Raw genomic sequence first — 113,403 nt, 5'->3', positions numbered from 1 at the left:
CCAAACTGAATCTCATCTCATAGACATGTCACAGCACAGGAATCCAAATTCTGAGGGTTATTACAGTACACAAGACTAGTGTGTGTTGTACATACATAATATGCACATGTAGCAACTCACATCTTGCTTGACATAGTCCTATCATTTACTGTGGATACAGTATAATGTCATTCAGAAGTCTATCTGAGATAGAAATAGAAGGTTAAGATGGAAGAGTAGTCACACAAATTAAAGCCAATGTCCTCAGTGGTGACCAGTCCACTCCACTCAATTTCCAACATACTTTCAGTCATCACAATATCAATTACATACTGTATTGAAATTAAAAAATGTATTCACTTTTGGAACACAAAAAACATATACAAAATAACACCTTTTCTAATAAACAAGCATTGGCACATCCTTGTAAACAAACAAAACAAAACCTTTACACCAGATTTTAGAAAGCGCTCTATGTGACCTCATTCCTTGATCGCTACCAATTTATCATGGCCATTTAGCACTATTTTAATGCTTAAATCTGCACACTAGACCTTTAATGATTGCAAAGGAGGCGATCTCTAAACATAATGATATTTTGATTATCACTATTTTCAGTGAACCTTAAACTGATGTTGCTTGTCAAGCCTGCAGTTGCTAAGCAATGTGCAAGTAAGGAAACACGTTTTGCAAGATCCAGCTGCTGTGCAGATTCCATGGGCTATACCAATAATAATAATAATTACAAAGATATATTTGCTTCTGTGATATATACTTAACTCACTAACTGCCAAAGAATTCCAGAACACTCACCCCCTAGAGTGCCAAGTGTTTTATGAGGCATTTACCTAGCAACAATACTTTGATTGGCTTTCCTTGGCACTCTAGAATGTGGACAATTTGGACAACTTTATTCACCCACGGCACTAAATGAGTTAAGCAAAATGAACAACTTGGCAAGATTAATCACAGGTTTGCTAAATTGTTCAAATGTTATCTGAATTAAGCCAATGGTACTGTAGCATAATTGACACCAACTGCTTGTCTGCCATCAAAATTTCGTTGTGCCACATCATTTTTGTAAAAATGTGATATGGTGAAAAGGTTGGGATAACATGTTGTAGAGTCAATACCCACATTGCTCTCTGAAGCTCCCAGCTGTCTACATACACATGGATATATTCGTCAGTGTGACTACCGTCTGCAGGATCAAAGCCTCAAACATGGAACTTCCTGCCTCCAGATCCAATTAAGACTCTCTTCGATTCAGCCTTCTCTGTGCCTTCGTTACACTGGTGAATTAATGTGTGAGGAAAACAGGTGGGAAGTTAGAGGCTAATACCACCAGATCTGTGATACTGGTCACTATTGGGCTGCACTATTCTCCACGGTGGTGGGCGATAACAGAGGGGTAAATGTCAAGGCATTTTTCTGAAACAGGTAATAATGAGGAAATAATGAATCAAACAGAGAAAGGGAGACCACCAGCAGGTTATTTTTTCAATACTGCCTTTAGATATTCTACAGATCAGACAATAACACACCTTAAAATAACATGTCTCAATCATTAGGTACAGTATCAACTTTGAGCTGTGATTTCTTGCAGGAGAGTTTATTTTCAAATAACTTCCAACAACTGTCAGATCATATGCAGTTTTTGTATTGAGGAGTGGAGGGGCCAGTGTTGGTATTGAGGAGTTGAGGGCCAGTGTGCCAGTGTGCCAGTGTGCCAGTGTGCCAGTGTTTTGAGGAATGCCCTAGTAGCCTCAGTTCTTCTGACAATCCCAAAGAAGAATCCCCGTCATGTGACCTGTCTGACCAGCGTCCAGAGAACAGAGGTCCTGAGGGTAAATCCACAGCTGAGAAAATATTGATGGCTGCCTTGGTCTTTAGCTGAAATGAAGCAAGCAGCCACTGAGGTTTTCATTCCTTTCCTCCCTTTTTATTTCTGCACATCTGTAGCACAGTGTTTCTCTACCAGGGAGACAAACTTATGAAGCATACAGCATTATTACAGTTGGCACTGCTCATGCTCCTGTTTAGTATTGTGTTACTACCTCATATAACTGAACCCGACTGTTAAATTTTTAGTTTGCACATGCATAATTGCACTGCTTACATTTGCACTGTTTTATTATTATTATTGTTGCCTTTTTATTATCACATGCTGCGTTAAATTTTGTTATCTTGTACATTTTGTTTAGTATATATTGTATATTTTTTAGTATTGTACATTTTACATTGTTTGGCATTCTGCGGACAGCAAAGCAAGAATTTCATTGTACAGGGAAACATGTTTTCTACTGTGCATATGATAATAAACACTTTGAATTGAATTGAATTGAGTTGAATTATTTAATCTATTGGTGTTGATCTTGTTAACGTTTCCATGGCCTTTTTGATTTCTGCGTGTAATTGTGTAGGGACTGAAGGGATGATAATCTATTTTGGCACTGGTAATCAACACACTAACATTGTAAGCGATTCGCCATATTACAATAAAATCGACACGATTACAAAGACACATAAAGCAAAACATTTTAAATGAATTTGTTCTATCAATGCACATGAAATTGGGGGATTTAGATTTTAAGTATTTGATTAAAAAAATAATCAAATCAATGATTTGTTTATTTGCCTTGATATTTTGAAATATTCCGTAAACATGACTATAACTGTCACAGTATGTACTGTAAGCTTTAGTTGGTCCAAATGTCGGATTCCCCCATTACATTCATGCTAAAAACTGTGAAAAACCATGTCAATTCACTTGCCTTTCCTTGCAATGATGTGGGTGGGTGGAAGCTGAAATATACCATGACAAGCAATTTACTGCTTGGAGGCTGTGGCAAATAGAGCAGAATACCATTATCCTCTCACAAGGGGGCCCCAGCCTACCCTGAAAAAACGTGTTCCCAGTGTTTTGGGTAGTAACACATTACATTTAATATGTTTTGTTTTTGTTTCTTTTATGTTATTTTGTTGGGTCTTTGTCCAGAACCAAGGAAAAGTAGTGCAGATACATCACTGATTCTTAGGTGCACTACTCTCCCCCAAAGGAAAAGAATGAGAGGTTCAAACAGCTCAGCCCACTGACATCTCAAAGTACTTCCTTATCAAGTCCGTTCTTCACTGAGCTATTTCAGGGGCAGAGATGACACAAAGGATTCAAGGGCACAGCTGAAATAGTGCAACGAAAGAGAATAGACACACATCATGGAATCGTTGGTCACAAATGTAGCCGATGACACTAAAACCAGACACATTTAATTAACTAGTTTACTTATGATTTCCCTCTGACATCTCAGCCCCCCCCCCCCCCCAGAGTTCCATGGAGGGGAATATGAAGGTCCACATCTCCCTATGGGCTCCAAGCAACAGCTGGTCATTTTGATGGCCGTCCATCCCTCTTACCCAACTCTACCCTGCCTGCACTGTGACTCAAACTTTATGTCCTATTTGGGTAACACTTTACATTAAGGTCCCCTTTGTAAAGGATTTATAAACTGTTTATAATTAGTTAATACATTACTTAAAGCCAGTTTATTATTCAATTATAAACCAGCCTGCAATCAGAAGACAGTTATTAATACTTTATAAATGCTTTGAAAACTAACCCTGATGTGAAATCATGCAACATTATTTGTTGTTGCTGTTGGGAAATTGTATTTACTCATTTGTACACCGGATTTGATTACCTTAATGAATGTACTCTATCTATCTATGCCTTTATCCTACAATTACCATCATGACTGCCCTCATCATATATGGCAGAAACTGAGTGTATTATTGCTTAAGTACAACGGGTTACCAGCATTAAAAAGCAAGATTCATTCCCAAACTATACATTTTTAAACAAAACGTGATGCTACATTCACTAACACTGTTTGTCAAGTGCAATTGAAGGCGTTCTTTGATCATTTTACTTGATGTCCCCTATGAACATTCATCACTGCTCATAATTGCTTATGAAAGGTGAGGCTTCTTTACTTGGAGTGCCTTATTTTAGATGTTATACTGCATACATTAATTTTGCTGAGTTACAAATGTTTGTAACCTATTCATTAATGTTAGTAACTCATTAATAAATGGTTAACAGTGTTACACTTGACATTAAGGTCACATGTTATCAGTTACAAATGTTGATAACTCATGAGGAAGTTGAAATATTAGCCATCTGCTTGCTCTTGGAATAAACCGGAGCGCTGTTATTTAATTCCTGATATAATTGTAGGTGTTCCAACACAACCCCATGAATTTGTCTTTTGTGAGAAGTTGTCATGGGATTTTACCTGTGCATAAGCTTTAAGTGACTGTGGAACATGTATCTGGTCATTAAGGACCATTTAATTACTGTATCTCTATGGAAGCCAAATTGCACCAGTGTGGGGAGAAAGTGAACAGAGAAATGTCAACATAATTACACACATGCCCTCACACACTACATCTGCATGTGTATAGATTGGAGACTTTAGCGAAAGGTTAAACTCCACTAATGAGTTTGTAAATCAAGTCGGAGACAGCGTGGGCTGGGAAAGGTCAGGGTGACACCGGGGCTGTCTGCAAAATGGATGCTCTATTCTGTTGCAGGCCTCCATTAAACTAGACTGGCAAGCTGTGGTAGTGGGACTGCTATGATGAATTGACTATCTGTGTTATAAGGACTTTTACCGATAACCTCTTTGTTGAAGTAGCTGTTATTGAAAGGCAGTGAGATATGAGGGTATTTATAGATCAGCTAAACTATCATCATTAATTGAAGTTCTATCTGATAGTGTTGTTTGCATCATATCTAATTCTCTAATCCTTTTCTTTTTTGTATGCAATTACAAAAATATATATATTTTTGTATATATATATATTTCACTGTGATGTATTTTTGAGAGGAATTTGAAATATCCTATGAAATTATTTTAAGGTCTCGACTCACACACAATAAGAAAGTGATGTTAATTGTAACTAGTATAATAAAATTGGGTAAGAGAGATAAGTAGTATCTATGAATGGGTTAACTGTGTGTGTGTGTGTGTGTGTGTGTGTGTGTGTGCATTGCGGCCCCATTGTAGTGAGTACATACATTATTCGGCCCCCACTAGCATCAAAGTTCCTGTCCCTTAAACAGGAGATATGCATCTCTATCCACCACTGCATGTTTTTTTGTGCTTATTCGCTTAATTTGAGTTCACTCTCCTTTAAAAAAAGTCAGTGATACTCAGTGGTGTCTGCATGTGTTTTTCCTTGAAATGTTTAATTAGATAGCATGTTAAAGCTAATTCAGTAACTGAAATTGTGTATTGCACTGGGATTCTGTATAATGCTGCTCCAAGAAAGAAGTTAGTGTAATATGAATTCTAAGTATCCTCATTATCAACAAGAACACTTCAGTTGACAATGACACATTTAGATACAGGATTGACTTCATGAATGAACTATGTAGACCATCTGCATCTAAATAATATTCTGCCAACCTATGACCCTGAAATGTCAAGATGTGTTCTCCTATTTTGCATTCTCCAAGTTGCTAATGATGCTTAAATGTGCACACTTTCTGCCTAAAGATAAGGCCAATATGGTGGTTTGAGTCACAGGTGGATTAGGGTAACTAAGTGAAACCTGGTCATAAACATCACCACAAAGCCCTTTTTTGACAGTAATTGGATGAGATTTTTTGTATTTCAGAAAGAAAGAAAGACTGTTTATTTGCCATGCAATCAATTCACATCAATTATTGGAATGGGTCTTTTTGCACCCCCGAGACAACACACACGCACTGCACACCCCCCCCTCCGAGACAACACACGTGCACACACGTGAGAACAGAGCGCTGGGCTCTGGGCACAGGGTCAGCCAAGTCAGCGCCCCTGGAGCAATTCGGGGCACAACGGCAGTGGTAGGGACCTGGATATGATGCCAGCAACCCTCCAGTCACCAGCTCACATCCAGATCCCTCCTGGAGCGGGGATCGAACCAGCAACCTTCCGATTGCTGGCCGGCCTCTTTAACCTGCCGCCCCCATACCAACTATGAGTTGCCAACAGTGTTGAAATAGCCCTCTTTACCCATTGTACTGTATGTCATAGCCACCTTGGCACAGGACAGGAGAGAGGAGGAAAGCACCAGTAGACTGGGCGTGAGTAACAGCATACACTCTTTTGATTTTAGGTACAGCCCTCAGCAGGTAATATCATTAATAACTTGCTGAAGGCAGAGGAGAGGAGAAATGGTGCACTCCATCACTAGAGCCTGTGGAAATGCTTCTCCTCCAGTGATGTATGATACCTAAGTCACCTCCATCATTCAACCACCCCGTTTCCCCCAAGTCTCCAAAACTCAGGACTGTCTGAAAGGCTAAATGAAAATAAACTAACGGCTGCATGAGAGCATTATTCGTTGGTGTGTCTCAAGCGTTACCATAAGACAACCCTACAATAATTTTACATGAGTCACATCACAAATTACAGTACACTGTCCTTATGCACATAATGCTGTAAAAATGTCTTTATTAAATATACATTTGTTGACAATATATCTGAAGAATTCTACCAATATAAATACATTCAAAATAAATAACATTTTTGCTTTTTTATATAATTATGTATTAAATAGTCTGTGAGGTTGTACAACTTTTCAAGGATATAGTGGTAATGCGGTTGAACAAATATTCAAGGAAAATGATAACCAGTGATGTACAGATTATGTTAAATTAAAAAAAAGAGTTTGCTACACAGACTGGTCGTCGGGTTCTGATGTTTTGCTAATAGTCCATAACGGTAAGGAGACCATTGAGGTTTTGCAAATCCAAGCACAAGCTAACCATTTTGGTTTCCTTCTATCGAATTCTACAGTCCAATACTTTGAGAACTATATACCATAGATTATCCTTAAAGGGATAATTCACCCAAATCACAAAATCCCTTTAATGTTTTTAGGGTAAGCAATTCCTTTCAAAAGTTACTAGCACAATCACTACCACAACATTGCACCACATGTTAACACAGTCTGAGACCTTTCTAATTTGTTATCACCCTTTGGTGATTTGTATAAATCATTACATGATGACCATGAAGACTTACAATATGAGTGAAATCAACTAATGTTCATATACAGTATGTCATTTGCATGACACACCTCTAGACCTCTATTTGTTCATGACTTTGACAGTAGAAAATTACACCTATAAACCTTGTACTAAGATACAGTAATCCAATGATTACAATACTCTATAGATTACTGTGGGTCTGATGTTCATCATGTAAGTAATGTGTTTGACCTCAGTTCAGTTCTGCTGCCCATTTTGTTGCATAAAATCGTTAAAAACCGAGACCAAGTATTGCCTGACTGCTCAAAATAGCATTACAACTTTAAAGGATGGGTTCAGATTGTTTTAACCAAATCTATATATTTGATGTAAATGGCATTTTGTAGAAGGGTACAGACACTTTTTTAATAATTTCGCTTGATTAAACTTACTTGCACCAGCAAGTATCAGTCTACAATGGAAAAAATAGGGGCAAACTGGAAACCGCAGACAAAGGCTCCAAAAGTGCTCAAATACGTCCTTTTTGAAACTGCAAAGCCCCTAGTACAGTATAGTCATGCAGATCTGTAGATAAGATACATGTCTTAATACATAAGACATTTTTGCGATCCAAACTTTTTCAGCAATGTTATATTCCATTTTGTGTGACTCAATTGATACTCCACCACTTCCACGTTTCGTCTTCACGTCTCTACCTCTCGCTCAAGTCTATCAAAATGGAATATAACATCTCGGAAAAAATTTGCATCGCCACATTTTTAAGCAACATCGAATTACAATTATAAGCTTCAACAATGGTCCCCACAATCCAGAGGGAGAGGCGCTGTAAAGACAGCACCCTACCCCTGGCAGGTTTCACTGAGCAGGCTAACAACTGATCATAAACCCTGAACGATGCAGAGCTGTCCCCCTAACACGCAAAGTGCAATAGCAGACAGAGGGTGTTCATATGCTTGGAAAGGGATAGGAACAAACTCTGTGTTACTCTGACCTTAATGTCGCCAGGGGCAACTGAGTGCATGTAGGGTGGACTGATGGCACACACAAGTCACTCACACGTTTGTCCATGGCCAGGACGAGTAACATGAGGTCTCACGACTGCATCTTTACATCGACAATCTGAGAGGATTGAAGCGGTCACTAGTGAGCACCTTAAGAACCAAAGACAGGTCCCCTAGGGACTCGCCCACACACCCAAGCAGTACAGCAATGAAGCTACACTTAATGGGGGAAGATAGCTAGCATACCAATTGTCTGAGGCCAATTGGTAGCATTGCTATTTTATGGTAGCTCCGTTCGTGCAAAGCGTAGGTGCTAGTCAAATTAGCTGCGTGCTCATGTCGTAATGACGATGAACGTGCTAGCCAGCCAACCGTCCCAGTGGTTAGCGGAAGCTTATACTAGGGATCTAGGATCGTTACACTTGGACTGCTTGTCCACCTTGGACTACTGACATGAGCTAGCCAACCCTCCTATGAATAGGGCACTAATATCTTACGCAAGGTGAGCTTGTCAAAGCTTATCAAAGCTGTCCGGAGACAAAGACAATGTGTCACTTAGTTAGCCGACCGTCCAAGTGCTAGCTGTATCCGTCACAAGGGACCAGCAAGTTATAAAGATAACCTGATGAATTATCATCGAGCTAGCAAGGGTACAAGCAATTCCAAAGAATTGCGAGCTCACAGGCTAGCTGCATACCTTCTCGTGTTAGCCTGCTAGCTCCTTAACAGGTGCTCACAAGGTGAAAATTGTCAAACTTGCCCTACCAAATTCTTAGATAATCTTCTTTTGAATGTCGAGCTGAACCTCAGAATTCCAGTAGAGACAATCTCATACCCCGGGAGAATCATAGGATTCTCAGTGGAACAATTAAGCTAAGTTGTAGGTAGCTACAAGAATACAACTACAGTACGCTTCGGATAGTCACTGAGTGAAGAGTGGAAAGGATGAAATAGCACAGTGCAGCATCCCTTTATTGGGACAGGTGATAGGCAGGGCTATCACTTGAAAGTGTCACCGGCCTGTACCAGGCGTGATTAAATAGGGGTCTTCAGCGAAAGGTACACAAGAGTGTGTGTGCCATCGTGAGGGGTTGAATCGAGTTGTCTGAAAGAGAACAGCACCAGCAACAATATTGTAGGCTACAGAGAGGTGTGTAGACTGACCACTTAAATAGGCCGCAATATCAACGTGTAACATGTGATTGTGTCGGATGCATACGTGTAGACAGATGATCGGTCACCTGACAAACAGTTAGCACTGACTTAGAGTGTCCTGCCTGAACTAAGCTAGCTCCATTTCTTTTCCCAAGGGGCAGGAACAGTTGCCTTGTGCCCTCAGACTCTACCACTGGTTCGACATCAATCAGCTGTGGTTACCACATTCAGAATCCACCGGTGAATACAAGTACTGTAAGCATGTTACAACTTTACCACCTCAACTAGGTTACAAGAACTCCTTTACACATAAATAATTGTATTACTCTGGATGCCATCTCTTCTGAAAGTCTGGACGTTACAGAGTGCTGTATTTGAATCAAAGTACATCACAGTGGCTGGTACACTGAGGATGTTAACACCTAAATCACATTAGCATGAGGAGGATGGACTCTGTGGAAAGGAGACACATTGGTATTAGAGTCCTGTTCGCCGTTATCTGGGTATAATCACAGTACTCCAAGTGATTCTCCACAGTGTATTACCACATTGGATAATGTACCTGTAATGTACATCTTAAATTAACCAAAGGCTTACATTCAGTCAGTGAATTGCAGTGTAAGGCATGTGTCTTGGGAATGTGGTTAGGCAGCAACAGTATTTACAAAATTCAAGAGACAGCCACAAACAGGTGCTATTGATACGGAATACAGTTTACTGTGTGACAATCGTACCCCATTGGTTCATCTGTGCAGCCCACAGGAAAACAATCACCAATGAGAGAGGATTCCCAGTTTCCAGAGAGCCAGGAGAAGGCCAGTAGACTAGTACTGGGGTATGAGTGATTGCTCCACCCAGGTTGCTCTGCCCCGAAGGCTGAGGGCAGCTGACTGCATCTGGAGACAAGCAGAACAGTGTATAGAGCTGTGGGAAGTTGGGCAAAGAAGACTATGGTGTGTAAGACTGGCATCAGCAGGGCATTAGATGAAGTACTCCCTTCTGCTGCCTCTCGAAGAGCTGTGTAAATGTAGGTCTAGGTCCAGGTCTGCAGGGTAGCTGTGCTCTAGACTGTGACGAGGTTCCTTCTGTGTGACGGAAGCCCTCTCCTGGGTACGGCAATGGCGATACGTGAAACCAGTCATCACAGCCACTGCAAACAGGGTGATGAGGACTACTGCAGCGATAAGACCTGGGGACAGCAGAGAGCTATATTACAGGGCTATAGAGGGGCACAGGATAGAGATCTTGGGATTTGAAAGAAAACAAATACTATGTTAACCCAGGTCTGTTTGCAACATAATGGCACAACGTAAAAACAGAGATAATAGAGGTTTATCTGTTGGGCACACCTCCAACTACAGCCGAGTCACTCTTTAGTCGCTCTTTGCCACCATTGCCACCCTCTGACTGATCTACTGGAGGCAAGCAGGAAGGAACAAAAGCAAGGAGAGGTGGTAAGTAGTGGTAGACACTATGCACATCGTGAAATCAATCATGTCCCTGTTGCTGTAGAAGAATGTATTGTTTCCATAATCTGGCACCATCTTTCGCTTCATCAACATAGTATCATCATGCGTTGAACTCACCAGATATTGAGTGTGAGGTTGTGATGTCAGCCAAGGCTCTACAGTTGGACTCAACCAGATTGCCAAGTACACTGACCAATGAGCCGCCACGATTCTGAAATGCTGCCTTCAGCGGTGCCAAATGATTGAACTGGACTGATGACACGCAGCCAATGAAACCCCTGGATCCTGCCTTGAGTACCTCCTCATCCAATCCTGCACCTCCTGCTGATGTAAAGCAGGTGTGTTTGACAGATGAATATAGTCACAGACATATGGTTAGTGCTAACCCTAACCCTAAATTCATAGACATATGGTTACATGGAGTATCTCTATAAATCATATTCATTGTGTATTTGAAGCAACTTATGTGCACACTGGGCCCAGGGATATAACATACTCTCAACACTCACAATATAGACTGGAAAGCATGGCCTAGTTCAGAAAAAAGCATTGAACTTTCACAGAAATGTATCATGAATCATGAATAATGATACTAGATTGTCATTTACAATTTAGATATAAGTAAACGTCTAACAATTTATGCTCAATGCAATGAGTGCTTAATGTTGAGTTTTGAGTCATCTTGAAGATGTCAGTCATCAATAGGGAGAGCATTTGTATATAATAATAATTCCAAACATGCAGAATAATATTACAGTGTATTGTAAGCATGACATGTTTGCTTTCACAGCATATGAACTTCATTTTTCATATTGAAACCCTTACTGTACATACTGATGCATGTGTGCACAAGTTTGGCAGCGACTGCATATTGATGCTTGTCATCTTCAATTTAAACCTGTCTCAGGAGAAGCTCTAAAGTAAAGGGATATAATTCCATGAAAGAGCCTACTGCACCTGTGACTTGCCCCAGAGTCAGAGAACGTAGCATGTTCATGTCAGTGTCAAATTCAAGGCTATACTTTTGGTTGATGTCTTTGTCAACCTGTTTTAGAAGAAAAAAAGGCAATGATAGCGTCAAATTCAATAATAATCATAATGTGGTACATATTACATATAATACTAATGTGGTAGTAGCAGTAGAATCATAAATTGCTCCTCAGATTAAAACAAATTATATTACATTTGATCATTTTCTTGCTGAAAAGGCACTGCTGATGGGCTTGTGTTTCTAAATGCACTTGAAATGCTATCATGATGGTTAAGTAATTTAGTGCCGAGGGTAAATAAAGACACCCAAATTGTCAACATTCTATTGTGCCAAGGGTAACTTTATTCACCAAAAAAGCATAAATTATGATGCTTCATTTTGTAGCCAATCAAGCTAGCTAAATACCACAGGCAAATACCACATAAAACAGTTGGCACTCTAGGTGGTGAGTGTTCCACAATTCTTTGGCAGTTAGTGAGTTAAGCAATGTGCCTATGCAGAAAAACCCCTCAAGTATTTAGGTAGGGATCACTGACCTGGACATACAACTCTTTCCCTTCCTTCTGTATTTGGACCCGATGGATCTGTCCATCAGCTAGATTGGGGTGCCTGGGCGTGAACACCTCTGGACTCTTCTCTGTGCTCAGCCTGTACCAGATCTGCAAACTACCTGTAGAGAAGTTATGAAAGTCTGACTCATTAAATCATAATTTACAGTAGACAATAAGATCATTAAATGTTTTTCTCAGTGGAAATAATAACTCCCATTGTTAAGAAAGAAATAGAGAGAAAGAAAGATAGCTACCGTTGTTAGCCAAGATGATAGCCATATACTGTTGGTTGTAGGTGCTGACATAAAGTAACATAGCAGGGGCGTTGGTTGTCAGGAAACTGAAGGCAATGTTCTCCCTGGACCTGCTGTTGGCAGAGGACTGGCTGCCTATGCTGTGCATCACTGATAAATGGTCCTGAAAGTTGTAGGTAACCGAGGAACCACTTCCAAAAGACACAAAGACTTCTGGAACAGGAACACAAGACAAAAGAGAATGATTAAATCAAATAGTGGTGTGCAGAGTGTTCTGTAAGCAATGGAGAACACTCTGGTGCTGTGTTGTACAGTAGATTTCATACACTGATTGAGAGAGTATTTGCGAGGACTGCCGATAGGTGATTCCTGAATCATTCACCATAAAAAAAAAGAGAAAATGTCTGAAAGAGTCTAACACAAAGAATAGCGCAACCCCATCCACACTCACTGTAGTTCAGGCATACATCGTATATCATACATATACAGTGCCTATAGAAAGTCGTCATACCCCTTTGAAATAGTTACTATATTTATCGTACAGCCTGAAATCAAAACCCATAAAAAAAAACTTTTTCCAGCTTTATGTACAAATTTAGCCATACAACAAGAATAACAGGGTTGGAAAAGTCATCAGTCCCCTGATTTAATACTTTGTAGAGCCACCTTTTGCTGCAATTACAGCCATCAATCTGTTTGGATATGTTTCCACTAGTTTTGCACACCTAGATTGGAGAATATTTGCCCATTCTTCCTTGCAGAATTGTTTGAGTTCAGTCAAATTCCGTGGTGAGCGGCGATGGACTGCACTCCATCCACAGATTTTTTTATCGGATTTAAGTCAGGGCTCTGACTTGGCCACTCAAGGACATTCACCTTTCTATCCTTAAGCCACTGCGTTATTCTTTTGGCGGTATGTTTAGGATGGTTGTCGTGTTGGAAGGTGAATGACCTGCCCATCTTCAGCTGTCTAGCAGAGGGACGCAGAGGGTTGTCCTCAAGAATTTGGGTGTACTTGGCAGCATCCATTTTCCCTTTTCCCTTCAATCCTGACCAATTGCCCAGTCCCCGCTGAAGAGAAACATCCCCACAACATAATGTTGCCACCACCATGCTTCACAGTAGGTATGGTGTGTTTTGGGTGATGTGCTGTGTTTGGTTTTCGCCAAACATAGCGCTTGGAGTTTGGTCCAAAAAGTTCAATCTTAGTCTCGTCTGACCATAAAACCTTTTTCCACATGGCAACAGAATCTTCCAGGTGTGTTTTTGCAAAGCACAAACGAGACTGAGTGTGGCACTTTTTCAGAAAAGGCTTCTTTCTTGCTACCCTGCCATACAGGCCAGCTTTGTGTAAAGCTTGTGAGATTGTTGTCACATGCACAGACAGACCAGTCCCAGCCATAAAGACTTGTAAGTCCTTCAAAGTTGCCTTCGGCCTCTTGGTAGCTTCTCTGATCAATGTCCTCCTGGCTCGGTCATCCAGTTTGGACGGACGGCCTGATGTAGGCAAGGTGTTGGTGGTGCCATACGCCTTCCACTTCTTAATGATGCTCTGAACGGTACTCAGAGGGATAGCTAAAGCCTTCAAAATCTTTTTGTAGCCTTCACCTAACTTGTGCCTTCCTACAACTTTATCCCAGAGGCCTTTTGAAAGTACTTTTCCAACCATGGTGAATTCTTTGCAGAACCATACACTTCTAGTAGTGGAATCCTCAAGAAACAGCTGGTTTTATTCTGAAGTAATCAAAACCACTACAATCGATGTCAGGTGTGGGGCAATTAGCCTGGTGTTTGATCTGGAAGTTGATTGGTTGCACCTGAGCAAGTTTGTAAATGGTATACTCTAAGGGGCTGATCACTTAACCAAACCAGGTATTTCACTAATTAATTTTTAATAATTGTCCAGAATTTAAAAAAATCACTTTGATGACAATGTGTACATACAGCTCAAAAAAGTTAGATTTGATTTATTTTAATTTCCAGGGTGTAATGTGACAAAAGGTAAAGATTTCACAGGGTATGATGACTTTCTATAGGCACTGTAGTATATCAGTCAGAAAGTGTAGACTTTGCCATTGTTGCTCTCAACACAAATCACACAACAGAGACACAAATTCTCTAAGATATGAAGTATAGCATAGCCATGCCAAGTACCTATTCAAAAAGCTGTGAATAGGTCTGCTATATCTGAAGGGTCTGTTTTGATGGCCGTGAATCCAGAGATCATGAGCAGTGCCATAGCAGGAGAATTGTTGTGTGCCAGCATGAACACAGAACATCTGAAAGAAATTCAGTCCAGCAGAAAATATGGCCCTGGCCCATTATAATAGAACCCCAGACTGATGGAAATGGGTCAGACATCTCTTCATCACTCACAGCTCAGAGCCAGTGAAAGGAGAGTATGTCTCATATTTTCCTCACGTTTTCATCACTGATCAAGAGCACTTCTAAGCCCTTTGAAATTATTATTTAAAAAGAAAATAAAAAAAAAATCTTACTTTCATATCTTTTGGCTGCTATATGCTCTTTAAACATGGCAGGAGTTATGAGTTCATAATGCACTCAATATTACAGCATTATTGAGATATATCAACTCCAAATTCCCCTAATACTGTCTACTGTTACTATCCTGTTATTGTTAATACTGTTTCTCTTCATTCGTAATATTTCTTATGGTGTAACTCCAAATGGTTCCCTTCCGATTTGTTAGGGAGAGCACCGTTGGAAGGGGTATTATATTAATTTATTTAAAAAACAAAGAGACAGTACTAAATAATTGTGTTCCCAGTGTGTGATTTCCCCTTCTTGGATACTAGCACCGCAAACACTTTTTTGAAAAGTAGTAGCTATGCTGTTTATTGGATAAACTAAAGTTGAATCCAGTAAATATCTGGTAATAATGGGACTGTAAAGTAACGGGATACCAGTATTAATAACCACAAAAATACAGTCAGTTCAAGAAATGTTTTGACCCAATGGAATAGATTTATGTTTGTCTTTGAGTGACTTGCCTTTCTTGCAGTGCGGTCCACCATAGGCAGAGTGTGTGCAGTCACACACATAGCCACTGTTCTTCTCCATGCACCTCCCCCTGTTGTGGCAGAGACTGTGGTGACTGCTACAGTGACCCGGGCAGCCAGGTCTCACCCCTGGGGTCACCTTGGCCCGCTCCTCCAGGTCCAGGGTCACTCCATTCAAGGTCAAGGCCCGGATGCAGCCCAGGAAACTGCTCTGCCTGGATGCTGTAGCTCCTGGAATAATAAATCATGAAGCTATTGTCGACAAATGATCGGTCTCTACTTCATTGACCGATTTACAATGGGAGATATTTCCATGACATTTTGGATGTGTATTCTTGTTAGAGCAACCTATGAAGAGTTGGCTGTTGAGCTGCAGGCGAAAGTGCCCTTCGGAGGGGCCGTCCAGAGAATGCAGGGGCAGCTGATCCACCTGCATGGAGGCCTCCTTTACGTTGCGTTCTGCCCTCACATGGTGCCACTGTTTATCATTTAGGGGGACAGGGGACTTCACCTTTAAGACCACAGGGCCGTTCCCAACATCAAAGGTGAACGTCAACACAGAGGGAGCTGGAGGGGAGAGATAGACAGTAACTGTGGATATAGCACATCTTCATAACATGGACCAACATAGTCTCCAACAGAATGTGTTCTGGAGGATCATTTCTGCAGACCAAGGAAATATGTTCTGGGGGATTGTATTATCTGGCTATACCAGCGCTTGACCACCTGATTTGACATAAGATACGTCAAAAACTAAAGATACGTTGCGTAAGAGTTACATGAATTACGACTTGCGTGGTGGTTAGGCAGTATTAGGCATTAACTTTGACTGGTTAAGGTTAGGCATTAACCTCGACTGGTTAAGGCTAGGCATTAACTTTGACGGGTTAAGGCTAGGCATTAACTGCTTTGGTCTGCAGAAACATTCCCCCCGAACTGACAGTAATAATTTGGAGACTGTGTTTGCATGGACTCAGAGCCTGTGTAGGGACCAGACTCACTGGTGAGCTCGAGCCTGATGAAGTCCCTGCTTCCCAGGTTCTCCAGAATGACCCCGGAGGAGGCCGCAGTCTTGAAGAAGAGGGAAATGTCAGCACTGAGCTCTGCCTGGAAGGTAGGGAAGAGGAGGCAGGATGACCCCTGAGAGAAAGAGGCTGCATTCCACAGGAATCCTGGTAATACAGATAAAGTGGTGTTGCAGTGTTATACATAGATAAAGGGAACCATAGAATAAAATGTAATTTAGGGAAGGGTCTCTGAATTATCAATAGGCTATGCTTGCATGAACATTGACTTTTGGGACATATAGTATGATACTCACTGTCCCCATAACAGTGTAGTGGTCCGACGCTGTATACAGCCCCTGAGCCAGTTCTGTTTGTGTCCCCAATTACAATCTCAGTCATTGGTAGGTGATCTTTGTAGGAAAGGAATCCAGTGTCTTTTACCCTGTTAAAAAAGTCTGGATGAATTCAGACATACATTAACTTCATTTACACTGTTTTGCTCACTGAAAAATTAATTAATTTACAGAACAGTATCAACTGTCAGACAGAGCTACGAATTAAAAAAAAAAAGAGTGCACTGTGACTGCTGATGGCACTTGTTCTTATAGAAGGTTTTACTTACGATGACTCTTATATAGTTGATTCAACTTAGACAAATGTACTTATTGTAAGTCACAAATAAAAGTGTCTGCTAAATGACTTAAATGTAAACATGAATGCAGTATTGACCACAATGAACCATCTCTAACCATGAATTTGTGTCAGCGTCACAGTTACAGAAGTAGTTCATGTCCAGGCAGTTTTCCTCCAGGCTGCAGGAGCACTGCTGGACCCCAGGGAGGACTCCTGCCCAGTAGGTCCGCTGCACTCCACCTTCGTCCATCCACCAGGACAGTGGGGTCCCATCTGGACCCAATACAGTCACATTCCCATGCCATTTGCCATCAACAATTTGTCTATGAACTGCTCTCTTTGGCATCATTTTCTCCATCTAATCACACCCCAGCTGTGAATAATATGGTCCTATGACCTGTGATTAGATGTGGGAGTGATTAGATGTTAGGGTGTAATTTGATGTGGAAAACAAGATGGTGCTTGTAGAAGTGGAAAATGTTCGCCTTTGTTTGCCAATGTCTTCTGTTAATTGGACGTCAAAGCATGCTGTAGGTTGCTTGGACATCAAAGCACATACACTCACCGAACACTTTACCTGCACACCTTCTCATGGTGGAGGTGGTGTAATGATGTGGGGAATGTTTTCTTGGCACACTTTGGGCCCGTTAATACCAATCAATTATCGCTCTAATGCCACAACCTTTTTGAGTATTGTTGCTGACCATGTGCATCCCTTCATGGCCACCATTTACCCATCTTCTAATGGCTACTTCCAGCATGATAATGCACCATGTCACAAAACAAAAGTCGTCTTAAACTGGTTTCATGAACATGACAGTGAGTTCAGTGTTCTTCAGTGGCCTTCCCAGTCACCGGATCTGAATCCAATAGAACACCTTTGGGATGTGGTAGAACTGGAGAAAGTGCACCTGAAAAATCTGTAGGAATTGCGTGATGCAATCATGTCATCATGGACCAGAATCTCAAAGGAATATTTCCAACATTTTGTGGAATCAATGCCACGAAGAATTGAGGCTGTTTTGAGAGCAGTATTAGTATAGTGTAGTGTTCCTAATAAAGTGTTCCGTGAGTATATATATATATATATATATATATATACACAGTGCCTATAGAAAGTCATCATACCCTGTGAAATCTTTACCTTTTGTCATATTACACCCTGGAAATTAAAATCAATCAAATCTAACTTTTTTGAGCTGTATGTACACATTATAACCCTCATCATCAAAGTGAAAATAAAACATTTAAAAATTCTGGACAATTATTAAAAATTAATTAGTGAAATACCTGGTTTGGTTAAGTGATCAGCCCCTTAGAGTATACAATTATAAACTTGCTCAGGTGCAACCAATCAACTTCCAGATCAAACACCAGGTTAATTGTCCCCCACCTGACATCAATTGTAGTGGTTTGGATTACTTCAGAATAAAACCAGCTGTTTCTTGGGTGTATGGGTCTGTAAAGAATTCACCATGGTTGGAAAAGTACTTTCAAAAGGCCTCCGGGATAAAGTTGTAGGAAGGCACAAGTTAGGTGAAGGCTACAAAAAGATTTCGAAGGCTTTAGCTATCCCTCTGAGTACTGTTCAGAGCATCATGAAGAAGTGGAAGGCACCAACACCTTGCCTAGATCAGGCCGTCCGTCCAAACTGGATGACCGAGCCAGGAGGACATTGATCAGAGAAGCTACCAAGAGGCCAAAGGCAACTTTGAAGGACTTACAAGTCTTTATGGCTGGGACTGGTCTGTCTGTGCATGTGACAACAATCTCACAAGCTTTACACAAAGCTGGCCTGTATGGCAGGGTAGCAAGAAAGAAGCCTTTTCTGAAAAAGTGCCACACTCAGTCTCGTTTGTGCTATGCAAAAACACACATGGAAGATTCTGTTGCCATGTGGAAAAAGGTTTTATGGTCAGATGAGACTAAGATTGAACTTTTTGGACTGAACTCCAAGTGCTATGTTTGGCGAAAACCAAACACAGCACACCACCCAAAACACACCATACCTACTGTGAAGCATGGTGGTGGCAACATTATATTGTGGGGATGTTTCTCTTCAGCGGGGACTGGGCAATTGGTCAGGATTGAAGGGAAAATGGATGCTGCCAAGTACACCCAAATTCTTGAGGACAACCTGCGTCCCTCTGCTAGACAGCTGAAGATGGGCAGGTCATTCACCTTCCAACTCGACAACGATCCTAAACATACCGCCAAAAGAACAACGCAGTGGCTTAAGGATAGAAAGGTGAATGTCCTTGAGTGGCCAAATCAGAGCCCTGACTTAAATCTGTGGATGGACTTGAAGAGAGCAGTCCATTGCCGCTCACCACGGAATTTGACTGAATTCGAACAATTCTGCAAGGAAGAATGGGCAAATATTTTCCAATCTAGGTGTGCAAAGCTAGTAGAGACATATCCAAACAGATTGATGGCTGTAATTGCAGCAAAAGGTGGCTCTACAAAGTATTAAATCAGGGGACTGATGACTTTTCCAACCCTGTTATTCTTGTTTTTAATTTTTTATAAATGTTCACAACTGTTGCCTTTTTTTTCCATTAATTTGATGTGCTATGGCTAATTTTTTTTTTTTTTTAATGGGTTTTGATTTCAGGCTGTACGACAAATATAGTAACTATTTCAAAGGTGTATGATGACTGTCTATAGGCACTGTATATATATATATATATATAATAAATACATTAAGAAAGGTATGGCATGTTATTTTATGCAATGTTGTCCAGGGTTGATTGCATTTAGGTTACTGTTTTTCCACTCTGTAAATGTCAGTATCCAGAAATCTGCATTGATGATATTAATTCCTGACAGTGATTTTAGAGTAAATAAAGCAGTGCTTACTTGTATGATAATTTATGTACATCCTTGAAGCCGAAGAATTACTGTACTGTAGTTAGCCTTTAAATAGTGAAATGCCCGGTCTTGCTATATCAGTTTCTCAACTCCTACCCATCAATATTATATATTTGGCATATTCTTGAAAAAGTGTATTCCCCAAGCAAGCTAGGAGGAGGACTCACAGATGCTTTGTTGGCAGTAGGAGTTCAAATCAAAGAGAGGGAGCAGGGAGTTTGGTACTGTATATACACCCTACAGCAATACTTTAATTACACAAACAACCCTGAATTAAAAAAAAACAATGGCTAAATATAGAAATAGAAGTTTATATAAGCTTATTAAAAGCTTTATTCAAAGCTGAATTTGCATATCAGTGATTAACAAACTAAGTTGCATTTAACAACAGGAAACCTGACTGAATCATCTGAATGATCGCCTGACCATTTTGGCCAAAATGTATAATTTCCAAAATGTATCAGGTGAAATTCTTCGAGCTGGGGTATGAGTGGTGGTATTAGCGTGAGATTAAATCTTAATGTGTGGGACTCATGCCCTATGTCCAAGACTTGAGGCCTCTGTGTACTGTATGAAGACATTGATAGAAAAAAAAAAGAATACATTGGCCAGGCTTCCAAGACTCACCGCTGGTATTGAACAGACGAGACCTCCTGCAGTGGTAGACTACTTCCTGATGACAGTGCTCTGATCTGCCCACTAGGGTGCGAAGCTGCTCAGGGGAAGCAGTGTAGTTGAATCTCATGACGTATGGTTTCTCCAGTGTGGATCCGTACACACTCACTGACCCAGTGTTGTTGTGATCAACCACAGTCCACACCTTGTCCTCTATACAGTAGACAATGAAGGCATACTGTACATGGGATAATCAATGTAACAGCACATGTACTGTAGTGGATTGTCCAGATAATCATATTAGCCTGACACAGACAAAAAAGTGCTGTAAAAATCGATTATTTTTTCTTTGTTTACCGTCAAGAATTGTGACTGGGAAAACATAGACTTATGGTATGTGGCTGAAGTGGGACAGTTTCAATTCTGCTCCAATCTTCTTAAGTTTACCATCCCCCGGAAAACAAATGGCTGTGATCTCTGTGGAATGTCTTGAGATGTCAAAACTGTGATGTCATCAGTTTAGATGCAATAAGATGAATGATGGTTGGTGGTCTCCTTATCAACAGCTCCTAATTTAAATACTGTGGTTTTTAGTAACATTTTTAGTAAAAATCTATTTGTAAAAATCTTTCCAATACTTATGGAGGGCACTGTAGTTATATGAGCTAGTCACGCATTGTATAGTGACACATTTTGAGGCTGAGGATGAACAAAATAGTACTTAATAGCTTCCCAGGATCTCACCAGTCATGTTGCAGTATACTAGTGTTGACTTCAGAGGACCACTCCTGTCTGGATCAATGGAGAAATAGCCGGATGCACCTCCCATCTGTCTGTGTGCCTCACACGATGGTTCATAAATAGCTGTTGGAAACAAGATCAGTTCTGTTATCCCTGCCTTTGTGACAAGTGGGGTTTGAACCTGGGAAGACCCAAGCATCCATGAGACCAAGAGGACATCCTCAAGAACAGATGGCGACACTTGAGTTTATACAGTGCCAGTCAAAGGTTTGGACACACCTTCTCATTCAATGTTTTTTTTTTCTTTTTTTTTCTACATTGTAGATTAATACTGAAGACATCAAAACTATGAAAGAACACATATGGAATTATGTAGTAAACAAAAAAGTGTTAAACAAACCAGAATATGTTTTATATTTTAGATTCTTCAAAGTAGCCACCTTTTGCTTTGATGATAGCTTTGCACACTTCTGGCATTCTCTCAATCAGATTCATTAGTTGTCATCTGGAATGGTTTTCAATTAACAGGTGTACCTTGTCAAGAGTTAATTTGTGGAATTTCTTGCCTTCTTATTGTGTTTGAGACCATCAGTTGTGTTGTGCAGAGGTAGGGTTGGTACACAGTTCTATACAGTGAATAGCCCTATTCGACTACTGTTCTAATCCATATTATGGCAAGAACCACTCAACTAAGTAAAGAGAAACGACAGGCCATCATTACTTTAAGACATGAAGGTCAGTCAATCTTAAAATTTCAAGAACTTTGAATGTATCCTCAAGTGCAGTCGCAAAAACCATCAAACGCTATGTTGAAACTGGCGCTCATGAGGACCACCCCAGGAAAGGAAGACCAAGAGTTACCTCTGCTGCAGAGGATAAGTTCATTAGAGTTACCAGCCTCAGAAACCGCAAATTAACAGCACCTCAGATTAGACACCGAACCAGCATGGCTACCACAGCATTCTGCAGCGACATGCCATCCCATCTGGTTTGTGCTTAGTGGGACCATCATTTGTTTTTCAACAGCACAATGACCCCAAACACACCTCCAGGCTATGTAAGGGCTATTTGACCAAGAAGGAGAGTGATGGAGCGCTGCGTCAGATGACCTGGCCTCCACAATCACCCGACCTAAACCCAATTGAGGTGGTTTGGGATGAGTTGGACCGCAGAGTGAAGGCAAAGCAGCCAACAAGTGCTCAGCACCTCTGGGAACTTCTTCAAGACTGTTGGAAAACCATTCCAGGTGACTACCTCATGAAGCTGATTGAGAGAATGCCAAGAGTGTGCAAAGCTTTCATCAAAGCAAAAGGTGGCTACTTTGAAGAATCTAAAATATAAAACATATTCTGGTTTAACACTTTTTTTGTTTACTACATAATTCCATGTGTGTTCCTTCATAGTTTTGATGTTTTCAATATTAATCTACAATGTAGAAAATAATAAAAATAAAGAAAAACCATTGAATGAGAAGGTCTGTCCAAACTTCTGACTGGTACTGTATGTCTCAGATAGGGCTTGATCTAACTATCACAAGAGATTATAATCATGGACTACCTCATATAACTGTACTACCTCATATAACTGAACCCGACTGTACATTTTTCAGTTTGCACATGCATAATTGCACTGCTTACATTTGCACTGTTTTTTATTATTATTATTGTTGCTTTTTTATTATCACATGCTGCCTTAAATGTTGTTATCTTGTACATTTTGTTTAGTATATATTGTATATTTTTTTGTATTGTACATTTTACATTGGTTGCAAAGCAAGAATTTCATTGTACAGGGGAACATGTTTTCTACTGTGCATATGATAATAAACACTTTGAATCTTGAAGAACGTTCCAAATCACACCTTAACACATCCTGTATGTAGGAATGAATGCACAGTAATAATGCCAAGAATACTAGCCTCATTAAATCATCTAGGCACATGTGGAGTGTGTAAATTGAAATGGTGTGAGGCAGAGAGCGACAACAGGTTTTACTGGTTGATTTATTATAACTCAGCACTCAAGCACCATGTACTTCATGGACTTCTGAGACCGTAGTGTGAATATCAAAGGGAGTTTGGTAATTGAATATCTATGGCACGAGGGGGGGCTTGATTTGGAGATATCAGAGTGACTCACAGTTGTGGCAGGTGGCTCCAGTGTATCCAGTCCCTGAACAGTTGCAGTGGAAAGTGTCCCAGGATTGAGAACACCGACCAACGTGCTCGCACAAATTAGGTAGACATCTACGGAGAGAGACACATCCACAAAGTTACCAGGACAGTACAGTACTGTAATACAGTCACAACATATCCTAATGTTATTAAGCCTACAATAGAGAGGTAAGCATTTAGATACCTCACTTAAAGGGGCACTTCACCACTTTTTAACATTGCATTCAGCAACATTACTTCAGCGCTGTTCTAAATTATGTAGTAAAAAAAGATAAGGATAAAGGGTCATCCATTTTATTTTTAATCAGTGATATTCAAAAACTACAGCCCCAAATGACCAGTTTTCAGTCAGCGTTTGTGGCTGTAGTTGTGGAAAATCACAGAGGGAAGGGTGTATAACCCTTGACTTCGAGCCGGCTAGAATGTTGTAAGCTAGCATAGGCAACAACTCTCTGCAATGAGAGCAAGGACCAAACTTGGAAAGCCTGGTCTCAACAAGGTTAAATACTTCCTAACCGCCACATAAGTCGAAGTACGACAGTACGTAGTTGCAATTATAGTAGAAAAAGTACTTGCTAATGCCTTCCCCTGACAACTTACTTGAAGTTAATGCTTAAGTCAAGTAAGTACTATACAGTTGCATTGCTAACATAGTGTTTGGTTGTTGTTGTTGTTGTGTTGTACTATTATTATTAGTAGTATAATTTGTACTTTGTGGAAGCGTGCAGATGGTGGCATTATGGTGGCGTTGTGCTATCGTTTCTGCCTACACATCTGTGCCGGGCTTACACTCTATGTAACTCCATAGGCTTTCTATAGTGATTGGGTGCAGAATGCTATGACTGTGTGTGTGGCTGTCTCGGTATGTTCAGGTCCATGCAGTGATCTTAACTGCAGTACAGACTGTGGAGCTTCACTCTCAACACACAGCCAACCAGTGCGATTTGCCCATAGACCAACATCAGGGGACGGAGGATGAATCCATGGAAGATGAACAAAGACACATATGCACACATGCACATATGCACGCACACACACACACACACTTAGGGGTATCACTGGCACTCTAACAGAGGGGAAAGGGGTAGGGCCCTATTGGCAAGTGCTGTGGCATTCAAGCCCAAGCTGCTATTGATCACTGTGAGGTTGCCAGGAACAAGCAAGGGGAAAGATAGTCTGATGTCTATGGGATGGCAGCTGGTCATGAATGATTTAAGGCAAAACATTTGCTGATGGAGAAATCTGAGCATGATCAAAGAGGTTATAGTAGGTAGCTAGTTTAAACTAGCTTGTTCAGGAACTTCACATTCTATAACAACCGTTAAGGCAGGCATGCATGTACGCACCAGGGGAAGCTGGTGGAGGTAGAAATCGCAGGACGAGCTCATCGTGTGTTTATGTGTTATTAACGTGTGCTTGACACCATTCCTCGTGCATGAGCCCATCCTATGATTTCTACCTCCACCAACCTCCCCTGGTATGCACACACATTGTCAATAATCATAGGCCTTGTACAAACATTGAACATTTTGACCAGAAATAGATGGACGAACAATAGAGGTTTTCCTCTTCTTTTTTTGGGTTGGACTTCTGCATGCCTGCACTGTCATAGATAAACAAACTCTGAATAATTCTGTCCCATTCCTTGGCTATGTGAAGAATGTGTTGTGGCTGTGCTAGTGCATGCAGCTGTGATTAGGTTGACGGCTAGAAGTCACAGTCTGTTTCCTGCTAAGCCCCCTTGGCTCCACTGAGGGGAAAGCAGATATACAGGGGCATTCAACAATGATGGAGGAAATGCATCTCCATCTATCTGAATGGATTTGGTATTTTGTCACACAGAGACATGCATCCACCCACTCACCACATTGTAGATTAAAGGACAACAATAGAAATACATTGAATGATGCCAATAAAATGTTGTGACCGTACCTGTCACGGATCCCACAGACATCGAATTGAAGCTTGCTGTAATTACCCAGAAGCCCTTGCTGCACTTGGAACATATTGATGGGTTGGGTGTTTATGACAATCTGACGGATACACCCCTGGAAAGCCAGAGTGGGGTTACTACATCCATGACCGTTTCCTGTGTACGGGCAACCTAACGAAAAGCCAAAGCAAACAAGATACAAGACATTGTACACCTCCCGATGCATGGCAGTATCATATCCACATGCACTAGATCCACAATACAGAGTTAGCTGTTAATCGATAGCTAGGTGCATTGTCATTTTATACATTTGGATGAAGAACTCATTTGAGAACTTGAACTCTGAATTTCACCTGCTCCACAGTCACACCTCAACGAACATCTGCCAATGACTAATATTACATTAAAAAAACACTTTAAAATTCCTTGAATGACAAATAACCATTCTTATGTTTCAACCTCGTACCTCCAAAGAATATGCTGTTGCCTAGATCCACATGACTTTGTACTGCCATTGCTGAGACTGGCTGATTGTCTATGGCCAAGGAAATGGTCAGATCTCTGTAGGTGAGACCGACAGAGTGCCAAAGCCCATCATTCACACTGGGACCTGGTAAGAAAAACACACACCTACTGTACGACAGCTAAACTGACATTATCACTGTTCAAATGTTTCAAAAATACGTACACGGTGAACGAACATGAACCATATTACTCTAGTCTAAATGCAGCAAAATAGAACAACTGAAGGAAAACAAACAGGTTCCCTTTATGGGTGTTTATAGATAAACTGTGACTACTGGGGGGTAAGGGGCCTATTGTATGCTTGTTTATATTATCTCCCTTCCCAATATTACCATGGATTGAAGAAGTGGAATTTGATAACTTTCAGATGATTCTAACAGCCATCTGTTTAGTTTGTGCATAATGGCCAAATGTATTTTCTATGAAGGTATGCATATTTTTCTGCAATCTGTACAGTATACAAACTTTAAGATATTCTCCTATTTGATTTTATACCCTATCAAAGCCATGCACGGTTGCATGATTTCATTAGTAATTGACACAAAGCGCTGAGGCAATCTATGTACTGTATACAACATTGGTCAGTTGATGTTTTAGATAGAACAGTGCCCTGCCTGAATAATGGGACAGTGAAGCATTTTCTTTTTTTTTTGGCTCTGTTTGGATTTTAAATCAAACAATTACTATGAGGTTAAAGTATATATCCTCAGCTTTTATTTGATGGTATTTGTGTACATACTGTTTTCACAATTTAGAAATGACACTTTTTATATACAAGCACTCATGTTTAGTATTTGGTCGACAATCCTTTGCATGCAATACCTGCCTGAAGTCTGCGACCCATTGGCCAGTCAAGAACTGTCCACTTTTTTCCCCCTGAAAAACTCCCTAGTTGCTATGGCAGTATGTTTTGAGTCATTGTCTTACTGTATGATGAAGCGCCATCCAATGAATTTTGAGGCAGACAGGATGTTTCTGTACACTTCAGAATATATTCTGCTGCTGCAGTTAGCCAGTTAGTTATGCCAAGTTAGCCAGTTCTAGTGGCTGGTATGCTGTAAATCTTGGGTAGATCCTTTTTTCTCCAAACTTTCCACTTGCAATCATTCTAGTACATGATAATATTCATCTCATCGGTCCACAAAACCTTTTTCTAGACCACCTTGCAATGAAGCCTCTGTAGTTCGGCTGGTGATGTATTCTGCGGATAGTAGTCTGACACATTCATGCCTAAATCCTGGAGAGTGTTCCTGCTCTGTGGGACAGTTGTTTTGGGGGTTTTCATGGTGAGCATTCTTCGGTCATCCACTGTAGAAGTCTTGCTTGGCCTACCAGCCCGTTTGCAATTGCTCACCAGTGGGTTTTTTTTCTTTTCAATGATGTTCCAAACTGTTGATTTTGGCAAACCTAAGGTTTTGGCTAAGATGTTTCAGCCTAATAATGGCTTACTTGACTTTTATTGACACTTCTTTGGTCCTCATGTTGACAGACACCAATAGCAGATTCCAAAGGCAAACACAAGGCTCATCATCCATACTAGATACTACATTGAGAGCTCTCTTATGCCTGCACAAATCAGGTGACAGAACACTTGACTTACCAGAAACACCTGTGAAGCCAATTGTCCCATTACTTTTGGTGCCAAAAAATAGAGGGACAATGTATAAAAAGTGTTTCTAAATGGTATGTACACAAATACCCTCAAATAAAAGCTGTGAATCTTTACTTTAACCTCATAGTAATTGTTTGATTTCACTTTGGGATTATAGAGCCAAAAGAAAAAAAAATGCTTCACTGTCCCATTACTTATGAAGGGTACTGTATAGTGTACAGAATTTTATAATGCGAGAATATACAGTAGACCTACTTACATATATTTTGTAGAGGACGTACTGGTGGTATGAGGGATTATTTACCCTGGAGTGGATAATTGTCCCACTTCCCACGCCATAAATGCCATGTTTTGATATCTCTTGATGTGGTTCACTAAATGTCATGAAACGTGGTACACATGCCCTGGGGTACAGTCTTAACCAATATCTTAAACATGGTCATTAAACATGGTCATAATTGGCCATATTGTTGGGCTTGTGGGCGCAGTCTATCATATAAATGCCTATTAATCAAAGACGGTTGGCACTATCATTATGAAACTTGAAACATGCATTTCCTCTGCCTACTTTTTTATTCGGAGCAACTTTCATAATATTAGGCAATAACTTCATCATCAGGGTCACATCTCCAAGGCTCTCCCTTGACCATTCTCAGATAGCCGTTTGATCTCATGACCTTGCCATGAGGCTTAGACCCCATTAATCGCTGCTTGCAGATTTAATAATGTATTGTCATTGATTTAACACTTTACTGTGCCTTATTACCTAATGTGTAATTGTTATTATTTAACAATTTTTTCTTCTCCTTGAGATTTCACTGCACTGTTGAGAGGTAGCTCGTAGTAAGCATTTTGTTGTACCGTTTACATCCTGTATCCTGTGCATACGATAAATAAACTTTGATTTGATTTGAATGGCTGACAACCTGCCAATCACACTGTAGATGAAACAGTGAAAACAGTCAGAGTCAGGTGGCTGTGTCTACAGTAGCTGCTAACCTATGGAGATGTCTGACTTCTGCACTGAGGAACTATGGTGCCTGAGACGGAGCTGGCCTTTACTGATGTGCAGGAGCAGGTGATCTGAGCTGTGAGCCCAACCGGTGGAGAACAGAAGCCCCTCTTGGTTCCAGGTGCGGAATTTGAAAGAAACAAAAAGCCCCTCCATCTTGGGCTCCTTAGGGAGAGACAGGAAGCTGCTGTTGGAACTCAGGAAGGTGCTAGCCACCAGCTCAGGTTCCGAGCAGGAAAAGGTCACGTTGCCCTGGGAATAGGAGGACACACGTGGTTGTTCAAGTGGTGTACTTCCATGTGCTGAAATTAGCAATATCTTTAGTTACAGCTTCCTATGACATGCTTTCCTATGACACACATGTGCGTGCACACACACACACACACACACAGTGGCAGATATACTGTAGTCTGGTCACTGAGTGGAAAGGCCAAGGAAATGTCAAACGTCATCACTTATTCAGCTTTTCCATCCCAGGGGCAGTGAGGGTGAATACAGAGTTCAGACATGTCCAATACACACGTTCAGCCAAGTGGAGCACATAGTGAACACATCATTGATCCCACTACCACAGAAAAGCAGAGATCATCCAGAGATTACAGCCTATACCACCAGCATATCCAGCACCTTTACTGCCTCCTGCACTCCTCTCATTCTATACAATACACCTGAATAATAATTGCCTCTGTTGAATGATAAAGAGAACTCAATTAACAGTGGCACTATTGATCTTGTCAATTCAAATGAAATGTGCACTGACGTTTCTCACTTCATGGTGTAATAACCATAGTTAAAACTTTGAATCCATCACGCCATTAATATTTCCAAAGGACCATGCAGCGTTAATTTTTTTTTTTTTTACATTACATCGTGCTTGGCAATGACATTGCTTGGCAATGACAAATTCAAGTGACAATTCAATGAGAGTACAGGACAGTATGGTAGTATAAGTCTTACCACACTGTAGATTTGGGGCTTGCGTCGCTTGGCCAGGTCAATGATATTTAATCCGTTGTAATAGAGGTTCTCAATGCAGCCATAAAAGTTTTCCCTAAGAAAGGCTCCTGGCTTACCGGGTAGAGGAATGCCTCCAAAGCTGAGCTGTGTGAAGAATAAAACCAAGATATTACAGATTGCACCACAACAATTAACATTCACAAACAAATAATGATTTTCATTCAAGATGTGATATCTGATGTGTACATTCATGGTGTGTGTGTGTGTATTGAGGAGGGTGCCCTTGAAATACAGTGCAGGATGCTTGAAGTGCTGAAATGGAAAGCAAAGTGTTCTTGCACTGAAAATCATAGTTTTAAAAAGCTCATATTCTAACAAATCATACTTCAAACATGTTGTTGACTCGTCCTCTCTTGTATTTGTTGCTATAGCATAAATGTGAGAAATAGTGCACAGAGAATATAGTATACACATTGTGACAAAAAGTGATGACGTCACATAAATGTAATCATCGAAAATAATACTTGAAAATTATGTCTCCGCCCCCTTTGGGGGCGGATGTGGTGGGCTGTTGATGCTGGTCCAATGAGACGTGGGGGGAGAGGCTAAAGGTGTTCTGGTGTTTGTCGGAATTTGACATTTTTATGAGGATGTGGACACCCCCGTAGGATGTAGATCCGTGAGAATGGAATGTATGGGTTAGGGGGGAGGGGGGGGGAGGGGAGGGGAGGGTAGGGGAGGGGAGGGGGCCCCCATGGGGGGCCCTGAACTGTCTGAAGAACCATCGGGGGTTCAGCTAAAGTTTGTCACTGATAAGGGGTGTTGGGAGGGGTGGTGATGACTTTATGTGGCATACAGGCATCTATGTCAAAATTGCATATGAGGCTTAAAATAAAACTTCAATACAGGGGGTTAAAATGGGCAATTAAAAAATGGTTAGGCTGCTACTCTAGTGCTAGTATTGTGTTCAATAATGAAGGGTTAGGGTTAATAAAAGGGGGTTTAAAAAAAAAGGTTCATTTTTAAAAAAATGTTTAGTTTCAAACGAGGGGTCTGCCCCAGTGGCACGGACGTGACGTTGATAAGATCATGTGTTTCCAGGGTAAAAGGTGTATATATATATATATATATATATATATATATATATATATATGATCCTGTGTGAGAGCTGTAGTAGTGGTTGTGGCTATATGACTGTGTCTAAAATGGCTTCTACAAGGATGGAGGGGGAATTGGAAGGGTGTTTATTGCCCTATGAGACGTGGGTGAGAGTCTAAGGTGTTCTGGGGTTTGTCGGAACATGACATTTTTATGAGGATATGGTCACCCCCGTGCGCTATAGAACCGTGAGAATGGATTGGATGGATTAGATCGGGTCCTGGGGGGCCCTGAACTGTCTGAAGAACCACCGGGGTTCAGCTAAAGTTTGTCACTGATAAGGACTGTGGGATGGGTGGTGATGACTTTATGCTGCATACAGGCATCTATGTCAAAATTGCATATGAGGCTTAAAATAAAAGTTCAAATTGGATGGATTAGGGGGTTCCCAAGGGCCTTGAACTGTCTGAAGACCGACCGAGGTCCGGCTAAAGTTTGCCTCTGATAAGAGCATGTGTTTCCCGGGCAAAAAGATGTACATATATGTGACCCTGAGAGCTGGTCACAAAGGCCCAAAGACTTGTGACAGCTGCATCTGATCAATCTCTCTCCACCATGGAGGTGCAATTGTGTGGAAATGACCGGCTGTGTGTTCTACCTCTTGTTACCTGTTCAAGTGTTATGGTAACATCACACTGCCGGTCATTTCCTCATAATTACACGTGATATATCTATCTGATAGGCATCGCTTGAGTCTTGCATTGAGGTTCAACGTTTTTCAACGTTTGCCATGTGGGACAGTGAACCTGCATTCTGTAATCCTAGTTTTTGTAAGCTATCCTGAAGCATGTTCTAAATGTTTTTTCAAGAAAAAAGTGGCTTGAAAGTCTTGGGATCTTTAGCATTGAGCTGTAAGACCAAATTGTTAGGAAAGTATTTGTTGGTCGTACAAAGCTTTTGGCTTTTTCCTTTTTTTCTACATGCCAATGGAACAGCATTTTTAGCACCTTTTTTTTATTTGAGATGGATATGGGAAGTTTAGAAACCAATGCTGGATAACAATACAATCTGACTTAAAGAAGCATATTGCATATCTTTGAATATAGACATGTTGCATATGTAGGTATGTTCGCAAGTAACATGTCAGTAAAGAAAAGGGTAATGAAAGTCATAGCAGCTCACCACCAAAAATCTGAATTTGACTATGGGTATTGTCTCTTATTTTAACCCTTGGCTTGACATTTTAAATGTACAACATGTACCGCTATATTCCCATAGACACATATAGAGTTCATGAAAAGTATCACTAATTTGGATCATTATCTCACAATTTGTTATTTAGGTCGATTTTTAGGATAGAACTTGAGTTGCTGGTATTATTGTGGGAACTCAAATCAGTCACTCAGCTTTTTCTATAGGCTACCCTCATCAATGCAGAATATGTGCTTGTCCAATGAAATGTGAATGTTCTCGTTTCAGTACGCTGAACGCTTCATCTTTCACTCCACCGTTTCCTAAATCATTTTACCTCATATCCTTTGTTCATCCTAAATTTGTTTCTAATACTGCTTATTCATGTTTTAAGTTACCTATTTATACCAGCACCTTAGATTACCAGACCTGTACAACATTTGATAACAATGTTATTTTTGCACTAAAATAAAATGACTTTTGGAGCTATTGCTTGAGTTGAGTCTAGTGTGTTTCAGATGGTTGGACGTTCAGATTGTTCTGTTTTAGAGAGGAGAGGTGATGAGGGCAGGTGGATGTTCATCATGAAGCTTACTTTGTTTAATACCAGGCTAGTTTGGCGGGTGAGACCACACCAACTCATTGCATAGCTTGTTAACCAACTGGTCCCGGATACACGTAATGTACGTGCACTACTAATTCAGAAATTCATTTTTACACCCATTGGTCGAGAGGGATATTAACTAGCCAACTAGCATGCAGTGGGTGATATTACAGAGAATAATGCCTTTAATGTTTTATTACAGAAATAACTGCCAATAGGTTGTCATTGAATCTCCCCCCATAAAATGTTGCTGTTCATTAGTTATGATCTCAGTTTTGAGCTATGGTGAAGCGTAACAGTGCATATGCAAAACATTGTGAAACTGACATTTATTTTGACTTTTGTTGGACATTCAATATGTAGGCTAGGCTATATCTTACTGGTTGTTTGTAGTCTGTCTGTCTATCTCTAGTGTGTGGAAAGTATCCAGCAAATTGGTTCTTCGATGAATATGTGTAGGCCTAGTACTTGTTTCTGTGGTCACCGAAACTACAGCATTTATAGAGAAGTCAAGCTGCAAAAATGCATCATGGAATGTTGCCACTGGCCATGCAGGTAGAACTAGTTACATATCAGGATGTAGTTGAATTATCTGTCAACCTGTACATTTTTCATCGTTAGGGGACACAGTTTATCTGAAGCTAATCTATTTCCAGTGAATGGATATGTTCATGGGTGTGTGTGTTGTCATTCCAATGAGGGATAAGTGCTTAATTTGAGAGTGACCTGAACAATAGCAAGCCCAGGATGTAAATAATGAAATCACATTTAAATCATACATGCACCATTTCTAGTCTAGTACTTGCATAAAAACTAGGCTTAAGGGTGCCCTCTGATCAGATCTTGACAGTTTTTAGGGAAAAGGCACATTTAATTGCGAAAGAGTATGGTTATGAGGGGTCTGTTTTGTTTAACTAAATGGCATATCATCATGGATATCATAGACCAATTCAGCTCACCAGTAGGCACATTTCACGTGCCTCTGTTGCTTGAATGCAACAATTGAATTGGATTCAATTGGATTGTCTGATGATCTTTTTTCATCATGCTTAATCGAGTTGTTGGGAGTGTTTTAGAGATTGTTTAACGTCGTCATTGCTCGGCTTTACCCTTTGTTGGTTTGTATGACTTCTTCAACTGGTCCCCACATGGATGTCTCAGTTCAGTTGTCAATCTCCATTCAAAATGGGGCTAAGAATAGTATAGATGGATGCCTTTTCCATATGACCCATATTTCTGTGTTGCAGAAGGACATTCAAGCAAACAATGTTAATAACAAAATGAAACGTGAATCTGGGTTTGCACTATTGTAGGCCTATAGCCTACTGCTGACCATCTAAACATCTCCTAAAAGTATAATATCAGATACATAGGCACAGTAATGCCTCTCTTTGCCTTTCTCCTATCTTCCCCTGAAGAGCTAACCTCCCCTTATAGTAGAGTATAACTTATTTTCTTAATTCAAAGGTAACAATAGGTAACACTGAATGTACTGAAAGCCAGAGTGTTGATATACTTTAAGAAATGACGTATCCACCTGTAATATGCGTATTATGCATGTTCATTAACTTGAACTTATTGACCCCTCAAATTGGGATAGTAAGAAGTCGAAGTTGTCTTTGTTTTCTGATGTCTGTTCTCTGGCAAAAATTGACCCTAAGAATGAGACTGATGGAACATTAGTCATGTTAGTCGTTGAATAGGCATCTACTAGAAAGATTGAATTTGAGATGGTGCGAAGATTGGTCCTACTTTGTATTGCCTGTTGAGGTGCTGTAATAGAGGAGCTGTTACCATAGTTGCGGTGTCGTGTGATCTTATTGTATGTTTAATTTTGGCTTCAGCTTTTACTATTCATATTCCCATCAGACGACAGTTTTTTCCTCAAGTAACCAACAGAAACAATTAATGTTTGTCACCTTTTGCGGAATGCCTGAAAATGTTATGGTTATCGTTAAACCCCCCCCTACAACCTTTAATACGCGTAATGGCTCCATAACAATGATGCTTCTCGTACCGTTGTCCGTTATGGTTTATGAGTTGACTTCTCTTGTATTTTTGTTTGTTTAGCTTATGTCTAGATGTTGCTCTTTTATTCCCCAAAAATATGTATGATGGCTTCTGCAGGCCCTGCTACAGTATGATGGTCTCATATCTCACTCTGTCTTGAGTAGTCAACATTTTATTTTATTTTATCAGGTCTTTTTTGGTTGCGTTCATTTGGAGAACTATGATAGTCGTCACGCAGAGCTTGGCTCCATCCATCCATCGACTCGCAGCGACTCTATCCTGAGAAAGTACGGTTGCAAAAGAAATCGGAGAACTTTCGTAGAGCTTCCCCAAACCGAACCAATGCCATATAGCTGAATTACATGCAACATGCAAGACCTCATAACTAATAATGCAAGGTATTTTGTATCTTTCCGAAAGCATTGAGGGCTTCAGAGCAACTTGGCTTTTTATATACCAACTTGGAAAATTACCTCAGAACGGTCTCGGGTGCTAGTGTTGTATATCCCTAATTTATGATGACAAAGATCAATTTTAGTGACCAAATGACACAAGCCAATACTGTGTACAAACTTTATCATTTTACTTCCTTTAACCTTTAGTTAAGCAAAATTTGTAATTATGGATGAACTTTGAATGTATGTACATTAAAGTTCATGGGACCAAATTTTGTAATTGGGAGTTCAAGTCTCAATGTTGTTATGTACGCTTGCAAATCCACCCTTTTTAAAATGTAGTAATACTGTAACTAAAACAACCAATGAACGCTCAGCAGACACTGAGTTGGGACTCATTTGTGTGGCAATATAAGCTGTAGTCATGACTGGATGATATATTGATGTACCAATGAAATGGATATTTAGATTTGCAATGAATCACTATCAATATTCCTGCAATATGTTTTGGTAGTATAAATAGTGGGCTGCGGATTGAAAGAAAGAGGCATGTTGATGGGATGTTGTATGCAGAGCAATAATGACTAAAGTCTGAGTTGGAGTTATGATTTGCTGAGCAGTGTAGATGGGCCAACGTTAGGTAAGATGCATGGCAGGTATCACTCTGAGCTGTACCCTAAAACACTGGGTTAAATCAATGTTCTCATGTCTCAACTTTTTTTAAGACCAAATGTACGAGAAGAATGTACTCCATGTGTAGTTCAAAGGCTATCTTAAGACAAAGGTGCGGGGGAATAGGACAGGGATGGACACAGTAGCAGATACAGCCCTTCCACAGCAATACCTGAGTCACCAGTCACATTGAACAGCATGGAGTCGCCAGGTACCCGATAGTTGTGTTGGTGGACATTAAGTCCTCATTGATTTAACCCAGTGTTTTAGGCTATATGGACACATACAGCATCCTTACAAAGCAAAACATGGAAAGTACCTTCGCTACAATTTAGAAATATTCCTTTGATCAAATGTAATGTTAACAATTGCATAAATTACACATAATCCTACGTAACCATTCCGCTTCAGATTCATACATACCCTTTCATTCCATCTGACAGTGAACATGTAGCAGTACATGTTGTTCAAGACCTCCTTAATCAGAAAATAGCTTTTGCATGGCCAGTGCACAGCCTTAGGTGATGATCAAACCTCTCAAAAAAGGGGAAATACAATTTTTTATTGGATAATATGAAGAACACAAAAGAAAAAAAAGAAATGAGAAAAGTCAATGCAGCATATATCAGGTTTATGAGATACTTCATGAATATATATGAATATCTATCTATATAGATAGATAGATATATATATAGATATATCTTTTACCTTTTAAGAAAAGCTCTTCAAAGTCATGTTATTCCTTATAATTCCTATCGATAGCTTAAATTACCTCGTCTTTTATTGTTGTTTTTTGTCAGTTTGCCCAACCTTAAGTGGGGCAATTTTGAAACTACTTTGAAAGTGCAAAACACAAATACTGATCGTTCTATGCAGCGTCTTCACTTTTAAGGTTGCATGATAATTAATGTAGAAATTATTTTATGTGGCGATGTAAATGAAATAGGGATGGCAACCCCAGTATATGGGAGGTGGAAAGGAAATCTCTGAAAAGGCACACATAAAACAATAACATGCAGGATGTTTTCAGCTCAGACAACAAGAATGACATAAGAACTTTAATTTAATTTCCACACAACCTTCTCTGTACAGTGCCTTTCAATCGATTGATCTCTTGAATGACCGATATAGGCCACTACATCAGTATATCATGTCACAAATACATTGAGAAAAGTAATTTCAAATGTGTATTCCCTTTGTAAAATGTAGCATGCAAAAATACATCTATCGTCATATCAAAAACTGTATCAAATTTGGATAATGAATAGCGTGCTACTGTTCTTGTCGTTTTCTGGTTGCAACAAACAGCTTTAAATGGCAAAGGGCAAGAAAAGCCTCGCTGGTTTTATTGCGGCACTGCATAACATCACTTCAAGATGCAGATGTTAGATCCTTGATGATCACTCAGTGGCATCTATAAGCCAACTACGAACCACTAAAAACACTACTTATAGGTTTGCAAAGTTACATGTAACCTATATTCAATTAATTAGATGACCTCCTACCAATGCTTAAATGTTAAATGAAAGTTGCCACAAGACGTGCTGGAGACCCCAGGCCCGGGTACAGCTCAGAGTGATACCTGCCATGCATCTTACCTAACGTTGGCCCATCTACACTGCTCAGCAAATCATAACTCCAACTCAGACTTTAGTCATTATTGCTCTGCATACAACATCCCATCAACATGCCTCTTTCTTTCAATCCGCAGCCCACTATTTATACTACCAAAACATATTGCAGGAATATTGATAGTGATTCATTGCAAATCTAAATATCCATTTCATTGGTACATCAATATATCATCCAGTCATGACTACAGCTTATATTGCCACACAAATGAGTCCCAACTCAGTGTCTGCTGAGCGTTCATTGGTTGTTTTAGTTACAGTATTACTACATTTTAAAAAGGGTGGATTTGCAAGCGTACATAACAACATTGAGACTTGAACTCCCAATTACAAAATTTGGTCCCATGAACTTTAATGTACATACATTCAAAGTTCATCCATAATTACAAATTTTGCTTAACTAAAGGTTAAAGGAAGTAAAATGATAAAGTTTGTACACAGTATTGGCTTGTGTCATTTGGTCACTAAAATTGATCTTTGTCATCATAAATTAGGGATATACAACACTAGCACCCGAGACCGTTCTGAGGTAATTTTCCAAGTTGGTATATAAAAAGCCAAGTTGCTCTGAAGCCCTCAATGCTTTCGGAAAGATACAAAATACCTTGCATTATTAGTTATGAGGTCTTGCATGTTGCATGTAATTCAGCTATATGGCATTGGTTCGGTTTGGGGAAGCTCTACGAAAGTTCTCCGATTTCTTTTGCAACCGTACTTTCTCAGGATAGAGTCGCTGCGAGTCGATGGATGGATGGAGCCAAGCTCTGCGTGACGACTATCATAGTTCTCCAAATGAACGCAACCAAAAAAGACCTGATAAAATAAAATAAAATGTTGACTACTCAAGACAGAGTGAGATATGAGACCATCATACTGTAGCAGGGCCTGCAGAAGCCATCATACATATTTTTGGGGAATAAAAGAGCAACATCTAGACATAAGCTAAACAAACAAAAATACAAGAGAAGTCAACTCATAAACCATAACGGACAACGGTACGAGAAGCATCATTGTTATGGAGCCATTACGCGTATTAAAGGTTGTAGGGGGGGGTTTAACGATAACCATAACATTTTCAGGCATTCCGCAAAAGGTGACAAACATTAATTGTTTCTGTTGGTTACTTGAGGAAAAAACTGTCGTCTGATGGGAATATGAATAGTAAAAGCTGAAGCCAAAATTAAACATACAATAAGATCACACGACACCGCAACTATGGTAACAGCTCCTCTATTACAGCACCTCAACAGGCAATACAAAGTAGGACCAATCTTCGCACCATCTCAAATTCAATCTTTCTAGTAGATGCCTATTCAACGACTAACATGACTAATGTTCCATCAGTCTCATTCTTAGGGTCAATTTTTGCCAGAGAACAGACATCAGAAAACAAAGACAACTTCGACTTCTTACTATCCCAATTTGAGGGGTCAATAAGTTCAAGTTAATGAACATGCATAATACGCATATTACAGGTGGATACGTCATTTCTTAAAGTATATCAACACTCTGGCTTTCAGTACATTCAGTGTTACCTATTGTTACCTTTGAATTAAGAAAATAAGTTATACTCTACTATAAGGGGAGGTTAGCTCTTCAGGGGAAGATAGGAGAAAGGCAAAGAGAGGCATTACTGTGCCTATGTATCTGATATTATACTTTTAGGAGATGTTTAGATGGTCAGCAGTAGGCTATAGGCCTACAATAGTGCAAACCCAGATTCACGTTTCATTTTGTTATTAACATTGTTTGCTTGAATGTCCTTCTGCAACACAGAAATATGGGTCATATGGAAAAGGCATCCATCTATACTATTCTTAGCCCCATTTTGAATGGAGATTGACAACTGAACTGAGACATCCATGTGGGGACCAGTTGAAGAAGTCATACAAACCAACAAAGGGTAAAGCCGAGCAATGACGACGTTAAACAATCTCTAAAACACTCCCAACAACTCGATTAAGCATGATGAAAAAAGATCATCAGACAATCCAATTGAATCCAATTCAATTGTTGCATTCAAGCAACAGAGGCACGTGAAATGTGCCTACTGGTGAGCTGAATTGGTCTATGATATCCATGATGATATGCCATTTAGTTAAACAAAACAGACCCCTCATAACCATACTCTTTCGCAATTAAATGTGCCTTTTCCCTAAAAACTGTCAAGATCTGATCAGAGGGCACCCTTAAGCCTAGTTTTTATGCAAGTACTAGACTAGAAATGGTGCATGTATGATTTAAATGTGATTTCATTATTTACATCCTGGGCTTGCTATTGTTCAGGTCACTCTCAAATTAAGCACTTATCCCTCATTGGAATGACAACACACACACCCATGAACATATCCATTCACTGGAAATAGATTAGCTTCAGATAAACTGTGTCCCCTAACGATGAAAAATGTACAGGTTGACAGATAATTCAACTACATCCTGATATGTAACTAGTTCTACCTGCATGGCCAGTGGCAACATTCCATGATGCATTTTTGCAGCTTGACTTCTCTATAAATGCTGTAGTTTCGGTGACCACAGAAACAAGTACTAGGCCTACACATATTCATCGAAGAACCAATTTGCTGGATACTTTCCACACACTAGAGATAGACAGACAGACTACAAACAACCAGTAAGATATAGCCTAGCCTACATATTGAATGTCCAACAAAAGTCAAAATAAATGTCAGTTTCACAATGTTTTGCATATGCACTGTTACGCTTCACCATAGCTCAAAACTGAGATCATAACTAATGAACAGCAACATTTTATGGGGGGAGATTCAATGACAACCTATTGGCAGTTATTTCTGTAATAAAACATTAAAGGCATTATTCTCTGTAATATCACCCACTGCATGCTAGTTGGCTAGTTAATATCCCTCTCGACCAATGGGTGTAAAAATGAATTTCTGAATTAGTAGTGCACGTACATTACGTGTATCCGGGACCAGTTGGTTAACAAGCTATGCAATGAGTTGGTGTGGTCTCACCCGCCAAACTAGCCTGGTATTAAACAAAGTAAGCTTCATGATGAACATCCACCTGCCCTCATCACCTCTCCTCTCTAAAACAGAACAATCTGAACGTCCAACCATCTGAAACACACTAGACTCAACTCAAGCAATAGCTCCAAAAGTCATTTTATTTTAGTGCAAAAATAACATTGTTATCAAATGTTGTACAGGTCTGGTAATCTAAGGTGCTGGTATAAATAGGTAACTTAAAACATGAATAAGCAGTATTAGAAACAAATTTAGGATGAACAAAGGATATGAGGTAAAATGATTTAGGAAACGGTGGAGTGAAAGATGAAGCGTTCAGCGTACTGAAACGAGAACATTCACATTTCATTGGACAAGCACATATTCTGCATTGATGAGGGTAGCCTATAGAAAAAGCTGAGTGACTGATTTGAGTTCCCACAATAATACCAGCAACTCAAGTTCTATCCTAAAAATCGACCTAAATAACAAATTGTGAGATAATGATCCAAATTAGTGATACTTTTCATGAACTCTATATGTGTCTATGGGAATATAGCGGTACATGTTGTACATTTAAAATGTCAAGCCAAGGGTTAAAATAAGAGACAATACCCATAGTCAAATTCAGATTTTTGGTGGTGAGCTGCTATGACTTTCATTACCCTTTTCTTTACTGACATGTTACTTGCGAACATACCTACATATGCAACATGTCTATATTCAAAGATATGCAATATGCTTCTTTAAGTCAGATTGTATTGTTATCCAGCATTGGTTTCTAAACTTCCCATATCCATCTCAAATAAAAAAAAGGTGCTAAAAATGCTGTTCCATTGGCATGTAGAAAAAAAGGAAAAAGCCAAAAGCTTTGTACGACCAACAAATACTTTCCTAACAATTTGGTCTTACAGCTCAATGCTAAAGATCCCAAGACTTTCAAGCCACTTTTTTCTTGAAAAAACATTTAGAACATGCTTCAGGATAGCTTACAAAAACTAGGATTACAGAATGCAGGTTCACTGTCCCACATGGCAAACGTTGAAAAACGTTGAACCTCAATGCAAGACTCAAGCGATGCCTATCAGATAGATATATCACGTGTAATTATGAGGAAATGACCGGCAGTGTGATGTTACCATAACACTTGAACAGGTAACAAGAGGTAGAACACACAGCCGGTCATTTCCACACAATTGCACCTCCATGGTGGAGAGAGATTGATCAGATGCAGCTGTCACAAGTCTTTGGGCCTTTGTGACCAGCTCTCAGGGTCACATATATGTACATCTTTTTGCCCGGGAAACACATGCTCTTATCAGAGGCAAACTTTAGCCGGACCTCGGTCGGTCTTCAGACAGTTCAAGGCCCTTGGGAACCCCCTAATCCATCCAATTTGAACTTTTATTTTAAGCCTCATATGCAATTTTGACATAGATGCCTGTATGCAGCATAAAGTCATCACCACCCATCCCACAGTCCTTATCAGTGACAAACTTTAGCTGAACCCCGGTGGTTCTTCAGACAGTTCAGGGCCCCCCAGGACCCGATCTAATCCATCCAATCCATTCTCACGGTTCTATAGCGCACGGGGGTGACCATATCCTCATAAAAATGTCATGTTCCGACAAACCCCAGAACACCTTAGACTCTCACCCACGTCTCATAGGGCAATAAACACCCTTCCAATTCCCCCTCCATCCTTGTAGAAGCCATTTTAGACACAGTCATATAGCCACAACCACTACTACAGCTCTCACACAGGATCATATATATATATATATATATATATATATATATATATATATATATATATATATATACACCTTTTACCCTGGAAACACATGATCTTATCAACGTCACGTCCGTGCCACTGGGGCAGACCCCTCGTTTGAAACTAAACATTTTTTTAAAAATGAACCTTTTTTTTTAAACCCCCTTTTATTAACCCTAACCCTTCATTATTGAACACAATACTAGCACTAGAGTAGCAGCCTAACCATTTTTTAATTGCCCATTTTAACCCCCTGTATTGAAGTTTTATTTTAAGCCTCATATGCAATTTTGACATAGATGCCTGTATGCCACATAAAGTCATCACCACCCCTCCCAACACCCCTTATCAGTGACAAACTTTAGCTGAACCCCCGATGGTTCTTCAGACAGTTCAGGGCCCCCCATGGGGGCCCCCTCCCCTCCCCTACCCTCCCCTACCCTCCCCTCCCCTCCCCCCCCCCTCCCCCCTAACCCATACATTCCATTCTCACGGATCTACATCCTACGGGGGTGTCCACATCCTCATAAAAATGTCAAATTCCGACAAACACCAGAACACCTTTAGCCTCTCCCCCCACGTCTCATTGGACCAGCATCAACAGCCCACCACATCCGCCCCCAAAGGGGGCGGAGACATAATTTTCAAGTATTATTTTCGATGATTACATTTATGTGACGTCATCACTTTTTGTCACAATGTGTATACTATATTCTCTGTGCACGTAAAATTATAGGCTACCATCAAATTTGCATCTGAAACCAATAGTTCCATAATACATTAGATACTGTAGCTAAGTTCAACAACTTCGGCTATTGAACAAGGCCATGCTGCCGGATTCCTGGCATTAGTGGCCAGAGAAAAAATAGGTGCACACAAAAACTGCTATTTAAAAAGGGCAATCTAAAATGGTACATGTTTGGAATTTTAAATTCATGATATATAGCCATTGATTCTTGAAGAATATAACTTATAAATGGCCCATTCACTTAGATTAATTGTCTTACCCCATCACAACCCAAAATATAAGCTTGTTTTACTCCATTGTTTGTAAACAATGTAATTGTAAACAAACACTGTATCGCTTAAAACATGGTTAAAACTATAAGTTTGATCTCATGGATGGTCAGTCCTTGCATCCATAGCTCAGTCTAAGTCGAATTTGAGAGGATATATATAGGATATCCAGCCCCATGCATCCCTCAGCTGTTCACCAGAAAAAGTGTTGGGGTGAACGGACTGCTCTGTTGTTTGAATCTCAGATTGCCCCTTTAAAATATTAAACAATGAAAAAAAGTGGAAAAAATATCACTCATATTGACATTTATATCGATATACTTTGAGGGAAAATGAGAAGCGATGCACAGATACTAGGAGGTTGGGGCACCTCATAGTCCACGTCCAGTGAGTTGCCAGTGCCTGTGGTGCTGAAGTGGCGTGTGTATCTGTCCACGGTCAGGTTGACATGCTTGTTGAAGCGTTCGATGAGGACAGAGTGCCAGTGCTGGTCATCCAGCAGACTGCCCAGGGTTACAGACACATCTCTATCTCTGGGATGGATCATGGTGTCATCTAGGGAGACAGGATGACAATAGGTAAATGATTACGGTGGAATAGGAATGATAAATGGATGCATGTGTTTGAGGAACAAATGGACAAGACAGTTAGAGAGCAGATTATGAACCAGTCCAGAGATTTTCTCACAGAGTTCATACATGTCCGAAATGGTACCTCAGTTTACACTGTTCCTGTGTTGCCAAGCAAGTTCTCTGACCCTCTCATCCAAATAAGTATCTGGTACTCACCAGAATCCACATTACATCTTTGCACTAAGACTTCGGAGATATCATTCATCCATCTACTTGACCTATAGGTGTTATTTAGTAGTCCTACTTGAGTCTTGACCCGTGCTTATGAAACAGACAACAGTAGCCCCGCAATTCGACTTGCTCTAACCGAGCCTCGAACTCTGACTCGCCAACACACGTGACCGTCTCCTCAAATACCCGATGTTAACCAGCTACGCTATTGGAGAGCTAGCAATTCGACAACACGGGTGGGGGTATATGAACTTGAGGAGTGAGTTTACCATCTCAACTCAGTTACACTTACCCAGGTTGAGGTGCAGTGCCAGTGTCCCATGTTGCAGCTCCAGTGTCAGGTAGTCTCCTCTCTGACCTGCTCCATGCACCAACACCCCATCTGCCCCGTGACTCTTGAACTTGAGAGAGATCATATCCTTCACCGTGCTCATGGACTTCTGGTTGAACCGGTACAACAGAGCACTTCTGCCGTTAAAGTCCGCCACATCTGACTCTGTGTACCAACAATGGAAAGATGAGTGCATGGTAAGATTATGCACTGCAACGACATTGAGCTAATGTCTCAGTGGATTCTCAGGGTTTGTGTAACTGATAACCTTTCAATAAAGGTCTAGTAATACATAAGTTCTCCACACGCATGCATGCACACACACTCGCACTCACAATGATATGTAGTACTCACTGTATGCACAACCGTAGACCTCCACTCTGAGGCCTATCCAGCCGATGGTGCTCCACTCCAGAGGGACGAAGCGCAGGAAACGAGCCCTGATGGACTGGAGGAGCTTGTGGTGAACAACACTGTCAGAGTTGGTATTCCCTGGGAATGTCTGGAGGAGATAGGATAGGAGAGAGCTTCACTGTCTGCATCAGGCAGAATCAGCATAGACACACTGATCATTTTTACATTCACATTTATAGCATTTAGCAGACGCCTTTATCCAAAGCGACTTACGACAATACATTTGTTTAAGTAAGTGAATCATTTATCCAACAGTCATCATAAGACAAAGTAACCAATGCTCACACCAGGGGCCATAGGCAGTCGTAATGCCAGTAGGCTATTTTTTAATTATTTTTTTTAATTTATTTTTTAATTTATTTTATTAGCAGGAGAGAACTTGTACAGGGGGAGTAGCGGGGGTGAAGAGATCTCTAGGGTTGGGGAGGGACTTAAGATGTAGCGTGAAGAGATGGGTTTTTAATCTACGGCGGAAGTGACTCTGCAGTCCTGACAGTAGTGGGAAGCTCATTCCACCAGTGGGGCGCCAGGAGAGTGAAAAGCCGCCACCGAGTAGCGTGGCCACTGCATCCACGTAGAGGCGGCGGTGCCAGGTGGGCAGCCGAGGTGGACGAGCGGAGTGATCTTGCAGGGGTCTGGGGGCTAACCATTGCTTGCAAGTAGGGAGGGGCTGTTTCCTTTGTCGCCCGGTAGGCAAGCACCAGGGTCTTGAATTTGATGCGAGCTGCTACCGGGAGCCAGTGGAGGGTGTGGAGGAGAGGCGTGACATGGGAGAATTTGGGGAGATTGAACACCAGACGAGCGGCAGCGTTCTGGATGAGCTGCAGAGGCCTGATGGAGGAGGCGGGGACTCCAGCCAAGAGTGCATTGCAGTAGTCAAGGCGAGAGATTACAAGTGTTTGGACCAAAGGTTGTGCTGCTTCTCTGGTGAGGAATGGATGTATCCTTCTGATGTTGTAGAGGAAGAATCTACAGGAGCGTTCTGTTGATGTGATGTTCGCCACACAGGATAAGTGGTTGTCAAGGATCACCCCAAGGTTCTTGGCTGTATGGGAGGAGGTCACAGTAGAGTTTTCTACTGTGATGGAGAAGTCTTGGAGAGGGCAGGCTTTCCCTGGGAGGAAGAGCAGCTCAGTCTTGTCAAGGTTGAGCTTGTGGTGGTGGGCTGACATCCAAGCAGAAATGTCTGCAAGACATGCCAAGACACATGTTGCCACCTGTGAGTCAAAAGGGGGGAAAGAGAGAAAAAGTTGAGTGTCATCTGCGTAGATGTGGTAGGAGAAACCATGTGAAGAAATTACAGAGCCGAGAGATTTGGTATAGAGAGAGAACAGTAAAGGCCCAAGGACAGAGCCCTGGGGGACACCAGTGGTGAGGGGTCATGGAGAGGACAGCGATCCTCTTCACGTCACCTGGTAGGAGCGACCGGCCAGGTGGGATGCAAACCAGGAGAGTGCAGAGCCAGAGATGCCCAATTCTGAGAGGGTGGAGAGAAGGATTGGGTGGTTTACTGTGTCAAATGCAGCAGATAGGTCCAGAAGAATGAGAACAGAGGAGAGGGAGGAAGCTTGAGCGGAGTGGAGAGCCTCCGTGACAGTGAGGAGAGCAGTTTCAGTAGAGTGCCCAGCTTTAAAGCCGGATTGGTGAGGGTCAAGGAAGTTGTTTTGAAGGAGGTAGTTAGACAGTTGGTTAGAGACAGCACGTTCAAGGGTTTTAGATAAGAAGGAGAGAAGGGATACCGTCTGTAGTTATGGACAGCAGACGGGTCAAGAGTTGGTTTCTTGAGAAGAGGCTTGACTCTGGCTGTCTTGAAGGCAGCTGGGACAGATCCTGTGGATAGAGAGGAATTGATTAAGGTGTATGGAACGGAAGGAGGTCTTTGGAGATGGATTGGAGAAAGGGGGAGGGGATAGGATCGAGGGGGCAGGTGGTTGCCCGCTTTGATGTGACCAGCTTTAGAACATCATCAGGGGAGAGGGGGGTGAAATCTGATAAACCAGAGACTGGGTGTTGCACAGTGGGTTTGGGAGGAGAGGTAGCATTGTTGGAGAGAGGTAGAGGGAAGGAGCTGCTAATGTCATCAACCTTCTTTTCAAAATAGGTGACAAAGTCATCGGCAGACAGAGAGGAGGGAGGAGGGGGAGGAGGAGGTTTGAGGAGTGAGGAAAATGTGGAGAACAGTTTCCTTGGGTCAGAGAGGATTGAATTTTGGAATGGTAGTATAAGGCTTCTCGATCATCAGGAAGGCCAGATTTTCTCAATTTCTTCTCAGCTGCCCGGAGCCCTATTCTACAAGCTTGCAGGGTTTCAGACAGCCAGGGAGCGCGTGGAGTGGATGATGCCGGCCTTGAGATCTGTGGACAGAGAGAGTCGAAGGATGAGGAAAGAGAGGACAGGAGGGTGGAGGAAGCTGCATCAGTGGAAATAAAAGAGAAGGATTCAACAGAGGGTAGGGTGGACAAGACAGAGGAAGAAAGAGTGGTGAGTGAGAGGGTGCACATGCTGCGACGAGAGGACACAGTGTGGGTAGAGACTGGTTGGGAGGGTGAGCATTTGAGAGGGAGGGAGAAGGATACGAAATGATGGTCAGAAACCGGAAGAGGGGTAACAGTGAGGTTTGAGGTATGGGAGGATCTTGTGAAGACAAGGTTGAGCTGATTGCCTGCCTTATGAGTGGGAAGAGAGTGGGACAGGGTAAGGCAGAAGGAGTAAGGCCGATACGGACTTCCCTCGACCTGCAACGCCATCTGGTTCCAAACAGGCCTGTGTGGAGTAATGATATTCTGAAATGTGATTGAATGTAACCATAAAAACCATGTGGTTCCGGGCAGGTCTGTGTGGTGTAATGATGTTCTGAAGTAAAATGAAGTGTTATCAATAGGATATACTAAATAACTAATGATATAACATCAAAATATAACTATTCCAATGTAGCTAATAAAGTACCAACAAATGTAACCATTCAAATATAACCAATAGTACATGTTTTCATACATTTAATGTTTCAAATGTACCTAACAGAATGATGGAAATGTGTCTCACTCGAGTACCTAACAGAATGATTCAAGATTGACTAATGATTGAAATGTGTTTAACATGTTTAATGGTTGAAGTTGAAGTGTTGATCTGTATTCAAGTTTGGTAGGGAGAGAGAGGTGAATGACCTTGGGACGTGGGCCTTATCTGGAGGGTACTTTCCAAACAGGGAAAGATGTGCCCAAATATGGTGCAACATCCACCTAAGGTACTTTCCAGAACAGGGGAAGGTATGCCCAAGTGTGGTGTGGGGAAGGAGAAAGAAGTCTGATAGGTTAACCTTTAAGAACGTAGTTTTTTTTTTTACCATTGTATTCAACTGGGTGGGTTTTTTTAGGCCGTTTCACGAGTGTTCTATAGTAGCATTCTATAGTCATTGTTAGAGCAGCCACTGGGGATATGCAGAGCTAGCATGGACTGATTTGCTGTCTTTTCAATTTAATCATTAATTTTCATCAAAATATGTTACAATATTTGTTTAGCAAGCCTACTAATTAACAAGTGGTTCTGTCAAGACAGTATGACGTCATGGTAACAACGTAACGTGTACTGATTATTGCCGCAAAGATCAAAGAGAGACACTGAGAGGACGGCTGCACGTGAATTTGTCCTTACCTCAGTCAGATTTCTCACCCAACAAATGTTTGTCGCCGACTATTCCCCCCTTCACATGGTCCATGGATTTTACAAATGGTAAGTGAACTTATTTATATATCAAATAGTAGAAAACATCAGAGTTGTAATTTATACCAATCGATGTTTTATGCCTACAGACTTTACATAGCATTAGCCTATAGCCCCTGCCTGTTCACGGTGTATTCAAGACAAAACAACAGGATTTGTTGACAAATTGGTATCTGTAAAGTAGTCTGAGTTCGTACCCTATATCTATTTCAGAGCTTAGTGGAAAACACACTCCTAAAAATAAACGTGAATTTCATATCCCATCTATTCAGTAAACAAGCCCACAGCCAGGCAGATGATGAGGTAGTCCACTTTTTTAATTATCTGAATAAGGCTTGAAGTGTTAGCCTGTTTTGACTGCACAGATAATATCACATAGCCTACGTATCAGAATTTTACTTTGTGTAGGTTGTCAATCTCAGATAGACTCAGTTTAGATTTTGGGAAAAAAGGTAAATGGCTACTACTGACCCTCACATTCCCAGACCCCTGATTGTGGCGACATCAGTTGATTTCCCTGTATATATTATGAGGTCCTGGACATATCCCGTTGTTACATCACATAATACAAACAGTTTGATGCCAAAGCGATGACGTTTTGATGGTATAAACTGTTTAAAGGACAGCCTTCCTTTCCACTTCACCATTGACTCATCAATGCATACATTTTGGTGGGGATAAAAAATTTGATTAAAAGCCTGAATAATTGGGGTCAAAACCAAACAGATTTTCTGGAGGGGGTCAGTAGATGTTGTAGGCGTGAAATACAGGGCTCTCATTAGCAGGAGGAAGCGGTCCTGGGAGAAGATGGTACCAAAGAAGGGGGTCGATAGCATTGGATTGGTGGTAAAGTAGTCTCTAACATTCTGTTTTTTCACGAGACCCATGAGAAAAAGTATAGAGAAAAAGACATACAACTCTGCCACAGTTGTATCCACCCATTTAGCTAGCTTCCCAGCATTATTGAAACGTTCCCTCAGTGACTGGGCATAGCAGTTTGTTTCAGTCACTATAGACTGAATAGTGGAGGGGGTGATAAACATTTTGAAGCATTCTGCCTCTGTGCTATTTCCTGGCTGGAAACCCTGACAACCCCCTTGAAAACCTGATGGCCTTTGGCCTGAAGTCCCCCTTCCTCCAAGAAAACACCTCACTGTCCTCTGGCTCTGGCGCTTCATCAAGGGCCGTCAGGTTCTCTGGCAGCTCCTCATCGTCCGATGACTGCTCGTCTGGTTTAACTTCATTTAGCGCAGGTTCGTCAGCAGCATCTTCAGCATCCACGTCCAAAAATATCTCCCTTATTTCCTCGTCGGTAAGCTGACGTCTTTTTGTTCGCCCGGACATGTTCCCTTTCTATACTTTATTCTACGTTTTTATTATTACCTTAGATTACGTTCGCTACTTGTGTTTATTCTGTATCACTGAATGAATGAATGAGATGCCGGGTATGTGACAGCCGCTATGTGTTTCAAACTGTAATAAAGTTGCAATTATAATGGGACAAGTTGGAGGTGTCTGCGCAGTTATTGTGCATGAATGATACGGAGGATGTAGCAATACAAATCAGTCGTTTTCCCTGTTCTATTGTGCTTGGTAATGACTGACTAGTGCTACCAGTACAGTGGAAAGACAGTGGCTATGAAGCCATCGAGCCCCCTCGAAGTAAAACACTTGCCATGCATAGTCGAGTATCACACAAGCATAACACAAACTAGACCAAGTAAACAAAATGATAACGACAAGATCATATGGAGAGAGTCAATTATTGACGGAAGGAGAACAATGTTAGCTTGTGTTAGCAATCGAGCCATAGTGCTAGCCCACACAGGGTCATTGTTGCGCTGCGATTGGAATACTCAGGTAGCTACATTCTAAACACAGTCGTGTGACGGTACGCTTTTATGGAAAAGCAGGGGCCGTCACAACAGTGTGACGCTACGTTCTTAAAGGTTAAAAGCCTTCCACCTACCAGGAGGAGTCCAGGTCCGGAGAATAAGTATAAAATGGGATGACAAAAGCATCTCAATGGGCATTTCCATAAGACCCCACAGAGGACGGATCCCTAAGAGACCAGAAGGTCTAAAGACCAGGTGGTCTAGCCCAATCAGGAAATCCATGACCAAAGACCCCTCAGGAGAGAGTTTAGACTTTGGAGCCCCCAGCCTGGAGGATTCCCTATTAGCTACCTTGAGACTTAGTCCTCGTTCTCTCAGTATTTGGCATTGCCCATAACTGCCTGTGGTTGGGATTCTGTTAAAGGTTTGGAAGGGGTTGAGTGACCACTTTACTTGTACTAGGAAGCGTGGGTCATCGAAGCCCCTCGGCTGAGGGCTCAGTGCTGCTCCGGAGAAATCAGCTGGGCTGATAGAGGAACCGAGAGTATTCGGTGGTTGCAAATGCCGATGCTGGATAGAGCATCTCTAAATTTATACTAAGTTCGACAGAGTAGGGACAGATAAGGTAAGATTTAATTTATTTTATTCCTTTTATTTCATTGAATTTCTTTTATTCCTTTTATTTACTTTAATTTCTTTTATTTCTTAAATTACTTTATTGCTATATTGTATTACCATGCTGTAACACTTAAAGCTTAAATAAAGTACAAATCTGCATTTAAAGAAAAATAAGTATTTTAGTTCTTGTTAGAAGTTTAGATAACATTGAAATAGTCACCTAAGTTGTGTTATCCTCCTTGTTAAATTGTATAAAGTTAAAATTTTACTGCCCATATTACATCATAGGATATAAATGGCCTCTTTTTAAAATATCCCCTTTCGTTGAATTGTCCTCATCGATAAATTAAATTCCTGCAACTACACCAACTGGCACTCATATAAGAATAGAGCCGTCGTTAACTACTGGGGCTTTCACAGGCTGTTTTCCGTTGTGGGTCGCTTACGGAAAAAAGCCAGAAAGAGAAACCAGGGGAAACTGTGGGAAGTAGACAGTGAACAGCAGGGTGAATCTATTCGGTCCTCTGTGGCTCAGTTGGTAGAGCATGGCAATAACAACGCTAAGGTTGTGGGTTTGATTCCCGCTGGGACCATATATACTGAAAAATGTATGCACTCACTGCAATGTAAGTCGCTTTGGATAAAAGTGTCAGCTAAATGGCATATATTATTATATTATTTGACACCAGCCTAAGTATATCTTTAGAAACCTGTTAGGGTAAAACCCTTTAGGCTGAGGATCTAACCCGTTGGATGGAGGGCTGATCCGGGGTTCCTGTATAGGGTCAATTACCGGGAGACATTTTTGGCGCCCAACGTGGGCGGCTGTCTGATGCTGATCAAGAGTGAGTGCTAGAGTGCTGATTGAGAGAGGGGCTCAGTGCTGGAGCTCTGATCGAGAGAGGGGCTCAGTACTGGAGTGCCGATCGAGTGAGGGGCTCAGTACTGGAGTGCTGATCAAGTCTGACAGTTCAACTCTCAGTGCTGGAGCGCTGATCGGATGTGACGGTTCGACTCTCAGTATAGAAACGCTGATCGAGTGAGGGGCTCGTTGCTGGAGCGCTGATCCAGTGTGACGGCGACCCGGAGGAAGATAGCTGCTGGGGCTTATGAAATCCAAATAGGGGCTTATGAAATCCAGATAGCCGCTGGGGCTTATGAAATCCTGATAGTTGCTTGAGGCTTAGGAGATCCGGATCAGGAGATCCAGATCAATAGAGGAAAAACCCAGGCTGGACAAAACCTGGTTGTGAGCCCACCAACTCCCACGTATGGATCAGTACAAGAGCTGTGTGTGTGTGTGTGTGTGTGTGACTGGGGTGAAAGAGTGCTCTGCAGATGTTTGCTTTAACCCTATAATAAGAGACCTAAAAACCTTCACATGGGGTCTGGAGTGAGTTGGCCGAGGTCCCGGGGCTTGGATCCAGAGCAGTTGGAAATCAAAAAGGAAATCGTTGCCTGTGACAATAATTATACAATTACAAATCGACTCGAGAGTTGGAGTCCGAATTTCAGAATTTGGAAAATTCCTGCTCTATGAATTAAAATTCGGAAAGGCATAGAAACCCTGGTGGGAGAAACCCAGGTTCATCGATAAAGGAAAATCCTGGTAACAGCCAGGTTGTGAGCCTCCTAACACACACGTGCGGATCAGTACAGGAGCTGATTGGGAGAAAAGATTAGCCTGAGAGAGACTCAGACTAGTTGTGTGTATGTGTGTCACTGTGGTGAGAGAGCGCGGTCTGAACAGATGCTTACTCTAACCCTAGAGGGTGACCGAGAGAGCCTCCAGACAGGGTCTGGAGTGGCTTGAGTCGAAATCAGTGGATATCAACTCAGAATTCAAGCCAGATGGCGATTGGAGGTGTCGTTAATGATGATCTCGAGTGCAAGAGTGCGCAGACCGATGAGGACGAGTTTGAGCGCAGGTGTGCGCAGTCCGATGAGGGACCCAACACAGAGGTAGAGCCTGCAGTAGTGCTCCCTCTGGTAATGAAATAGTGAAGCAGAGACCCGTCAGTGAGAGGACGGGTCCGCAGAGCTGCCAGGGAAACCTCTGCTGGGTGAAGGAGAGCGTAGAGAAAAGATGACATACACGATCAATTATACTGATGATGCAGAATTAAGGTTAAAGGTGGCCATAGAAGTGATACATCAGAGAGCACATACAAATCAAGGAGCACACTGCACGGAGGATGACCACTATGTGCAGCTCCATAGAGTCATTGTAGTCGGCAGCGATAAGTGGGAGAAACACAGAAAGGAAAGATATAAGAATAGAGCCATCGTTAACTACTGGGGCTTTCACAGGCTGTGTATGGGTCGCTTACGGAACAAAGCCAAAAGGGGAAGCAGGGGAAACTGTGGGAAGTAGACGATGAACAGCAGGGTGAATCTATTCGACACCAGCCGAAAAATATCTTTATAAACCTATTAGTGTAAGGCTGAGGGTCTAACCCGTCTGACGGAGGGCTGGTCCGGGGCTCTTGTATAGGGTAAATTACCGGGAGACAAGGCAGAGTGGCCACAGAGATCGATTTAAGAGTTATCTCAATAAAACAAGCAAAAAAAGTAATCAGGCAGAACGGCATCCGAGCTCTGACCCCTGAGCCATAGTAGCTGTGGTCTATGTGCTCTCTGAAGGGGGCCAAGCTAGCCAAGCATTCACGTACAGAGACCAAGGACACAGGCAGACGACTGAGGTGGATCCAATCATAGCTTAAGTGTGATGAGTTACATTAAGATCCTGATTTCAAAACAGTTAGCATCAGTTAAAAGGCTGCAACCGATGATTTTTGAACTGAATAAAACACAACAAATGAATGTATTTTCATTTGAACTTTATCTTAAGATGCTATACTTTGTTAATCTGTACTGTTCTAAAATGATTGATTGACCCAAGTACAACAGATGTAAAGTACACTGGTGCAAACACTCCTCATTCAGATAACATTTCTTTTCACATAATTCTCTCTGATGTACAACAACCTCACAACTTCTCTACTGTGACCTCCTCCCATACAGCCAAGAACCTTGGAGTGATCCTTGACAACCACTTATCCTGTGTGGCGAACATCACAACGACAGCACGCTCCTACATTTACATTTATGGCATTTAGCAGACGCCTTTATCCAATGCTGCCGCTCGTCTGGTGTTCAATCTCCCCAAATTCTCCCATGTCACGCCCCTCCTCCGCACCCTCCACTGGCTCCCGGTAGCAGCTCACATCAGATTCAAGACCCTGGTGCTTGCCTACCGGGCGGCAAAGGGAACAACTCCTCCCTACTTGCAAGCAATAGTTAGCCCCCAAAGCACGATCACTCCGCTCTTCCACCTCGGCTGCCCGCCTGGCACCGCTGCCTCTACGTTGATGCAGCGGCTGCGCCACTTGGTCAAGGCTTTTCACTGTCCTGGCGCCCCGCTGGGGAATGAGCTTCCCACTACTGTCAGGACTTCCCGATTTTCCGCCGTGGATTGAAAACCCATCTCTTCAGGCTACATCTTAACAGTCCGTCCTAAATACCTCTTCACCCCCACTACCCCCCCTGTACTAACCCTAACCCCAAACCTTGAGACCTCTTCACCCCCACTTCCCCCCTGTACAAGTTCTCTCCTGTTAATAAAAAAATAATAATAAAAGGCTTCTGGCATTACGACTGCCAATGGCCCCTGGTGTGAGCATTGATTACTTTGTCTTATGATGACTGTTGGATAGATGATTCACTTACTTAAACAAATGTATTTGTTGTAAGTCGCTTTGGATAAAGGCGTCTGCTAAATGCCATAAATGTAAATGAAAATCTATAATTTCTGTGTTTTAAAAATAGTACAGTATCTGCCAAAAAAGTACAAATCATGTCTTATTTATTCTTAAACATGACTTATCAGCTCATATGCTGCTACACTGTTCATACTGTAACTATTTATTCTGCTATAATGCAACTGTTACTCATATACTGCTATACTGCACTGCTATATTATACTGCACTACTACTGATCATATATTGCACTACCTGTAAATACTGTTCATTGCACTTTCTGCTATTTTGCACTTCTGGTTAGACGCTAACTGCATTTCGTTGTCTCTGTACTTGTACTCTGCACAATGACAATAAAGTTGAATCTAATCTAATCTAATCTAATCTAAAACATTTTCTCACATCAACTTCAAATGTAATCTTAATACATATCCTGTCCACCAGTTTACAGACTGAAATGCAGGATATCTGGTCTGGTGTGTTTGAGGGTCACATTTCTTGGCAGGTGCTGTCATTCTGTTTTCAAAACAAGGTTGACATTTCCAAATGATCAATTTCTACCTCTCTTATCAGATTGTTCAGGTTGTTTTTTACCTTAAACATGAACAATACGTATTACCTTGACAACTACTGTATACAAATATTTCTAGTAAATTGAATACTCCCTGGCTTGAATAAATATGACCAGATACCTTCAATCATATACTGTAGCTATATTTCAGTCACATTGACTTCCCATGTGTAACTTAGTTGAGATGGTAAAACTCACTCCTCAAGTTCACTCCACCACTCCGTGGTGTCGAATTGCTAGCTTTTCGATAGCGTAGTGTGTTTACATCGGGTATTTGAGGAGACGGTCACGTGTGTTGGCAAGCCAAGGGGTTGCAAATTGAATTGCAGGGCTACTGTTTGCAACAACTTGACGTCTGTTTCATATGCAATAGCAAATGGTGAAAATAACAATGAATTCACAGGTTGACTGGCGGGGCCTCACCCCGATATCGTCCTCATGCCTGTACTGCTTCCATGCTCTGCCCAGGTCACTGAACAGCAGCATGTAGCTGGTGACCCAGTCAGAGCTCCCCGAGCGGCCCTGAGTGGCGATGGCAGTGACCTCCACCTTCTCTTGTAGGTCCACCTGGAGCCACCTCTGTCTATCTGACCGTCTGGGCGCCCAGCCTCCCTCTCCTGGAGCAGGAACAGACAGAGTTAGAACCCACACAAACAAATCCCTCACCAACATTAAATGCGGTGTACAGTGTGCTGGTAGTGAATTTGGGGAGGTGTGACTAAGGAGAGGATTGTGTTTGTGATATGCTGTTGAATCCAAGAATAATAGTCTGAACCTTCATTGATTTACAACAGAACGACAAGAACTGTGGTTAGAAAAGAATGATTAAGAATGAATGACAAAACATCTTATTGTCACTCATTATCCTGTTCAAATAATGTGCGGTTCTGTGGAAAGTTTAATTGACGACATCATTTCTTTACTTACCTTCTCTTCTGTTTAGCTTAGCGATGTGAGGCGACTGACTGTTGGACGATGGTGATGAGTTGTTGAAGGATGACTGAGGCAAAACTGCTAGTAATGGTCCATTGCAATAATCTTAAAGAGGAGTGGATGATCGTCACCATTTCATTTTTACAATACTTAGACAAAAAAGTGTTTGAAACAATGCAATTAATTTGTAATGAAGCAAAATGACAGCATATCACACAGATCCAGAATGAATCCTGCAGGATCACTTGACTTGTATACATTGACCATAGAAAGAAAACGAGAGGAACATGGAAGGGGTAAAAAAGCCTCTAAGACCCCTGCCAGGCAACTGACTGACTAATTCAGGAAAGACAGGGCTCATAGGATCAAATGCAGAGAATCTGCTTGGTAACAATCCCCAAAAATCGTCTAACAAAAATGTCTGCCAGCACTGGGAGAGAAAGTCAACTGAGCAAATGATGTCTCAGAGATACAAACCCAATAAATGCAACTACAGAGGAAGATCCTAGGTTGTGTGTGCGAGAAAGAGGGTGTCATGCCCTCCACTTCCACCTAGTCGGTGTCAGTCTCTCTCCCTCTTCCCAGCCTGGGTGTTTTGTGTGGGCGTGGCTGCCGATAGTTAACATCATCTTCTACACACCTGCGACTCGTCTCCTCATCACCCTTCATACTCTGGTTTTCCATTCATTCCCCACCAGTTCGTTTTAGTGCTTACCCCTATACGTCCCAGCAATTCCACGCCTGTTGTCTTTCCTGGTTTTTGACTCCGTGTGTTTTTTGAACTGTGTTTTTGCCTAACCCCTGCCGGATTATCTACTTTTCTTAGGACTGCCTTTTTGTGCTTCGACCTCCACCTGAAAACCCTCTATCGGAATATCTGGACTACCTTCATGTGTACCGACCGCCGCCTGATCTACTCGTCTGCCTCCCCTGCCTGCCCAGCCCTCCTGCCCTGTCTTCTCTGCCTGCCCTGCCCACCTGCCTACCCAGTCACCCCGTTACCCTTTCCCTGTTTTGTTCCTTATTAAATATCTATATTATTTTATACCTGTGTCCCAACTCTGTGTGCTGCACTTGGGTTCACTAGTTCTGATACTTGACAGAGGGGGAGATAGGCGGTGTGTGTGGTATGTGTGAGAGAGGAGGAGGGAGAGAGAATGCATGTATGTGAGAAAGAAGGGGAGTGTGTGTGAGAAACAAGAGGAGAGGAGACAACTACATGTTTTCATATATATCATGTGAAAAGTGTAAAAAGGTCTCCCACTTGTGTTAATTCAGAGGACAATACCTCCCTTATACCTTGGAACTGTTCACATGGTATCTTGGGTAAAATTATGGTATTGTGACAACACTAATAGGTAAAGCTCAGTTTTGAAGGTGTAAGGGCAGTGTGCAATATACAGTATATACAATGCCCTGCATTTTCTTCTTTTAGCTCTACACTCCAAATGTTTGGATTTGAAATGAAACAATTAAGATGAGATTAACGTATAGATTGTCATCTTTTATCTAAGGGTATATTTGTACATGTTGGTTTCAACATTCAGAAATTACAACATTTTTTATACATAGTCCTCCTATTTCAGGGCACAAAAAGTAATGGGACAGATTCATATAATGTCCAAATTAAGCACTCAACTTCAGTATTTGGTCGACAATCCTTTGCATGCAATAACTGCCTGAAGTCTGCAACCCATTGACTCCACCAGACACTGGGTGTCTTCTCTGTTGATGCTCTGTCAGGACTGTACTGCAGCACTCTTCAGTTGTTGTTTGTTTTTGCTTAAAATCTTATCATCAGGAAATAAAATGCATGTTCAATTGAATTTAAATCTGAAGGCCTTGAAAACCTCCCTAGTTGCTATGGCAGCATGTTTTGGGCCATTGTGTTGTATGATGAAGCGCCATCCAATGAATTTGTAAGTATTTGTTTGTACTTGAATAGACAGGATGTTTTTGTACACTTCAGAATACATTCTCTGCCCTCAGCAGTTACATCATCAAAAAAGAGAGGTTAGCCAGTTTTTGTGGCAGCTATACAAGCCCAAACCATAACACCCCCTCCACCATGTTTCACAGATGAGGTGGTATGCTGACAGACACTAAAGACAGACTCTGAAGGCAAACACAAAGCCTACAATCAATACTAGACAATAACAACTCTCTTATGCCTGTACACATGATGTAAAGGAACACATCTGACTAACCAGAAACACATGTCAAGCCAATTGTCCCATTACTGTCGGTGCCCTGAAATAGGTATATATGTATGTTTATATGTATATATAAATATGTATACAAAGTGTTGCCATTTCTAAATGGTGAAACCAATACAGTGCCCTCCATAAGTATTGGAAAGAGGAAACATTTTGTCTTACATTTTAGCTCTATACTCAACAGTTTGGATTTTAAATTAAACAATTACTATGAGTAGAGATTCTCTCCTTTCATTAATGTTTTCTTTTTTCAGATTGGTTTACATTTCCCTTGTTTACATAGCCCTCTTATTTCAGAGCACCAAAAGTATTGGAAAATTGTCTTGACAGGTGTTTCTGGTTAGTTAGGTGTGTTCTGTCATTATTTTATGCCTATAATCAGATAAAAAAAAACACAAAACTTTCAAATTAACAGCTGTCATGAATGTATCATGGTTTATCAGTAGGCTAATTGACAGTGAGATTTGAGAATGTTAATAAATTATTTGCACCTGAAATATCAAATCCATATAAATATGAACATGAACATAAAGTGAAACAATAGTTAGTCTTGAAGAAAGAAAACCTGTGTTGTTGAGATATATATTTTATGTCAAACTGAAAATGTTGTTTTGTTGCTGTTTTTCTTAATTCATCTATTTTTTATTTTAGTTGAAAATAACCAAATCCACGCTAACCACGCTTACGACAAAACACCGTCCACTGGTGATGGAAAAGACAGACAATGTCTCAAAAACCGAGCTCCAAAACTCATCAAAGTGGACTGCCTACAGTATATTGTCACAAATGCTGACTTTTTGTAATCAATGCAATTATTTCGTCTTCACACTCGTTGGAGAGGATCAGCCTCAGCAAGGCACTGCGCAGATCCGATATTGATCACATCATCGGTGGTCATTTCTTATGGCAGGTAATTTGTACATCAGTTATTCTGCATAGCCCTTTGTTCAAACCGACCCTCTCAAACGTGGAGACTGCCTTTATGACAGCTTCAACACCTGTCAACTTGATGTCCACCCAAACATATTCTATAACATATCAATAAAACGAATTTAGGGTTAAGAGAATACCTCACTGAGATTAATCTTCACCAAGTGCATTTCTAAACTCTTTCATTAAATGTCCAACTTCAAACCATGTCTATGATTGTTACCTGTGCAGGTAACTCTGTTTTATTTCCAATCATTCCATACACAACCAGGAATGAAGAGGCAATCGGGAGTTTTGTGAAACATAAAACAAGCGCTATATCTGACTGCGTCCAAATGTGGATATTAAACAATCATGCTTAGCCTGCCCCATATGAAAAACCTATTGGCCAAATATGATCATACTTTTTCAAAGATAAAGAAAAAAGTAACAAGACAATGATAGAATAAAATCTCTAATTTACTCACAAGTATTTGCTGCTCGCGTAGTACACATGTACAAAATAATATTGAATGCACAGAACCACGAGACGCTATTCGTTCTCATCTTCGCAAATATGGCAGGCATATCCAAGTCCCGTTACAATATCCGTGATGTCAAGAAAATAGCTCCAAAGCTTTGTTGTGGCCGCTCTGTATGTGTGTGTGGTCTCCAGCAACTATCCCTCGAACCACATTGGTGAAAGCCATGTGATTACATCGTTGAGACACTCCCACAAACATTCCCTTGAAGACGTTATTGAAGTTGAAGTTATTTCCAGAGCAGCACAATCAACATCTGATTGACACATTCAATATTTCCATCATACCATTTTGAAGATGAGCCTATGTCTGGTTTATGGGTTCAAACTCACCTCGAGGTGAATTTATTTCATGATGTAATGTTCTGTCATGTATCTGAATTTTTAGCATCTCCTCTGATCAGACAGAGAATAGGCACCATGGACAGCTCCGCATACTGGATCCCGACATGTTCATATTGAAAGCATCCCACCATATTGTTATGTTCTTTTGATTGACGTACATTTCCATAATGGCATCGAAAACTTTCAAAACCATGGGATCATATTGGGCAGATTGGCAGATTAATCCGTTCATGATGCGACGTTTAAACGCTACTTGCTGGTGATGTCTCACGTAATTCCGGAAACTTTAAATTCGTGCACAGATTTTGAGCTAATAATTAATATTTTTGCTAGGAGTATAATTGTATTGATTATTGATTGTCCGTCAGATACTAAGTTACCAACTAGTGCTTTTTGTAGGGTGATTTTTAGATTAATATTGTATTTTGCCAACCATTCTGAAGGCAATACTAAAACAGATTGCTTCGATTTCCTCCCTACAAAATCTGCATAGTGGTGATTGTTCAATGCCCCATATGGTGAACATTCTTTTGGTTGCAATAATGTTATAGGGCAATTTAAATTGAAAAAAGGAAGTGACGAGTCAATTGTTTTATGTATTGATTCATAAACCTGATGCCATGGGATAGGAACGTCAAATATCTGTTCCCAGTATTCTTGTATCCTGTGGTGCAGCGATTAGTGATTTTGACATTAAATACAAACTGGTATACTGATCTATTTATACTAATCTTTTTCAGCTAAATCCTTCTCCTTTTCCAATGTTCCTCTTCCAATTCTGTGGAAAGGCTGCAATCAGTTGATTACAATTTTGGATTGAGCATACAGTCCCATATTCTTTTAAAAGTTGTTTATGTGACATAATATTTCCATCCTTCATAATATCATTGATGAAAATTATTCCATCATGAATTTTTTTCTTCCATCAACGTTGTTTTATTTCCAATCAGTATATTTGAGTTTAATCACTCCCTGCTCCACTGACACAACACATTTGGTCTGCTTTATTCACCAGTGTCTGTGGGCCATGCCATTTCTCATTTCAAATCCATCACCACATTAGTGTCTCATAACAACTCAAAACATACCTGTCCAAGATGCAGAGACCTCACTTCAGAATGTGAATAGAGCTGAATCTAAACTAAGTATCCCTGCATGAATCTCTTTTGCTGCCGCAAATGTTGTTCAGCTGCTGGCAGAACCTCTACTTGGCTTCCTTTACCAAGTCATCCATGACTGTTCTATGACTATTACACAAATGAATGTTGATAACTAATTTCTCTGCTATCCTCTGTGGAATGCTCTCTCTCACTCTAGTATCAGCACATGACAAGCATTTTCCAAAACCATCTTTTCGAAAGGTCAATGTTTAATGAAAATGTTATGGAAGCAGACTGAATCCTGGTTTTCACAGAGATTTGGCTTGACCCATTGATACCCTACTCGGCCATTCAACCTAAGGGATTTTACATTAATCGTCTGGATTGAACAAAGGACTCGGGGAAGAACCGAGGGGGAAGGGTATGTTGTTAAATGCCAACCCTTTTATCTACCTCAGTCATGATCATTACAGCAGTGTACATTCCACCTCAGGCCGACACCACTCTGGCACTGAAAGAACTGTATGAGGAATTAACAGGCACAAAACTTCTCACTCAGAGGCCGATGCATTCATTGTTGCTGCTGATTTCAATAGAGCCAACCTGAGGAAAGTACCACTAGCACAAGCCCAACACAAGCCTTGAACACACTGGATCATATTTACACAAATTTCTTGGATTGATATAAGCGCCCCCCCCCTTCGGCAAATCATTAGACCATGCCTCTATCCTGTTCTTGCCTGCCTACAGGCAGAGGCTAAACCAGGAAGTGCCAGTGACAAGATCTATCCAACACTGGTCTGAGCAATTGGAATACATGCTCCAACATTGTTTTGATTGATGTCTTCTGGGTCACCTCGGACAATGACAATTGATGTATACACACTCAGTCACAGGTTTCATCACATAGTGCATAACGTTGTTCCCAGGATTACTATCCCAGGATGTACCTATCAGATGATTTTATATCTTTGCTTTGGATAATGGTGAGTGGGCCAGGAGGAAGTAAAAAATGAAATAGAGGAGCAACGTGACTTCTTCCACTCCAAAAGAGTTTATAAAGCGCATATCTAAGCTACCAAAATCAAAGTAGATCACCAATGATGTTTCAGTTGATCACGACTCAGAATATTTGGGGCGAGTTGATCATGCTAAACACAGACTGGATTGGAGCTAACATGCCGGTTTGAATATCTAATGAAAACCCACACCAGCTTTATTAATTGTAAGTCACAGTGTTCTACTACTGGTCAGCTTGCTATCTAACTTGTTATTTAGTCTGATGAATGTAGTTGGATGTTTATTCCTGGACATCACGACTTTGGGTCACGTCAGCTCTAACCTGGCTCTGACGCATCTTTCATTTAGAACAGGGGACAGAACACTGGTTCACAAACCCTTGAAAATGAATCATTTCCCTTTTCCTTTCATCATATATTTATACAAACATTTCCCAACAAGAAACAAGACCATGGGTAAACGTGACTTCCAAACATTTAACTCTGGGGATATGGATGAGTACAAGAAAACCTTGTGTGGAGGTCTGGAAAAACCTATACGATGTCGCTGCCATGAATTGTTGGCAAAGAGCCAAAATACATTGCTGTTGTTTTTTAGGGCATTTTGAAAGTTTGGATGATTCTGGACTTTAATCCCTTTACTTTATTATGGTGAATACATATATGATACAAGGGCATTATGAATCTCTCTCTTCATTCTCAGGACTATAGATATCTATATCCAGCAGTGGAGGCAGAAATCGGAGGATGGGCTCATTGTTATGCCTGGAAAGGAATAAGGAATGGTTCATTGTAATGCATAGAATGGAATGATGAATGGTATTTGATACCTGGTTTCCAGGTTATGTGCCTGGGATTAAAATGTTAATACAAAGGAACCATGAATCAGCCAAAGTTTCACTTCACTGTTGATGAAGTGGGCATGTAATGACTCGACATGTAACAGATTGCTTAGGCAAAGGACACGGTGGAGACAAGGAGGAGAGGGGAATATGGTGGGTGGGAAGGAGGGAGGGAGGGAGGGAGGGAAGGAGGGACAAAGGGAAAGGGAGAAGGACAAACAATCCATCCACCTCTGGGTGGTGAGGTGGGTGTTTTGTGATGTACATCATGTAAGGTGACATCCTGTATGTTGCATCTTGACAGCCTTGAGAACGAGTGGCAGGGAAAGTGAGCAAGAAAGGGAAGGAAAAAGGGAGGAAAGAGGGGAAAGAGTGAAACCCAGGGAGAGGGGAGACGGAGAGTTTATTTGTGTTCAGTTTCTTTGGGAAACTAGGGAAGAGGTCTGAGTATGTCTTGGCTCTCTCTCCAAACTCTGGGTTAGTGCAGCAGAGGACACACACACACACACACACACACACACACACACACACACACACACACACACTGTTAGGTGTGGTAGTTAGTTGGACCCAAAATGCAGAACATCGTCAATGTTAAAGGATGATTTATTGTGGGTAACCAGGGGGAGCGGGGCTTGGTGAATGGAGCCATCGGTGGAAGGACAGACGGGCGAGGTGCTGTGTGGAGGTCTGTGCATCGGCGGGGAGGCAGACGGCCGAGGCAGACCAGGATTTCCGGGAGGTGTTGATCCTGAGGCACAGGGAACATATAGTTAGCAATGAGCATAAACACTTGGATATCATAGGTAGTGTACTACGTTGCAAGGTGATAGTATTAGTACTACGTAGGTGACTGAATAATCCGGCGAAGACTGGAATGAAGAGCCGGGGTATAAAAGCTGTTGGAGCTTGATGAGTGGATGGAACACAGCTGTGCAGGTAGATAGGCAGCAGGTGTGCCCAGAGGTGCCACGCCCAGACCCATGTCCTCACAGCCAGGAAAACAAACAAGGGACAAACGAGAGACACAGGGAAGGGATAACAGAGGAAACACTGGGAATGGGGGAGGTACAGCCGAAACCATGACACACACAGCATACAAACACTGTACAAACACTGTTTAGTCCATCTCAACAGTCTGACGAGGCCCCCTCCACTCCTCTGTTCATCTCTTTATGTGTATGTCATATCTGTAGTGATATGAAATTATAGAGAAAATATGATATTTTCTGGAAAGCAGAGTTTATCATATAACTACCTGTTCCTACATCATTGTATTGCTATGTTTATGGTTATAGCAGTCTTGTTATCCATAAGGTCCAAGTGTCTCATTAACCACTACCCAAAGATGCTCTACCATCTTGGTTTCCTCAAATGCTCCATCCCATATCCCTCAGCCATAACCCACCCTCTAAGAACTTCATGGAGAACTGGTTCTGTTGGATACTGCACTGTGTAATAATAGAACTTGTACTGTTGGATACTGTAGTAATAGCCGTACTGTCGTGCTGATCTCTTATAGGCTAGTCCAGTCCAGTTCAGTTCAGTAAACCTTTATTGACCCCCAAAGGGATATTTGAGAAATTCAAATTACAATACAGAAAACAAAAACAAAAAAAAATACAAGGTCAAAAAGTCAGTGAAGACAGGGCAGGTTAACACATTTTAGCATGAGCAGCAGCTATGGCCTTGGGGATGAAAGAGCCTTGAGCTGTAGCAGTCTTAAAGTATGGGTATATCAGCGCCCCAAAGGTAGCAGTTCTATCTCAGAGTACAGAGGGTGAGACCTGTCAGCCAGAACAGAGGGCTGGTGAACTCTGTGATGCTGCTGCAGATGTTGATCACCCTTTGCAACTCAGTTTTCCAATATTAAGGTTGGAGAACCAGCAATTAAATTGATGTAATTTAAAATCTATTTTGCCTCACCCTGACCCTCACTACATTTATTACAGTAATCTACCCACATCAAGAGCAATTTACAGGGGCAGACATGCATTAAAACATTTTTAGAAGTGAATTCTGACCCAGAACCCTGTGACAGCATGTATGATGATGTCACCAACAATCATTATGACATCCCCTGCCTTATAGTCCTTTCGTCATGAACATTCCAGAATGTAACTTTGATATAACCTCACAGACATCAACAGCTTCAGAGAAGACTTTTAGAGAAATCCAGAGAAATATATATACCTTTACCATCACTGAAATTGAACTCATGTAAAATGTCCTGGTGCCTCATTTATAATGATCTGTTATAAATACAGTCTCCTGCATAAGTAATGGGTCATTGATGCATTTTTCTTCTTTTGGCTCTAGAGGGTGATTCTCACGAAACCACTTGAAGTCATGTCTGTAATAAATTGATCCAAATATTCACTGAGTATGTCAAATAATTCATTTTAATATTAAAGCACACAATGTTTACTATATTGTTCATTTAGTTGTTTTTAACTTTGCTAAAACTAGGCTACTACATTCATGATTAGCACGCTAACTAGAGGTGTGCTTTGCAACTGAAAAATTAATACTTAAGTCTAGGGAAATACATAAGTGGGATAGAACCATTTTCAAGAAATTACATGACAAGTAATCACTTAAGTAAATCCTTAGGTTATTTATTTGTAACTCACTTAAATATAAGGGAAAGCTAAAGGATTTATATATATATATATGAAGATCTACAATGGCAGAAGGGGAGAATGCTGCTACAAGAGCTAGGTGCAGAAACCTCAACCTCAACTTCGACAAGACTGAGCTGCTCTTCCTCCCAGGGAAAGCCTGCCCTCTCCAAGACTTCTCCATCACAGTAGAGAACTCTACTGTGACCTCCTCCCATACAGCCAAGAACCTTGGGGTGATCCTTGACTTGATTGGGGAACCATATGCCCTCTTTCTACGTTATGCCAAATTCTGTGAATAATTTGAAAAGCCTTACAATATCCGTCATCCCCCCCTTTGACACATGATCTTCTCCATGTGAGAACACTTCATAAAATATAAAATAAACAATAAACAGATTATCATTTGGGCCAACCCAAACCAAAAAAAAGAACAGGTGTTTTTTAGTAATTATCTTATGTATTTTAGTGATTGCATCTATTCTGTTTGTACTCAGGCTTTTGCCCTCCCGGGTGAGCTTATGGGAAAAAACAAAAAACAACAACTCCTTTTACAAACAGTGATCTCTGCAAGCTTGCCTTGTGGCTCTGTTCTGCCAAATATTTTAACAGAGTCACTGTGTTCTTCTGACAGGTTTATTTGTCAGTTGAACAGATCAGAAGATCATCAACATATTGGATCAGGGTGCTACCCCCTTTCAACACTAAATTTTTACTAAATAGATACTAAAGTTATCTCTTATAGCTGCCCCTCTAGACCATGTATATACTGTATATATATATTATATTATATTGTATTATATCATGACTTATGACTTATCCTTAAAGCAAAATGCGAACCAGAACTAGGAATCTTTATGTACAGGAATACTGAAGAACGCATTAGCTGGGTCGACCACTGAGAAATATGTAGCATTACTGGGTATATGTGTAATTAGTATATGGATCCAGAACAATAGGGGCGCGTGCTTGGACTGCTTCATTAACCTTTTTAAGATCCAGAACAAAGCGAGGCCAGGTTTGTGGTTGGCCTTCCTGTTTGGCCTTTTTTATGGGGAAGATGAGAGTATAACAAAAGACTGTCAGGACATGGAACAATAATACCTTTTTCCAATAACGCATCAAAAACTGGTGTAATACCATCTACGGCTTCCTGTCTCAGGGGATACTGCGCCTGTCTCGGTCTGTGAAGCCTCTTGGGTACAACAACCAGCGCCTGCACATTCTTTGTAAGACCAACGTCATATCTTGTGCTGCGCTCAGAGAGCAGGCGGTACTCCTGATAATCGACTGTTATCTGCAGTCATTACAGTTCCCACAAACTGAGCAAAGTTATTTTGCTCTGGGATAAGGCGTATACTTCGTATTCCTACGAACGTACACTCAAAACGGCTACAGTAAGCCCTTGCTGTCGGCGAGTACTCATCCCCTCCCTCATATGAGACCCAGTCTCTTACTTGGTTGCAAGATGATACCCTACATCCTGCCCCTGTTACAGCTTAGCAAGAGATATATGGGGGTCTGACCCGCGTATCTCACAAAACCTGAGTACTTCCTTTGTACTCCTTACAGACATAGCACAATATCCCTGGTCACTCCAATAAAGCCACTATCCTGACAATAAATCACTCTTCTCTCTGAACCAAACTTTTTCAAAACTCTCATCCTGACTTTCGGAGACCTTAGCTCTACAATGAAAATTATCTCAAACTCTTGGCTCACTTCTGCCAACAATCTCTGTGCAATTGATCTCAGCCCGGAGATGGGCAAGTTCCATCCGTAAAAATAATTTAGCGGTGCATTACCCAACAACATATTTTGATTGGTTTTATCTCACCGGGTAATGCCGTTGATGGGACCTCTCCCGCCTCCTCTGACCGACCATAGCCCTCTTCGTGCCCCTCGGACTGTTGACAGTAATTCCGTGTTTTTTAGCTCTGTTTCTCTCCTTCTTATCAGCCTGCAGTGCTGTCAGGGATCTGTATGGCGGTGGGGGGACAGAAGAGCAGTCGAGGCCGACATCAACCTGTTCAGACAATAAAACTATAGGACACTGGTTAGACCTTAACCTACCTAACTTGCAGTTACTTTCCTGATTCAACTGTGCATTTATCTTCTTGATTCAACTTGCTTTACCTGTCTTTGGCTAAAACTCCTGTTCAATGGAAAACCCTAATCTCCCACATAGGCAATTGTCCATTGACCATATTTTTCAATTATTATCCCTCTGTGCTCAAAGGCAGCGGTTCGCCTTACTGGCCGCTTTCCCCATCATCAAATTAGTATAGCAACTAATTAAGGGATTTTAGAAAGGTTTTTGTCGTCAACGACAATAGTTGAGTTCCTTACCTTTTATTCAAGTGTCTCCACACCGGTCTTTTACGCGTTTCATGCAAATTCTAACTATTAGGTATACCAAAAAAATGTGTGTCCTCCACACGTTGAGTGTCCCTGACACTTCTTCTCGATTAATGTGTTCTACCCGGTTTTCGTGACTACTGCACAACCAACAATCATTAATTAGCCCGTCGGCCCTCAGCAAGAATTTGATCTAGATTAAAAAAACTGTGTGTCTTCCACACAAGTGTCCCTGACACTTACCTATGCCAAATAGGATTTTACAACTGCAGACCTATTACCAAAATAGGATTTTCAACAGTACACTCATACCAAATAGGATTTTACAACTACAGACCTATTACCAAAATAGGATTTTCAACAGTACACCTATACCAAATAAGATTTTACAACTGAAGGCCTGTTACCAAAACACTGAAGATGTTATAACAGCGACCCAGCACCCAGCTGGAGTTTTTGCTAGCACCCAGTCCTACCCGAGAGCTGGGATTGTTAATTCACAAATATTGTGGACTCACCTCTTCCGAGTTCAATGTCTTTTTGGAATCGCCGTACCTGAGAACTCCGTCCCTCTCCTTTCAGGCGCCTTTCTCTCAACCTTTGCGTTCTGAACTTTCAAAGGGAGAATTTCGGCTCCAGGAATATATCCTGTCCGTATACGAGTTTTGACCTTCTTGGCAGAGAGACGATGAACTCAGGGCAGGCAAACCCCCAAATTGTGGTGGATGTCTAGGATTTACCAATCTGTACTTCAGCTCTTCAGAGGTGAGAGGACTGTAATAAGTCCTGAGTAGCCACAATATTCGGATACAGATGAAACATAATGGTAGGCGCCGCCAAGGCTACCACCAGCTAGCTTGTGCTTACGTGAGAGGGGGCGGTAGACAAGAACAATGGGGAGACTTTCTTACTGATTAATCGGCGCTTTCTTACTGATCAATCGGCATTCAACATTTCACACTTATCCACCTTCCAGTTGGCAAGATGGGTCTGTTCTTTTGTTCTCGCTCTCCCCCACTACTCCCTCCGAAACCACCGCTATCCATATTGTAATCATTCGCCATTTCTCAAAACAATGGCTATAGAACTTTAGAGGTGAGGCGAGAGAAAATGTAATCACAGTATTCACACAAGTTGTATCAGTCATACGAAAGTGCATATCCTTCAAACAGTTCTATCAATGTATTTTCCATAACATAGGTCAGCAGTTACATTAGATGTACATATACAGATATACAGTAGATCCCTATATATTGAGTAGAAGCTTGAACAATTTATTCAGGCATTGTAGGAGCCTGTAGCGCCACCTATAGGTCAATTATTATAATGTACAGTCGATCCTTATGTTTTGAATAGAAGTTTGACAATGTGCATTCTTGCATTCTACAACCTGATACAGTACAATTATTGATGGGAATATTAAAAGCCTGTAGCGGCACCTATAGTTCAATGATTACACAACATATAGGCCTATTTATTTTTATTTATTTTTTTGGTTCTAATGAGCACTTTTGGGTTGTATTATTAGCACTTTGTGTTAGTGTTAAACAATATTGGTAATATTTTTGCAGGTATCTAAAACGAAATGAGAGTGGTCTATTAAACTCAGCCAAAGACATGACTGCAAAACAAAGGAAAACACAACAAAAAAGTGGAGGGAGAATCCTAATAGGTGCAATGCAAAAAAAAAATCTGCAGATCATCATGAATCTCACCCCACCATCAGGTATTGACAATCCAGAAGAGCAAGAACCTCTACTCCACCTCTACCTCACCGAGTCCTGCAACCCATAAAAAAAACGTAATTACCGAAACACTCTATCTTTGACCAAATATTCAAATTACACTAAAACAATACCTAAAAAGTTGAGCTGTGTTTGAAATATGTCCCATTGCCTTTCTATTATTGTTATTGTTTTAAAATATAATTTATTACAAACATAACCATTCATAACCAACTCTTATTTGAGCATGTACATTTTATTGTGTTTTATTGTGTAACAGTAATGATTTTTTTTTTGAGTGTACCAGAAAATGTCTGAAAATGCATTCAAATGTATACTAAGACAATGAATTTAACTATTATAAAAAAAATTTAGATCATCATATTTGATGTCATGGGAAAGATCATTATTGTTTTATCTTCTTAACTTTTACTATATGTCCAGAAGTTTGGATTTTAAATCAAACAATGAGGTTAAAGTAGAGATTAACAGCTTTTATGTATGGCATTTGTTTACATATTGGTTTCACCATTCAGAAATTACTTAAAAACACTTTTTATGAATAGTGCCCCTATTACAGGGTTTTCTATTTTTTACCCTGCATGTAGAAATCACTGAAAGCTGCTTTCAAATGTATAGTGCTGCTTGAAAGTCTTGTTGGAAGAGCCATTTTCAGCCCAGCCTTACTGATCGCTTGATGCTCCTTGACTGATGGCTTGACGTTCTGTTCAAGAATCTCCTGGTATACCTCAGAATTCATGGTTCCTTTAATGACTGGAGTTGTAAAGGTCCAGAGGAGGAAAAGCAGCCTCAGATCTTGACATTCTCACCACCATGCTTGACTGTTGGTATAAGGTTCTTTTGGTGGTAGACAGTGTTGGGTTATCACCAAAATTAGTGGTTTTGATTGTGACCAAAAAGGTCTATTTTGGACTCATCTGTCCAGAGAACGAACTTCCAAAAACCTTCAGGCTTGTCCAGGTGGTCTCTGGCAATGTTAAGATGGGCAGTTTGGTTCTTTTTTGACAGCAGAGGCTTCTTCCTAGCAACCCTCCCATGAATGCCATTTCGATTCAGTGTTCTTCTTATTGTTGAAGCATGCAGTTACCTGAGATGCAGCAAGGGAGGTCTGCAAATCTCTAGATGTTATGTTTGGGTTGGCTTTTACCTGATTTATTATTTTTCTTGTGGCTCTTGTGGATATTTTGGAAAGGCGTCCACTTCTAGACCGAGTTGCTGTCATGTTAAATGCTCTCCATTTGTGAATTATTTGCCTCACAGTGGACTGATGGAGCTCAAATCTTGTTGAGATGAGCTTTCCCCAGACTGATGTGCTCTCACTATCCTCTTCCTAATGTCCTCTGAGATCTCCTTTCCTCTCGGCATGGTGTATTTTGCATTCACCTGTTTGGGTAACACAAAACTGAACAGGTTTCTTATCTCTATTTATCAGAGTCCCGCCTAAACTCTTTCCTAAAGATCTCTCCTTTGATTGGTTCATTTGGGACCCAATTATTTACCGACCTGATTCTACTTACCTATTTGATTTAACCAATGCATCTTGGGGTTCACTTATTTTTGCACCTGCACTAATTTCTTTATAATTTAGTTTTTCTACGACATGCATGATTTCCTCTAAACCAACATATGGTAAATATAAACCTGTTATGTCAGATAAAAAAGACTGGTTCTGATTAAATAAAGATAAAAAAAATAAAAAGATCTATAATTGCACAAGGGGTTCACATACTTTCAAGCAGCACTGTATATCAAAAGGATTTTACTTTGGGGTGAAAATGTTTGAGTTGACTTATAAAATAACCCTAACCCTTTTGTGTCCGAGAGAACATTCATGTGAAGTACTGTAATCATTAATGTCTAATTATTTCTCCTCAGGTCAGACCACCTCTCTCCACCTCCCATCATCTCAGACAGCAGTAGTGATGATAAGGAAGACATTTACATTTACATTTATGGCATTTAGCAGACGCCTTTATCCAAAGCGACTTACAACAATACATTTGTTTAAGTAAGTGAATCATTTATCCAGCAGTCATCATAAGACAAAGTAATCAATGCTCACACCAGGGGCCATTGGCAGTCGTAATGCCAGTAGGCTATATATATATATATATATTTTTTTTTTTTATGACAACGATGATGATGACAATGTTGAAGATGAGGAGAAGGAGGATGATGAAGAAACGGGGCAGGATGAAAGGAGACACAGAAGGGCAGCTCAATCTCCAAGCCCACTCTATATGGAGGAGTCTGATGAGTCAGCCGACTATGACATTCTCTCATACAACAACACTGATAATGGACCTCCAGTGAAGATGGAGGAGGAAGACCGCATGAGGCTGATGATTGATGTGAAGGTCTCTGGTGCGGCCCCCACTCAGCAGAGGAGATGGTGGAGATCGTACTGAGGATGTCTGGTCAAAATGGTCAACTGTCTCAACCAAGAGGCAGAGATCAGACTACACCCAGGACAGTGACTGACTAGAACAGTGGAGATGTATTTGATTATTGATTAACAATTATACCCCCCCCCACACACACACACCTACATTTAACAACTGGACATTATTTGGAATTAAAACATTCAACTCATTCTCTGTTTTGTACATGTCTTGCTTACATCATTATTTGTTGAGAAGATACATAATAAGATACACTGGTCATTATAACAATTAAAGGACTCCTTGAGGTGGTCAACAATGAAGAGATATCAGACGGTGGAGTATAGATGATGTTTATTGGTTAAACAGGCCTGGGAGAAACTACTGATGACAAGTATTCAGCATTTCCCTGTGCATTACATTTTGGACTTAGATTTATGTCAGAATGTGCCTTGCAATATAATTGGTTCTCCTTATCAAATTCAGCATTTACCAACTTGGTATAAGATTTCAGTTGATTGGTTAATCCATTGTGACGGCCGCCGGGGTGTGCGGGCGCGTCACGGACCCAAACACAGTGTAAGCAGAGAGATCCACACCAGAATTACAGTCAAAAATATTTATTCGATTAGCGGGGAGAGGGAAATGATAGAGAGAGGGTGGGGGTGAGAAGGCGTCGTGTCGTGCAAGGGCCCCGCAGGAGATCCGTCGTCGGGAAGATAGCAGGGGGTTTCGGTACACGGTGGGTGGTCCTCTTACGTTCCAGGTCGGGGCGGCAGCGGGGTAGTCAGACAGGCGAAGGTTGGCAACGTAGCGGGCTCTCGGACGGTCTCGGGGTCGGGCTTCAAAGGGGGCTCTCCTATGGTCAGGGATCGTACACTGGTCGACGGTGACTTGGCTTACTCTCGCTCTCATCCACTACTCCGTGGTTCGCCTTAGCAACTCCTCCCCACTGGGTGCTCCGTGGCCTCCTTTTGTACCGTCTCTGCTGCTCCTGCTGATGCCCTTCACCTGTGCCTTGATGGGCAGGAACTCCATGTATGGGCATACGGTGATTATCTCCACGGGTTGCAGCTGTGGCCCCTTGGGGCGCAGGAACTCCATACATGGTCCTGCCAAAGACAACACGGGGCAAGAGAGGGACAGCAGAAACAGCAGAGACAAAGCGAGGCGAGATATACACTCCACTTACCACCGTCCCACACTCGCGCATGGGCTTAGGCACGGGGCGGGCGCCACACCATATTTGGCCCTACTTACTGGTGACAACCTCAACAATAACATCAGTTTTGTTCATACATTCCACAAACCAACTGGCCTACAGAGGCCTTCGTTCCCAGGGGATTTTACTTGGGAATGCACTTGGCTTCATTTCTATGATAACAGACCCATTGTATGAGCAAACATGTTATCTATGAATATGACAAAGCATAGATATGTCAATAGGAAATAGAAATAGGAGCGTTAGGATTCATTATCACATAATCACACTCATACAGTGATCAAGACGGCTGTTTTTCCTCAGGCTGCTGAGGAAATTCGGCATGTCCCCCCCAGATCCTCACAAACTTTTACAGGTGCACCATTGAGAGTATCCTGTCCAGCTGTACCAGCCTCGACTGTAAGGCTCTATAGAGAGTGGTGAAAACAGGCCATGAGCTCCCAGCCATACAGGATATCCAGGATTGTGATTCTTCCAGATTAATCGGAATTCTCACGAAATTTTCACGAAAGTGGTCATATTTTGGGGCATTTTTGTCCTGGCTGCACCTATTAGTTCTATTGAGAGAAGAGGTACAGCAGAGCTAGTTGCTGTTCTATTAGAATGCCATTGTTCTACGTCACAATCACAGTCTCCCAGGTGGTGCGGGAAATATGATTATTCTGATTGGCAACGACGGTGCTGTTCATGACCGTGTTCATCATGGTGACAATGTTTTTGACAATTCCATGCTATTTGGTTATCATGTCTGTTCTCACAGTCCATGAAACAGTCACCTTCAATCCCGAATGGGCAGAGCCTGACACTAAACAATGAAGAGGGTACCCCATCAAAATGCATACAACTACACAGTCAAGGTTAACAGTGTGAAATTAAAAACATAGATACAAACAAAATACATTGTATGTATTTGTTGTCTGCATTATTTTCTTTCTATGGCTGACCCACAAAACAATGACATGTTGGTTATCATGAACATATGAAAAAAGAGTACACCAGAAAACGTTTAGCAAATGTAGCTTGAATCATGTTATATATATGCGAATGTCTTGTGCTGTGTCCAGTTAAAAAACGGTGTTTTGAAACACAAGATAATGATTCTCACACTGCAGTGCAGCCTGTAGCCAAATTTGATACATAGCCAAATTAAATATGTACTGTTCATAAAATGACCACTGGAAAATATTTATGAATATTATATATTAATGTTAGTATTGCATTTATTATTTGTGGGGGACCGGATAGTATAGTAAACATTACACTGTCATTCACAACTTTGGGGAGTCGATTTGATCAAACCGTTGACAATTTGGAAATGGCAGGGAGAGTAAAGCGCATTGCCTGCAGTAGAGCAACATTGATCCGGCGTGGCCAAGACATGAGCTTGCAATGTTAGACACGGTTTAGCTGTAATTCTATATTTTCTCCCTTGTGACCTTAAACCTACATTGGGTGTTTTTCTTATTGTCATGAAAGATTTAATTGGGCTTGTAAACAAATGGTAAGCCAAGACAGTATTCTACAAGCATTTCTACCGCTTTATAGCAACATGCATACACATCATGAAGGTAACTGCAAACTTGGATGGGGTTTAAAAGTAAACTGGTAAATGAGCTAGCTTTATATGGCTATTGGTGTGTTAGTAGTGTCAGCCTATAATACATAGCATAGCATAAACTACCTGGTGCGAGTTCAGGCTATATTGGACGTCCTATGTCAATGCCTCTCTTGCGGAGTGAAATTGCTGGTCTGACGGAGCTTAGAGGCGATTATCTCAGAAGTCAATTAATTGATTTCTGTCAAAATACATCTAATGCATGCAGGACCCTTTGAGCTTCAAAAGACTGTGATATTGGATGGGGTCTTCCGACCAATCAATATATAACCCCAAAAAACTGACTATGGTGAATATCTTTCGTGGAATCTTGGAAAAGTCTGTTGGTTCAAATGGGAAAACCTTGCAAAGGGATGACAAAATTTAAAGCTATTCATCAGAGAAGTCAATGTTTTAAATTTAACAAGCAGCACATCATTTGAACAGGACACTCTCTACTTTCAGATGAAAGTATTTATGGATGAGGTCTTTCATTATCTCATGATAATGGAAATACATTTATGGAAATAAACAGTATAAACTGAATCCATGTGTATTTCTTTGATATGCACGTCTAAGCTCAACTGGCAGTATGAAGGCGCTGACTGTGTACTCTCAAATTATGTTGATACTTCTTTAGTAGCTTCTGAATACACCCGCCGAGATTTTTTGCCGAGATTTTTCAGTGGCACCAAGTGAAATGGAATTATATTAAATTAAAAGTAATATTTGATGTTGGAGAGGCTGCAGTGCAAGTTCTAATCAGTTAATTTGATATTGACTAGCGCTGGTGTTCTGACCAACTGGCAGTTGACCATCTGAGACCACAATATTTGCGTTCTATTGTCCTGTCTACTTTAGCTAGCTAATTGGTATTGACGAGGAGTGGCAAGCAGTGTTCGATAAAAAGACATAACATTATTCAGACCAGCGACGATTGGGTGAACACTATCAGTTGTGAAAATGAATTCAAGACATGTCGGAAAGGCGGAGCTTCCCAGTTACTGTATTCCACTCCTGCCCGAGCCAAAAGTATATGGGCTGAGCAGGGCCTGATTCAGACTAAGCTGTGGCAATGCTAGCTGTCACTTTAGCATCACTAAATAAATAGAAACGAGCCCGCTTTCGAGCTTCATTTATTATATATATCAATCTACATTCAGCATTTTATACCAGACAGCAAATTTTAAGTTGATTTTTCAATCTGGACAGTAAGTGGCCTATTTATTGATCCCTCGCGCATGAACATTTCCAGGCATGTCTTCTGTATCCCACTACCGCACCAAAAGTATAATATTGACTTATACAACTAACACACTCCTAAATTCTAACATCGGAAATTTGCTTTTTTAATGAGATGAAGGTGGGTGGTTCTGAAAAGAGCCTTTGGTTTGCAGTCAGAATCAAAGGAGCCCGCTGAGCTCCATCTAAAAGTTACGGGACTTAGATGCACCCCATCCCTGCTAAAAAGCTCAGAATCTAATTTGCACTTTGGATTCCTATGCTAATACTACCCTCACCTCTGCGTGTCAAGTATTTAGGAATACTTCATCTTGGTAACAAGGCCGAGGAGTGCCGCCTCTGCTGCTGTTGCTGCCGTGCCGAACAACGCTGCTCTCAATCACGTAAGAATTGTTTAGGAATCACCTAGGCTTTTCGAGACCGTATGCAGAGGGTGCACACTGGTATCTATAGGCTTGACGTTCAATTATATCTGAATATATACATTTGGTATTGGGGAACAGGTTACTGAACTCCCCAAAATTGGCCTTCATGCGCTGAAGCAAACAAAGTCCCATTTGGAGGCCCAAATTGTTAGCACCAAGATGAGTTACCATTACGTCCGGATTAGGAAGCGCACGCTGCCTCCTACAGAGAAGTGGCATAAATTGCTCCCATCTCATGCCACTTCAGGTTGATCAGGCAGTCCAACCTGTGGTTCGGGTACAGATAAGACCTTGAGGCCACAAGGTGCTGGCGTAGCCATTTGACCAGCGAGCTTCCCACGATTCAATCGCATCGAGGAGTGCCGCCTCTGCTGCTGTCGCTGCCGTGCCCAACGATGCTGCTCTCAACATTTTATTAGGTACACCTTGCTAGTACAGGGTTGGACCCCCTTTTGCCTTCAGAACTGCCTTAATTCTTTGTGGCCATAAAGGGATGGACATGGGGTCATAAAGGGATGGACAACAATACTTAGGTAGGCTGTGGCGTTTAAACGATGCTCAATTGGTACTAAGGGGCCCAAAGTGTGCCAAGAAAATATCCCCCACACCATTAGATATTTGCAACAAGCAGTTGAACAGGTATACCTAATAAAGTGGCCGGTGAGTGTATACCTTGACCATACAGAAATTATGCAAATTAAGCTTTGTGTTACTGTGACCATCTCACCCAGTGGCGCGTGTGGCATTGACACTTGACTCCAAATGGCGAGTGTCCTCCCTCTCCACTTTGTCAAACAGTTTGAAACGGTACAGTAAGGGGTGAGGCGACATGCCCATGCAGGATCTAATAGTAGACAAGACATGTTGCATCTGTAATGCAAATCATATTTTTTATTGATATTTCAATCTGGGCGAAAAAGCGATCCATGCTGACATGTATTTCTCCCCACCATGTACAGTAGGTTAGGTTGAGCAAGCGGTGAGGTATGATTGTTGATTACCATGGTCACAATTGCATGAGATATTAGCATATTAACGTTGAAAGCTTAGTCTGAAATGCGGGAACAACAGCAGGTTTTAGATACAGTGCATGTGTAAAAGTTGAGAGGCTGTCATTTATGGCCCTGTTAACTAATGGCAATAAATTACAATAAGTAATACTATAATATATAGTGGCTTATATTAACTAATGAGTTCATGATTAACTAAAATGGTCATATGGAAAAAAAAATGCTCTTGAAAGGAGAAGAAGAAATGGCTTGATAACGGTATCAACGATTTTCATTCATTTCCATTCAGGGACTTGTTTAATGTAAATGCAAGCTAATCAAACTAGATATGGGCACCAATATTTGAAGTCTGTTAATCTTACTGTATACAGTGCCAGTCAAAAGTTTGGACACACCTTGCCAAGAGTGTGCAAAGCTGTCATCAAAGCAAAAGGTGGCTACTTTGAAGAATCTAAAATATAAAACATATTCTGGTTTGTTTATAACACTTTTTTGTTTACTACATAATCCCATATGTGTTCCTTCATAGTTTGATACCTTCAATATTAATCTACAATGTAGAAAATAATAAAAATAAAGAAAACCATTGAATGAGAAGCTGTGTCCAAACTTTTGACTGGTACTGTATATATAGATATGTTGATCTATATTGTCAAAATGACTGAACAGTTGAATATCAAAAACCGTTGATAGAAAAATATTTAGCGTTTTAGAGTGAATTGGAGATTTATATTTGTTTATTGATGCAAATACTATTGTTAAATACCAACATGTATCATGGTTTTAGAGTTAAATGTTATTTCCCAGAAATCGTACCTGCCGACCAGTTCTTTGGTGGTTATGTTAGCTTTAAAGCACAGGTGTCAAACTCATTCCATGGAGGGCTGAGTGTCAGCAGGCTTTTGGTTTTTCCTTTCAATTAAGACCTTGTCAACCAGGTGAGGGGTGTTCCATATTAATTAGTGACCTTAATTCATCAATCAAGTAGATGGGAAGAGCAAAAACCTGTAGACACTAGGCCCTCTGTGGAATATGTTTGACACCCATGCTTTAAAGTTTAGAAAACATTTGTTTAGCTTTTTCTTATCAGACTGTCTACCCCATAGAAGAATGGGCACACCTAGCAGAAATCAAATCGTTACAGCTATTTTTCTCTATTTTGATATTTGAATGTTTCATAGATGGGTGTATAGTCATATTTTATCATGTGTTTTATTAGTATTTTGATTCCATTTCCATTCTTCTGTGATGTTTCTTTCCAGTATGTTGATGTGTATCTTTGATAATGTTCCACAGAGATTCAGCCAATTAGTCAATCAGCTCATTACAATTGGAATTGGAATGTAAATGGTTTCGCACCACTTGCTCTGGATCCAGCTGTCCTGTGGAAAACATTATGAATTGTATACTATTGTTGATATAACTTTCCAGAAGGTGTCCTCCATTTGATAAAAGGTCCTTTGATATTCCTGGTAGAAATCCCACTTGGTCATGGGATGGTATAAATTGTTTACAGAATCTTACTTCTTACTTCTGCTTATCCGATCTCCTATGTGAGTTAGCACGTATAGTCTTATTAGACAATCTTATTTGAATTCCTAGAACCTTCGACTATGACGGTATGTTTTATATATGTTCACATTTTGATTGTATGACTTGAACGAAGCTAAATAGCTTATATTTCTGAATTGATGATCATGCAAATCTCATTTGTCTGAGAATGCTACGGTGAAATCCGTATGCTAGGATAATCTGCTCTATAATATTGGCGCGGTTATGCCTAGATAATCTTTATGATCAATTAGTTTGTGTTTGCACGACTCAATGCTCAACGCACAAATATGGTTAAGGCGTATCGTTTTGGCGTGTGAGGTGTTGTGATTTCAGCAAGAATCTTATTTCTAAATTAGAGAGTTACTCTCGACATATAGCATTTGAGTAGAGATCTCTTATTAACTGGTTATTTGTATAATTGATTCCCAACTAATCTGACATTCAAAGAGTCTAGTGTGGTGCTCTCATTGGTGGCCACAATGCTTAAAAGAGTAATCCGTCTATAACTCGTTTGTGTTCATTACATTTGGCGAGACTAGCAAGTAGGGAGCCTCTGAATCATCCTTTGCTCTATTGGATTTAAATCAAACTTGTACACTAACTATTCTACATTCCCTCTGGCAATCTCAGACTTGAGTTTAATGCTCACTTCAACAGCAGCCATCCCAGTCCATGGATGGTATCGGAGCATCCAGACTCGGGCCAATCGGCCACTCAGCACTGCTCCTGCAACCTGCAACCTTTTTTCCTTTTTAATGATGTTCCAAGCTGTTGATTTTGGCAAGCCTAATGTTTTGGTTGATTGATATTTTCAGATATTTCAGCCTTATAATGGCTTCCTTGACTTTCATTGATGTTTCTTTGGTCCTCATGTTGACAGACACCAATAGCAGACTCCAAAGCCTAACGCAAAGCCAAGAATCAATACTAGACATTGACAGCTCTCTTATGCCTGCACAAATTATGTGACGGAACACACCTGACTTACCAGAAACACCAATTGTCCTTTCTAAATGGTGAAACCAATATGTACACAAATACCCTCAAATGAAAGCTGAGAGTCTCTATTTTAACACCATAGTAATTCTTTGATTTCATAGAGCCAAAATAAGAAAAAATCTGTCCCATTACTTACGCAGGACACTATTCCACCATATTGCTACACTTATATAGACTGACTTATTATTATTGATTGTATTTAGTACTTAGTACTGTCTTGTTTGAACCCTGCACTGTTGAGAAGTTGCTCGTTTACAAGCCTTTCATTGTACCGTACATCAGCATCTGTATCCTGTGCATATGATAAATAAAGTTTGATTTGATTTGAATCCCACATATTCGATCACTGTTGCAATGATTTAAAAAGTGTTTTTATTAAGTTGCCTTGATTCTAAACTCATATACCAACGTTATTTCAGATCCCTAGATGTTGATCATGAATAATATTCCCTAAATTATTTACTGAAAATGTGCAAATCACTTGCAAGAAATGAGAGTTGAGACTGGTTTTTTTATAGCTGTCTTTCCCCAAACAATACATTTTCCAGTAAGGTCTGCTTTTTCATTAGAGTCATATTGGAGGTATGCATTTTCTCCCAAAGGGCCGTACTGCATACTGATTAGTATCTCTGAGGATGATACATAAAGGTTTCAGATGTCTGGAGAGGACATGGCGACAGTGGGACTGTGACCCTGGCCACTAATACCCCATCTGAGGACAGACATTGTGTCTCACTGAGTGTGCTCCATCCCTTGCAAGATCATATTCTCCCATTAGATCACGCATCCTCTACAAAAATACTTTCTTTTAGTGTTTTTCCATGTACAAATATTTATAATCAAGTCTGATCCTTTACCTTGCAACAGTTACTTCTTGTTTTGTTTTTTAAACTGACATACCATGCATCTTATTTGTGTCACTTAATATATTATCCTATGACATTATAAATATGTGTAATGAACAATTTAAGTATCTTATCTATACTTTTTGCATTGTTCATACTTTATTGCCACAGCCAAATTAACTGTGAATGCTGCTCTCTCGTGAAATTAATGACTGTATAGGGCTGGCCCAACAAAGGGTCTGAGGCTATTGAACATACAACAGAATGTTAAATGGATGGATGCATGAGGAGGCAGGAAGGTCCAGTTTAAGGGTTTTATTTACACAAGCATAGCTGAAAATAACCTTGGGCCTCCCACCCCTAAAGCAAGTGCACAAGCCATAGTGCTAATCGAGTCAACTTTCCTAGCAGTGTTTGTAACATTCGTTAACATGGTTGATTTAATACCCTACTATACAACTCCCATGAGGCTATCCCAGTGATTGATATAGAAATGAAAGTGTTTTTGAAAAGTTCATTTTCAAGGTTTGAAATGAGAATATGATAGAATATGGTCATGATGAAAAAACTCAACTGTGCTCTATTAAATTCATGCAAGAAAGCTCTCCGAGTAGACTGTGGCAAGTGCAGGTGTAACCTAAACCTAAAAGTTAACATCTTTATTTTGCAATACAAATGTTAAGGTTACCATTAAAGTGCATAACCTATATTGAAGGTGGAGCTATTCTGCCCCCCTACATTAGGAGCTCTTCCCCCAAGGAAACAAATGACTGTGAGCTGTGTGGGATGTTTTGAGAGGTGTCGGAGCTGTGATGTCATCAGTAGCCTATAGAAGTGATGAGATTAATTCTTGTTGGGTCTCCTTGAAAACAGCTCTTCATTTAAATACTCTCTCTATCTATCATTTACCATAGAGGGTAGAATGTATTTCTTTTCTATGAAGTATTTGCCTTTAGTTGTATAAGTATACAGTATTATTAAAGCCTCCTATTTGACCATTCTTGCACTAAAGCAGCACAAACTCAACAATTCTTTGCACATAGTGATAATTACATTACTTGGAGTCAGATTATCAATATTAGATATGCTTTGATATAACAAAATATAGCCAAAAGTCCCAGCCAAACCTTCCCATGGAAACATTATAATGAATGCACTACAATATCAATCAGATGCAAACCTAGATAGGTTATTCTTCTGAAAACAGTCCTCTATTACCTGTCTGAAGACTAAGTATTAGGCTGTTTGAGAGAAGCAAACAACATGCCAGTGCTGTGTAGCCTTTGTTGTTTGAAGTACATTCGGATCTACATTTCCACATCCACATCAAATCAGTAACAAAATCGGCCGACTATCACCTTAAAAACATAGCAAGACTAAGAGTACTCATGTCCACACAAGACTTAGAAAAAATGCCTTTATTACTAGTAGGCTAGATTATTGTAATCTCCTTGCAGGTCTTCCGAGAACTCTTAGGCAGCTACAGCTTGTTCAGAATTCTGCTGCCAGAGTTCTTACCAAGACCAAAACATTTGAACACATTACACCAATTCTTAAATCCTTACATTGGCTCCCCGTATGTCAGAGAACTGATTTCAAAATACTGCTGCTCACCTATAAATCACTACATGGCTTAGGGCCAAAGTATATCACTGAAATGCTTCCGCTACACAAGCCTTCTAGACCACTAAGATCATCTGAGACCAATCTGTTAATGGTTCCCAGAGTAAATACAAAACATGGGAAAGCAGGATTTAGTTACTATGCAACAAATAGCTGGAATAAACTTCCTGAAGACTTGCCCCAACTCTGACCACTTTTAACCACACGTTCATGTTCACTGACCACACGTTCATGTTCACATTAGCTTTCTGCTAAATCTTAACTACATTGCACTTTTTACTATAATGCATTTTTTTTTAGCTTTTTAACTTTTACACTTTTATATCTTTACTCTTATTTCATTTTATTATTTCATTTTATTGTATGACATGTTTTTATGTGAAGCACTTTGAGTCTGCCTCATGTATGAAATGTGCTATTTAAATAAAGTTGCCTTGCCTTGCCTTGCCTTGCCTTGCCTTGCCTTGCCTTGCCTTGCCTTGCCTTGCCTTGCCTTGCCTTGCCTTGCCTTGCCTTGCCTTGCCTTGCCTTGCCTTGCCTTGCCTTGCCTTGCCTTGCCTTGCCTTGCCTTGCCTTGCCTTGCCTTGCCTTGCCTATTGTAGCAGGAGTGGAAACTGAGTGTGGGTACATAGGTCAGATTTAAAGTTATGGTGCTCAACCAAATTAACTATCTTTTTTGGCTTTTGACAACTCTAAATATCTAACTTAACTTAAACCATAGTTGTTTGTATGCTCCCTCCTAAAGACCTCTTCATCCCCACTACCCCCTGTACAAGTTTCTCTCCTGTCAATAATAATAAAAAACAAAATCCTTCTTCTAACATTGATTGACCCTGGTCTGAGCATTGATTACTTTATCTTATGATGACTGATGGATAGATGATTCACTTACTTAAACAAATGTCTGCTAAATGCATAAATGTAAAAATGTAAATGTATTTAATAAATGATTTATGATCTACAGCAGTGGTTCTCAACCGGGGGGGCGCGGACACTCTCCCGGGGGGGCGCGAGTAGGCTACAGGATGGGAGGGGGAAAAAAACACACAAAAAAACACGAAAAATCACGGACTCACTGGCTATTAGTAGACCAACAAAGGAGATGCAACAGATTCCCCCCCATGTCGAAATGCAAGTGGTTGGACTATTATAACACACAAACAAATCAACCACACAGTTTCATTTCAAATCTACCAATACAGGGGGTAGTATTTTGAGCCTGTGACGCAACGTCACGTAAGTGCTACTATATAAGCGTCCGCACACGCGTCGTAGCTCCATTCACTCTAGTCTAGTCTCTTGCCAAGTTCGCTTGTGCCAACTCTCGCTAGTCTATCTGTTATCAATCTCGATATCGATTTATTTAGGCCTATACTTCAAAACCCAAACAGTCTTTTTAAAGACTAACCCCACAAACAGTCTTTTTAAAGATTATCCCCTTCTCAGCCCTAGCCAGTAATTTTTTTAACTGCTAGGCGTGCACTTAGCTAACTAGCTAGCAACTTTTTCACCGTGTTGCAACACAACTATATGACCCACGCGACTAAGACATACACACACTCACCCACTCACAAAGGACTACAATTGTTAAGTCTTAAAAAAAAAATCTGCATTGCCTGCAAAATCGTTATTGTGTACTGTTGTATTAAAGATCGTGCCTAAGTCCCGACTGATTAGCCCCCAATACTAGTCTCTCAACATAGCCACACACGCACACATCGTTACATCATAGCCTAAACTTGATTGAAAACACAACTAATCCACATCCAAATTATTTCAAAACCAAACAAAAATGGAGAGATTTCGAGTGAGGACCAACAAGGCAACCGACGCACCACCAGCTGCAAAAAAGCTTCGAAGGTACGATGAATGAAATACCGCAAATACCGCAATCGTGCACAAATCAAGGATGATTTGAGGCTATGTTTATCAGACATTGCGCCAAGAATTGAGGATCTTTGCAAGGCAAAGCAGGCTCAGGTCTCACATTAACATCGCCAACCTGCAAGCTTCTGTAAAAAATGCAGATGATATGCCTACTATTAGGCCTAGTAATAATAACAATAATAAAGCATAAATTCATATCAGAGGTCTGGTGCCAATTCCCAATTATAGCAGTAGCCTAGTAATGATAATAGGCCAACTGATGATAATGATAATAATAATAATAATAACAACAACAACAACAACAACAATAAAGCATGTAACCTCATATAATTATATAGCAATAGCCTAGTAATGATAATAGGCCTACCACTACTCATAATAATAATAATGCCTGCAAGCTCACATTAGAAGTCTGGTGCTACTGCCAATTATAACAATAGCCTAGTAATGATAATAGGCCTACCTACCGCTACTGATGATAATAATAATAATAATAATAATAATAGTGTGGGCCTAACAATAATAGCCTAGCCTAGGGCTATCTATCTATCTATCTATCTATCTATCTATCTATGCAAGGTGGTGTAGTGGGGGTGGTGCCGGGAAGGGGGGGGGGGGGGTGGCGCCGGGAGGAGGGGGGGCCCCAACTGCAATGAACCAGCTTTGGGGGGGCCCAGCTTGCAAAAGGTTGAGAACCCCTGATCTACAGGTAATAGTAATGATCATTTTTATAGTGGAATTCCTATGAAAGCTCAAGTTTTTGTATCGGCTTGGGTTATTGTATAATCTTTCATAACATAAACAAAACATGACACATTCACTAAGAGGGACAATTAAGTAGATGATGATATTAAAGCTATGAATTCATATTTCAGAGCTTGCAGTTGCTAAAGTCTACACACATCAACATTTATACGGCCCATGGGTCCCTTCCATTCCAAATGGACACAACCTCTTCTCTTACTTCCTCCAATCGAGTGAGCCCCTCAGTGATGTTTTGCTGATGTTTCCACAAGTGAGCCCTATCTGAGCAAAGAGAAGTGAATGAGGAGGGGGTGCAGCAGGGTTTAAAATGGAGCTCCCTTGATCCCATTCCCTATAATTGTCTAACTTAGCTATACACATTGCATTATGGGTTCAGACGGCAAAACTATGCTAAGCTATCTGACACAGCAATAGCCCCAACATTTATTTAAAAATATGCATTTTTAGGGATGGTTTGTAATAAAACCCACATAAGTCCCACTTATGGGACTTGTATCACAAGGCATGCTGTTATACTGTACAAAGGAAAATAACCTTGAACAGTAAGCTTCAAACTACGAGAAAAACACAAGCAACCTCCATCATCTCCCATGACGACTTATAAATCACAAATTAATTGATTAAAGTCTTGGTTTGATATAATTAGGTCTAGTTGTTAATCAATAATTCAACATGCACAAATGCATAATTGATATAAATACATTGGACTTACCTAAGACATCTCTCAACCTGTGACAGGACATCACCACATTAAAGTATGTGTGTGTGGGTGTCCGTGCGCAAGCGGTGGCACTCGTCCACGCATTTGTGTGTGTGTTCACGTTAAACCTGTGAATTGTACCTTTCAAGACGTGGTTGACCTTGTCATTCAGAATAAAAGAAAATGCATTGGACTTACCTCACACATCTCTAAACTTGTGACAGGACATCGCCATGTTAAAAAGTGTGTTTGTGTGTGTGCGTGTGCAACTGGCCTGTCTGCATGTGTATGTGTGTTCATCTTAAGGCTGTGAACTGTACTTTTCAAGAAGTGGATGACCTTGTCATTCAGAATAAAATAAAATAAAATATACGTGAATCAGGTCAAAGTTCTGATGTTTGGGAGCTCATGTAAAAAGGTTATTGTCCATCAATTATTTTTTCTTTCATTGATGCAATATCTACAGTACCAATAATTTGTAGTTATTAGCAGGGACGGACTGGGATCAATGAGCCTTCCATGCTGGGGGAGATGGAGTAGTGGGCTGCGTCGCTTACCGGCCCCGCAGCCCACAGATCGACCGGCCCATCCACCGGCACCGCAGCCCACAGATCCACCGGCCCACCGGGAATTCTCCCGGTGCTCAGATGGCCAGTCCGCTACTGGTTATGAGCACTGATAACACTGATATGACAATTGTGGGTTTGTGTCTTGTTTCACCTTTTGGCCACAATCGAAGCAGCAACCATCTTCAAAGCAGAGTCCACTTTGATATTCATGTAAAACATTGGTGCACTAATGCAATTATTGTAAGACTAAGGCTGCTCCAACATTAGACACAAGGCAATGACCTTCATTTACACCCTGAATCACATTGGCCATTTATTAATGTGTCACCCTCCTCTGACAGTCATTTAGACTGTCAGAGGAGAAATAAAACAGGAGGATAAAAATCCCAAGTTCCCCATTGTATCTCTGTCCTATATGCCACTGTCTTCATCTTCATTTTGAAAAATAAAACCCATAGAAGATAGGGAGAAAAAGGACCTGCATAATTAACATGATCACATTGTAAAGGTCACACAGATGGAACTCATTCCCTCTAAATATTTTGGGACATCCATCAAGGTGAAATGAGAGTGGGATGCCGACCTGGAGGAGAGGAAGAGGGTTCCTGTAATTGATCTTCTCCTGCTTATACCATAACATAACTCTGTCACTTTGACAACTCTCATAGGCTGTGTTTGTTTCTGTATGCATGTAACGATTTATAGATGGATGCCATTTCAGGTGGTATTGTGTGATGAACACAACTATAATAATTGATTTATTTTATTTTATTTTATTTAACCTTTATTTATAAAGGGGAAACACACTGAGACCAAGGCCCCTTTTGCAGGTGCACCCTGTCCATAGTATTTACACAATAACAAAACAACACATAACAAATGCAACACAGTTCAATACATAAATCAATACATCATTTAAAACCACAATATATTAGGAGAAACAATCAAATCTTTCACCAAGGAGGTCCTTAATTAACACCCTAAATTGCCCAAGCGGATTTACCCAATTCGGTGGAGACCCGGGGAACCTCAAGAGTTAACCAATTCTGAGAACGGGTTAGGTAATTTATGTTCTTGAATTTTAATAATGAGGTTAGGTAAGCCGGGAGTTTATGCAGTAGGGCTTTATACACAAAAAGGGAGTAATGAAGAGATCTACAGGATTTTAACGAGGTCTAGACAACTTTTTGATAAAGTATGGAATGATGAGTATTAAAACCTGTGATCACCTGTGATCAAGCGAAGGGCACTATGGTAGATGGTTTGCTGTCAGAGAGATGCTTGGGGAACATAAAAGGGAAAACGGATATTCTCAAACAAAAAAACTAAAATTCAATGTACATTTTGGCATACTCGAGATAATGCAAGAGTTTTTCCTCATCACATGACGTGACCTGGAAAATTTTCACATTAAGTGTTAGTGAGTGCAGATATTGTGAGTGCAGATGCTGCTCATAGATGGGAGAACATTGTCATATACCGTAATTACAGCCCTCTTTCTCCAGACTTTTCAAGCATCAGTAAGTTCTAAAATCCCTGATCAGAAAGAGCAGAGAGGGTTTTGAAAAAAGACATGTCTTACTCACTGTTAGGAATTCTAGGGTTCAGGTGTGATGTGCGAAGTGAAAGGATGAGATCAGATCACCGGTGTCTTTTAATAAGTTAATACAATGTGGACAAGGGACAGATACAGCATATATCAAAGCAGAAAAGACGTCAGAGGAGCTGTGGAAACGCTCCAGAGACAGCAAATCTAATTTCGCTCAGCCCCCCTCTTTCTATCTGTTTTATCAGGTAGGCAGCCGGGGCCCATCGAGGTCAACGTGTATGAGAATGGCATGAGTATAACCGAGTTGAGATGGTAAAACTCACCCCTCAAGTTCAAATACCTCCGCCCACGCTGTCAAATTGCTAGCTTTTTGATAGCGTAGCAGGTTTACATCGGGTATTTGAGGAGGCAGTCGGACCAACTTGAATTGTGGGGCTACTTGACGTCTGTTTCACTAGCAGCTTGGCCTAAACTAAAACAAATCCTTCTGGGGACAAAGACAAGAGGGCCTGAGCGAGCAACCTATAACTGATCTGACAACTGTAACTGTAAACTAATGCATCATGTAACTTATTAATCAACCAGAAACAAATTCCCATCATTCCCTCATTTTCTATTGTGATTAAAATACCATTTTACATCACATCAAGTAAGATTGATTAATAACAGACAGAAAACCAAAGAGTACCACATCATTACAATGTACAGTATACCTCAGAATGCTAAACCTGAACAGCAAAACTTACCAGGGGGACTATCCTCTCGAGAGTAGACTTTTAAAGTTGTCCAAAAAGACGAGAGAGACCTCTCCAATGGGGGGCTGAACAGAGGCCTGGAAAGGAAGTGGTTAACTGATAACTTCATTCCAATGAAATGAAACATGTAATGCTGTACAATATTCATCATAAACTTAACTTGTTGAAGTAACAAGAGACATATTGATCATAACAGCACAAGCACACATATTGATCATAACAGCACAAGCATCAAGATTCCAAATCTTCATGATATTTGTTCATCTGTGCTACATACTAACTACCTGAACCTCACCTTTGGATGATTTTAACAAGAGCCAAGTTATGTTTATGTCTGTACCTTCTCACTGTCATTGCTCCTTTTAGATCTGTCATTTTAGATCGATGATCAATCGACAATCAATGTGTCATTATCATATTATAATAACATTTGAAGATGTGGTGCGCCCCTAAAGTATTGTGCAAATTGATCAGAACATGAGTATGGAAGTGGAGTCACTACTGGCATTTATGTTACGGGCTCCCTGCCCACTGGAATGATGAGACGTCCTTAAATACTATTGACCCCCCCCCCCCCCGCAAGCCAAAACCAGAGATAAGGACCCCTCCCCGTCCGTCATTCAAGGTCCTCTGGGCTGTAACAGCATACAACTGAGTTGCTAACCAGGATAGGACCCATGACATGAGCAGGTCTCCACTCAGGGCTAAAGGGCTAAAACGTCCATAACACGCTCTTATCTGGTTTTATTAGTCGTTGGCAACTTGGAATTGGAATTGGTCATGCAGACTGCAAAAAAAAGTTGTCTACTAGCTTGGTTAGTTACATAGTCCCCCCTGGCTACTACACTAACTGTCGCTTAGCTAATAGATCTCCTGTCTAATCTTCATTAATTGTTTTGTCAGGCGAGAACAATCATATCAAATATTATCATCACATCATTCACCCTACCATGCCCATGGACAATTATCTACACACAATAACAATAACTGCCTGAAGTCTGCAACCCATTGACCACACCGGACGCTGGGTATATTCTCTGTTGATGCTCTGTCAGGCCTGTACTGCAACCATCTTCTGTTGTCTGTTTTGGGGTCTAAAATGTTATCATCAGGAAATTAAATGCATGTTCAGTTGGATTTAAATCTGAAGATTGACTTGGCAGCTTTTTGTCCTTGAAAAACTCTCTAGTTGCTATGGCAGCATGTTTGAAGTCATTGTCTTACTGTATGATGAAGTGCCATCCAATGAATTTGGAGGCATTTGCTTGTACTCAAGCAGACAAGATGTTTCTGTACCCTTCAGAATACATTCTGCTGCTGCTGTCAGTTTAATTAAGTAACTTAATCAGTAACATCATCATTTCATGTTTCACAGATGAGGTTATTGCTGTAAATCTCGGGTAGATCCTTTTTACTCCAAACTTGCAATCACTCTGGTCCATGATAATATTCGTCTTATCTGTCCACAAGACCGTTTTCCAGACCTCTGCAGGCTTTTTCTGTACTTTTTGGCAAACTGTAACCTGACCATTCTTTTTGAGGATAACTAGTGGTTTGCACCTTGCAGTGAAGCCTCTGTAGTTCAGCTGGTGATGTATTCTGCAGATGGTCTTCCATTCACGCCAACCTCCTGGAGTGTCACGCCCTCTACGTCTAGGTAGAGGGCAGTCTTTCTCTCGCTCTCTCTCTTTCTCTCGACCAGTCAAGCTGATTTCAGGAGTGGTGTCAGGTGTGCAGGAGTCAGATGACCAGCTGTTCCCCATTCTCATTACCAGCGTTTGCCATAAATACCTGGTTCAACCTTCACTACCCTGCCAGATCGTAACATCAGTTCATTGTTAGTCATGCTTCTAGCTATAATTCCTAGTTTCTGCTTCTTAGCATTCCCTACTCCTTACCTTGTTTGTTCCTGTGTCCACAGTTCCCTCCTGCCACCGACCCTCCTTCCCTGACTGACCCTCCTGCCTCTTGCCTGCTTGCTTGTCTGAACGCTGCCTGGACGACTATACGCCTACCTGCCTGTTCCCCTGCATGACTGCCCACTTCCCTGTCTGACCTCTTGTGTGTACGACTGCCCACCTGCCTACTCGACCTATGCTTGTCTGCCAACCCGATTACCTGCCTGAACTTTGGCCGTCTGCCTGCCAGCTTACCTGTTTGACACCTGCCTGCCTGACCAACTGCCTGCCTGACCCTTACCGGACTACCTGTCGACATATCGGCTCAGTCAGCCTTCTCTTAATAAATACAAACCAGCTTCTTTCTTTTTTAATGATGTTGCAAACTGTTGATTTTGGTACGTCTAAGGTTTTGGCTATTTTTCAGATTTTTCTGATATTTCAGCCTCATAATGGTCATCATATTGACAGACACTAATAGCAGACACAAAAGGCAAATGGAAAGCCTAGAATCAATACTAGATATTGACAGCTCTCTTATCCCTACACAAATGATGTGACAGAACACACCTGAGTAACCAGAAACACCCGTCAAGCCAGTTTTACTTTTGGTGCCCTGATATAGGGGGACTATGTATAAAAATGGTAGTAATTCCTAAATGGTAAAACCAATCTGAAATTTTTTTTTTTTAATTAAAGCTGAGAATCTCAACTTTAACCTCAGTATTGTTGCTAAAAGAAGACAAAATGCTTCTCTTCCCAATACTTATGGAGGGCTCTGTATACATTTTCATTATTTTATTTTTTTTAGATATTTTACATTTTGTAATAAACAATGTATCTTTACAACTTCAAGAAAAGTATTTCCCCAAGTTTCTAATTTCTCTGATGCACAATCTGTACCCCATTATTACTCTTTTGTTGCAGCAGTGGACTAGTGACACAGAACAATGTACTACAAACCAAAAGGTTGTGGGTTTGAATTCCAAACGTATCATAAAGAATAGTGTTTATTCAATCGCAGTGCATGGAGAAAGTATAGCTTATGTCAATGTTAAGTAAAACATTCAAGTTCTAGTAATGAAATGTTGTTTTTTACTTCCCTTTGGTTAGGAATCAATAATGTTGAAATGTAGACATCACTGCACCATACCATTTGCCATCATGACCGATATACAATAATACAACCAAAAAACAATGTTCATAATGTTTTTTCTAAAATGCCCATGGAGTATGGTAAAACTTCCATTCAATATAACCAAGGGAGGCTGGTGGAGTTAGAAATCGGAGTACAGGCTCATTGTAATGCACGGAATGGAATGAGGAATGGTATCAAACACGTTCCATGCATTACAATGAGCCCGTCCTCCAATTTCTCCCCCCACCAGCCTTCCCTGGATATAACGTTATGTTACCTTGTGTCACTAGGTCATGTGACCACTATTATGTTGAGCCCACGTTATCATGTACGTAACCATCTGAAGTTTACTAGGGAAAAAATGAACAATTATTTAGCGTTATTCCACATGCACATTCTTCCTCTTCATATACGACATAAGTGCATCGGAAAATTCTCATAGTTTAGATGTAGTGGTGACGTAAATCTGATCAATGTGTGCTGTCTGGGATTGCCTTATTTTCATAATCTACCATGAATTAATTGCTGGGTCCTTGTTTAAAAATGCATTGCTACAGTGTCATTTATATCTATTTGGAATGACATTTTAACTTACAGGTCTGGAAAAATGGTACCCTTTGCATCTCACTGTCATTAAAAGTCTCCCTGCCAGTCAGCCTATGTAAGTAACTGCCATTGTGGTCCCATTGTGGTAACCAATCATGGTTTGTGAAACAGATGCCTCCTCTGAGGTTCATGAAAATAAGGAACAGGTAATCAACTCAGATTAACAGTGCCACTGCTCCTCATTTGTCCATTAGATGCTGCTGGTCTTATCATGGGAGACACAGTCACACTCTGGTATTGTTCTGCTAAGCTGCTACTGTCTGCGAAGCTGCTACATGCTGAGAGACAAAGAAAACATTGTCATTGCAATCCCAGCAGGTCATATTCACAGGCAGGTATCCTCTACAGAGAGAGTATTCACAGGCAGGTATCCTCTAGAGAGACAGTATTCACAGGCAGGTGTCCTCTACAGAGAGTGTTAGGTATTCACAGAGCAGGTTAGATGTATATGTCATGTCCAATGTCCACACTACAAGGGGGTGATACATAAAACAGTGATGAGTTCATGGGAATTGAAGGTGCGAGACATCTTCCCCCACTGTGAATTCAAGTAGATCTGCCATGACCAACACAAACTTTGCACCAATATACAGTAAGCGGAGAAGTGAATGGGAGGGTTGGCAAGGGGAGTGGGACAATCCATTCCATATTCAATAATTACCAATAGGTTTTAGACTTTATTTTATAACAACAACTGAGACGAACAATACAACAAACAATGACATGACAGACATAAACAAACAAAAGAAAAATACACAATTCCTACTCACACACACCGTGCCCAACTGCACCTAGACATCACCCCCCAATGATTGACATGTTCTTCTTTAGCTCCATGTATACAAGAAACAGACAGTTCCATATTGACTGTCAATAAACAAAAGTACCCACTGACACCAAGACAAGGAATGTGGTGCCTGCCATCAGTTTGGCAACTGTGAGACCAGCCAACCATGTTAGTTTCTGACACACTGATAGTTCCAAGAAACCTGTCTCTAAAATAAGGTGTTCTCTGGGCAATCCCAAACCATGTGCAGGAAGGTTCCTGTGGCACCCTGGGGACAGGGCAAACAGTTCGGCCTGGGAATTAGTTTTATCTGAAATCTTTTACGAGGGGGTTGCACACAGCGTATGAATGAAATTGAAATGGGTCATTTGATGATTTGGGTTTCTTGAGGATTTGACCAGATAGTACCCCAATTAATGGCAGACTCATTGAGTGATAAATCCTAGCACCGCAGGATGTTGTATGAAGTTAATTTTACAATTTAGTAACCAAACCGCAGGTTTTCCCAGATGTAATTATTTTGTGAAAAGGATGATTGTTTGTTCTTTCCCGCAGGGCACCCCATGCGCACGGAGAGACGCCCGTAGCTTTAAGTAGAAGAAAAAAGAGTTGCCAGGTAGATTATATTGGCATTGTAAATCTTGGAATGTACAGAGACTGCCAACTATATCTAGGTGTGGTTTCCCTGTGGGAAAGAGATACATTTCCCGCCAAAAGGAGATTAAAGTTGTGAAAAAGAGGTGAGAATAGATGCCACTCTTTTTTTATTTTTATAAACTTTTCAATAAATGCCACAGAGATAAGTTGAGCTATAATTGGACCTTGAGCTATTAGAATGACTTAATTGATACATTTGAATATATCACATCTTGGGCTCACCATGTTCTCCTTTATGGGGTACTAAGCAAACATGATATTTGGGTTAAACCACATGTATAGTGGATGGAGTATATATGGCCAAAAATGAAATTTGAAATTAGGCAGGCCTTAGCCTCCAGCATTGTGTTCATTGTAAAGTGGAGTATTTCAGAAAGGGTATTTTCCCTTTCCAAACAAATTTAGAAACTGTTTATGCAATTTATCCCAAAACCCCAGAGGGGGTGGAAGGGGTAGCATAGAACTGTAAAAATTAACACATGGTAGAATATTCATTTTTATACTTGATAAGCGGTCTTGAAAAGAGTTTGATGTTGATGACCAGCGTTCTAGATCTGAATCTGTTGGAAGACTGTTTTTAACTGGTTTGTAATGGTTGATTGTATGGAGGAGTAAATATTCAAACCAAGGTACCTAAACTTCTGTACTACAGGGATGTCTGGCAGAAGCATTGCGCTACTCATAGCTTTATTCAATGGTGGGAGTACAGATTTACTCCAATTGAACCAGTTGTAACCAGATAAAGAGCTAAATTAATTTTAAAAATGGTGATGAGCATTAGATAATGATTGCTGTGGGTTGCCAAGGTAGAGGAGGACATCATCTGGATACAGAGAGATGGTGGTGGTGTTCCAAATGTTGTAATAGGTGTACAGCTAGCTGATTGGTGAACACCCTGAGCTAGTGGTTCAAGGTAAAGCGCTAAAAGTGATGGCAAGAGAAGGCAACCTTGAAAGGTTCCCCTGGTAACACTAAATTGTGGGGAGCAAACTTACCCAGTAGAAGCCATAGGAGAAGTGTATAATACTTATCATGTCAATATCATGTTAATGAAATCAAAACCAAAACCAAACTGCTGTAGTGCTGACCACAAATATTGCCATTCAAGGTGATCAAATGTCTTCTCCGCATCTAGAGAAAGCACTACTGCAGGCATTTCTATATCAGCTGAGACATTAATAATGTGTAGCAGACAACAGATGTTATCTGTAGGATTGAAAGGGGGCGGTAAACTCCGTTGGGGTTTTTAGCAGCAGGGAATAATAATATGATATTATAATTAATATCCCTTGTGAAAGCTCCCTTTTCGACAGCATAGTGCATCCTATCAAGTAGTGATGGTCCAAGTAAAAGCCAAAATGTAAAACAAAAATTCAGGGGTATGCTGTCCAAACCATACTCAACATTGCTTCTTTAAGCTCAGACCAAGAGATGGGAGAGTCAAGTAGTGCTGCTGCATCAGGCATCAGCTCAGGGAAAAACAGTTTTAAATGTATTCTCATCAAACAATATTTCTGAGCTATACAAATTGGAATAATTTTAAATGTTGCATTTATTTCCCTAGGATCTGAGAGTATGGCACCATTAGTTGATGTAATTGTAGCTATGTGAGCCAGACCTTCAGAAGCTCTGAGTGTCATAGCTAAAAGCCGACTAAGACAAGAGCTGTCAATGTAAACATTTGATGAGTGTGGTGGATCAGAAAGTCTGCACGATGTCTGAGCAAAGCACCCAACTCCTTATTGGCACAGAGCGTGGAGGTGATCAATGTATGCAACATTGGTCAATCGATATTTAGGGAATATAGAATACAGAATGTCATAACGCGAGAATATACACTAGGCCTACTTCCATATATTTTGTAGAGTATGTACTGGTGGTATGAGGGATTATCCCTGACAACTGTGCCCATTATAAGTGTCTCACAAAAAATGAAATTTGCGCCGCCTCCCCCACCCCCCCAAAAAAGGTCCATGATCAATGTGAATGTAGGCTTAGCTAATTGTAGCACACACCAAAGATCTAGCAAAAAACAATCAGACAAATCCATAGCTGAATATATCCTGTTCTCCTAGGCTGGAATATCATACAAGAACATTATCCCTGTGAGCCATATAGGAAACCAAACATAGTCTGTCGTAGATCAAATTGTTTGATACGAGTAGCACAATGATGTCGCAGTATTTTGATCCAGCTACCCCTCATGAGTGTCTTTCTGACTCTCAATGAGATGAGATGATTAATGGTTCCTCTCCTATTGCAAATGATTGCAGCAGAGTCACATTAAACAGAATGATAGTAAGATCACAGACCCTCAGAAATCCAATTTAAAAAGATCACTTCTACTTTCCAGTGGAAGTGATAGAGGGAGAGGCATTACAATGCTTAACAAGTTTCAGTTTTACTCTTCAAATGCCTGTATTTCATGTCAATGATGTCTAAATCCCTACTGCTGATGACATTTGAGGTCATTAGGTGCGTTGATCATTGATTAATACCTGACACTGCTGTTTTATGACCACAATAGGCATGCCTGTATCTGAACAACAGATATACAAAGCCGCAAATCTTGTTTGCTTGGTTGAGTTATGCAAAACTAATCAGAGATCCACAAGAAGTGCACCAAAGATTGATCATCTAAGCATACCACCTCCATGTCCAATGTCACTGTAACCTGGTAAATAGCAACACTGTCTCTATTGAGAAATGGCTGTCTGAGCTACTGTGCAGACACACAATGTTCCCTTGATGTTGGAGTACTGCCCACACACTTTATGTCCTGGTCTCACTCTGCCGCCCCAACTCTCCATTCTTTTCATCACCAGATGACGTTGAAGGATGGTATTGAGGCATTTATGTGCACTTGCATACACTTCAACATCCATAAATCTACCAGTGGCTCCGTGTGAAATCAGAGTCCACTCTCAATGGTTGTGTGTGGATATTTCATCATGCACCTTCTGTAGGTGCACAGTAATAATGTATCTACTTTAATGCTGACTAATCATGTCCCTAGTGTTTCCTCCTGAATATGAAGATTGTCAAAAGGTAGCCTACCTATAAATAAAAAGTTGATTATGATCATAAATAGAGAGATTTATTGACAAATAAGTCAATAAAGTGGACATCAGCAGCACCAGCACCAATTAGATTACATTGTGAGTGGATATCAGTAAGGTATTAATATGAAGGAAATGAACACTTCTCTATTGTGCCACTGTGCTCATATCCACTGCTTGGTCACTGATATGTCTTCACTTTCATCAGAAAGGTCTTTCTAGGCCTATTTTCAACAATCTCTTACACACCTCTGCAACAAATCTTGTGTTGATCTTTTCTGGGAGCAGGGTTTCCTAGGAGTGTTGCCATCAGCTCAGTGTGCCATCAGAGCATGTCTTTCCCTGAGTATCTTCTCCTGATACAGTTGCAATACAGAATTAGCTCCAGCTGAAGTCTGTATAGATGTTTACTGGCAGTGGGACTTCTATCATGTTGCAACACTGCCATCTCAAGGACACATGTAATATACTGTGCAGCTTTCCTTATTGACAGGACTACCACCCCAATCATGAATAAAAAACACAGGGCAGGTCTAAGTAGACGTTTTATACACTGTCGGTCTTGACTGTGATAAATGTACATATTCATTGATCATACTTATATCCTCATTCCATCGCCTGTTTATTGATTGCATGATAATGTTATAGTTTCAAAAGCATCTCACCAAACCAAACACAATTTCAAAACCACTTCCATAGGCAAATAATTCCCTTTAAAGTATTGACTGGAATTAAAACACAACCTTGTTTGTCGGAATCAAAACAGGATTACAGGACTGTTACACTTGCCAAATCCATTTCGATCGGGTAGAAGATAACACAAACACTGTTAGTCATTTCATCTGTAAACTACTTGAATGTCAGACCAATTTAGCAAAAATACACTATTACATATTTTTTTGTTGGTTTGTTTTTTGCTTTATAACAGGAAAAGTGCAACAACGTTTGGAAAAAACTGTGTCAGGATTAGCTAAATCCATTTGTCTCAATCTCTATCAGCTCAGGGTCTATAGCAGATATAACACAGGCAATGAAGCAAATCAGCACAACAGGATATAGGAAACCTATCATAACTCGATCAGATCAATAGGAAATATGGAGTTGTTTACAAAGTTTGCATTGGATTTTTATTTTTTATAACTAAGTTTGTACTTCATAATTTACTAGTTTTTATTCACATTTACTGCTGTTTACTCGTCCTCATGGTGCTCGAAGGACTCATGGCAACAGACAGTAACCATGGTGATGAAAGTCATGAACTCTTGGAAGTCACATTCTGAGTCTCCGTCTGTGTCCAGGCTCTCCATCAAACTGTCCATGGTGGCCTGGTCCTTCACTTGCTGAAAGCAAAGCAAGACATATGCACAAATAGTCAGAGTCAGTGGAGCTATTTCAGTTGTATTGCTTATTGTATGTTGTGCTGAAACTCACCCCCAGGAGGGTCGATAGTTCATCATTGATCAAGTCCTTTAGTTCACTTTTCTTCAGTTTGTCCTTGTCCCCCTCTTTTTCTGAATACTTATGAAATATATCAATGATGGTGGCCAGCGAATTCTCCAAGTCACTCATTATTGTTTGAATTAATCTACAGCACAAAGTATAGATTTTATTTGCAGTGCATGGCACAAGCTACATGTTAGCACAACACAATACAATCAAATTATAATTCTTAGACCTCACCGAGAAATTATTTAATGAATAAAACAGAATAAAAGACAGAGCCACAGGAAGAAGAGTCAAGATATTCATCAATTTCAAGAAACTTATCTTTCAACAGTTATAACTTAGCAAATCTAGCCAATGTAACAATGTTCATTCACAAACTTTTTGTCACTATCATAAGCACAGCTCGTCACAATAACCACAACAGATACATGAACATATTCACTTACCAGAATGTCTTAGACAAGAACAGAAGTAATTTGCTGACCAGAGTGAGTAGTGGCGGAGGGATAGAGAGGCTTTTATAGTTGGGGTGGGGAGGGCCAGTGCTCTGGACAACCACCCTGCAAGTCCAACATATTGACCAATAGGCTCCATTTTGCATTCTCACTCCAACGTATCCCCACACAGAAGTGACCATTGCTGGGTACACCAGTTTTTACAGCATTATGTTATTCAGCTTACAATATTGTTGTAATGTCATTGTTTGTATTACCATATTTTAAAGTGATTTTGTGTATTTGTATTCTAAGCTTTATAGCAGTAAAGGTTGGTAAGAAACGGGTATTACATATATCATACCATAAATCACATTATCTACAGTAACTATGTCTATCCACTTCATTGAGCAGGTCACACTACATTTAGTTTTTTACAATTGTTGGGCAATTTGCTGTAGGGCTACAGTTTTATACTTAAGCTCCTATAAGGGCCTTGGATATTTGTTTTAGGGGAAAACAAACATGTCTATAAATATTGAGTGCTTTTTACACCCTCTATACATTATCTTTGTCTCAGTCATTAGTCAGACAACCCTTAAATAAAATAATGTTCTATGCATGGTAATGTCTTTTGATCTAGCTTGGCCTTCTGGCTGCCACAATTCCCACCAACGTTTTGTTGTCAGGCATCTGGTTTGCAACAATGGCCTGTTTCAGAGGAAATGGATGGTTCTGCATGTTAATGAACAGATTCTTTTCACCAGTGGAGTTGGCCAGACGTGTGTCCTATGCACCCCTGGAGTACTAAGTAGGCATAGCCACCCATGGAAAATGCTGAAAAGTCTGATATCTTGTGATGTTTCACCATTGTCAATACATTGTCCTATTCTGTATGACCTAATACCCTGATCACTGTCCTTACAGCAAACTGAAATATAAGATAAGTGTCAAATTATTTATAATTAACCAAACTGTTGAGACTAAATTATCAAAGTTGTGGTGGCTGTGATTGTAGGTATGTATTTGTGCACAAGTACCAAAAAGGTTTTATCAAGTATGGTCCCACAGCATTGAAGAAGAGGCAGATAACTTGATCAAGTTCCATAATACATTCTGCTTACTCCTCACCCTCGCCGACCTCCATCAACTCTCTGGCATCTGTTTAGCATTCTGGTCAGGAAGCTGCTTAGAGAATGCTTTATTGCATGATAAATGTTTCTTTGTTTCTTCCAAAATATATTTCACATACTTAAGACAACAGTAAACCATTGTTGACTGCAAACACTGGCTCTTGTGTAAAGACATCAGCTTTGAAAGAAAATGTCCAAACTCATTGTAATCAGATGACTGTATCAACAGATCCATAATCAATTTCAACAGCACAACCTCTCTCTCTCTCTCACTCATAATTTCTTGCGCCTGGACTCCCAAAGGGGGCTGCAGGCTTATAGACCTGTACTCTTCTGCAATAGCCTCCATTATACAGTGGGAAGGCACTGTGTGGATAGTGCCCTACCCTGTACAAGGTTAGCAAAACACACAAACAGTTGATCACACTCACTGAGCGCCTCAGATCTATCCATATAAATGCGTAGTACATGCACCGGGCCAACTGTTCAGGTGCCTATCCTCAGGAGAAGAAGCAGCAGGGGATGGAAGGAAAACAATTCAGTAGCATGACTAATGTATGTCATAGAAATTACGTTAGGATGTATCGTAACCTTCGAGTCGCCAGGGGCAAACTGAGTGCATGAAGGATGAACCGAGAGTGCATGGAGGATGCTGCCATGCTTGACCATGGTCAAGGCTAGCAATAAAGCTGTCTTATAAGACGTCTTAAAGTCGATGGTCACCAAAGGCTCGATCAAGCACTCGTAAGCGCATGGAGAACCAGCGACAAGGACAGGTGGCCTGGAGACTGGACAGATGCGGCACGCTCCCTTCACAAAACAACGGACAAGGGGGTGTGCCCCTATAGTAGTTTCACTAGAACCAACACGGCATGCCAGATGGCAGAAAGGTAGCCTTTAATGGCAGGTCCTGTAAGACGGAGAGGAATGGAGCACTGAAAAGTCACCACACTAGACCTCTCACACCAACCCTGAAACACCCTCCACTTGAAGTCGTATAGGCTTGCTTTGTTCAGCACCCTGAATCATAGCTGAATCACATTTAAGTTGGACCTCTCATGGGCTAACCCATAGATCCATCAACTTGGGTGCGAGTGGAATATTTGGCCCTATGATTGGGAGACGCCAAGGTCGTGCCTAAAGAAGCTGTGCTATCTCCGCCCTGGCACGGATGAGCTAGCGTGCCCACACCCAGAGGAGCATTGTGATCCTTTATCGCTAAAGACAGATGGCAATGCGCGTTGTCCTGTGATACGTAAAGATCTACAGTGGTCCTGCCGTGACATCTCCGCATGTCCTGGACTCCACCAGGAGTCATCATACATGGTACATGTGTTGCTCTGAGAGACAATAGATCAGCAGTTCAGTGCTATGGCCAGAAGCTTGGACCGTGTCCCTCCTTGGTGGTGGATGTACACCACTGAGGATGCATTGTCCGACCTGACCAGGATATTAAGTCCCTGTAGAAATGGATAAAAGTGCCTGAGGGCCAATAATACAGTGTAGAGCTTGAGAATGTTGATATGGCCAAAGCTCATTCAGTATGCTGCTCATTGAACATCCTTTGTGAACTGCCTGTAATGACGCATCTGATGTCATAACCCTGCTTGAGAGGATTCCTCCCATGAGACAGCCGCTCAGCAGGTGGGAGGGGACTGCACGAAACCCATGAAAAGCGGTGGAGGGCCCACAAACTGTAATCAGTACCCCTGGTCCACTGTAAGACCCAGGGGGAGACTGCACACATACTCTGTATGGACTTCATAGTCACCACCTGTGCAGGGCGAGGCATACAAGGTTGGTGATCCTTCTTCCTGGATTCAACCCTGGTCTGCATGTTGACCATGACCTGCTGAACAGTCCTGAGGGGTCAATGGGCCATAAGGATAAGTTTCCTCTCCTTCTCAGACAGTTTAGTTGTGTCGAGCCAGAGCGTTCTCTGGCCGACCACCGCAAGCCCTATCACTCTGCGAGTAGCCTCAGTGCTGGTTGAGTAGTCGAAACAAGTATAATGGGTATGCTTACAATGTGTTATAGTGTGTTTACAAATATTGTCTCCTGATGAATTATGTGAAGAGTAGCTTATGAGTTGTTGTTGTTTCAATTTGGAAAATGACAAATTATTGTCTAGTCAGAGAAAGCTTTGATCACTTTGTGTGGTGGTGCACATTGACATAGGCTCCTGCACAACCATTTTATTATTTTCGTGATTGGAGTTCTGTAAACTATGGAACATTTTGGCTGCAGTAAATCAATGTTTTCATGTCAATCTTCTATGAACTAACGGAATTGTCAGGCTTTTGTTTGTTAATGGGAAACAATTTGAGCTTGTTGTAAGTGATGCTCAAACATGGACACACAGGAGCTGAATCAAAATGTGTAGCCTACAGATCATGAATGTCACACATATCAAGAACTGTCCAAGGCCACAGCTATGATATGACACCCATATGAAAGTTATTCATTTGTATCCAACTATGATACATGATATGACGGACAGGGGTGAAAAAGAACAGTCAAATACAGACTGGAGGAAACTACAAATGACTCATTGGATACAGGCAGTAAAACTGTGAAAAAATAATGTGTTATTCTTGTCATGTCACGTGGCATGTGAACATTTTGTATTGATTCAAAAAAGCTCTCTTCTCAATCATATGAAATACATTCAATGTGAACTTGCGGTTCCACAGTGGAAAATTTATGACACGAACTGCGCGTGCTATGCCCATATAGCCTACTGCTGAAATGCGTACAGTCAAACATTATGACGCTATGAGTTAATTACTATGCAATTTCACGGACATACTGCCACATACATTTTATGAAGTGTCCATGAAGACATGATTTGTTCTATATTAAGGTTTATCCAAGGACATCATCACCCCCTCACTACATTTTAGGCAGCACTCCCTTGTGAAATATACTTTCTACGTCCCTGATAACAACTGTAGGGTACTTTTCTATCCAGCCTCACTCACTGAAACCCAAAATCCTTCCTCCTGTCTTGCATGAAAATCCTTAACTTCATTCTGTAATCAATATGTTGCATTATTAAAGCTCGTGCTTATTCATGTCAGATTGTGCTAAAACATGTCCCCCGCTTCTCTGCGCTGAGAGAGAGAGAGTGATGATGGTATGAGAGTAGATAAAAATTAGTCTGATTGCTTGATCCTCATTAAAATAACCTGATATTTAAACCATTTCCAATCTTTATCTCTGTAATTCATGAGCTGCTTGATTTTGCCAATCTATCTGATAAGGCAAGCTGATAAGGCAAACCATTCTCTTTTCAAACATCCTTCACAGCTCTTGTCACCACCTTGTGGTCGCTTTCAGCAGCGGCATTGAGGTAGACCACTGCGATGTCGGCCTGAACCTATTAACCACTGGCCCACTGTACACAACAAAAGCTCACCCACCAGCTAGCAACAAAACTCATGTGACAAGAGAAAGTAGCTAGGCTAGTGACTAATGGCGATATTAGCGGCCATTTTGGAAATGGCTGCCAGGAGGGTATAAGAGGAAATCTATAATGGCCCTATAGCTAAAAATACTCCTTAAGACCTACTCTTACTCTGTGTTCAATTTGAGGCTTTTATCAAAAAAAATTCTAAATGTGGCCTCTAGCTGCCCTACTAGTGTTGTTGTACAATGGTTGAGTGTATCAATGTGAGAGTCTGCCTGTTAACAACAGTTCTATCCTAGCTTAAAATAAATAGGTCTTTTGTTGGAGCTGAATCTGGTGGACTTAGGGTTAGGGTTAGTTTAGTTAGTTGTTTGCCCGTCTTTTTGGGAAACTTATGATCAGCCAGTGAAGGGGGAGCTATTCTGCCGCCCTACATTGAGAGCCCTTCCCCCAAGGAGACAAATGGCTGTGAGCTCTGTGGGATATGTCAGAGCTGTGATGTCATCAGTATAGAAGTGAAGGGATGAATTCTAATTGGGTCTCCTTGCAAACAGCTCCTAATTGAAATACTGTGGTCGTAGAGTGATATAAAAGCATAGGTCAGGGAATAGCTTGTTCTCTTTTCTTTGTCCTGTTGTTTTGTTCTTGTCATGAGCTGTGAGTAGCATTGTTTGAATGAACTGAGATTATCTCTCTGTGTCTCTCTCTCTCTCTACTCTCTTTATCTATCATTTACCATAGAGGGTAGAAATGTAACATTTTTCTATGAAGAATTAAGAAGTATACAGTATTATTCAAGCCTCATTTGATTAATTCTGTTTTACAATTCTTACACTAAATCAGCACAAACAACAATTATCTTTCACACATAGTGATAATTACATTACTTGGAGTCAGATTATCACAGCAAAGATATGCTTTACTATTAACAAAATATAGCCAAAGGTCTCAGCCAAACCTTCACATGGAAAAAATCACTACACCAGCATGAAGGATGCTAGGACAGTAGTGTAGTCAAAACAGACAGGGCTCTGTAAAGAGCAGCCAAACAGCCAATCACGTGGCCCCATTGACTACATATCTCAATACAGAAGCTGTAGTACCAGGTTGTGACTCCCAAACATCACTCAATATCCACACTCATTATGGCCAGCTGGCCAACTGATTCATGTCTTACCAATACATTACAGTAGGTACCTCTCTATCTAATAGATTATTTTAATATATGCCATTTAGCTGACGCTTTTATCCTAAGCAACTTACATTGCAGTGAGTGCATTTTTCAGTATATATGGTCTCAGTGGGAATCGAACCCACAACCTAAGCAATTTAGCACCATGCTCTATCAACTGAGCCACAGAGGACCAGATTCCTTCTGCTTGCCCACCCGCCCCCTGCCTGCTGCCTCCCTTCTCTGAGGTGTGAGATTATGCAGGCTCTCTGTGTTTTGCTATTGCCATGGCAATAGGTCAATGCCTCTTACTGAGTTGAAAAGGTTTGCCAAGTGCCTGCCTCATCACCTGGCAAGAAAGGGGCTCTAGTGGTTTAGACACTGGGGTACAACTAGAGCCAGGGGAATGACGGCATTCAGGCCTCACATTCAGTATTTGGTCATCTGAGGTCATGTGGGATTTCTCCCGAGCCCTTCTCTCTCCTGGAATTATTACTTGATTGGGAGAATTGTTAGACACTGAGGAACTCACTAGGAGATCATTGCTTGACTAGGACATAACCTACTACTTGAAAGTAATGCACCAGAGAGGAATTGTAGGAGTTATGTCCAGATTTTCAGGTAATCATTCATTGGTTTCCAAGATTGGTATATTCATAAAAGAGACGCAACAGTTTGGTTTTAGATTATTTTTCACAAGGTGGAACTCATGCATCAGTAGCTGTCAGTCAAACATTTTTTTCCCATCAAGTTTCCAATAAAACCTTGATTCTGATATGTAAGAGGAGACACATCTTGGTACTACAGAATCAGTGGTGGTGTGACTAGTCAATGGGGTCATGTGATTGGCTGCTTGGCTGCTCCCCATATAAGCCCTGTTTGTTTCTACTCCACTACTGTCATAGCCTCCACCACATTGCCTCACACAAACACTCACTGAGGCCCAACAAGAGCCCCTTTATCCTCCGTCTGGGACTGAGCTGTCTAACAGTAATGTATCCAAACATTGTGATGCCTTTCCTATGTCATAAAGAGGATATCATGTACCGATCACGGCATGCTTATAAGTAGAGAGAAAGATTGCAATCTGCCTCTGACACAAGGAAACACCCAAATCGTTATGTGTGCTGTTGCCTGGGTCATGATTGCTTGTCTGGTATTAGCCCAATACCTGTTGCCATAATCCACCGTAACACAACCCAGCCTCAACATCATCTGGCCCTTGGCTATCAATCTCACCTGCAGTTCTACTCTTGTCCACTAAGTGACACAATAGGGCAGACTTGAGCCTGGCCTTGTTTTCAAGTTGTTACTCAAAAACATAAATCCCCAATCTGATTAGTTGATTTATCCAGCAGCTTAATCAAGTATGTATTGTAAAGCATTTTGCTGCAGTAAGTACAGTACCATTTTCTTTGAAATGTTCATCTGCTATTTATATTGCTTACTTATATGCTTACTGGTTATACTGTTCATATTGTTTATACTGTTTATTTTTTAGTACTTCTATTTTTATTTTATTGTATTTTAAAACTATTGTATTGTTGCACTACTCTGTGGCACTGTCACTTTTGCATTTCACTGTATACTTGTATGCACGTGACAAATAAAGAATCTTGAATCTTGAATCTTGAATCTTGAAAACTAGATAACTGACATTTATTGTTTTTCCTGAGGTGAGAGTTGAATTTCAAATCAAAGTAATGACATAGTATTCACCACTACGGGAAAGTAGCTCAACACTTTATTTTTACGGATGATTACTCACAATAAAGGGTTCAACCACAGTGTATGTGTGAAGAATGTTCCACTGTAGCCTGTTCCCAGATATCTAGCACTTCTCTAGTCAAAGTAGTTAATGGCTTATTGTTGGCTTCAGACCAGAGCTCTGTTTATGTCCTTATACTTCTTGAGTTAAGTGCAGCTTTTGACACTGTTGATCATGTTGTCCTTCTAGAACAATTAGAGAATCTAGTTGGTTTGCGTGGTTCAGCATTACCGTGGTTTAGATCCTACCTACGACTTGATTACTGTAATGCACTATTATCTGGCTGCCCAAACTCCTCACTGAAAAATCTCCAACTAGTACAAAATACAGCTAATAGAATCCTTACCAGAATCAAAAAGTATGATCACATTACTCCAGTACATGCATCTTTGCACTGGCTTCCGATTAAAGCATAAGCACACTTTAAAATTATATTATTAGCCTATAAAGTGTTACATGGACTCGCTCCCTCGTATCTCACCAACCTTCTTCAGCCGTGCAATCCTTCACATGCGCTTCATTCACAAGATACAGACAGATTAGCTGTACCCCAAATATCTAAGGCTACAGCAGGGGGGAGATCATTTTGCTACAGAGAGCCCCATCTCTAGAATAATCTTTCAATTCATGTTAGGGAGTAAGATTCAGTCTGAATTTTCTAGTCTCAAGGATCTTTAGTCAGTGTTATGACCGGTCCTAGCCCAACGATCAAACATCCTTGCTGTCTCTGCCTGGGGGTTGGCTTGCTGGGTGGTTACTGGTGGTGTGTAGGCTGGGTCGGCCTGAGCAGCTGTGCCTCCCCACCAATGCAGGAATGCCACAGGGTTGGCATTGGTCTGGTGGCTGGTGTTTGCTGTTGGGGGTGATTTCATGCTCTCCCAATTCCAGGGGTTGAGCTGGCTTTAGCGGGCTGGGACTTTAGCCCGGCCGGGGTTGCTTCTGCTAGCTATCCCCATGCAGGCGTGTGGCACAGGCTACATAGATTGGGGGCAGTGGTGGGTGCCCGAGGCATTATCCGGGTCTGGCTGCAGTGGGCAGGGGATGCCCTGGGCAGTGGTTGGATTGAGGCTGGGTGGTGTTGGCCACCCGATGGGAGGCTGGGATGGTCACGGTGTTGGCTCTGGGCAATTACAGGCTCTTGCTGCTGCCCCCCCTACCCACCTGATGCTCTCTGGCGGGCCGGCCTGTGACGAAGTGGACCCAGTGTCTTTTAGATGTCCTTTAGTTGTCCCTTAGATGTGCCGGGGGTCTCAGGCCATCTGCTTTTATGCTGATTCTCTCCTACTGTTTAATGTATCTGGCTGTTGGTCATTTCAGTACGCTGTGGTCAGAGGTGTGCCATCCACCCATTTGCAGGTCCCCTCTGTGTCTCTGTCAGTCAGCCAAATCCAGACCCTCAAACTCTCCCTCAAATCAATCAGAAAGTCCTGTTCCTCTCTGCTGTTTATGATCACCAGGTCTGCTCCTATGTCTCTGTAGTCCTGTCTGCTCTCCTCCCAGGTTTTCTTGACAGTGGAGAGGAAGCTGCAGCCAAAGTTTCTCCATCTTGCACAACAGGTTTTCTCACAAAATATCCTCTGAAGGTCATCTCTTTCTTCAGTCAGGTTGTTATTGACCAGTAACTGGTCTCATTTTTTTCTTCAATAAAGTAGGCACTCAGGCCTATGATCCCAACCAGTAGGAGAACACCCAACAGCCCCACACACTGCAGCAGCTTTGAAGGGTCTCCTCTCTGAACTCTCAGTACCTGATAGCTGATCACTTGCTATGCTCTTTGGGGCCTCAGCCTCTCTCCCAGGGCTAGGTTCATGGCTTCCGAGGGTATCTGCACTGATGTAGATATCCACAATCCTCTCCTCCGCGTCCCCTATGTTGAACTTGACCTTTTTAGCCATGTCAGGCTTGGCATAGATAGTCTCAGACATCTTTCCAATACTGTTTGTCCTAACTTTACCTCAACACTGGTCTCTAAGTCTCTTAGTAGACGTAGCTGTATTAGCATGTGTCCCAGACTGAGGACTGTTGGTGTTGCCTCCTCAGAAGAAATGGAAGTGTAAACAGAGGAAGATGAGGAAATAAACTGACATGGTTGTGGTTGGGTGACAAGGTTGTGTTTGGGGAATGAGAACTGGCCACCTGTGCTAGGTGTAATTGTATTGTTCTCATTTGCCTCAACAACCTGCTTGTTGACGTAGTCAGCCATCTCAACTCCTTGTATGACTACTTAATCTGTTTATCTTTGATTCTGTAACTTTAAGTGTACTATCTGCTCTGACAGTGATGTGTGTCTCCTCTCTAAACTGTCCTGCTCTGTGTTAACAACCCTTGAACAAAGCTTGAACTGTGCCCCCAAATCCCCAAACCCCGAACAAGCTACCACATACACCCAGCATCAAAACCTAGGCTGGAGGAAGTAGAAATCGGAGGACAGGCTCATTTTAATGCACAGAATGGAATGAGGAATGGTATATATCGCATATGAATATACCATCCCTCATTCCATAATCCTCAGAATTCTATCTCCACCAGCCTCCACTGACAAAAATGCACCACAAAATAACAAACTATTAGCCCCAACCCCACTAAAATGTTTCACATACAAACATTCAACCCCTCCTCATCATCCGTACACACAGCCCCACCCAGACACCAAACATTTTGAAAAGCCCTTACTGTAGCCAACTTCTCTGTCATTGTCATGTCAAACATGCCATGACACTGACCTTGGCTGACGACAACAAACATCGATTACTGGCCCTGTTCCTGAGCACTTCACGATTGATCACAGGCCCTGAGTAATGAGATCCTGAGAGTCCATCAATCCTAATCTCCTCAGTGTCTTTTTCTTTTCTGTATGGGTAGCCCTATTCAAAAACCAGGATTGATCAACCCATTGAGCCACTTATTGCTGACGCAGGATTCAAGACAGCAAGTGCATAATACAGTAATGATCAGCCTGTACAGTATACTACCCAATGGGTATTTTAGAAAAAAACATTGTACTAACATTATTTTTGGTTGTATAGTTGTATATCGGTCATGATGGAAAATGGTATGGGGCAGCAATGTCTAAATCCAAACATTGTATAAATGTATGTAAAAATCTGATGCAAGCTGCTACCGGGAGCCAGTAAAGGGTGCGGAGGAGGGGGATGACAGGGGAGAATTTGGGATTGAACACCAGACGGATGAGCTGCAGAGGTCTGATGGCGAAGGTGGGGAGCCCGGCCAAGAGTGTGTTGCAGTTGTCAAGGCGGGAGATCACAAGTGCCTGGACCAAGTGTTGTGCTGCTTCTCCTGTGAGGAATGGAAGTATCCTTCTGATGTTTTAGAGACCTCATGTGTATGGAGTGCCTAGTATCATTACATTATCCCATTATTGATATAGGCTATGTATCATGTTAATGTTTTAAAACTTCTTAACATTTGGGAGCCTAAATAAAAAATTAGGGCTTATTTTTCAAGCATTCTATTATGCAGATCCTCTACGGAGACAACAATATTTAGAGGAAGAGAAACAGATATGGTAGAGTGACAGAGAGACAGGGAAGAAGAAAGTCATCCAAGATTTCAGTGAGAAAGAGCAGAGAGTGGCCCGAAACAAATGGAAGAAAGCTCAGTGGACCTGTAGGGCAAAAGCAGCAGTTTATGTCATGACAACTCCACCCGACAGCCCAGAGCAATCTCCACAGATAGAGCCTTCAAGGTTAGAGTGAGAATATGTTATGGTTAATGTTAGGAGGGGAAAATGTTGTTTTAAAGGGTCACTTCACAACTTCTTCAAGGCAAGCGGAGTTGGGGGAGTGCTAAAGAGAACAGCCAATCAACTTGTCACCAAAGGAGGTGACATCTCAAATGCAGATGAACTGTTCAAAGCTCTTATTGAGACGGGCACAACTGTGAATATATACAGTTCGGTCCGAAAATATTTGGACAGTGACACAATTTTCATAATTTTGGCTCTGTACGCCACCACAATTGATTTGAAATGAAACAATTGAGATGCAATTGAAGGGCAGACTTTCAGCTTTAATTCAAGGGGTTGAACAAAAATATTGTATGAAATTGTGGGGGGACATGCAGCGTTCGGCCTGTAGAGGGAGCTATAGGACCGTGGCCAGGGTTATGTCGGCGAGGCTCCGTTGCACACCTGTTGCAAATGAAGCCTCGTTGACTAGATGCTTAAGATGTGTGTGCCGCTGCTTTTTCAGTAGGTGGGCTGGGAACGACGGAGCAGGTTTCGAGACAGACGACTGGAAAGTCGCCAGAACTTTGAGACGGGCTGAAAAGCCAAGATATTGAATGACTGTGCTAATAAACGGGACCAAATCCCTCACTAAGATACTGCGTCTGCCTCTGTGTGAAAAGAACCTTGCTACATTGGCGCCCAACTAGGACCAGAAGCATGGAGACGCTAGCGGCGGCGATTTCAAGGATGGCGCTGATACTGGAACAGCAGGCCATCCTACAGCAGAACCAGCAGACCGCGGTGGGAGAGATGACAGCGGCGAGGGCTGAGGACCGTGCCCTCCTCCAGGACCTTCGGGGCGGCGCCAGCGACCGGGTCGGCACGAGGTCCCCCCAAGATCCATCTCCAGAAAATGGGGGACCTGGACGACCCGGAGGCGTTCCTGGCGGTGTTTGAGGGGACGGTGAGGATCTCGGGGTGGCCGGACAGCGAGTGGGCATACCATCTGCTGCCCCTCCTGTCAGGGGAGGCGCAGCTCGCGGCCCACAGCCTACCAGCGGCCGCCCAGCGAGACAACCCGTCCCTGGCCCGGGCAATTCGAGACCGCCTGGGCCTCACACCAGAGGAGCACCATCGCCGGTTCCGGGCCCTGACGATGGAGGAGGAGAGTCGGCCCTTCGCCTATGCCCAGCGGCTGCGGGACAGCACGTGGCGGTGGCTGGACCCAAGTCACAGCTCGGCGGAGGAGGTTGGGGACCGGGTAGTATTGAAACAATTTCTCACGGGACTCCCGGCCCGAACCGCCGACCCCAGGATCTCGCGGCCGCGGTAGGACTAGCAGAGGACCATCTCTCCCTCCCACTGCGGGATCTTCGATGACCAACCCCGGCCCGGCGCGCGGGGGGGGCGGCGCCCGGGAGGAGCCGAGGGACCGGAAGGGGAAAGGCCGGCGCCCGCCCCGAGGACGAGATGGCAGGGGCGCACCCATCCGGAGCCAGCCCTGGCCCCACAGGCAGCACCCCGAGCGACAGGGGGGGTGTGTTGGCGATGCGGACGGCCGGGCCATGTGCAGGCCGAGTGCCTGGTGATGGAGGTGGGGCAGGTCGTCCGCATCGGCGACATACCGGGTCCTCCCCCCGGACCAGGAGCGGCGTATCGTGTTCCGGTAAGGATACAGCATGATACGCACCAGGCGTTCTTGGATTCGGGCTGCATGCAGTCCATGATCCAGGAGCGCCTGGTTCGACCGGGGGCATTGTTGAAGGCGTCGAGGGTGTTGGTAAAGTGTGTGCATGGGGACATTCACAAATATCCTGTGGTCGCTATCGAAATTCATTATGAGGGAAAAAAACATAGTGTACAGGCGGCGGTTAGCCCACGCCTCACGCATCCCCTGATTCTAGGTGTAGATTGGGAGGGGTTTCCTCAAGCGGTAAAGAGGGCTACCGGGGTGCGTGCACGACAGAGAGGGAGGTGTGAGGCGTGTAATGTGCTCTGTGCTGAGGCGGCGCCTCGCGACACTGCCGGGGAACACCAAGGCGGTTCGAACCAGTGTCTACCACCCGGCCACTGATGGCCTTTGTGAGAAGTTCAATCGGACCTTGAAGTCAATGATCCGGAAGTTTGTGCACGAGGATAGTCGGAATTGGCATAAATGGCTAGATCCCCTGTTGTTTGCGGTACTGAAAGTCCCCCAAGCTTCCACCGGGTTTTCCCCGTTTGAATTACTCTACGGGCGTAAGCCCCGGGGTGTCCTAGACCTTCTTAAAGAAAATTGGGAGGAAGGGTCTAGCGACAGTAAGAATGAGATTCAATACGTCCTGGACTTGCGCACAAAGCTCCACGCCCTAGGGGTTATCTCACGCGAGCATTTGCTGCAAGCCCAGGAGCGTCAAAAGCGACTATACGACAGGGGAACTAACCTACGAGAATTTACACCGGGAGACAAGGTGCTCGTACTGTTACCCACTTCCAGCACGAAATTACTCGCGAAGTGGCAAGGGCCGTTTGTGGTCGCATGGGGGACGTGGATTATGAGGTAGTACGCTCGGACCGGGGGGATAGCTTGCAGGTGTATCACGTAAATCTCCTAAAAAAATGGAACGACGTGGTCACTGTTGCTCTGGCTACAATAATCCCAGAGAGAGAGGAGTTCGGTCCGGAAGTCCCAAAATCTAAATTTAGCACTCCGGTCGGTATTGATAACCATCTCTATGCTAGCCAGATAGGTTGCCGGTACACAAACGAGACATTGTGTGCAGGGAATTGGAAGCCATGCTGGAGCTGGGTGTGGTCGAGGAGTCCCGCAGTGACTGGTGTAGACCCATCGTGCTTGTCAACAAGCCGGACGGGGCTATACGGTTCTGTGTGGATTATAGACGGGTTAATGCGGTCTCCAAGTTCGATGCTTATCCGATGCCCCGGGTTGACAAGCTCTTGGACCGGCTTGGCACGGCCAAATATTTCACGACATTGGATTGCACGAAGGTATACTGGCAGATTCCGCTCTCGCCGGTATCCCGGGAGAAAACTGCATTCTCCACTCCGCTCGGGCTGTTCCAGTTCACGGTGCTCCCTTTCGGGTTGTTCGGAGCCCCAGCCACTTTTCAGCGCCTCATGGACCGCATTCTGCGACCACACTCTGCCTATGCTGCGGCCTACCTGGATGACATTGTCATTCACAGTGATACCTGGGCGCAGCATGTGCAGAGTGTGGCTGCTGTTCTGCGGTCCCTGAGGCAGGCGGGGCTGACGGCCAACCCGAAGAAGTGCGTGATCGGGCGGAGGGAGATCCGGTATCTGGGGTACCACTTGGGTCGGGGGGAGGTGCGGCCGCAGATTGACAAGACTGCGGCCATCGCCGCCTCTCCACGGCCCAAGACAAAGAAGGAGGTGAGGGCCTTCCTGGGGCTGGCTATTACCGGCAGTTCGTGCCGGGATTTTCAGAGCTGGCCAGTCCCTTGACGGACCTCACCCGGAAGGGTGCCCCGGATC

General features: G+C 41.5%; 2 protein-coding genes across 2 annotated transcripts; both read right to left on the bottom strand.

Moving 5' to 3' along the window:
* Nucleotides 1-10,154: 10,154 nt before the first annotated feature.
* Nucleotides 10,155-63,855, bottom strand: LOC310815258 (contactin-associated protein-like 5; the record flags this gene model as incomplete). The annotated part of the gene is made up of 25 exons (XM_083684995.1): nucleotides 10,155-10,363; nucleotides 10,524-10,586; nucleotides 10,761-10,964; nucleotides 11,601-11,688; nucleotides 12,171-12,304; nucleotides 12,440-12,652; nucleotides 15,451-15,690; nucleotides 15,808-16,026; nucleotides 16,461-16,631; nucleotides 16,781-16,908; nucleotides 17,216-17,372; nucleotides 20,598-20,798; nucleotides 21,330-21,449; nucleotides 23,465-23,571; nucleotides 25,432-25,603; nucleotides 25,899-26,042; nucleotides 28,569-28,833; nucleotides 29,539-29,682; nucleotides 43,285-43,469; nucleotides 44,010-44,213; nucleotides 44,403-44,550; nucleotides 55,389-55,582; nucleotides 55,893-56,003; nucleotides 63,491-63,621; nucleotides 63,716-63,855. 25 exons carry the CDS (start codon nucleotides 63,853-63,855, stop codon nucleotides 10,155-10,157), a joined length of 4,092 nt encoding a protein of 1,363 aa, XP_083541121.1.
* Nucleotides 63,856-97,991: 34,136 nt separating this feature from the next.
* On the bottom strand, nucleotides 97,992-98,784 carry s100b (S100 calcium binding protein, beta (neural)). Its single transcript, XM_083685489.1, has 3 exons — nucleotides 98,752-98,784; nucleotides 98,291-98,444; nucleotides 97,992-98,199 (listed from the first exon to the last, which is right to left on the bottom strand). The coding sequence occupies exons 2-3, from the start codon at nucleotides 98,426-98,428 to the stop codon at nucleotides 98,050-98,052; spliced, it is 288 nt and encodes a 95-aa protein (XP_083541615.1). The 5' UTR covers nucleotides 98,429-98,444; nucleotides 98,752-98,784; the 3' UTR covers nucleotides 97,992-98,049.
* Between the last annotated feature and the right edge of the window lie 14,619 nt (nucleotides 98,785-113,403).

This window comes from Argentina silus, assembly GCF_951799395.1.
Source record: "Argentina silus genome assembly, chromosome: 14".
In the NCBI taxonomy this organism is placed as follows: domain Eukaryota; kingdom Metazoa; phylum Chordata; class Actinopteri; order Argentiniformes; family Argentinidae; genus Argentina; species Argentina silus.
This window is presented reverse-complemented; position numbering and strand designations above follow the sequence as displayed.

Bases quoted from the DNA above. Each gene is read 5' to 3' on its own strand.
- s100b (XM_083685489.1), bottom strand. From the start codon at position 98,428: ATGAGTGACTTGGAGAATTCGCTGGCCACCATCATTGATATATTTCAT. The intron at 98,200-98,290 runs GTGAGTTTCAGC...CTTTGCTTTCAG, and splicing joins AACTATCGACCCTCCTGGGG to CAAGTGAAGGACCAGGCCAC.